Genomic DNA, 144,179 nt, shown 5'->3' with positions numbered 1-144,179 from the left:
CCCTGTACCTGCTTCTCATCTCCTGCGCCGATTGTTTCAGAATACGGACGCCATTACAAGAAGCATCAGGGAGTTTTTTATGGTTTTGTTTTGTTGGTGACGTAGGACCCGGGGGCCTAGGCTGGCTCATCAGTCTGTCATGCCTTGGCTGGCTCGAGAGGTTTCTTTACCCTGGTTGGCTCGACAGGTTCCCATCCCACGTCATGCTTCAGCTGGGCCATGGGGCTTCAACGCCGCAGCGGGATCGTCTAGCTGTCATGCTTTGTCCGGCTCACTCATCTCCTGCGTCGATCCTTTCAAGCTGTTGTGTTGTGCGCTGAAGTCTAAAGTGATGATGCTGTGTGGCAGCTATGAAAGTGAACTGTGTATGCAGGTGACCAGTGGTCTATTAATTCCACTGATTCTATTGTAAGGTGTTTCTTACAAGGAAGCAATTGGAACAGAACGGGAGGACCTACCTCAATTTGTCCAATAGAAACTCTTGTTTAAAGTTGCAAAACGGAATGCTTTACAACTGTTTGGACTAATGATTACACCCCAGATAAGCTAGATGCAGGCAAGAGTGTGCATGGTGGCATTGACTGACTGTCATCTTGAATACATGCACTCGATGGCACACATTGGTTGAATGGAATGCGAATGGCAGTCATTCAATATGCTGTAATAGAAATAAGACCATGCTAATCTTTAACGGCACGGACCACCACTTGTTTCAACTTCTGATTTCTATCAGTAAATGCTAACTAAAGCTTGATTTGAAGTCTTGGTTGAATCTTTGCAGTGCGCAATTCAGTCATCATGCGGTGTTTGAATTAACATTTCTAAAGGCCTTCCCAACAAACTGTCCCAATTAAATGTTTTGACTGCAAAGCAGAATGATATCATGATCCTTTGTATCAATAAGGAGGGCATTGTTTTGAAAATTCTGCCATCACATGTAGGGCATTGTACATGACAGAAAAACTGCTAGCAAAAGGTTATCTTGCTAGGGGCTCAATTTAATTTAAGGACAACTACACCCTCCCAAAATATTTTTTTTCACAGACAATTGTCTCTTGAAGTGGAAAATTCATTAAAAAAACGACGAAAACAGTTTACACAGGGCACATTTCCTTCACCGTTTGTGAAATTTTGGGCAAATTTAAAGTATACCCACTTCTCCAGGCACAACAACACCACTGGCTGAGACAATACAGTGGCAGTCATGTTAGTTAAAGAATAGACTGTCAACCATCTACCAACAAAGGTCTCCTCCTTCAGGCAATCTCTGGCACACAACCTGACAAGATAACCCACCATTTTAAACTTTTTTAGAAAATCCAGCAGCTCAATTAAACTCCATCAAACGGAATCTCTAAAACTTCTGGCCATTTTATTTATTTATGACTTTTTCTGGATTCCCCTTTTTGTTGAAAGGGATACAACCCACACGATTACAACATCTGGGATAAATGGTTAAACAGACGCGCCCCATTTGACACATGGTAACAGATTACTATTACTATTTCTTCAGTTACGTAAGGAATGCCACTTCTCCCACTGTGAAGACAGCATCCTTGTGATGTTCTGAAGAGAGAAGAGGACAGAAGAGGTATGTACTCTGTGAAAAAACTTCAGCTTAAGGTCATGTTCCACAGCTCAGACATTGCTGATGAAGATCTTAACGCCTGGATAGGTATTTTACGTATTAGCTAACCACATCATAAGTTATAGCAATCTGGTGCCTGACTGCACCGTCGAGGACATGGCACGCAACCATGCATGCAACGCCTGGGCAGAGGAACACAACTAATATGTTTTTTGATGACTTTTTCAGGAGGAAAAACATGCTATGAACAGGCTTTGATGGGGCTAATGAATTAAGTGATGTGGCATGTGCTTCAACATGTAGCAAATCAAATTGTATTGGTCACATACACATATTTAGCAGATGGTATTGCGGGTGTAGCGAAATGCTTGTGTAAGAGTATGAGTGCTTTTAAAATGGGTTGTGACATGTCTAAAAGCTTTATGTGCAGAAATACAAGTAAAATGTAAAACAGTTGATAAGAAGTTTATTTTACAGAATGAGAACTTCTGACATTATGATTGATTGAGTTGCATTGATATGCATTTGAACGTTATTTATTCACTGGTTCTAAAATTGAATTAAAATAGTCAACACCCTTCTACAAACACTACAGATGGTTTACCTATTTTGCTGGAAAATACGGTATAAGTAGTGTAATGCCTTATAATCAGGAGGATGGTGGAAAATTCAGAGTTGAAAACAAAGTTTCAGTGAAAATGTCTCACACATACAAGTTGCTGTCCTTTTCATTAGGAGGTGTGATGAATGTATCATGCCTTATTAGAAAGTTAGTCACATCTTTAATATCTTCTCAAGAGTTAGTTTGCCTAATCTATTGACATTTTTCAACATACTTTTGAAAATGAAAGTCTGTAATAAGAAAAAACATTCAGGATGGCTAGAACTCAGAAAATAATTAAGTCTTATAACTTCACTTTCATGCAGAGAACAGAAAGGTTTGATGGGGAAATAGTGATTTGATGAAAACGCTGAGACGTTCCTGGATGATGTCCCCATCCGATTGTCTTCAGGAGCCAACTGGCTAACATGGGGAGAGTTATGATCTTTATAAAGGCCCTGAACTTCTAAGTCTCTCTCTCTCTCTCTCTGTCCCATCATCTGATCGCTCTTTCTCTGCCCCCCCCTGTATAATATATCCCTCTGTCTTTCTCTCATATCCTACACTTGCCGTCCTTAAAATCCATAATAAACACCACTCTGGCCTGTTATCCTCTATGTCAGGGGTAGGCAACCCTGTTCCAGGAGTGCCGCAGCTACTGCAAGATTTTGTTCGAACTAGTCACCACACCTGAACAACTAAGCTAATTGATCAGTTCAGTGATAGCCTAAATTCAACACCCATGGTCGACCGGGTCAGTTAAATCAAAACATTAAGTGCCTGCACCAGGGTTGCCTACCCCCGCTCTATGGGGTCGATTCCGAACCGAGTTAAGCCAGCATAAATGAAACAGCATAAAAACACTTTTCTCTCTATGCATATTCTGACCTTGAATTTAAGCATGAAAATAGCATGTTATATTCTTTCGGATGGAGATGTAAGAAATTAAAAAGTGTGGCTGAGGTGTGTCTACAGATACACTATTCTGACATTGACTTAAGAACAAATTCTTATTTACAATGATGGCCTACTATCAGGAGCCACCGCCAGTAATACCCACATACATTTATAACTGTCACTTTTGTGCTAGTTTTCTTCTATTTGTATCTTACATTTTACATCATTCCATTCGGTTTACCTTTCATTCCATGGTCACGTCCGTGTAGTTGTTCCTGAGGGTCGCTAGCACTGGTGGATCATATCAGGCTAACGTATTGCAATAATTTGGGATATGTACAGTTGAAGTCGGGAAGTTTACATACGCTTATGTTGGAGTCATTAAAACCATTTTTTCAACCACTCCACAAATTTCTTGTTAACAAACTATAGTTTTGGCAAGTTGGTTAGGACATCTACTTCGTGCATGACACAAGTAATTTTTCCAACAATTGTTTACAGACAGATTATTTCACTTATAATTCACTGTATCACAATTCCAGTGGGTCAGAAGTTTACATACACTAAGTTGACTGTGCCTTTAAACAGCATTTTCTTCAGTAACCCACAGGCTCAAACGAAGTCAAAACAGGCAGACAAAAAAATCAAAATGGTATCCGTAAAGTTCATAGAAACATGTCAAACAACGTTTATATTCAAGCCTCAGGTTTTTTTTAGCCTAAATGATCTATAATATTTCCATCGGACAATAACGTCGTCAATATAAAAGGTAAACAAGAAATGCACTCTCTCGGGATTGCGCATGAAAAAGCTGTGTGACACGTCAGGGTCCACTCATTCATACTGATCTTACTCCCTTATTAATAAGAATACAAGCCTGAAACAATTTCTTAAGGTATAGGGGGCAGCATTTTCACTTTTGGATAAATAGCGTGCCCAATTTCAACTTCCTGCTACTCATGCCAAGAATATAAGATATGCATATTATTCATAGATTTGGATAGAAAACACTATGAAGTTTCTAAAACTGTTTGAATCATGTCTGTGAGTATAACATAACTTATGTAGCAAGCAAAACCCAGAGGACTAACCGTTCAGAATTTTTATTTTTTTAGGTCTCTGTCTGTATTTCTTATGAACTTGTTTTCAGTTCCTACCAATTCCACTGGATGTCACCAGTCTTTGGAATTTGGTTGAGGTTATTCCTTTGTGCAATGAAGAAGTACGACCATCTAGGATCTGCGTAACACTGTTGTGAGTTGTGCAAGACTTGAAAAGTTGCTTGGTTTGTTGTCTTCCTGTATTGAACACAGATAGAACCGTCTTCAATTTGATCAATTATTAACTTTAAAAATACCTAAAGTTGTATTACAAAAGTAGTGTGAAATGTTTTGGAAAAGTTTACAGGCAACTTTTGAAATATTTTGTAGTGACATTGCGCAATTTGGAAGCTGTGTCTTTCTGGATCAAACGCGCCAAATAAATAGACATTTTGGATATATATGGATGGAATTAATCGAACAAAAGGACCAATTGTGATGTTTATGGGACATATTGGAGTGCCAACTAAAGAAGCTCATCAAAGGTAAGGGATGTTTTATATTTTATTTCTGCGTTTTGTGTAGCGCCTGTAGGGTTCAAATATGCTACCCTCTTTGTTTAATTTTAATAATAGCTTCTTATGCTTTTGCCGAAAAGCCTTTTAGAAATCTGACATGTTGGCTGGATTCACAACGAGTGTAGCTTTAATTTAGAATCTTACATGTGTGATTTAATGAAAGTTAGATTTTTATATCATTTATTTGAATTTGCCGCGCTGCATTTTCTCTGGCTTTTGGCAGAGTGGGACTCAAGCGTCCCCTATACCATAAGATGTTAAAGAAAAAAATAAGCAAACACATTTGGTGTTCGCCAAAGGGCATGTGGGAGACTCCCCAAACATATGGAATAATGTATTCTGGACAGATGATACAAGAATTTAGCTTTTTGGCCATGAAGGAAAACGCTATGTCTGGAGCAAACCCAACACCTCTCATCACCCCGAGAACACCATCCCCACAGCGAAGTGGTGTTTTTCATCGGCAGAGACTGGGAAACTGGTGAGAATTGAAGGAATGATGGATGGCGCTAAATACAGCATAATTCTTGAGGGAAACCTGTTTCAGTCCTCCAGAGATTTGAGAAGGTTCACCTTCCAGCAGGACAATGACCCTAAGCATACTTCTAAAGCAACACTCCAGTGGTTTATGGGGAACCTGTGCCTTGACACAATCCTGTCTCAGAGCTCTTTGGTATTGGTATTTTATTAGGATTCCATTAGCTGTTGCAAAAGCAGCAGCTATTCTTCCTGGGGTCCACACAAAACATGAAACACAATACAGAATGACATAATACAGAATATCAATAGACACAAACAGCTCAAGGACAGCACTACATACAGAAAATTCCTTGGACCTCATGGCTTGGTTTTTGCTCTGACATACACGGTCAACTGTTGGACTTTATATAGACAGGTGTGTGCTATTCCAAATCAGGGCCAATCAATTGCATTTACCAACGGTGGACTCCAATCAAGTTGAAATAACATCTCAAGGATGATTAACGGAAACAGGATGCACCTGAGCTCAATTTCGAGTCTCAAAGCAAAGGGTCTGAATACCTACTGTACCAGTCAAAACTTTGGACACACCTATTCATTTAAGGCTTTTTCTTAATTTTTTACTATTTTCTACATTGTAGAATAATAGTGAAGACATCAACACTGAAATAACATTTATGGAATAATGTAGTAACCAAAAAAGTGTTAAATAAATTAAAATATATGTTTTATTTGAGATTCTTCAAAGTAGCCACTCTTTACCTTGATGACAGCTTTGCACACTCAAGGCATTCTCTCAACCAGCTTCATGGGGTAGTCACCTGGAAATGCATTTAATTTAACAGGTGTGCCTTGTGGAATTTCTTTCCTTCTTAATGCGTGTGGACCAATCAGTTGTATTGTGACAAGACAGTGGTGGTATACAGAAGATATCCTTATTTAGTAAAATACCAAGACCATATTATGGCAAGAACAGCTCAAATTAGCAAAGAGAAATGACAGTCCAGCATTACTTTAAGACATGAATATCAGCCATTCTGGAAGATTTCAAGAACTTTGAAAGTTTCTTCAAATGCAGTCGCAAAACCCATCAAGTACTATTATGAAACTGGCTCTCATGAGGACGCCACAGGAAAGGAAGACCCAGAGTTACCTCTGCTGCACAGGATACATCCATTAGAGTTAACAGCACCTCAGATTAAAAGCCCAAATAAATGCTTCACAGAGTTCAACTTACACATCTCATCATCAACTGTTCAGAGGAGACTACGTGAAACAGGCCTTCATTGTGGAATTGCTGCAAAGAAACCACTTTTAAAGTACTCCAATAAGAATGAGATACTTGCTTGAGCCAAGAAACATGAGCAATGGACATTAGACGGGTGGAAATCTGTCCTTTGGTATGATGAGCCCAGATTTGAGATATTTGGTTCCAACCACTATCTTTGTGAGGCGCAGAGTAGGTGAACAGATGATCACTGCATGTTTGGTTCCCACTGTGAAGCATGGAGGAGGTGTGATGGTGTGGGAGTGCTTTACTGGTGCCACTGTCTGTGATTTATTTAGAATTCCAGGCACACTTAACGAGCATAGCTTCCATCACATCTGGTTTGCGCTTCGTGGGACTTTAATTTGTTTTTCAAAGGGACAATAACCCAACACACCTCCAGGCTGTGTAAGGGCTAATTGACCAAGAAGGAGAGTGATGGAGTGCTGCATCAGATGACCTTCCCTCCACAATCACCCGACCTCAACCCAATTGAGAAGGTTTGGGATGAGTTGGACCGCAGACTGAAGGAAAAGCAGCCAACAAGTGCTCATCATATGCAGGAACTCCTTCCAGACTGTTGGAAAAGCATTCCAGGTGAAGCTGGTTGAGAGAATGCAAAGAGTGTGCAAAGCTGTTATCAAGGCAAAGGGTGCTACGTTTCATACGTTTCATACTTGTTTCATACTTTTTGTGCTATTTCATTGTTTTGATGTCTTTACTATTATTCTACGATGTAGAAAATAGTACAAATAAAGAGAAACCAATGAATGAGTAGGTGTGTCCAAACTTTTGATTGGTACTGTATTTAAATATGGTAAAATTTCTTAAACCTTTTTTTCGCTTTGCCGTTATTGGGTATTGTGTGTAGATTGCTGAGGACATTTTTTTTTTCATTTTAGAATAAGGCTGTAACGTAACAAATTCCGTAAAAAGTCAAGGCGTCTGAATACTTCCCGAAGGCACTGTGTGACTGACTATACATTGTGATCTTAGAATATACACACAATAAACTAATGAGGATTATGCTACTCACTCCCTCATCTTCACAGAGAGTTTGGTTAATTTAATTGTGTGTGTTGGCTGGAGGCCAGCTATTCTGAGGAGGAGGGATGGGAAGAGAGGAAAGTGGTCCCTGGACTGGGCCCTCTGGATGGTGACAGGGCCTCTCAGTGGACTGCTGGACATTCTGGTGTGTGTCACAACAACCTGCCGCCCTTCTTGGACCATGAAAACAAATTACTCAGTGTGACAACTTGTCTTGCTCTCCTTTTTTCTCCATCCCTCCCTATGAGAAGCCAACAGGACAACCTTTCCGGCAGGCTGGTAAATGGGGACAGGGATATAGCTACTACATGAACCCACATGTGCTAATTTAGGGTCAGTGCTGGTTGTTGGTGCTCACTTCCCTTTCCAGCTTTCAACAAAGAGACCAGTACTGGCATGGAAGTTGTGCCCCTCCTGTGATACTATTTAGGCTTTAACTCCTGACATACCTGTGCTGCCCTGCACATCCAATCTTCCTATTTGGCACTTGGGCTGTCTGTTTTCTTCACAGAGAAGGTAAGTAACAATAAAAGTAAAAAAATAAAAAAGGAATAGATGAAGACCGAGGTATGCACTGACTAAAATGGCAGCCCCACACACACAAAATAGATTACTCTTTCAACAGCTTGCATTCATATTGGGCCCAATGCGTTTTTCTGAAGCTCTAAATACAGGACTGCAAGGGGTTACATCGTTCTGAAAATCTATGTTAACCTCCTGCACTTGTAATTTGCATAATAATATCAAACATTTTTCAGGCACGGCTTATACATATTGAAGCACTACTTACGGTTGTGTGGGCACACAGTTTGTAACCTCTTTCTGTACATCAGTGCAGCTGCCTGGCCCCTTATGAGTCAACTTGACATATTTTAGATGATAAAATATTCACATCACCCTAGGCAATTTACAGGATTCCCTGTAAAACAAAAATATGATTAGAATCCGATAGAAAGTCCTATCAGATTTTGGAACCTATCCTATCCTTCTATAGGACAGAATCCTATACGACCTAGCCTATAGGATTTTATCCTATAGGACTGGTTTCAAAATCCAATAGGATTTTTCTATTGGATTCGCTTATTGGAATCATATAGGATCCAACAAGATAAAATCCTATAGGATAGAACTATGGAGTCCAAAGGACGGGTTCCAAAATCTGATTTTGGTTTTAATCACTCCCATATTGTGGTGGTGTGTTGAAGAGTTTGAAGACCTCTTATCATTGGTGTAAGTAGGCAAAGAGATGGTGGTTATGTTCCGGAGAGACGGGAGAGAGACTGTTCTTCAGTTTACTGGTTATTATTCTTGATTACAGCTTAATGTACATTTTCAGGTTTCTGTGCCATATTAAAATGTGAGATTGTCCAATAAAGCTTCATTATATTGTGTAAAAGGGTTGTGTAATTACCCTCAATTCGATGTGGTCAAAACACAAGTTGTGTAATGTAGTAACACATACTGTCCACATACAGGAAAGTGTTCAGATCTCTTGACTTTTTCCACATTTGAGTACGTTACAGTCTTATTCTTAAATGTATTAAATACATAATTTTTTCTCATCAATCTACACACTATACCCTATAATACCAAAGTGAAAACAGGTTTTGATTTTCTTGCAAATGTATACAAATGTAAAAACAGAAATACATTATTTACATAAGTATTAAGACACTTTGCTATGAGACTCAAAATTGAGCGCAGGTGCATCCTGATTCCATTGATCATCCTTGAGATTTTTCTACAACTTGATTGGTGTCCACTTGATTTGACATTGTTTGAAAAGGCACATACCTGTCTATGTAAGGTCCAGTTGACAGTGCATGTCAGAGCAAAAACTAAGCAATCAGAAAACCAAAAACCAAGCCATCGGGTAGAAGGTCCGCAGAGCTCCGACAGAGCTGTCGAGGCACAGGTCTGCGGAATGGTACGAAAAATTGTCTGCAGCATTGAAGGTCCCCAAGAACACAGTGGCCTCCATCACTCTTAAATGGAAGAAGTTTGGAAACACCAGACTCTTCCTAGAACTGGTCGCCCAACCAAACTGAGCAATCATGGGATAAGGGCCTTGGTCATGGAGGTGACCAAGAACCCAATGGTAACTCTGACAGAGCTACAGAGTTCCTCTGTGGCGATTGGAGAACTTTCCAGAAGGACAACTATCTCTGCAGCACTCTACCAATCAGGCCTTTATGGTAGAGTGGCCAGATGAAAGCAAATCCTCAGTAAAAGGCATATGACAGTCCGCTTGGAGTTTACCAAAAGGCAACTAAAGGACTCAGGTCATGAGAAACAAGATTCTCTGTTCTGATGAAACCAAGCTTGAACTCTTTGGCCTGAATGCCTAGTGTCACGTCTGGAGGAAACCTGGCACTATCCCTAGGGTGAAGCATGGTGGCAGCATCATGCTGTGGGGATGTTTTGCAAAGGCAGGGACTGGAAGACTAGTCAGGATCGAGGGAAAGATGAAAGGAGTACAGAGAGATCCTTGATGAAAACCTGCTCCAGAGCGCTCAGGACCTCAGACTGGGGTGAAGGTTACCCTTCCAACAGGACAACGACCCTAAGCACACAGCCAAGACAACGCAGGAGTGGCTTCGGGACAAGTCTCTGAATGTCCTTGAGTGACCCAAGCAGAGCCCGGACTTGAATCTGAGTGATGCAGCAGTCTAAGGCACTGTATCTCAGTGCGAGAGGCGTCACTACAGACCCTGGATCGATTCCAGGCTGTTTCACATCCAGCCATGATTGGGAGTCTCATAGGGTGATGCAGAATTGGCCCTTAGGTCGTCCGGGTTAGGGTTTTGCTGGGTAGGTTGTCATTGTAAATAAGAATGTGTTCTTAACTGACTTGCCTAGTTAAATAAAATCATCTCTGGAGAGAACTGAAGATAGTGGTGCAGTGACGCTCCCCATCCAACCTGATAGAGCTTGAGAGCTTGCAGAGAGCAATTGGAGAAACTCCCCAAATACAGGTGTGCCAAGCTTGTAGTGTCATACCCAAGAAGAATCGAGGCTGTAATCACTGCCAAAGGTGCTTCAACAAAGTACTGAGTAAAGAGTCTTAATACTTATGTAAACGTGATAACAGCTTTTTATATACATTTGCAAAAATTTATTATGGGGTGTTTTGTGTAGATTGTTGAGGGAAAAAGCAATTTAATCAATTTTAGAATAATGATGTATAGTAACAAAATGTGGAAAAAGTCCAACGGTATGAATACTTTCCGAATGCACTGCAATCTTAAAAAATTGAATATTATTTGATTATTTGCATTAATTTCCTGTACGTGGACAGTATGTGTTAGGTTTTAGCTTTTAGCTCTGTATAAAAGTTGCTGGCCTCAGACCAATACATGAATTTGAGAGTCAAACTGTCACTCAAATAACAGCCAACCCTTGCCACTGTTGATATCCTATGACGGGTCGTGATTCGTTGAAGTTAAATTACAAAGCAACTGATTTATTTCCTTCCCCGTTTTGACAGCCTCACAAAACTTCCATTCAACATTTTAGAGTTTAGATGACTGTCCTCTCGCAAACTGTCTTCTAACCAATGACATGTGAATTATTCTCAGAATCACTGTTACCTTTGAATAGTGTGAGTAAACAGAGCATGCATGTTTACCCCCGCTTTATTGATTTCAAATTGAGATCGATATGAGTGATTAACAAAACAATATTATGTTTACCTTTCTGCATTGGAGAGCCATTTGAAACAAAATGCAACAAATCAAAATATAGCTGGCTGTCTTCTACAAGTTGTCCTCTGACCAGTGCTATACATATTATTCCCATATACTGTGTTTTTTTTTAGGTTAGTTTGAATAGGACATGCAACCCAACTCCCCTCTCTCATTCTATTGATTTGAAAGCAACACCCAAATCAAAATTCCTCACTCCAAAATGTATATGGTGTCACAAAATCCTACTGGATTGTGAGAATATCTGACATTTTGACTAGGGTAGCCATTGTCTCCAAGACTACATGCAGGTGCATGACATTTCATTATCCTAAAAACCCTGCAATTATGAATCAACAAATCAATTCATTTGATTAATACTGTGTTTCTAGACAGTTAGCTGCATACTCTTTCCATGAATTAAAGACAAAAGTAAAGGGGAGATAGTGTTGTCTTATATTGTTATCAAGGTAAATTTTTTATTCTTAACTGTCTCTGAAGTAGTCTTTGCGAAAAAAAATACTTTTTTCAGCCTCAACAATGAGCTAAACAGTTTTGCCCTGCTAATCAAGATTGGAATTATCTTAGATTGACCACTAATGGACTACAAAAGCCAAGTTTGCAGTGCATTTAGGCGATGATAAAGAAACCCAAAGGGCTGCTATTAAGATTGACATTTGAGTTTGACGTACATTTTTGTAATGACATGCTTGAATAGCTGTGTTGATGGAATAGCAGGATAAACACCAGATGTCCAGACAGATGACACTTTTCCAGGAAGAGAGCTCAGCACATTTGTGGGTATATTAGAGGGAAATCAACATTGCCTGCTTGTGTACCTACTCTATCTTTAATGATCTCCACCAGGAGAGAGCGGCTGCCTCCTAAATGATTTGAACAGAAGGGATTTAATCAGCATACTACAATAGCGACTGAAGTGCCACAAAGCTTCTGTCAATGTGAAAAAATATTTTTAACTCTGCTTCCTGATAGGAATCACATCTCATGCTAATCTCTTGACAGGTAAAATGTTCAAACACTATGCAACTGAGTGATGCACGTGTGTGGCCGCAAAGTCAACTCTGTCCACCCTCATGGTAGCTTGACGTTAGTGTTGGAGATCAAATACAGCTCTGGGGAAAAAGCAACAGCTGCTGTTGTCAATGAAAACCATCAGAACTTTTTAAACTCAAGATGTTACTTGTGTAAATGAGCAATGAGTCAGACATGATGGAGCAAGGTTCATATCGTAACCTACTGTTACAGCAAACATTAACACTGCCAAGTGTCAAACGCATTCTTTGGGCTTAATCTTCACGTCATTTGCATAAATCATGCATTTATGTTAATGACAGATTTTCACCAAAGTTTGAATTATATTCAAGCATCTAACTTAACTGACCTCATAACTCATCTGTATAATGCACCTGCTTTTTGTGAATGGGTCTGGTAAGGTCACCTTGGACTGCATGAACATTGCACCCTATATTCCTCTATATCACCAATGTACAGTGCATTCGGAAAGTTTTCCCAAACCCGACAGAGCTTGTGAATATCTCCAGAGAAGAATGGCAGAAATTCCCCAAATACAGGTGTGCCAAGCTTGTAACTTAATGCGTTTGAGCCAAACATTTGTGTTTTGACAAGGTAGGGTTGGTATACAGAAGATTGCCCTATTTGGTAAAATACCAAGTCCATGTTAAGGCAAGAACAGCTCAAATAAAGCAAAGAGAAATGACAGTTCATCATTACTTTAAGACATGAAGGTCAGTCAATGCGTAAAATTTCAAGAACTTTGACCGTTTCTTCGAGTGCAGTCGCAAACACCATCAAGCACTATGATGAAACTGGCTCTAACAAGGACCACCACATGAAAGGAAGACTCAGAGATACCTCTGCTGCAGAGGATAAGTTAAATCAATATCAATAACATGCTGACCAAACCGCACGCTCAGTGTGTCCACCATCACCCATGTTGATATTGTTACCCCACACCAGACTCGATGAGGACACACACACAGGTTGAAAATATCAAACTCTGAGCCAACTACAGTATATTAATTTGGGGACAGGTCAAAAAGCATTAAACATTTATGGTAATTTAGCTAGCTAGTTTACTATTGCTAGCTCATTTGTTCCGGGTATATAAACATTGGGTTGTTATTTTACATGAAATGCACAAGGGTCCTCTACCCCGACAATTAATCCAGATAAATGGGTAAAAGTTTGTTTTCTAGTAATCTCTCCTCCTTCAGGCTTCTTCTTCTTTGGTATTTATGTGGGTATATTCTCCTAAAAACCAATGAGGAGGTGGGAGAAGAAGGACTTGCAGCACGTCCAGTGTCACAAATAGAACCAATTTCTATTTTAGCACCTGGCTACGCAGACAATTATTGACGCACACAAGCAGTGTGGGTGCAATGATTGAAAAACGTGTGTGTAAATTTATTTTGCAACGCTCGCTTACATGACGTGTGCTGTCTGTTCAGCATGTTAGATGACACCCTCTGTCCCCACCTCACTATATAACACTTACAACAGTATGGTATGTCAAGTCCAAAACAAATTTGCAGCAATGCAGCATTTCTACAATGTTTACTTCATTCAAATCTGCATGAATTATCTTCTATATAAATCCCACTGCAAACATTGTGAGTAATTTTATTTCGCCTTTCATTGTTGTTCCAATGGCTGCAGTCCAAACACACTATTTTTACCTCCTCAGCACTTACGCTATCCACTTTCCCTCAGGGAATCCCAGTCGAAACTGGATGCAGTTTGATTGCCATCTGAAGTGGAGGTCCAATTCACTAATGCTGCCCCCTCGGCCCTCAATTTAGCTTGAGGGAGCGAGTGAACAACTTTGGTCACATGTAGGATTGATATTCAATACAAACTGCAGTCACATCTCAAAATCTAGCGGCCGTGAAGTGTCAAATGTAATCAACAGGGCTGCATTGTAATATATACAGTGCCTTGCGAAAGTATTCGGCCCCCTTGAACTTTGCGACCTTTTGCCACATTTCAGGCTTCAAACATAAAGATATAAAACTGTATTTTTTTGTGAAGAATCAACAACAAGTGGGACACAATCATGAAGTGGAACGACATTTATTGGATATTTCAAACTTTTTTAACAAATCAAAAACTGAAAAATTGGGCGTGCAAAATTATTCAGCCCCCTTAAGTTAATACTTTGCAGCGCCACCTTTTGCTGCGATCTGTAAGTCGCTTGGGGTATGTCTCTATCAGTTTTGCACATCGAGAGACTGACATTTTTTCCCATTCCTCCTTGCAAAACATTTTGAGCTCAGTGAGGTTGGATGGAGAGCATTTGTGAACAGCAGTTTTCAGTTCTTTCCACAGATTCTCGATTGGATTCAGGTCTGGACTTTGACTTGGCCATTCTAACACCTGGATAGGTTTATTTTTTAACCATTCCATTGTAGATGTTGCTTTATGTTTTGGATCATTGTCTTGTTGGAAGACAAATCTCCGTCCCAGTCTCAGGTCTTTTGCAGACTCCATCAGGTTTTCTTCCAGAATGGTCCTGTATTTGGCTCCATCCATCTTCCCATCAATTTTAACCATCTTCCCTGTCCCTGCTGAAGAAAAGCAGGCCCAAACCATGATGCTGCCACCACCATGTTTGACAGTGGGGATGGTGTGTTCAGGGTGATTAGCTGTGTTGCTTTTACGCCAAACATAACGTTTTGCATTGTTGCCAAAAAGTTCAATTTTGGTTTAATCTGACCAGAGCACCTTCTTCCACATGTTTGGTGTGTCTCCCAGGTGGCTTGTGGCAAACTTTAAACTACACTTTTTATGGATATCTTTAAGAAATGGCTTTCTTCTTGCCACTCTTCCATAAAGGCCAGATTTGTGCAATATACGACTGATTGTTGTCCTATGGACAGAGTCTCCCACCTCAGCTGTAGATCTCTGCAGTTCATCCAGAGTGGGCCTCTTGGCTGCATCTCTGATCAGTCTTCTCCTTGTATGAGCTGAAAGTTTAGAGGGACGGCCAGCTCTTGGTAGATTTGCAGTGGTCTGATACTCCTTCCATTTCAATATTATCGCTTGCACAGTGCTCCTTGGGATGTTTAAAGCTTGGGAAATCTTGTTGTATCCAAATCCGACTTTAAACTTCTTCACAACAGTATCTCGGACCTGTCTGGTGTGTTCCTTGTTCTTCATGATGCTCTCTGCGCTTTTAACGGACCTCTGAGACTATCACAGTGCAGGTGCATTTATAAGGAGACTTGATTACACACAGGTGGATTGTATTTATCATCATTAGTCATTTAGGTCAACATTGGATCATTCAGAGATCTTCACTGAACTTCTGGAGAGAGTTTGCTGCACTGAAAGTAAAGGGGCTGAATAATTTTGCACGCCCAATTTTTCAGCTTTTAATTTGTTAAAAAAGTTTGAAATATCCAATAAATGTCGTTCCACTTCATCATTGTGTCCCACTTGCTGTTGATTCTTCACCAAGAAATACAGTTTTATATCTTTATGTTTGAAGCCTGAAATGTGGCAAAAGGTCGCAAAGTTCAAGGGGGCCGAATACTTTCGCAAGGCACTGTATAACATTGATTTTAGAGTTGGAAAATTGGCTTAGTCTCGTAGTGAGTTGCCATTTAAAAATTGCTAAATTCATAAACACATTTTTTGCAATTATGAAATGTATTGTAATAAATTACCAAACTAAACTCAGAAATGTCCTCTCACTGTCATCTGCGTTTATTTTTTAGCAAACTTAACATGTGTAAATATTTGTATGAACATAACAAGATTCAACAACTGAGACATGAACTGAACAAGTTCCACAGACATAAGACTAACAGAAATGGAATAATGTGTCCCTGAACAAAGGGGGGTCAAAATGAAAAGTAACAGTCACTATCTGGTGTGGCCACCAGATGCATTAAGTACTGCAGTGCATCTCCTCCTCATGGACTGCACCAGATTTGCCAGTTCTTGCTGTGAGATGTTACCCCAATCTTCCACCAATGCAACTGCAAATTCTGAGACATTTCTGGGGGTAACGGCCCTGGCCCCAGCCCTCACCCTCTGATCCAACAGGCCCAGAATAGCTCAATGGGATTGAGATCCGGGCTCTTTGCTGGCCATGGCAGAACACTGACGTTTCTGTCTTGCAGGAAATCACGCACAGAATGAGCAGGATGGCTGGTGGCATTGTCATGCTGGAGGGTCATTAGCTTACCTGGAACATCAATAGCTTCAGGTTGGTTGTTTTTAAGCTCAACTTCAAGTTTTCCACCAAGGACGTTGCCTCTCTGATCATCACTCTCCCTCGCTTGGGCATGGGACATTTAAGGTACACTCAGATGTGACGATGTAAAACGTCATTCAAGGGCTAAGGATTTAGGGCCGAGGGCTGTCTACTTTGAGTTTGAAACGCAGCCAAGGATAGAAAATGTAGCCCTCAGAGTTCAGTTTGGAGGGACAGAATAACATACTTTTGTTTCATATATTATTATTTTTATTTTTTTGAAGGGAAAGGCAGAGCGGCTTATTTTAAAACATCCCCTCAGCGTAGGAAAGGTGAATGTCAAGGGGAGAGAGACAGTCCCACACAGGTAACCGCCCACACAGGTAACTATTCAAAAGGAAAATTGCATAATTATTCACAATTACTGGAAACATGGTCTTAGATAAAGATGTGCAATACTGTACGTCATTCAAAGAAGTAAGATAAGTTTGTTCATCCAATTCGTATACTATTGTACAACTGGGTAGGACGTGTGAGACTATACAAGTTTCATGTTTAATTAGTCATATGTAGAGGATACACATGGTATACACCCCTCAAACTGAAATCTGGACATCGAAGCCAGTTCCACTGTGTATTTTCATTGTTCTCCTCTAATCAGGGACTGATGTAGACCAGGGACACCAAGTCGGTGCAATTATTTATCAGATACAACAGAAAACCATCAGGCTCCGGACCTCATAGGGTAAGAATTGAATACCCCCGGTATACATTTTCCAATGAAATGCTTACTTCTAGGTTCCTTCTCAACAATGCAACAACAATAAGATATAATAAAATATTAGAATAAAGTAAATGGCTCAGTAGAATACAATTTTTTTCAGCAGAAGTATAATACATGAAGGCACAATTTACACCATGTTTTGGGGAAGGGGGGATTAGGGGGTAAGTGTTTAAATTGTGCAGTATTTAGCAATACTAATAATAAGAGTGTGTGTGAGTGTGTGTGTGTGTGTGTGTGTGTGTGTGTGTGTGTGTGTGTGTGTGTGTGTGTGTGTGTGTGTGTGTGTGTATATCTGTTCGGGATGTTACTTGAATATTTTAATATCAAAACGGACCTTAGTATTTGAATACTTGTGTGAGTATTCATTTTAGCAGATTTTTTTATTGGCCTATTATTATTTTATTGGTTTAGAGTCGATGTCCCCAGCCCAGCGGAAATCTAATTAGCCTAATAACAAAATCGCCATCAAAATCCGCCAGTTTAAGCTAGAGATATCTGATTTCATTCCACTGCATTCGCCGATGCTGCCCTTTCACACCTGCTGTAAAAGGTGCAGATCTGGCGTGGTTTTTGTCAGACATCCCAAATATCACTCTTCTCACAAAAATGTCTAACTTCCAAACAGTTTGGCCCATAAACTATTATTGGTTCTAGAGGGTTAAACTAAATGATCCATGTGACATTGTTATATACAAGAATATACAATGACATTTCAAATGATTAATTTCATAAAATAACAAACTTTTCAATTGAGTGTTTATGGCATGTGTCCCATAACAAGGTAGCCGACCGGTAGCCTTCATGTGTGTAGTTTGCTGTTTACTGTATGTGTTGTTGGTTATGTTGGCCAATCAAACCAGAAAAGAGGCTCAACGTGTAGCAATTGGAGTGAGAGTACACTAATGCAATGCTGAAAGCACATCATGTGGCCTCAATTAGCCTAGCTAGCTATAACTGGCTAGCTAGCGAGCTTATCTAGACTCCTCCAGTCAAGACAGGCACTGTTATTTGGGATGATAAATAACATTGTGGTTGCTACAAGTTAGCTAGTCTTAGATGTAGCTGAGTTGCCTTGGGTTCTAAGTCTCTCTCTCTCTCTCTGCCTCTGTCTACTCGCTCCCATCTCACCTGCCCCTCTGCAGGCTGCAGCAATTGAGCACCAGCCTCTCTCCCTCGCACAGCAGTATTCAGGTTAAAAACGTAAGTAAAGAAAACACATGTATTTTGAATATCCGGATATCTGACAAAAAAATCTTTATACTATTTGAATTGTGAAATGATTTCATACCCCCATCCCTGGTCCCAACCAATGATTTATATGTACATATCATTGGTATGTAACCTTCTCTTTTCTTCTCTTTTCTTCTAGTTCTCCTGATTTGTTGCGTCGGTTTATTTGTGTTGAGCTAATTTTAATATTCATGCTCTGCAATATACATTTCTACCTGAGCGGTTACAACCTGAATGGCTCTAGCTAGTTTCATTACACACATCCTGTTACGTTTAAAGTAATGGTAAGCTGCACTTGTTACTGTTTGACCTTGGCACTCCAATTTGATAAAGTATGTGGCAGTCTAGCAATCACACAACTCTACTTTACTCATGTTTTGGTTACTGTTGTATAATGCATTTTCAGGATCTACGTGAAGGAGTGTGAACTGGAGTGACAGCTGTCACCTGCATGGGTGAAAAAGAAGTGGGACAAACATAAGCAAAAATACATGGTACGCTACTGTATGTTAGCTTTGCATTTATTGCTGTGTTGTACTTGGCTAATAAAGTTCCCCTTCATTTGAGAACACTAACACTTTCCCATCTATTTCCTATGCTTCACCAGCACATTCATCTATGTGTGAAGATATACATTTTAGAAAAGTATTCTGGAGAAATGTACTGCAATTGGCATATTACCTTTTACAGGCCTTACATGTAATATATTTGATCCTGAAAGTTCTCCTTTTCCATATTTTCCAGGAGTTGAAAGCTCCCCCCATCGGAGTCAGGGGCTGCCACTCCATCACCCCACTGGTCATCATCTCCTCCTCTCCCTCCCAGAAGGGTCCAGATGTGGAGAAGGAGGTGACTGCCAGGGTGGCACGCCTTATGGCCCTTTTAGAGGCCATGATTAAGAAGAAGTTTTATATAATGAATATGAGTTTGGGGGGATACAATTATTAAATATTAAAGCATTAAACCTATCACTAAAAGCTTCAGTCATACAAAAGTTATACTTAAACACAAACTGGTTCTCCAGTAGATTAGTAAGAATGGCTCACTCCTCATTAAAACATTGTATTTTTTACTTTATCCAGACTACAACTTCTCACTTTCGGTTAATTGAAAATAAAACCTTGTTCAAAGTATCACCTTTTCTGAAAACAAGCCATACAAATCAGGTTGCAATTCCAGTTTCATCCGCCATTACAATAAATATTTTGGTTAAACTCAAATATACTGATAAAAAAATTATATATATTTTATTTTTATATATTTTTTTAGAAGTATCTTAGTTAATGATATTATGAATATGAATGGTGGAGGTATGTCACAAGTGCAGTTAACAAAAATGTATGGAAATGTTTGCTCTATCCAAAATTACAACCAATCGATTGCAGCATTATGGAGGAGAAATGGAAGACGTGGAAGGCGGAGAAGGTAGGGAACTTGTTTGTCTGCCTTTTATTAAAGACCAAATTGTCTAAATGTTTTGGCATAAATAGACAAATGTACCGGTTTCATTTGAGGACCCAAATGTTGACAGCGGGGCCCGTACAGGTTGCAAAATAGCTGGGAAGAGATTTCCGATGTTCCGTTTTCATAGCACACAGTTTATGAACTGATACATAAAACAACTCTTGATTCGAAAATCAATTTGAATTATTTTACAAAAAATTTTGCCACTAACAGAATGTTATGTATATGGGGCATACAAACAGCTCAGTTGTGCAGAGTTTGCTGCGAAGCGACCGAATCATTAGATCACTTATTCTGGTATTGCAGGTAGCCTAGCGGTTAGAGCATTGGGACAGTAATGGAAAGAATGCTTGTTCGAATCCCCGAGCTAGCAAGGTGAAAAAAATCAGCTGTTCTGCCTTTTAGCAAGGCAGTTAATCCGGACGTCAATCAAAGCACCTCTCTGATTCAAAGGGGTTGAATCCATTCAATTGTGCGAATGACTAAAGGCCCCTTTCCCCCCTATGTAGCTTGTTTCTGATCACAGGTTCAGGAATGGCTGACAAATCACGGCATCTACCTGACACCAACTGGCACAGTTGGAAGATTTGAAAAGCCAACAATATAATACCACTCTTAGTAATAATTTGAATCTTTCATTTACAATCTGTAGATACTGTGTAATTCAGTGGAGGGTCCTCAGAGGAAAAAGGGGAGGACCATCCTCCTCAGTGAATTTCTTAAAGATAAAAAAGAATGAAACATTTACAAAAAAACTTTTCAGATAAAACAACACTAAGTATATTCACATCCCCGAATATCTGATTAAAACACACTGTTTGCAATGAAGGTCTACAGTAGTCTCAGCAACATGGTGTAACTGGAGGACAGCTATTCCCTGTCCCAGCTATTCCCTGGGCTCCCGAGTGACGTAGCGGACTAAGGCACTGAATCTCAGCGCATTAGATGTCACCAAAGATCCTGGTTCAATTCCAGGCTGTATCACAACCAGCTGTGATTGGGAGTCCCATAGGGCGGTGCACAATTGGCCTAGCACCTTCCGGGTAAGAGTTTGGCCGGGGTAGGCCGTCATTGTAAATAAGAATTGGTTCTTAACTGAGTTGCCTAGTTAAATAAAGGTTCAATAAAAATAAATAAATAATATGGCTACATTGACTTTAATACAAAACCTAGGAGGCTTGTAGGCCTACATGGTAATTATGACCACTTCTGGAGGACGTCCTACAACCAATCAAATCTTTTGCAATATGAACTGACATGTTGTCCATCCTATCATAGAATTAGGATAAGAGAACAAACCTATTGTGGTGTACTGGGTAAGAGTTTGTTCTTAACTGAAAGAGCATTATGGGGATTCTATGTGTTGAGAAGCTTGGTGAGTTGATGAAATATTGGATAGATATTGAGAGTGAAGAGTGATAGTTGAGCATTTTTAGGATATTATTCGATTAAAATTAGTTTCTTCAAATTATATTATTTTCTTGGTTTTAGAACTATTTTGTGTGGAGTTTTTTGGGAGCAATTTATTTCAATTTGCCTGGCTAACTAGTAGCAAATGCTAATGTTATCGAACTACTGGAGTGCAGTGTTCTCTGCCAGAATGGCTAGCTAATGCTAATAACAATGTAGTGGACTTTTTGTTGAAGAACCCTTTTCATTGCCCAAATCAGATTCAAGCTTCTCGGAAAAAGCTGCTTCATGTAATGGACGAACGTTTGAGTGTTCAAGCTGTGCAACACAATGAGAAGGTAAAAAGTCACAAGTAGCTTATCGGCAAGAGTTGGCTTTTACTTAGGGGCACGATGAGAGGGAAAGTTCAGCTAACAAGGGCAACTACAAGGAGCTTGCAAAGGTAATTGCACGTTACGATGCTTTACTTGCTGAGCATATGGAAGTTTCTACTGTCTTCTCTGGGATGTCGAAATCAATTAATAATGATTTGATTACTTCCATCTCATCATCCAAACTTCTTAGGGCTAGGCGTCAGCAGGACACCTGTCGACAACTTCCGGTGAAATTGGAGGGCACGCAATTCAAATAAATAATCCTAACAATTATGGATATAGGTACATTTAACATTTATAGGTACATTAAACATTTAGGTACATACAAGTGTTATATTGGTTAAAAGCTTAAAGTATTGTTAATGTAATTGCATTGTCTGATTTGCAATAGGCGTTACAGCGAAAGCATGCCACGCGATTGTTTGAGGATGGCGCCCCACATCAAAATATTTTTCAACCAGCACATGCTTCATAAAATCACAAATAGCGATTAAATATTCACTTACTTTTGTAAAATATTCCTCTGATTTACAATCCAAAGGGTCCCAGCTACAACATGCATGGTCGTTTTGTTAGATAAAATCATTTTTTATGTCCCAAAAAGTCTGTTTAGTCGGCTCCATAGATTTGAGTTATCCACTTGTTCAACATGCAGAGAAAGGAATCCAAATAGCTACTGCTAAACTCTGTTAAAACAATTCAAAATATGTTTCTAATCTATCCTCAAGTACCCTTAAATGTAATTAAACTATAACATTTCATACGGAAAGAAGTATGTTCAATAGAAAAGCAAAATTATGAGGTGCACGTCCTCTTTGTCGCGCATTCACAGACTGATTTCCAACTCTGACTCCCAGTACTAAAACTCAAAATTCTTTCTCGTTTGGGAAGAAACAAGCCTGCAACCTTAAACAAAGACTGTTGACATCTAGTGGAAGCCATAGGAATTGCAATCTGGGAGCTGGATTTGGATATGACCTTATACGTTCCATTGGAGCATGGGCTCTCAAACAAAAAACAATTTCAGGTTTGTTATTCTTTGGATTTTCTCCTACTATATCAATTGTGTTATAGTCTCATACATTATTTTCTACAAACTTCAAAGTGTTTTCTATCTAATGGTACCAACTATATGCATATCCTGGCTTCTGTGTCTGAGTAACAGGCAGTTTACTTTGGGCACGTCAATCAGACAGGAAGTGGATAAAAATAGACCCTAGCCTGTTAAAAGTGATATTAAAAAGAGAGGTTGAAGCAGAATTTTTTTTGCATGCACTTAAGTAGGCTTTCCACTTTCCTCATGTATTTATTTAGCAAAGGTGATAATCAGAGGTGTTGACTCGAGTCACATGATTTGGACTTTGAGTCAGACTCGAATCACAAATATGATGACTTGCAACTCGACTTTGACTTTAACACCAATCACTCGTGACTTAACTCGGACTTGAGCCTTTTGACACGAACTGACTTGATATCCTCCAAGTCCAAATTTTAAAAATGATGCTATTAAAAAAAGTGTGCAGCACATCAACTCTTCATTTAACGGATTACAGTTAGAATCGGACAGCAGCCAATCAAATTGTGCCAGCTGAGAAAAAGTTGCGCATGGCAGTGCAGAGAAACGTTGGCGAGTGAATTCAGATGGAGCACTTGGAAAGATGATACCCAAAGTTATTATTTTCGGATATAAAACTACACTGTATCAACAAAAAACGTATTGCAACTTGCAAAACAAGCGGGACGAAAATTACAGACAGAGGCGCAACAACCTCCAACTTTGTTCGACATTTGAAGCCGCACAAAGAACGGTAAGTCGTGGCTAAAATAGCCGACAGCTAAATCATTCATAAAATTTTATTTTTTGCATGTTGGCTAAATCAATGAGCCTCCACATAGTCAGTCAGTGCGGGAATCTTGCACCCAAGATTGAGCTACAACTGGCTAGGCAGTTGGTAGCCTAAATCCTGCCTGATGTTACTGCAGTTCCTAAAGCCATTGACATATGTTACCTACTGTAACCACACACAAGGTGTGTGTGTGTGTTAAGGTTGGGCGATTGTGTACAAGCCTACATCGCCCGATTGCACCACATAGCAATGTGGTGGTGGGGGGGGGGGGGGGGGGGGGGGGGGGGGGGGGGGTCTTATGGTTACACAAGAATTTCCATGGAAATATAAAGTTTATTTTGAAAGTAATACATATATTTTTAAAAGCATTCGATATTTGCGTAAATGTAATATACTAACTATTACTCTTGTTAAAGATATGAAATTGTACTACATATGGTGAAGAGCACAATATGACTTGTGTAGGACTCAAAACTCAAAGTTTAGGACTTGAGACATGACTTGATACTTGTCTGTCTTGACTTGGGACTTGACTTGGGACATGAGTGCTAAGACTTGAGACTTACTTGTAAAACAATGACTTGGTCCCACCTCTGGTGATAACACATAATAACTCGGGACAGACATAAGCAAAAACTCATTACATAAATGTTGCAACAGCCTAGGCTACACCTAAACATTAGAATCTGAAATGCTGACTGTCATGAAACTTAGAGGATTTTTCATTTTGATCAACTGTAGGCTACTGATCAACTGTTCATCTGGTCAGGCTAAACAAATTGGTAACGGTATGCATTTATAGCCCATTTCTTTGTCAGGAGAAAATGTGAATGTGATCAAATTTGGTTTATATTAAAACTTAGGATGGCTAAGCTGCCTATACTGTACCTTTGTGTCGAGGCACAGATCTGGAGAAGGGTACCAAAAAATGTATTCAGCATTGAATTTCCCCAAGAACACAGTGGTCTCCATCAATCTTAAATGGAAGAAGTTTGGAGCCATCAATATACTTCCTGGAGGTGGCCGCCCGGCTAAAACTGAGCAATCAGGGAAGCAGGGCCTTGGTCAGGGAGGTGATCAACAACCCGATGGTCACTCTGACAGAGCTCCAGAGTTCCTCTGTGGAGATGGGAGAACCCTCCAGAAGGACAACCATCTTTGCAGCACTCCACCATTCAGGTCTTTATGGTAGACTCATCAGACCAAAGGACAGTCTCACAAAGACAGTGCTTGGAACCAAAACTCTCAAATTTGGACTCATTAGACCAAAGGACAGATTTCCACCGGTCTAATGTCCATTGCTCGTGTTTCTTGGCCCAAGCAAGTCTCTTCTTCCTCTTAGTGTCTATTAGTAGTGGTTTCTTTGCACCAATTTGACTAAGGCCTCTGAACAGTTGATGTTGAGATGTGTCTGTTACTTGAACTCTGTGAAGCATTCATTTGGGGTGCAATTTCTGCGCCTGGTAACTCTAATTTAAAAAAATGTTTTAGCTCTCTCATTTTATTAAAATAATAGAGTGCTACTTTTGCAAAGTCTCCCCACTGTCTTATTCAGATATGTAATCAAAATAAAATCAAATGTATTGGTCACATACACATATTTAGCAGATGTCATTGCGGGTGTAGCAAAATACTTGTGTTCCTAGCTCCAACAATGAAATAAGACAGTAAGACTTCCCATTGTCAGATTCAGTTATATTCCATGGCATTTTAAACTTGCCTGAAAGTTCAATGATCCACGGCAGGAACTATTGTTTTAAAAGCTGCCCATTACTAACAATCAGACAATACTACAAAGAGCTGCGACTGCTATAACACATTACTAACAGTAAGACTTTGCTACAGAGAGCTGATACCGCTAAAACACAGCCAGGTTAAAAAAAGGGCCTGATGAAGATACAAAAACCTGTCTCAAATAAGAGCTATCAGAAAAATGATGAGTACATTTAGAGGAGGTTAAGTTATTAAGCACCATTGATTTTGTAGTCTGAATCACACACTAGTGGAGAATGGAATTGCTCTCTCTCTTTCTCTCTATCCTTCAGTGAGTATTCACAACAGAGCTCTCCCCTTCATGTCTGCTACACTTAATACCGATGATCTGTATTGATATTGATCTGATGTATACATGAAGTGACCTGGCAGATTTAGCTCAACTGGAATGCTCCATACAGTCCAGTCTGGGAAACGGATGTAGACACTGCTCTCTGGCTCTTTGACTTTGATCTAGTGGCCTCCATCATTCTTAAATGGAAGAGGTTTGCAACCACCGAGACTCTTCATAGAGCTGGCCGCCCGGCCAAACTGAGCAATCGGAGGAAACGGGCCTTGGTCAGGGAGGTGACCAAGAACCCTCTGACAGAGCTGCAGAGTTCCTCTGTAGAGCTGGGAGAAACTTCCAGAAGGACAACCATCTCTGCAGCACTCCACCAATCAGGCCTTTATGGTAGAGTGAGTAGAAGGAAGCCACTATTCGGTAAAAGGTGTATGACAGCCCCCTTGGAGTTTGCCAAAAGGCACCTAAAGACTCTCACACCATGAGAAACAAGATTCTCTGGTCTGATGAGACCAATATTGAACTCGTTGGACTGAATGTCAAGCCTCACGTCTGGAGGAAACGTGGCACAATCCTTAAGGTGAAGCATGGTGGTGGCAGCATCATGCTGCGGGGATGTTTTTCAGTGACAGGGACTGAGAGACAGGATCAAGGCAAAGATTAACGGAGCAAAGTACAGAGAGATCCTTGATGAAAACCTGCTCCAGAGCGCTCAGGACCTCAGACTGGGGTGAAGGTTCGTCTTCCAACAGGACAACGATCCTAAGCACACAGCCAAGACAATGCAGGTGTGTCTTCGGGACAAGTCTCTGAATGTCTTTGAGTGGCCCAGCCAGAGTCCGGACTAGAACCCGATCGAACATCTCTGGAGAGACCTGAAAATAATCGTGCAGCAACACTGCCCATCCAGCCTGACAGAGCTTGAGAGGATCTGCAGAGAAGAATGGGTGAAACTCCCCAACAACAGGTGTGCCAAGCTTGTAGCTTAATACCCAAGCAATAAATGCTGTTTTTCAGTCTCTCTATCCCAGCTTTTATGCGCATGTACTTTCTCTGCCTTCTAGATGGTAGTGGGATGAACAGGCTGTGGCTCGGGTGGCTAAGGTCCTTGAAGATCTTCTTGGCCTTCCTGTGACAACGGGTGCTGTAGATGTAGAAAGTTTTCCCCCGGTGATGGGTTGGGCTCACCGCACCACCCTCTGGAGTGCCCTGTGGTTGAAGATGGTGCAGTTGGAATATACTTATTCCTGTCATCATATTAGAACTGAATGATTACTTTACATGTATAAGAAATGTACTGAATGTGTTTGGGGTCAATGAAGAGTGAATATGAACTTGGTGTATGGAGAGTTGCTGAGTGGGGCAAGGGGAAGTATAGAAAGTTAATGTTCGGTACAAACATGCTATTGCTGAATATTAATATTTCTAAGGAAGGAGGTAAAGGGTAATCGCAGTTCCTGATGAGGCAGGCCAGCTGCTCTGGAAATAGGACAAAGAGGGATGTTGAAATCATCTCGAGATAAGGTCAACAGTTGAAGAGAGAAGAACCCCTGGGAAGAGGCCCAGAGGGCCCATCCTGAAGACAATGTAACTATAGTCCTATCTCCCACACACACACTTCCATGCCCATGAGGGCTATAGCATTAGGCAGGCCCATGACTATACCAGTAAGAGGAACATATAGAGTTTAAACATAACAACAGAGAATGATTATTTTCTTAGATATGCAAGCAGGTGAATTTAACTTGTATTGTTTTGTTTTAATTAATTGAATGGTATCAGCAATATGGGGAGGGAGGAACATGTGTATTATGCACCATCATCGGGGAACTCCTGTTGTATACAGGACACCACACAGGAAGTTATGACCACTGACATGTTTGCCAAGGTAGCCACATTAGTACCTAACAAAATGCTGATAGGCTCAGTGTCTGTATTGGATGGTGCGCATTGTCATAGTATTAGAACACTGCTTCCTTTAATTAGGGAGTCTGCAAAACTGTGCTCAGTCATTAGAAGAAGTTTCATTAGGCTGGGGAACACTAGGTGATAGCATAAATATTGTATACCACACGGATGTGTGTGTGTGTGCGCGTGTGTGCGCGTGGGTAGTAATATTATTTAAAGCAGAGTCGCCAGGGTTCAAGCTAGGCAATGGTATTCATTGTTGGTAAGTGGAGTAGCTGTTATACGGTATGATAGAAAAGGTGTTAGTAGTACAAGTGGTGCAAAAGGGGTATTGATTAAGTATTGAGAGACGCATCAGGAGCATTGACACACACACACAATGGCCCCATAGTGCCACCATCAGGACAAATTGGACACATCACCTTAAGATGAGCTACTTCTGTACTCCTTACCACGCTTGCCAAATATCAGAACTGAAAATCAAAACATATTGATACAACAGTAGCTAAAATGGGGAGAAGTCTGTCCATAATAAACTGCTGCTGAACCTTAAGGCAGGTCCTACAGGCTCTAGTTTTGTCGCACCTGGACTACTGTTCAGTTGTGTGGTCAGGTGCCACAAAGAGGGACTTAGGAAAATTGCAATCGGCTCAGAACAGGGCAGTACGGCTGGCCATTGGATGTACACAGAGAGCAAACATTAATAAAATGCATGTCAATCTCTCCTAGCTCAAAGTAGAGAAGAGATTGACTTCATCACTACATGTATTTGTGAGAGGTATTGCCATGTTGAAAGCACTGATCATTCTGTTTACATGACTAGCACACAGCTCAGACACCCATGTTTACCCCACTAGACATGCTACCAGCGGTTTCTTCACAGTCCCCAAGTCCAGAACAGACTATGGGAGGCACACAGTATTACATAGAGCCATGACTACATGGAACTCTATTCCACATCAGGTAACTGATGCAAGCAGTAGAATCAGATTTAAAAACATAGAAAAATACACCTTATGGAACAGCGGGGATTGTGTAGCAACACAAACATAGGAACAGACACATGCATACCCACACATGATAACATACACACCATACACACGTACACATGGATTTTGTGTTGTACATATGTGGTAGCGGAGTATGGGCCCGAGGGCATACACTTAGTGTGTTATGAATTCTGTAATGAATGTATTGTAAATTCACTGCCTTCATTTTGCTGGACCGCAGGAAGGCAGCAGCTAATGGGGATCCATAATAAATACAAATACAAATCTGATCATGCAATATGCTTTTGATGTACACTCAGTGGCCAGTTTATTAGGTACACCCATATAGTACTGGGTCGGACCCTCTTTGCCTCCAGAACAGCCTTATTTCTTTGGGGCATGGAAATGTTGCTCAATTGGTATCAAGGGACCCAACGTGTGCCAGAAAAACATTCCCCACACCATTGCACCACCGTCACCAGCCTGTACCGTTGACACCAGGCAGGATGGGAACATGGACTCATGCCATGACGCAAGAGGAACCGGGATTTGTCGTACCAGGCAATGTTTTTCCACTCCTCATTTGTCCAGTGTTGGTGATCACTTGGCTACTGGAGCATCTTCTTCTTGTTTGCAGCAGATTGGTCGTCTACTACAATAGCCCATACGTGACAAGGATCAATGAGTTGCACGTTCCGAGATGTCGTTCTGCACTCCACTGTTGTACTGTTAGCGTGCATGATTCCTGCCATTCTTCTTCGACCTCTCTTCAAAAAGTTGTTTTCGCCCACAGGACTGCCGCTGACTGGATGTTTTTTGTTTTTCGCACAAAGAAGCATCACGCCTGGCATTGACTATCATACAACAATCAAAGTCACTTAGTTTACCCATTTTGCCCATTCTAACATTCAATCAAACAGTAAGTGACTGCTTCAATTTCTGTCTGTCTGGCCATGTGACTCACTATCTGTAGGAGCAAACCATTTTTCTGAACAGGGACTTGTACCTATTAAACCGTCTACTGAGTGTATTTTGGACAATTATTTATGATATTGACTACTTTGAACAACTTCTCCAGAACCTCTGGACCGATCAGCACCATATTTGGTACATAGTATCTATGGATGCACATCTTCAAAAAGATCTCCTGTCCAACAACGCCACCATACGACCAAACTGAACCATACTTTACAGTTTAGCTAGACTCATGTCCCTGAGCATGTGTGCCAAATCACTTTGTGTCAAACAGATCATGATATATAAACCTGGGCCCGTTATAGTGCCTTGGTGTGGTTGATCTGAATGTGAATGCATATGTTGAGTCTTCACAATGCTTGGAATATGTACGTGTACCAAGTTTTGTTACAATACGAAAACCCGTGACTGATTTGTATGCATTTATGTGCCAGACCACACCCAAGTGAATGCTTATTGGTCTGCTTTTTAAAGTCATGCTGTTTTAGGTATTAACCAGGAAAATATTTTATTGGGTGAACTTTGTCCATAGATGCCACATATCAAATTTCATGCAGGTCGGTTATTTAGTGCTAGAGGACTAGTGTTTTAAGTGTCTTCAACAAAATTCTAAATGGCAGACAATTCATCCTGGCGGACAATATGGGTCTTTGAGGCAAATTTGTTCCTTGTGAGGAGAGAGACCTACGTACCAAATTTCAGGACTGTAGCTTAAATGAGGTGAGGGGCGTGAGCTTTCAAAGTTTTCATGTTCAATTGCTTGTTACAGTGCCACTATGTGGCTAATTGACTTGGCATTGCATGAGAGGTTGTGGCTCTTGGGCCTTTACCATCCTGCCAGGTTGCACCCTCCTAGGCCTTACCATCTCACAGGAATTTGGCAATTTAAAATAAAATGTGGAAATTCATTAAACAATTTAGCCACACATTAATGTTTCATCTGTTCACAACATCCACATTTTAAAACAAAAGCTTACATCATAATTGCAGTAGCATAAGGACATTCATTCAATTTCTTTTAGCATTCTAGTTGGGAAAACATGGAGGCAACATATAAAGACTATTTCCTGACAATTATTTTCAGATTTTCCTATATTGGTTTGACTCACTATCTAATGTAGGTGAATCACCATGAAGGAGGGCCCTCAAGTTGGTTCCACTAATCATGCACCTACACACAACACTACCAGAACAGAACATGCTATCGACCCAGGCAGTTTAATTAAGGGTAAGAATATTTTTCAGGTAATCTCTCGTAGGCAGACACACATAACATAATGGGATGTGACAACTAACAAGGAACTTTGTTCCGGTAAGCTAATTTTTCCACACTGATCATTTGGACAAATGACGATTTTGCAGGTGTTCGCATCTTTCATATTTCAGAAGGGGAGGGGACATTTGGGCCATAGACTTGCCTGAAAACTTGCATTGAGTTGCCGTTTAGGGGGGTTGAGACTTTGCAAGTCGGGCTGCTTATTAAAGTCATTGCTAAAACAAAATACATCCCAATATAGCAGTTTATTTTAATTGAACTCTTTCAGAGGCTGATTAATTCTGTCATCTTGTGATAACAACACAGAGATCTGATAGAGACTAATTAACATGCAAATTCATGGGGACTTTATTGGTAATGGATTTTAGTGTCTACTATGAACCTGTCACCTGTTCAATAAGTGACAGACAGGGAGCAGGAGCCACAACAAACATGTGTGATTTACCTTCATCATGGTGTCTGTCTGGGAGTCAATTTAGCCTGTCATTGAGGGGATTTGATTATCTGATCCTTGTTGCTCCGGTGGGGGAGTTTGCACTGGGTGAAAAGTGATTGCATTCGTTTTGGAACAGGGCTGCCTTCCAGGCGTGAGCCAGGAGTCCCGCTCTGGCTGACAGCTAGGTCAGCTCAAAACAACAGTGACATAGGTTCAGCACGTGGAGTAACGAGTAGGATTCTATGTTTTCTCATAAATTGCTTTTGTTAAAAATGCTTTACCTGCCTTTCCAATGAAAATTACTTTGAAAATTCAAACATTCGCTACCGTTCATAAGTTTGAGGTAACTTAGAAATGTATTTTTTTTGCCCATTACAATAACATCAAATTGATCAGAAATACAGTGTATTTTGCACCATGCAAAATCTAAATTGTATTGGTCGAGTACACGTATTTTGCAGATATCGCGGATGTAGTGAAATTCTTAGGTATTACTGCAACAGTGCAGTAATACCTAACAATACTAAGCAATATACGCAAATAAAAAAAAAGAGTAAATAAATAAACATTAGAACGAGCAATGTCAGCATCCGGAATGTAAATATACAGTTGAAGTCGGAAGTTTACATACACTTAGGTCGGATACATTAAAACTTGTTTTTCAACCACTTCACAAATTTCTTGTTAACAAGCCATAGATTTGGCAAGTCGGTTAGTACATCTACTTGCAAGATATAGCACTTGTGTAGCCTAAGAAAGTAGCAGAAATGTGCAGAATGTTGTTTTGAATGCATTTTGTTGAAGGGAAACATTAAGAGTCTTGAACTCTCTTGGCAACATAGTGAAACATTTTTATATACTGTATTGTTGTTGGCTACTGCCAACATACTGACTCAAATCTCTTGCCACTTAATAATTAAAAATATTATTTAATAAATGTATCACTAGTCACTTTAAACAATGCCACTTTATATAATGTTTACATACCCTACATTACTCATCTTATATGTATATACTGTACTCTATACCATGTACTGCATCTTGCCTATGTTGTTCGGCCATCGCTCATCCATATATTTATATTTACATATTCTTATTCATTCCTTTGCACTTGTGTGTATAAGGTAGTTGTTGTGAAATTGTTAGATTACTTGTTAGATATTACTGCATGGTCGGATCTAGAAGCACAAGCATTTCGCTACACTCGCATTAACATCTGCTAACCATGTGTATGTGACCAATAACATTTGATTTGATTTAATAATAGATACAAAACAAAAAACGTGAAGAACATAAATCAACCAACTCTAATTAACACATGTAGGACAGTGTGCAAGTGTATGTGCATGGACTTTGCAGATGTATTTCTCACATGTGCAACACATAGTAATTGTTTTACAGTCCTTCTTTGGGGGGCAGAATTGGCATCTTCTCCTCTTGCCTGCCCCAGCTGCAGCCTCATGTGAATGAGGACAAGATGCAGCCCACTGAACAGCTTTCACAAGTGCTGCAGAGGCTGCTGTGTAGGGGAGATGCTCCCTTCTTTGAATGTGTGGGGTTACAAGTGGCTTTCCTAGCTGCTCCAGGAACACCCTCTTCGTGTTCCGCTTATTAGGCATCCAGGTAGGGTTGATTTTGTTCCATATCACAAAGGCATTGTACGAGGACACATCAATTATATTATGAAAGATGGCCAGGGGCCAGCAGGCAGTCATCCTCCTGCAGCTGTAAGTTCCAATCACCTTGTCCAGGTTGTCCACACCTCCTTTGTTGTGGTTGTAGTCCAGGATGATGGCTGGCTTCCTGTCCTCACTGATCTCAGCCATTTTGTGCAGTGTGCTCAGGAGGACCACATTCTTATTCCTCTTTGAGAGGTAAGAAACTAGAGTGGTGGTGGGGGTGAAGGCAAAATTTGATGAGAAGGCCTCTCTCCCCCTTGTTGCGAATAGTGCAGGGGGAGCTCAGGCTTGTTCTTTCTAACTGTGCCAACCATGGTGATCTTCCTCTTCAGGAGCTGCTGGCTGAGTTCAACCATTAGCACACATAATCTCAATTTCTCATTGTGTGTGTGTGCGTGTGTGCGTGTGTGCGTGTGTGTGTGTGTGTGTCTGTCGGTTTTGTGGTGTATAATTGATTTTATAACTGCCCAGTCAAAAATGACCCTAAGACAATATTTTTACCCTGGTGGTGTACAGCTTTCAAGGAAATATGAACAAAGACGATGTTTCACTTTTTCTAATGTGGTCATTCTAGTAAAAGTCATCAAATTTCAAGTTGATAAAATATCATTTAGGGGGTTTTCTCTGCTGTTAAACATAGAGGCGGGTCCTTTTTGACACTTAGGATACCACAAGGGAATCACACAGGGCCAGGAAACGCACCCTGGTCACATTCTCCATCTTATTTGCAGTGTTGTAAAGTAACTAAGTAAAAAAACGTTTAAGTGCTACTTAAGTCATTTTTGATGTATCTGTACTTTACTTTAATATTTATATTTTTGAAAACATTTACTTTTACTCCACTACATTCCTAAAGAAAATAATCTACTTTTTACTCCCATACATTTTCCCTGACACCTAAAAGTACTCGTTACATTTTGAATGTTCAGGCATGACAGCAATACGGTCCAATTCACTCTCCTACTGTATCCATATAATTGACATCCTTACTCCCTCGGATCTGGCGGACTCACAAAACACAAATACTTAATTTGTGATGTCTGAGTGTTGAATGTGCCCCTGACTGTCCAAATATGAAAAATATAACAACATGTGCCAAACATGTGCAATCTGGTTTGCTTAATATAAGGAATAGATTTTATGATTTTTATTTAACTAGGCAAGTCAGTTAAGAACAAATTCTTATTTACAATGACGGCCTACCAAAAGCCAAAAGGCCTCCTGCGGGGACCGGGGCTTGGATTAAAAATAAAATAAAAATACAGGACAAAACACACACCACAACACTACATAAAGAGAGACGTGAGACAACATAGCATGGCAGCAACATATGAAAACACAGCATGGTAGCAACACAACATGACAACAACATGGTAGCAACACAACATGGCAGAGCACAACATGGTAGCAGCACAAAAACAAGGTACAAACATTATTGGGCACAGACAACAGCATAAAGAGCAAGAAGCTAGAGACAACAGAAGATAGAGTGGATTTAACTAGTGACATCAATAAGGGATCATAGCTTTTAACCTGGATTCACCTCATTTGACTATTCCATGTTTTGTATACTTAAAACCAGATACTCATATACTTTTACTCAAGTAGTATTTTACTGGGTGAAGTTCACTTTTACTTGAGTCATTTTCTATTAAGGTATCTTTACTTTTACTCCAGTATGACAATTGGCTACTTTTTCCACCACTGCTCATTTGCAAGTTTGACAGAAACAATGGGCATCATAAGAGCAGCTCAGTTAATGATAGGGCTTCTATAACTAATAGAATAGAGTAGACAAAAAGCAGACATTGCAGTTAATGTCTAGGTTAGATGTTCCAAAAAAGCAGAAAAAACATCCAGTGTTGCCACGTAAAAACAACAATGATCTTTTTGTTCTTGAGAACAAATGGTAGCAGGACAAAGTGTACATACACAATCCTTCATTTTGTGTCTTTCATTCGCTGAGCGACAGCAGAGTAAACAGGTGTTGAGGATTAATCAACAGATTTGTGGGAAAACAACGAGCAGGAGGAGTGACACAGTGTACAAACAGGGCTTTAAAGCTCTTTAGCAGTGATTAGACACAAAGGGAACAAAAGCTAGATGTGACCTTGGTGTTAGAACCCAGAACCCCAGCTCCAGAGGCTGGAGCACAGCGGGATGGAGACATAGATGGTGTAATGGGCCGGCCTTGGACAGTTGGACAGGAAGTGGCTTGGCTTGGTGTGGCACGGCAGATGCCCAGACTAACAGCCCTAACACTGGGACTGGGGTGTGGGCCAGGCTGGGCAAGCAGATGCTGACTGGCACCAAGCTGGCACTGAAGTCATGTCAGTGCAGGTGTTGGGCTCAGATGAGGCCGGGCTCAGAGAATGCTCAGTGGGGATGTCACTGGAACCGATTTCTCTTTTTCTTTCTCTCTCCGGATTTGGAACTGGATCCAAAACATCTCCATTACCCCTTCCAACAGATGTGCGAGATGGCATGCAATTAAAACCTCTAGACAGGAATAAAGGGTGAACGGACATAGCAAGTTCAACATATGTAGGCTACAGCATGGTATGCTTGCAGAATATTAAATACTGATCAATGAAAATAATCAGAAATGTTAAAGTTTTTTTAATTGATTGCTGCCACTAAAATTCAAGAACAGAGTTGTTGCATAGTTATGAGTCCCCATTCTCTCCACATTTCTGTCCAAAAAAAGTTAATCTCCAGTTAAATAATAAGCAGCAGTCTCAATTAGAACAGAGAAAAGTCTAATTACAGACCCTTCTCCTGCACTAAGATTATTAGGCAGTAACTGATAAAAGGCTGGGCCTGACTGTCTCTCTCTCTTTCCCATATCCCCGACTATCTCTCACTTTGCACTATATTACCTTTCCTGAAGAGAGGACACCTCTGGCACTCCTGTTCTTGGCAGTAATCACCTTTATTCGCAGGATCTTAGAGAATAACTATCCCAGCAATTATTTAATTTCACAGCGATGGCATGTGTTGAGGGGCTTTCTCTTCACTAACACACTGTCATCAGGAGGTGGTGAGCTACAGTGGTCAGGCTACAGTATACACACACACACACACACACACACACACACACACACACACACACACACACACACACACACACACACACATTCCAGGATCGTATCCCTCATATCTCCACTTTTTCTCTGATCTGTGATCCTTTCCAACCTGCTGGTTTGCTAATGACCATCACACTGGCCGTCCTGTCTGTATTAGGGTTAATGGAGAAGTGAGGCGCTCGGCAGGAGGATCAGAAGTCACAATTAGAATATACTCCCATTCTGGGCAGGTGTGATGCTCCATTTGAAGATGTAGTTCAATATTTTAGAGCTGTACTGCAGAAGAGGTTCATTTTAGCACAATGGCACTCTTTAAATAATTCATGTTGTTGTATTGTATTGTTGTATGTGTCACGTCCTGACCGTAGCTCCTTTTTTATGTCTCTGTTTTAGTTTGGTCAGGGCGTGAGTTGGGGTGGGCATTCTATGTTTTGTAGTCTAGGTTTTATATTTCTATGTGTCTGGCCTGGTATGGTTCCCAATCAGAGGCAGCTGGCTGATTGAGAACCATACTTAGGCAGCCTGTTTTCCCACTATGGGGGTGGGTAGTTGTTTTCTGTTTTGTGTGTCTGCACCAGCCAGAACTGTTTCGGTCATTCGCATTGTTATTTTTGTGATTTCAGTGTTCATTAAATAAATATGGACACATACCACGCAGCACCTTGGTCCTCTCCTTCCAACAGCGTTACAGAACTACCCACCAAAAAAGGACCAAGCAGCGTGCTAACCAGGAGCAGCGTGGAATGGACTCATGGACATGGGAGGACATTCTGGACGGGAAGGGTTCCTACACATGTGAGGAGATCCTGGCTGTAAGGGATCGCCTCCCATGGGAACAGGTGGAGGCAGCCAGGAGAGCGGAGGCAGCAGGTAAAGGGAGCCAGCGCTTTGAGGGAACACCGCTGGCAAGGAAGCCCGAGAGGCAGCCACAAAAACTTCTTGGGAGTGTGGCTAAGTCAGGTAGGAGACCTGAGCCAACTCCCCATGCTTACCGTGGAGAGAGGTTGACCGGGCAGGCACCGTGTTATGCCGTGAGGCGTGTCCCAGATGCGCTACTTCACAGCTCCTTGTATCGGCTAGAGTGGGCATCGAGCCAGGAGGAATGAAGCCGGCTCAGCGCATCTGGTCTCCAGTGCGTCTCCTCAGCCCGGGTTATATGGCACAAGCCCTACGCACGGTGTCCCCAGTTCGCCAGCACAGCTGTTCCACCCCGCCGCACTTGCTGGGATACAGGGGGTATCCAGCCAGGACAGGTTGTGCAAGCTCGGTGCTCGAGACCTCCAGTGCGCCTCCACGGTCCGGTCCATCCGGTGCCTCCTCCACGCATTAGGCCTCCTGTGGCATCCCCACGCACCAGGCTGTCTCTCCGTCTCCTCCCTCCAGGTGCTCCCGCCTGTCCAGCGCTTCCAGAGTCTCTCTCCTGTCCAGCGCTTCCAGAGTCTCTCTCCTGTCCAGCGCTTCCAGAGTCTCTCTCCTGTCCAGCGCTTCCAGAGCCGCTCGTCAGTCAGGAGCTGCCAGAGCCGTCCTTCACTCCGGCGCTGCCAGAGTCTCCCGTCTATTCGGGGCCCGCTGAAAGGGTCCCCAGTCCGGGGTTGGTGGTGAGGGTCGCCGCTCCAAAGGCGCCACCTAAGTGGGCCCAGACTAAGGTGGAGTGGGGTCCACGTCCCGCGCCGGAGCCGCCTCCGCGGACAGATTCCCACCCAGACCCTCCCCTATGGGTTTAGGTTTTGCGGCCGGAGTCTGCACCTTTAGGGAGGGGTACTGTCACGTCCTGACCATAGTTCCTTTTTTATGTCTCTGTTTTAGTTTGGTCGGGCGTGAGTTGGGGTGGGCATTCTATGTTTTGTAGTCTAGGTTTTATATTTCTATGTGTCTGGCCTGGTATGGTTCCCAATCAGAGGCAGCTGGCAATCGTTGTCTCTGAGAACCATGCTTTTGCAGCCTGTTTTCCCACTATGGGGGTGGGTAGTTGTTTTCTGTTTTGTGTGTCTGCACCAGCCAGACCTGTTTCGGTCGTTGGCTTTGTTATTTTTGTGATTTCAGTGTTCATTAAATAAATATGGACACATACCACGCAGCACCTTGGTCCTCTCCTTCCAACAGCCGTTACAGTATGTTTTAATTATGTAATGCGTTGATTGTTGCTGCCTTCTTGGCCAGGTCTCCCTTGAAAAAGAGACTCTGTGCCTCAATGGGCTTTTCCTGGTTAAATAAAGGTTAAAAATGAAAAATAAAAATAAATAATTAAAGCTATATTCTCTTGATGTTTTGCAGCGCATCTGTCTCCCCATCTGTTTAAAACAGACAAGATCGCACACCCAGTGACATTATGTGACACATGAACAATAAAGCATCCCAACTGCAGGGAAAATACATCTTATGCAAAAAAGGCCATATTATTTTTAGGAAAACTATCAAGAGCAATACTTGTGTATGAACCAATGTGCCCTTGACTTCACATATTATAGTTCAAGTCAAAGGTTTTGACACACCTACTCATTATTGTTTTTTTCTTCATGTTTACTATTTTCTACATTGTAGAATAATAGTGAAGACATCAGAGCTATAAAATAACACATTTGGAATCATGTACTAACAAAAAGTGTTCGACAAATCAAAATATATTTTATGTGAGATTTTTTTTCAAAGTAGCCACCCTTTGCCTTGATGACAGATTTGCACACTCTTGTCATTCTCTCAACCAGCTTCATGAGTTAGTCACCTGCAATGTATTTCAATTTACCGGAATGCCTTGTTAAAGTTAATTGATGGAATTTCTTTCCTTAATGTGTTTGAGCCAATGAGTTGTGTTTTGACACAAGGTAGGGGTGGTATACAGAAGATAGCCCTATTTGATAAAAGACCAAGTCCATATTACGGCAAGAACCGTTCAAATAAACAAAGATAAACAACAGTCCATCATTACTTTAAGAAATGAAGGTCAGACAATGCAGAACATTTCAAGAACTTTGAAAGTACAGTTGCAAAAACCATCAAACGCTATGATGAAACTGGCTCTCATGAGGACTGCCACAGGAAAGGAAGACCCAGAGTTACCTCTGCTGCAGAGGATGAGTTCATTAGAGTTACCAGTCTCAGAAATTGCAGCCCAAATAAATGCTTCACAGAATTCAAGCAACATCTCAACATCAACTGTTCAGAGGAGACTGCGTGAATCAGGCCTTTATGGTTGAATTCCTGCAAAGAAACCACTACTAAAGGACACCAATAATAAGAAGAGAATTGCTTGGGCCAATAGACACAAACAATGGACATTAGACCGGTGAAAATCTGTCCTTTGGTCTAATGAGTCCAAATTTGAGAAATTTGGTTCCAACCACTGTCTTTGTGAGACGTAGAGTAGGTGATCTCTGCATGTGTAGTTCCCACCGTGAAGCATGGAGGAGGAAGTGTGATGGTGTGGGGGGGGCTTTGCTGGTAACACTGTGATGTACTTAGAATTTAAGGCACAATTAACCAGCATTCTGCAGCGATACTCCATCCCATCTGGTTTGCTCTTAGTGGGACTATCATTTGTTTTTCAACAGGGCAATGAACCAGAACACGCCTCCAGGCTTTGTAAGGGCTATTTAGCCAAAAAGGAGAGTGATGGAGTGCTGCATCAGATGACCTGGCTTCCACAATCACCCAACCTCAACCCAATTGCCAAGAGTGTGCAAAGCTGTCATCAAGGCAAAGGGTGGCTACATTGAATAATCTAAAATAGTAAAAGTAAAATAAAGAAGAACCCTTGAATGACTAGGTGTGTCCAAACTTTTGAATGGTACTGTAAGTACATGTCCTGTACACACTGTGTCCTGGAAGCCCACTCCACTGTGCCATTGTTTGTTTGTTGCAGAGGGCATATACATCAGCCCACATTTGCATCACATCCTTATAATTAAGCCACATGAGTGTAGACAAGGGTGTGATCTAAGCCTTAGAGCCTACAGAAACATGGCAGAAACCATAAGGATTTGAACTGGTCTCAATAACTATCCCAGGCCATTCCCTTCATACCCCAGTATGTACTATTCCTGTTACTATTCCAGCTGGGACAGAAAAAGGAAGCCATTTTCGCATCCTTCCTCCAAGTTTCCTTTGCCACCATCAAAGTAATTTGCACTACAGAGACTTAAGGGAAGGCAAAATATCCCCGATATCTGGATCCCCCATAATAAAAATAATAAAAAAAATAATGCAGAACCACTGGTTTATAATGTCTTGCCCAGCTACTACACAACTGTGACAGTCACCACCGTACATGATATACATGGGAGCTTTTTAAGTTCACAATGTTTATCTGGTGAAAAAGTGGAGGCTGGTGGGAGGAGATGATGTAGGATGGACTCATTGTAATGGATGGAATGGAAAGGTATCAAACACATTAAACATATGGAAACCACTTTTGACTTCGTTCCTTTTATTCCATTTCAGCCATCAGTGGGCCTGTCCTGCTATAATGCCTCCCAGCAGCCTCCACTGGTGTTTGTCCCTGTGTGTGTGTGTGTGTGTGTGTGTGTGTGTGTGTGTGTGTGTGTGTGTGTGAGAGAGAGAGAGAGCAAGCGAGAGAGAGAGAGAGAGAGAGAGAGAGAGCAGTTCAATCTACAGCAGTGATGGCTACCAGACGGCTCTCACCTTATTGCTGTCCCCACCCACTCAGCAATGATGGCAGTTAATTCCATTTTTAGGTTCTCTGCAGTGCCTCTCTTCCATGTTCTCAGTGGTCAGTACATGGGACTTCATGTCCCATTTCTCATCAATGCGATGGCTCGTTGCAGTGATATATGACAGCTTTTTCACTGACGTCCAACAATCTGTTGTTAACACCACATATGGGGTGTTTAAGAGCTCATGCTTTGTATTGCAGAGCAATCATTGTACAATATCTCCATTCGGGCAGTGACGATTTTTCGACATGGCATCTTGCAGTCTAGATATGCCATCAGGGCATTGAAGCCGACATCCTCTATAATTGACAATGGCTGCATATCAACTGCAATAATTTCTCTAATTAGCGCTGTGATTTTCTCAATCCGTCCCTTATCACACTTATTTCTTAAAAAGAGCCTGTTTAATGTCTGTTGTTGGGGGATTGCATACCTGCCAGCAACGGTTTGGGTATCACAGTGCTTCCCTTTCAGATGTTTTTGCACCTGTACTGTCATTGTAGCTCAATTCCACCACGCAAAGTTTGCATTTCACCACGTTCTCATTTAAGTTCTCAAAGTATTGCCATACAGGACTTCACTGCTGTAGCTTCCCTGTTTCACTCTCTGCCGTTTTTCTAACTGTTAACTACGATGACGTGCGGAGCACTTTATATCCATTGCAAATAATTTGAAAGATGCATATCTCATCCTTCTAGCGTTACAGCATTGTTGCATTAGGTATTTGTTTAATTTTATTTTTACTTTATGATGATGATCAGGACGTGTTATTGATAGTTTTGTGATAACTGCACTGTGATAAAAATGTTGTGTGGGGTTTCTTCTAAACGCTAACAGTCCCAATTCCGTTTAAAGATTTAAACTTCTAAAAGTTCACACATCTATCTACAATTATGCCAACTGAATACAACACCGGCTGAGTGTACAGCACATGAGGAAACATGAGAAAGGCATCTGCAGTGACATGCTGTATCCAAAGATGACAGAGCTTTGCTAGAGTTGCATGTAGCTTTCTGTATCACATTACAGACTTGAACCTAGATGTCTGCCTGAATCTGTCTGCTGAATCGCAGCACCGCCATGCTTCTCTGAGTCTCTAAACACAGTGGGGGACATTTTGACAGTGTATAAATCCAGAGATGTTACCCAATATGACCCTTTCATTTCATATACTCAGCACGGCACTTATGTTGAGGTGATTTGGAAAACTGCAGATCCCGATTGCATTGCATGTGTCATATGGTTGAATTTAAAGCTGTGTAAGTCATGGAAACTTTGTCAAGGATGTTGGAAAAATTTACTTTGGAGGAAATGCTGTCTTGTTTGGTAACATACAAATTCTTTCACTCATAGATCGATTCTAGTCATACATATGTAGGATCTTAATCTAAGAGTTTGCTACAGAAGGAAAATAATCCTGTAGCAACGGGAAATTTGAATTATTAAGTGGATTATAATTAATGCAGATTTTTTGTAGGAGTTAATACATTTTCTGTTAGGGCAAATCAAGTCCGACATCTTTAAATGGAAAATATAAACTTTACAAGCCTTTTTAAACCTTGAATACACTACATATTTGCATTTCCTGCTTTGCAGGAAAATTCTCATCAACAAAAGAGTGATCAAATTAAGATCTTACATCTGTATATCTATGTGGAGGTGTTACCTCTTTCTCAGCATAAGCTTCTGCTAAGAGATACTTGAGAACTAGCAAATAATACATCTGATAATCACAACTATGTTAACAATGCTTCATACATATATCTGCATTCCAAATTAGATGCAAATAAACACTTTTCTGACATCTCCTGAACCTCTCTCACACTTAGCAAACAACGAGAATTGTGTTCAAGCTGTAAACGCTTGGGCGCATGCCCCACATCAGATTGTTCCTGCTTTATTGGGCAATTTACCACAGGTCCTCCATGAGTACAACAAAATTATCATATGGAGAGAGAGAGACAGAGAAGGACGGGGGACTATATAAATTGCTTCTTTGAAAAAGTACAGCAACTTGATGGTCTTTCCATATGCTCAGCTAAATTAGCTCAATACATCCCACAGTCGGTAGAATAATTAACAGTTTCATCATCGGCGGGCATTGTCAATAGCGGATTATGGCAAACCCATTTATAAACTTGACAAAGCAAAGTACCCCATGGGAGGCTAGCTGTGCAGCTAAATCGCTTGCCTTGTCTTTTTCTGTAGGTACAGCACGAGGGAACAGAGAAGCTTTAACACAGACTTGGAAGAAGAAGAGACAAGAAAGTGGATTGAAAGCTGAAGATAGGAATACATACATGTGTTTAAAGGGATTTTTTTCCCTCTACAGAAGAATCGATACATAACTCAAACAGTGGTCCTGCCCTGAACTGTTGCAAGCCTGACCGAAGACAGGGCTTCATTCAAAACTAGTTTGAAAAACAGTGATTTTTACAAAAAAGGAAACAAATGTATAATAAACAAAGCCAGGAACTGACTCTTCACAGGGAAGTATTGATTATTAGTGAGAGTCATTAATCAAAAGTGGATAGTGATAAAGTACCACAGACATTGAAATCTGTTCAAAACTTCAAGGTAAACTCCAGAACTCTGATGAGTCAGATAGTTGAGTACACCTCTCTTGCATATATTCAACGGTAAAAAGACTAATATGCAGGGGCGTGCACAGACCTTTCAGGGGGCATGTGCTTAAAATGAAAAAAAGTGCCCCCTAGGTAGCTAGCTACAGAAACATTCAAATGGTGACAGGATCTCTTGGGACACTTGGCGTGCCTGAGCTCCGTACAGGGCAGACCAACAGGCACAACCTGGGCGTGCCTGAGCTCCGTACAGGGCAGACCAACAGGCACAACCTGGGCGTGCCTGAGCTCCGTACAGGGCAGACCAACAGGCACAACCTGGGCGTGCATGAGCTCCGTACAGGGCAGACCAACAGGCTCAACGGGGTGGGGGTGGCAACATCACAACTACTTGCGGGCAATGGGTTCAGAACAACAATTACAAAAACAAATAGAATTATTCCACCACCCAAAAGGGCACTTGGCAAGTGGGAGGGCAAATGGTCTTGGGCAGAGGGCACAGGTAGAGTCCTCTGTGCACGTGCCTGCTAATATGGTCAAAACATATTATTTTCAAGACATAGTTCTGCAGTTAAACGTCTCCCTGCCTATCATCCTCTGCTTTATTGTGTTTGTATGGGCCTTACAGCAACTCATACTAAAACTGTCCTGAGATACATGTTCCTGAGAGGTGTGTGTGTTCCTCTGAATAATGCCTGTCCTCATGCACAGTATAGGGTGGACCCTGATACATGTGACGATGAGGTGAACAACATACCATGAACCCAATGGGCTAATCGGTTCCCATAGTAAACATTACTTACTATTCGACACCCCCTCCCCCCACCCCCTCACTCTATCCAACACAATAGGCTACAGTGCTGTATGAGAGAGATGAGGGCCGCACTTCAGAACAATTGCTCATCATTTGCACAGGGAAGTGTGGGTCATGTTCTGGATCTTTCCCCTTTATCTACACTATTGGCGAAAACTCCTACTCCCTCCCGAGGAGGGAAAATGACAAATCTTGGCCCTTTGATAAAAATGTTAACTAGGTGAGTGTCAGAGAGATGGATAGTGGCCTGTCATACCAGGCAAGAACATGAGGATCCATTGATATTTCTCATTACATGGCGCTATCCCCCCTATGTTCTCGAGTAACACTGCCTCAAAGGATGATAAATCACAGCCAAATAACACACTGCCTCCCCTGAATATGATCGCTCTGTCTGGGTATCTTCAACACGCGGTGGAGGGGAGCGCCATCGATAAAGATCTAATGAACAATGCTATCAAATGACATCAGGGTTGAGAGAGCTAGCTGAGAGAGAGGGACCGACTACATTTCATACCCAGGGTACGTCAGCATGGAGCCGATGAGGTGGCTGGCTCGTAGAAATGGAATGGAGAGCGGAGAGCGGATTTATTGATTGGGAGGGTAGATACTGGAATGAATGATAATAATAATTGGGAAGCTAAATAAGTTAAATTCATTCTGTTCCCGAGTGGCACAGTGGTCTAAGTCACTGCATTGCAGTGCTAGCTGTGCCACTAGAGATCCTGGTTTGAGTCCAGGCTCTGTCGCATCCGGACGTGACCAGGAGACCCATGGGCGGCACACAATTGGCTCAGCATCGTCCTGGTTAGGGGAGGGTTTGGCTGGCAGGGATATTTTTATCCCATTGTGCACTAGCGACTGATGTGGCGGGCTGGGCGCAATGCACGCTGACACGGTCGCCAGATGCACGCCGTTTCCTCTGACACATTGGTGCGGCTGGCTTCTGGGTTAAGTGGGCATTGTGTCAAGAAGCAGTGCGGCTTGGCTGGGATGTATTTCGGGGGACGCGCGGCTCTCGATCTTCGCCTCTCCGTACGGGAGTTGCAGCAATGGCACAAGACTGTAACTACCAATAGCATACCATGAAATTGGGGAGGGAAAGGGGGAAAAAAAATTTACAAATCAAAAAATATAATTCTCATAGGGCTGGTATAATTCTCCCGGATGGTGCAGTGGTTAAGGGCGCTGTACTGCAGCGCCAGCTGTGCCACCAGAGACTCTGGGTGCGCGCCCAGATTCTGTCGTAACCGGCCGCGACCGGGAGGTCCGTGGGACGACGCACAATTGGCCTAGCGTCGTCAGGGAGGGGTTGGCCGGAGGGACATCCTTGTCTCATCGCGCACCAGCGACCCCTGTGGCGGGCCGGGTGCAGTGTGCGCTAACAAAGGTTGCCAGGTGCATGGTGTTTCCTCCGACACATTGGTGTGGCTGGCTTCCGTGTTGGATGTGCGCTTGGTTGGGTTGTGTATCGGAGGACGCATGACTTTCAACCTTCGTCTCTCCCGAAACCGTACGGGAGTTGTAGCGATGAGACAAGATAGTCTCATACTAAAACAATTGGGTACCATGAAATTGGGGAGAAAACGGGGTAAAAAATTCTCTAGAGCCCCTGAGAGACTCATTGTCTTTGGAGTGACTAGGCACATAAGCAGAGCAGGCGCAAGTTGGGTAATTTAATAGCTGCCGATTCCACCAACAAGCAGCTAGAAACAGTAAAATAACGTTGCTGCTTTCCCTTGTAATGATCTCCTTAGCTGATCCATACAGTATAAATAAATATGAAATATGACTTAACCAGATAACGAGCAGTCGTTATTGAACTGTGTAAATTAATTGTATGAAGTGAATAATTTGTACAATTTTCACCCGCATTATCCAGGAGGTAGATTCAAGCCTTGACCCTGAAGTAATCACCTGCTCATTTATTGTAGTCATTTCAGAGCTGTGGTGAATATACTCACCCCTCTTCAAATCAATTAGCCTGTATCAAACTCATGTTCCTGCATCTGTTTCAATTGCCACCACAAATAAGCAGAGGTGTGTGGACTCGAGTCACATGACTTGGACTCGAGTCTGACTCACGTCACAAATTTGATGACTTGAGACTTGACTTGATAGAAAATAATATAACTTGACACTGAACTTGAATTTGGAGTCTCAAGACTCAGGACTCAACTTTGACTTGAGACTGATGACTTGAAATTATCTGGCCAGGTTTTGTAAAGTTTTGTCACTCATTTTGTGGCACAGAGCTTCCACTCTCCATGCAGCCAGAGACAGTATTGCACTTGCCCCCCAAAAAATGGGCAAGTGAAACTTCTGATTGGACCAGAAAACTGTCATTCAACACAGATCGGGTAATCTCGCTCAGTAAAATGGTTTTGGGGGGTTGTGTGTGAAACTGAATGGATTTTTGTTTTCATACATATGCCTGGTTTTTAAACAGAGTAGCCAACCTACATTAAAATTACCTATATACTGCAAAGCACCATTTATCAATCAATTATGGACGCATCTTTGCCACAATAATAGGCTACCTGGTGATTTCATTGACCATTTTCATATTTCAGATAGGACTAGTTAGGGTGGGTTATAATTAAATATCTTAGTAGTGGTACTGGCTATTTGTCTAAAGATATCTGTAACATTGCACTACATTCAATATTCTGGCAAATGAATTACGATATTTGTGAGCAAGAAAAAGGCTGCATACGGATCATATAATATATGTCATTAAGCAGACACTTTTATCCAAAGCGACTTACAGTCATGCACACATACATTTTACGTATGGATGGTCCTAGGAATCCAACCCACTACCCTGGCATTACAAGCGCCCTGCTCTACCAACTGAGCTACATGCTTTCCATCTGATCCTGCAAACTCCGCTGAATACAGGTAGGCCATATGATCCTGCTTGCTCTGGACTTTAGAGAAGTGACATGATATCCCAAGTTGATATTGGCTGTTATCATAAATTACTTGATTGATAAAAAATGTTTTGGGGAAAACGGGTTAAAAGTTTTAAAGCCACTGAGCTAGCGAGGAGATTGCTGATTTGGTGCACAGCTATAGGATTGTGTGCAGTGCAAACATCGAATTGTAGGGAGAGAGGATTGCCATAAATGAATATGCAGCTCCAAACATTTTCGAATAAGAATATGAATTGTTTACTTTGCAAGCTCACCAGCAATGGGACATCAAGCAAATTATATAAACAATTGTCACATACATCTAGCATAGGTCTTGTTACTGGTCTTTTGGTATGTCAAAACTGCATGATATTGATAATGTACTCATGAAGCTTGCATTTGGAATTTGTTGTTGAAATGTATTGTTACATAATCCAAATGTGGTATAGAAAAAATAATTAAAAGGGCTGTCTGGTAGCCTCAATAAATAGACAAAGTTATTGAGTGTATTTTCTTTTATTTGACTTTAGACTTCACTTGAAAAACTTGTGACTCAACTCGATTTGACTTGCTCTTAGAATATAGGGCTTGGACTTGACTCGAGACTCGACCCTTTCTACTTGGGACTCGACTTGAAACTTGGACCTTGTGACTTGAGACTCGAATAATAGTGACTTGGTCCCACCTCTGCAAATAAGACAGAAACCAAAATGGAAAACATTTACAGTAGCTGCCTATCAAGCTATCTCCATTCAGAACCATTCAAAACCCACAAACTGCCTTCAAAACACTAGGTTCACAGCATTCTCTTCATCTGTCTGTCATTTATTTTCTCCCTAGAGAACCTGGAGAGGCATATGAAAAAACCTCACACGGCCTAATTGGAGAAAATAACATCATTACAACTTATAATCACAAGCTGACACATTGTTCCCCGCTAACAAGCGTGGCAGCGACGTAATTGAGTTCCCACTGATCTCTGAGGTGGCTCAGAGCGAGAGCAGGGGAGAGGAGAGGATAAGAGAGAGGAGTGGCAGAGCCTGGTGTCGTCTTACGGCTTTTTCCTCTGATAAGAATGCCTCTTGTCCACAAGGCCGGTCTTCTTAATAGGAGTGAAGAGGAGTATTGGGATCCTTATGACAAAGCGCTGTGGTTATTAACGCCAGCCCACGACTAGCTGCTACAGTACAGCTCTCAAGCTCCTGTGTTGAGATGGTGTTCTAGGCACTGAGAGTGAGTGAGTGCAGACTTCATTATAGAAAGAACACACTTGATTTTCATTTACATTTTCTGAGCACAAACACATACTCAATCAGCACTTCATCAGTTGAAGGGGGTGGATTAGGGAGGGCATAAGGACACACATATCTGAGCCACCATTCAAAAGTTTGAGTTTTGTCAGCAGCCCAAATAAATGCTTCACAGAATTCATGTAACAGACACATCTCAACATCAACTGTTCCGAGGAGAATGCGTGAATCAGGCCTTCATGGTAGAATTGCTGCAAAGAAACCACTACTAAAGGACACCAATAAAAAGAGGAGACTTGCTTGGGCCAAGAAACACAAGCAATGGACATTAGAACAGTGGAAATCAGTTCTTTGATCTGATGAGTCCAAATTTTAGATTTTTGGTTCCCAACCACCTTGTCTTTGGGAGACGAGAAGCATGGCGGAGGAGGTGTGATGGTGTGCGTGGGGGTGCTTTGCTGGTGAAACTTTCAGTGACTTATTTAGAATTCAAGGGACACTTAACCAACATGGCTACCACAACATTATGCAGCCATACGCCATCCTCATCTTCACAATCACCCGAACCTCAACCCAATTGAGATGGTTTGAGATGAGTTGGACCGTAGAGTGAAGTAAAAGCAGCCAACAAGTGCTCAGCACATGTGGGAACTCCTTCAAGACTGTTGGAAAAGCCTTCCAGGTGAAGCTGGTTGAGAGCATGCAGAGCATGTGCAAAGCTGTCATCAAGGCAAATGGTGGCTACATTGAAAAATCTCAAATCTCAAATATATTTTGATATGTTTAACACTTTTTTGGTTATTACATGATTCCATGTTTGTTATTTCATAGTGTTGATGTCTTCACTATTATTCTACAATGTAGAAAAAAACTTTTGACAGGTACTGTATATACAATTTACATACTTACAATTGGAAAGGACCTATGGTTATAAAATATAAAAAATACAGGAATTAGATCCCATTAATGTGTTAAAGTTGTACCCGACTAAAGAGTTCTGCAATTACATTTTGGGTCATGGTCATCGTGTGTATCTGCTGAAGTAGCTTTAAAGGGCACATTCCATGGGTCTAAATTGCACTCCTTCATCCGCATAGAACGATTACAACAAAGATAGAATATGTGTTAGGCGAATGCCAACTGTGATTTCATGTTTTTCCCCCCTTGGTTGATTAAAAGGTCAAAACACTTATTTTTGAAAAGCGTTGACCTTTAAACTTTGTAATGAGTGGTGTCTGGGCAGAAGGCTGCCTAGGTGTAAATATACAATGCTTGCCATGATGTGGGGCAGGTATCCAACTCTCTATGCCTTTCAAACCCTCTTTTTTTTATCCCTCCCTCCATCTCTCCCTCTCTCTCTCTCTCTCTCTCTCTCTCTCTCTCTCTCCATCCAACCAACTCTCAAAGCCCCCTAAGACTATTGGTTCCCATATTCATAAATGGGATCTATTTTCAGTTAGTAGACAATTGGGTGTTGGATATGATTCATTGTAAGTGCATAACTTGACCAGTGATAGGCATTACCAAGGTCAAGATGATTTGTGATCTTGTTATTGGTCCACTGTAATGACCATTACAACAGCAGTCTACACAGTGATATCCTTCACCTCTCCAATCATGTTGAACTGATATCTACTCAGACCATTTGGAACAAGTTCTTTCAATGCAGGGCACACTACGGCACATGTGGCTACTGCACACCTAGGCACGAACACACAGCATTACAACAATATATCTCTGCTAAGAACCCATACTGCCAGGAAAGCATATATAAATTGTAAAGATGTCAGACGAACTTGACAAAGTATTTATTGTACAGTGCACACTTCAAGTAGTGCATATTTATAAAACTTTATATAATGACAGCATTTAGTTTTGTGAGAGAGAAAGACAAAAACTGAGCACATTATGTCCCCTTTGTGACTACTGACAAGCTCGTACATTCATAGCACAAGACAAAACCGTGAAAGAAAGAGAAATTACAAAACAAGGATCATATGCCATGACAGCTTTTTGGGGGGAAAAGTGACACTGCAAAGAACATTGTAAATGTCATGTGGTATATGAGAGAGAGAGAGAGAGAGTGAGAGAGAGAGAGAAAAGGTAAAAGGGTTGCTGCTTACTGTATCTCTCAGAGAGTGGCTGTCAGGCAGGGGGACAAGCTTTTTATGACCACGCTGCGTGAGTCTACCACACTGTGTCACTTCGTCTAAATAAAGTGACAAATAAAATCGAACTCCGGAGTCCCATCCCTTTCTCTGCGAGGATAAACCTCCCATACTGTGGCGCCTCAGTGTCTGCACCAAATTCAGCGATGACAGGCCTTGTACTGAGCACGGCCACTGAATGATTATCTGGTGTAATTGGCCTAGTCACTGACATCAGAGAAATCATCCAATCATTAGGTAACATCCTAATCAGAAATTCAGCCAATCAGAAATCTGTGATTGGATGACGTGGGTCTGAAGTTTAGATTAAATTGTCTATTCACTAACCAAAGTATAACACAAATAGATGAGATTGGAAACCCCAGGCTATATTTCTTACGAGTTTCACACTGTGAGGAAGGAAAGTGGTTCAACTATTCTATTGCCTCTTAAATAGTCTTTATGAGAGAGTAAATGTGCACAGTTTGAGTTATAAAACACTTAACAGTGGCAAGGTATGTGGGAGCCAACACTGGGTGATTATTCATTGTGAAGAAAAACACCTCAGAGAAATGTTTTTCTCATTTGCATAGCTGCTCTCACAATAACCCTTATGATCACATGCAAATTAAAAACAAACCTATTTATATTTGGCTGGTGGGCCACGGCTGTGGATGCGTTCTATTTCCCCCTCTGGCTCTTTAGGGAACTATAGTCAAGCTATTTTTTATTAGATGTGGTTATTAGAATATTCATATCAAACCTAGTCATTGATATTCATTTGGTGCCGCCTCTTTTGTTACAAATTTCAAATGTCACAGGGAAATTTAAATGATCCTGAAAGGCATGTTCGTATTTTGTGTATTGAAGTATTGTGGTTCATTGGTTTGGTGATTCTACTTCCAAAAGGCCTTAGTGTGTATTGCTATTTGTTCAACCCCGGCTCTTACATGTTTAATTAAAGCTATTATTTTGAGCTACAGGGGAGTTAGTGCATTAGCTGCTAAACATAAGATGACTGTATGATAAAAAATAACTCCTACCCTGGAGGAATTTAAACAGCCAATGTGTCATATTGAATATCAATGTTTGGTCATAGGAGCTCAATCCAATAGATTGCCTTCCGAACGTATTCACCCCCCCCCCCCCCCCCCCCCCCCCCATATTTTGTTAAAATACATAAAATGTTGATTTTGTCACTTGACTAACTCATTCCCAATGTTTTTAGAAATGTGTACAAATGTATTAAAAAGGAAAATCTTATGCCTTGAGTCAATAGCTATTAAACCCCTTTGTTATGGCAAGCCTAAATAAGTTCAGGAATACAAATTGTTTAACAAGTCACACACGTTCCATGGACTCACGCAATAATTGTGATAAAGATGATTTTTGAATGACTATCTCGTCTCTGTACCCCACAAATGCAATTATCTGTAAGGTCCCTCAGTCAATCAGGAGAAAAGTGAGGATGATCAACAACATTGTAGTTACTCCACAATGCTAATCTAATTGACAAAGTGAAAAGAAGGAAGCCTGTATAAAATAAAAATATTCCAAGACATGCATCCTGTTTGGAACAATGCACTAAAGTAATTTTACAAATAATGTGGCAAAGCATTTAACTTGTTGTCCTGAATACAAAGTGTTATGTTTGGAGCAAAACCAATACAACACATTACTGACTACCATTCTCCAAATTTTCAAGCATAGTGGTGGCTGCGTCATGTTATGGGTATGCTTGTAATTGTTAAAGACTAGGGAGTTTTTCAGGCAAAAAAATAAATGGAATAGAGTTAAGCACAGGCAAAATTGCAGGGGATAGCCTGTTTCAGTCTGCTTTCCCCCAGACAATGGGTGATGGATTAACCTTTCAGCAGGACAATAACCGAAAACACAAGGCCAAATCTACATTGGAGTTTCTTACCAAGAAGACAGTGAATGTTCCTGAGTGGCTGAGTTACAGTTTTGACTTAAATCTACTTGAAAATCTATGGCAAGAGATGAAAATGGTCTCCAACTAGGCTTGGGCAGTATCCAGATTGTCATAACTTAATACCATGCCATGCTATTTTGTTGTCTTAGGTCTGTCATTATGTAGTGTTGTGGTGTCATTCTTGTCATGACGTGTGTTTTGTCCTATATTTTCATTTTTAATCCCAGCCCCCGTCTGCTCAGGAGGCCTGTTATCTTTTGGTAGACCATAATTGTAAATGAGAATTTGTTCCTTACCGACTTGCCTAGTTAAATGAAGGTTAAATAAATAAAAATACCAACCATGTGCCATTCCGGGATATTCAGTATTACGGTTAGCAAAACTAACAAGTACATATAAAATGATATACATATAGAACATTAAATTAATTCTAACAAGGGCATTGCAAACATTTTATAGTATCTGACCTATAGTATATTTCAGGACAGACATCCCAGATCATAAAGTTATACAAGTAACAAAAAAATGCTACTCACAGTTTGCTGCAAGATTACCTGGCTGCACAACAGTGAGTGACAAGGCTCTGGTCTCTTATCGTTTTGTGCTTGTAAACAAACACCACATGACTGGGGGACTACCGGAAAGCCTCACAATTAAAAATTCTGTGACAGGTTAAAATGAAGAATGTGATCTTCTTAATCTCCTAACATATTGCACAAGTTGACTGTAGGTATTTACTTAAAAATTAGCAAATATAAAACATACCGTATTGACGGTATTGAAAAACCTTCATGTGGCTATTTTCAAATACCCCTACATACGGCATACAGTATATGGGATATACCATCCAAACAATACATTTGACAAATATTGAAGAATTTGGAAAATAATCACAGGAAAATGTTAAGCAATCCAGGTGTGGAAAGCTCTTAGAAACTTAGTATGATGGTGCCGGAGAGAATGGCTGCCGCTATACGGTCTCCTAACCAATTGTGCTATTGTGTGTGTATTTTCATGTTATTTGTAACTTATTTTGTACATAATGTTTCTGCCGCCGTCTCTTATGACCGGAAAGAGCTTCTAGAAATCAGGACAGCAATTGAAAGGACAACGTATTGAAAGACAATTGTTTCTTTAACGAGTCGGAAGAGAGGGATTTACTCCAGACACCTGACAAGGCCCTCATCCCTGACAGTGGCAGGAGAAAGAGATGGACATAACGAGGATGAAGGTTGGGGTGCCTTTGTAAGGATCCGGCTCGGAGTGGGTAATTTCCCTTTACCATCAGTCCTATTAGCCAACGTACAATCATTGGATAATAAAATAGACAATCTACAAGCATGTATACCCTAACAACGGGACATTAAAAACTGTAATATCTTATGTTTCACCGAGTTGTGGCTGAACGACAACATGAATAACATACAGCTGGCAGGTTACAAACTGTATCAGCAGGATAGAACAGTAGCCTCTGGTAAGACAATGGGTGGTGGTCTATGTATATTGGTGCACAATATCTAAGGAAGTCTTGAGGTTTTGCTCGCCTGAGGTAGAGTATCTCTTGATAAGATGTAGACCACACTATTTACCAAGAGAGTTGTCATCTATATTCTTTGTAGCTGTATATTAACAATAATACATTTTATCCTATTGATTCCTGCTTACAAGCAAAATCTAAAGCAGGAAGCACCAGTGACTCAGTCAATAAGAAAGTGGTCAGATGAAGCAGATGCTAAGCTACAGGACTGTTTTGCAAGCACAGACTGGAATATGTTCCGAGATTCTTCCAATGGCATTGAGGAGTACACCACATCAGTCACTGGCTTCATCCATAAGTGCATCGATGAAGTCGTCCCCACAGTGAATGTACGTACATACCCCAACCAAAAGCCACGGATTACAGACAAAATCCGGACTGAGCTAAAGGGTAGAGCTGCCGCTTTCAAGGAGCGGGACTCTTACCCGGAAGCTTATAAGAAATCCCACTCTGCCCTATGACGAACCATCAAATAGGCAAAGCATCAAAACAGGACTAAGATCGAATCGTACTACACCTGCTCCAATGCTTATGGGATATGGCAGGGCCTGCAAACTATTACAGACTACAAAGGGAAGAACAGCTGCATGCTGCCCTGTGACACCATCCTACCAGATGAGATAAATTACTTCCATCCTCGCATCGAGGCAAGTAACACTGAAATATGCATGAGAGCATCAGCTGTTCTGGATAACTGTGTGATCTCACTCTCTGTAGCTGATGTGAGTAAGACTTTTAAACAGGTCAACATTCACAAGACGGACGGGCCAGACGGATTACCGTGAGGTGTACTTTGAGCATGCGCTGACTAACTGGCAAGTATCTTCACTGACAGTTTCAACCTCTCCCTGTCTGAGTCTGTAATGCCAACATGTTTCAAGCAGACCACCATAGTCCTTGTACCCAAGAACACTAAGGCAACCTGCCTAAAGGACTACCAACCCGTAGCACTCACGTCTGTAGCCATGAAGTGCTTTGAAAGGCTGGTCATGGCCCACATCAACACCATTATCCCAGAAACCCTAGACCCACTCCAATTAGCATACCGCCCAAACAGATCCACAGATGATGCAATCGCTATTGCACTCCACACTGCCCTTTCCCACCTGGACAAAAGGAACACTTATGTGACAATGCTATTCAATGACTACAGCTCAGCATTCAACACCATACTGCCCTCAAAGCTCAGCACTAAGCTATGGAACCTGGGACTCAACACCTCCCTCTGCAACTGGATCCTGAAATTCCTGACGGGCCTCCCCCAGGTGGTAATTGTAGGTAACAACACATCCGCCACGCTGATCCTCAACACTGGGACCCCTCAGGGGTGCGTGCTCAGTCCCCTCCTGTACTCCCTGTTCACTCGTGACTGCATGGCCAGGCATGACTCCAACACCATCATTAAGTTTGCAGGAAACACAACAGTGGTAGGCCTGATCACCGAAAACAAAGAGACAGCCTATAGGGAGGAGGAAAGAGACCTGGCTATGTGGTGCCAGGACAACAACATCTCACTCAATGTGATCAAGACAAAGGAAATGATTGTGGACTACAGGAAAAGGAGGACAGAGGACGCCCCCATTCTCAACAATGTGGCTGTAGTGGAGCAGGTTGAGAGCTTCAAGTTCCTTGGTGTCCACATCACCAACAACTATCATGGTCCAAACACACCAAGACAGTCTTGAAGAGGGCATGACAAAAGCTATTCCCCCTCAGGAGACTGAAAAGATTTGACATGGGTCCTCAGATCCTCAAAATGTTCTACAGCTGCACCATCAAGAGCATCCTGACTGATTGCATCACTGCCTGGTATGGCAACTGCTCAGCCTCCAAGGCACTACAGAGGTTAGTGCGTACGGCCCAGTACATCACTGGGACCAAGCTTCCTGCCATCCAGGACCTCTATTCCAGGCAGTGTCAGAAGACCGCCCTAAAAATTGTCAAAGACTCCAGCCACCCTTAGTCATAGACTGTTCTCTCTGCTACCGCACTGCAAGCAGTACCGGAGCACCGAGTCTAGATCCAAAAGGCTTCTCAACAACTTCTACCCCCAAGCCAAAAGACTCCTGAACAGCTAATCAAATGGCTACACAGACTATTTGCATTGCCAGCCCCTTCTGTTTTACACTGCTGCTATTCTCTGTTTATTTTCTATGCATGGTCACTTTAACGCTACCTACATGTACATATTACCTCAATTCCCTTGACTAACCGGTGCCCCCGCACATTGACTCTGTACCGGTACCCCCTGTATATGGCCTCGCTATTGTTATTTTACTGATGCTCTTTAATTATTTGTTACGTCTCATTCTTATTTTTTACTTAACATATCTTTTTCTTAAAACTGCATTGTTGGTTAAGGGCTTGTAAGTAAGCATTTCACTGTTGTATTTGGGGCATGTGCCAAATAAATTGAGTTTTGATTTGATTTGAAAGACTCACAGCTGTAATCGCTGCCAAAGGTGATTATACAAAGTATTGACTCAGGGCTGTAAATACTAATGTAAATGAGATATTTCTGTATTTCATTTTCAATAACTTTTCAAACATTTCTTAAAACATGCTTTTTACTTTGTCATTATGGGTATTGTGTGGAGATGGGTGAGACATTTTTGTATTTAATAAATGTTGAATTCAGGCTGTAACACAACAAAATGTGGAATAAGTCAAGGGGTATGAATACTTTCTGAAGGCACTGACGTGGGAGAGGCAAAAAAATGTAACATTAAAAAGCACAACTTTAACTCATCGTAGACGCTGTCGTTTCTCTCCAAGTCATCTGCCTTCCTGGGGAGTAGGTGCATGTGAACATGCCTTCAAGTACTCAATGACAAAACAAAAGAACATGTTGTATTTTGAGATATTATCTTATTCACCCATCCAAAGACATACATACTGTACTACCCTGTGCCAGGTACTTTTGTAACAAATTTAACTGACATCAGCCCTATCCAGAGACATCTTTCATTAATTCACAATCTGGTGGTGAGGCAGAGCCGAAGTTTATCACAACGCAGTAAATCACAGGAGGATTACAGTACATTCTGCCAAGCGTACCACCTGTATACCACCGAGACTCCTTAATTGTATGGTTTTAAAACTTAAATTGACTTTGTCAGACGTCCTTTTCTGTTCCCCCTTGCCTTGTGCTGTCACAAACATGCCCATCCGCACAGTTAGTTTCTAACTTGCAGCCTTCCTTCGGTGCTTATTAGTGTGGTAATTTCCCGGACCAACTGCTACGTATTTACGCAGAAAAAAAACACCCTCACATTAAAACAGGAAAGATAATTAGATGATGCAAACATTTATCTTACACTATGCAAATCTGCAACAAAGTTTTACAGATAAAAAAAGTCATTAACCAGTGACAACATAATACAGGACAAGTAGAGGTAGAGAGATTATTTTGAAAAGAAAGATCACACAATCAAACTGAAGAAACAATGTCCTCATAATGCAAACATCCCCAGCACTTATGTGTGCTTGAGTTTTAATCAGCAATCCACATGGCTCTAGATTGTTTTAATAAAAGTGTGCATACCTCAAATAATACCATAGAAATCCACTAAAATGGCCTAATACAACTGCATGTTAGTTAAATGAATAGTTCAGAAACAGTGCTCCTAACACAACAACCACATGATGCATTAATGGAGTAAGTCCTGTACATTGAAGTTACAAAGTTTTACATGCAATTGTGTATGAATGAATGATTTACATTTTATTTTTGTGTCAAATTGCCAGTTTGCAATTACAATAATTCACTTGTGATTATTCTTCCGGTGTTCTATGCAGTGCACACCACATAGAGTGAAAAATAAATCAATACATATTAGTAAATAAGGTTATCCAAGCAATAATTAAATCCCTAGAGCAATAAAAAAATATATATAACTATTCAGATTCAGGTTCACATTGTTTATTAATAGTCACATTTACAGGGTTGCAGGTGTGATTGCAGAGTACAGTGAAAATGCAGGACTATCACCATTATAAAACCTGTTTCAATACGATGAGGCAATATCCCTGATCTTACCTGTGCACATAGCGATCTCTTGCTTTTAGGTAGGTTATACATAATACACTACATGATGTGTAGTATGTGGACACCTGCTCATCAAACATCTCATTCCAAAATCATGGGCATGAATTTGAAGTTTGGTACCTCCTTTGCTGCTATAACAGCCTCCAGTCTTCTGGGAAGGCTTTCCACTAGATTTTGGAACATTGCAACGGGGAATTGCTTCCATTCAGCCACAAGAGCAATAGTGAGGTCAGGCGCTGATGTTGGGTGATTAAACCTAGCTCGAAGTCGGCGTTCCAATTCACCTCCAAGGTGTTCGATGGGGTTGAGGTCAGGACTATGTGCAGGCCAGTTAAGTGCTTCCACACCGATGCCGCACCTCAGCATCTGCATTGAAAGGTGGCAGAGCTAGTGTGGTGTTTGTCAGACCATGAGACATCCCAAAAATTGGTCTTCTCATGAAAATGCCTGTAGTGTCACAAACGGTTTGACCAACAGCCTATTATGACCACTGTATGGAAAGGGGAGACTCTCCGTTTTGCTCTACGACCCCCACAAATGCCAGGGGACTCGTCTCAAGGTAACCGGTACCAGTTCAAACAAATTTAAGTATGAAGGTATTTTGTGTCTATATAAAAAAGGGTCTAAATATGAGTAAAGAAAATATAGATTTCCTGAGCTTTCTTATGTCTCCTAGATATAGGACAAACACTTCAAAACTTTGTTTCTTATTATTCATTTTTTGACGGTCTTTTTGCCATTTCTGAATGTGTTATTCAATGTGTTTCTCTGGGCTATAATAGTAAAAGCCAAATTATATATTTTTCAAATATAAATATATATATATTTTTCATTATACCTTAAGAGGTCCTAAAATTCCAAATCAGTTAGCTAAAAGATCCATTGTATGACTATCTTTAAACAATTCCATTTGTCAGCTTAGAAACACCACCCCCCCCCCACCCACATCAGACTTTTATAAGAATTTTAAACACATATGTCACGACTTCCGCCGAAGTCGGTCCCTCCCCTAGTTCTGGCGGCATTCGGCGGTCGACGTCACCGGCCTTCTAGCCATCGCCGATCTACCTTTTATTTTCCATTGGTTTTGTCTTGTCTTCCCTCACACCTGGTTTCAATTCCATCAATTACATGTTGTGTGTTTAACATTCTGTTCCCCCAATGTCCTTGTCGGGAATTGTTTATTGTAACTGCTTGTGTACGTATTGTCTGGTGTGCGTCGGGTTATGTACCCATTTATTGATTGTTCTGTTTTTCTTTGGGTTTTTGTTATTAAACTGCGCAGTTGGAAACAGTTTTTGCTCTCCTGCGTCTGACTTCTCTGCCGCCAGTACGCACCCCTTACAACATACTCCATTTAGCAAGTTATCAACTGTCATTGTCTTCCTGCCACTGGCATTGTGGGAGAACAACACATCGTCTTGTTTGCATAAGCATCAACGTGAATAGAGCAAGTGTTAATGTAAAGGTTATTCAGATTTAAGAAAACACTCCCACACAAAGCTGCCTCTTGGGCTATTTGAATACTTGAGACAGTTCTTAGAGTACACAGCTTATATTCTCTGAAGTATCTTCAAAACAGTTTGATTAGCTGACTTGAATTGAGGTTCATTAACATACAGAACATAAATGACAGCGCCTCCTGTGTTTGTTAGGATCATGTAAGCAGACTGTCAACTTTGTACATGTCAAAAAAAAGTCAATGATATGAGGCAAACTCAGCAACACTTCACTGATCTCATAATTCTCAGAGTTGACAGCACATTGAGGAACTAAGCTGATGGGCAATTAACTGACAGACAAAACTGATATCCAAATGTAAGTGTTCTACAGCATATCAGGAACTTTGGATACTTAACAAACCTGTAAATAAAATATCAAGAACTCATTTGAACTCTGGGGCTCTAGTTTATTTACCGAACCTCAAACATCTGATGTGAATTAAGTCATTTCAAATTGACCAATTCACAGTTGGTAAATTTGTAGTTGGAACAAAACAACACACTCTGAAGAACTAAAAGATGACAGATGACTGTCCGTCTCTTGCTCTGTACCAGCAGTAAAGTTGTGTAGTGAACCTAGTTGTGGGGTGAGACAGGCAGCTGTGACTGCTTCTAAACCTTCTCACTGCTAAAACCTCATCAGTGTTGAGTCTCACGAAACACAAGACAACAATATCATCAGCTGTCAGCCAGCCAGTTTAGCAGGGGGTCTGCGCAGTATAAAACACTAATCTAGGGCATAATAACCTAATTGTCGTCTTTTATTCATTTTTCATTATTCTGCTATGATAAACAGTACAGGCTGTGTGAATAATGTTTATAAATGTTACAAACAAGATAACATGTTTGGAGGCATCTGCTTTGTTGCCACACATTTTCTATTTAATGAGTCGATTTACATAATGTCTGCATTATTACATTTGCCTACCTTGAGGAAAACTTTGGAGAGAAGTCGGCGGCAGCAGCATTCATCAAAATACATTTTAAATGGTGCTGGGCAAGGGAGGCAAAGGCCGGGAGACATGGAGTGTGTAAACGGCAGCATGCCAGAAATGTGAAGGGTGGGATGGGAGATCAGAGGCCCTGACTGACACTGCAGCGTGTATGGGGTGAGTTTCAGACAGTTTGATGTCAACATGTACAGCAAGGGGCCACTGCATGGGCTCAATACGTCTGCCCTCATATGACATGGCAGCTGTCATGCATGGCCTTAGCTGGGATTCACACTGGTAAAGGAATTAGAACCTGCAAGGTAGTGGAAATCTTACTTCCTGGATTAGATTTACTGTACATCAGCAGTATCATCACTAGATCACCATTAGTGCTATGAAATGGGAGAACATAGTATCACAATTTGAAAGTGTACCTATGTGGAAACAAAGCAAAGCACCCACAGGTGGTACCAACATTTCCTCATACCCCAACTAATATAGTTCTTATTTATATTTTTAAAGCTAATAGAAACGTATTACATCCTAGTTGTTTTCCATCAAGTCTGCTACATGTCCTTGGCATCAGTCACAATCCCACTTATTTATATCTGTTCTGTCTCATTGGCTCCCTGATTAGATGAATGCAGAGGCTGTGGTCAAAGTTCAATGTCATTCAATGTCATCAGTCTCCGGATGGCTACTTACTTATGCTTTATTTTCTATCCATAATTGGTCACCATACCTTGTTCAAATGACTCACACACAGCACAGCCCTACTCATTTAGAATGTCCTTCATACAGAGGTGTGTGTTAATCTGCCTGTGCTAGCCTGGATACAGATTGCCATTGAAAAAGTTTATCCAAACATAATTGAAACAGATGTCTATTAATTTGTTTCTGACTGCAGAGACAAATGGGCAAAATGGCTACAGAGCGATTTATATTGTTGAGGTGAAATCTAGTCAGACAGGCAGACAAATTTATTTTGTCACAAACAGCTGTGTTCCCATTAAGGTAGGGGGTGCAGGAGCCACCGTTCCTCCAAGCAGGAGCTACTTCCACAGCCAAACCACCTTCGCAACAACAAAAAAACAACAGCCAGCAATTTACAGGAAGATTCATCTTGCTTTGTGTTTGATTGGTCCACTTTGCTTTTGTCTTCCACACTGCTTCGATGCATATGCTCTCAATTTCTCACTCTATAAAGGGCTCATACACACTAAAGCGTGCCACCATGAAGAATGTTTAATGAGTCTAATGCTTACATTTGAATAAACCATTATGTTTGCAAAGTCCATTGTCATGCCTCTGCTAGGAGCCCTGTGTAAAAGGGTGTGTGTGACTATGGCTCACCATGAATGTGATGTGTTGTGACTGTAACATGAGAGTTAATCACCAGCCCCAAGACACAGCATAACCTCAGTATTCTGCTACAACTACATAGTCTTTACTGAACCATGGAAAATTATTGTATTTAACATGTCACACTCTAAAGATCAGGTATTTTTACTTACCTGTTGTCAATGCAAGGCACCATGTTGTACACTCATTAGCTTTAGACATTACTTACAGCCTAATATGTTCTTCATTTCAACACCCACTCTTCAGAGTGAGGTACCAAACTAACATTCATTGTGGGTGTCTTGAATGATATTCAAACCCTACTGTACTGCATTGCTAAACAATTGCAATCTGCTATTCGTGGTGGTAATAAAGGGCCTACTTTGCCGTTCTAGGGTCACCTGAAGCCCTAATTAACCCAGAAGCATGTGGCAGAGATCTGTTTTAAAGTGGTCTGGGTCATTGGTCAAGTCCTTAGGTTATCTCATCATCATGTCCCGCCACACACAGCATTGCAAACAGTGAGAGTGCTGCCAGTACAGAATGCTAATGACTGATAGGAATATAGCAATTTAGCAAAAACAGGACCTCTGCAACTGTCAATCAAATAATGAGAATGAACAGGCTTTTAAATAAACAATGAATGTGCCATCAAACCAGCACAGATATCTTTTATACCACCGTCTACTTAAAAAAACATGAAGTAGACGGTGGTATAAAAGATCTAAAAGGTCACATGGCAACAAACATGCACCAAACAGAGCCGTCCACATGATGAATTACTATAATCACCCCTACATTTTCCATAAGGTAAAAAATAAACTCGAATCCATCATTCTAATACAAAGATTTGTCTTTGTGAGACTCCAGACAAAGAGTTGATAAAAGTGCATTTGCCTTCATAGACTATTCGATCAAAAAGTCATTTTTTATTGCCAGTGCGAGAGCACCTGATTGCAATAATCCAGTTGATAGATGGAAGTGGTGCAGCACTGTAGCAGGTGTGCTGTGTGCACCAGATAATCTGTTCTCATAAAGGGACCAGGCAGGCCTCTAATTCAGATTTACTGCATGTTCAAAATTACTGGATAAAATATGTAGATTATTTCAATGGGTTAAGGAACAGTAAGAGAACAACTTCTCTTTATTGCTGACTTTGGTTCAGGGTTGAGAGCTTCCATGTTGCGTTTCCCTGTGATGGCACTCACTGACATGGGACTGAGAGAATATTTGAGGCAGGTGATTTCACGATAATCCCAAAGACAACCTAATCCCGAAGACAACCTTCCCTTTGGTTTGGATCTAATTGAACATAGCAACAAATTCATTGCTATTTGACCTTGCTTGTATTGACAGACAAAAACAATTTCATCTCAAACAATCACTGAATGAAAAATTGGTTTTGAGAAAACCGATGGCAAAGCTCTGTTTCTCTGAGGGGTAGTATGACCACCATCTTATCTCCACACACACAAGTCTGGTTTTGGGGGCATTCTCTGTAAGGAGATCAAATTTGCCTGCAAAATGACCTGACTGCAGGACTTTGCATTCAGTTATTATTCAGAGTATGCAGAGTACATTAATTAAAGTTGATTTAGATTAGAAACTGGTCAGGCTAAATGGCAGCTGGCTAAGGGGCACATTTGAAACCATGACCAACACTGTTAGGAAAAAAACCCACACACAACAGCAAAACTCAGGCCTCCTGAGCCCAAGAACACACATCTCAGCGTTATTCAAGTCGAAGAAAGAGAAAAATCACCAAAAGAACAATTAAGAAAGGCCGTCCTTAGGGCATTTTATATATTCCTAATTTGACCAGGCAAGTCAGTTAAGAACAAATTCTTATTTACAATGACGACCTACCCCGGCCAACACTGGGCAAATTGTACGCTACTATTTGGGACTCCCAATCACAGCCGGTTGTGATACAGCCTGGAATCAAACCAGGGTATGTAGTGACACCTCTAGTACTGAGATGCAGTGCCTTAGACCGCTGCGAAACTCGGGAGCCCAGGGTAGAGTAGGTAATGTGGAGCGTTGTTAGTGAGGTGATGCTGTGGCATTCAGCAGTCCTATTAGCAGATAGACTGTGAAGATAGTAAAGGGTTGGGGTAGGGAGGATGGATGGATGTTCCTAGCATGCAGCGTGAGGCTAATGAGCATGAAGAAGAGAAGGCGGGGGAAAAAAAAACAACATTAGCGATGGCGACAACAACAAGAAGCAATGGAAAACAACAGCCTCCGGAACCATCTATTATGAGATGCTGAATTATAGTGCTCTAAATTTGCTTACTGATGGAGATTACTTCAATATAAACTAAGCGTTGATGGTGAGCAGAAATTAGGAAAGAAAACATTGCACAACACAGACTTTTAAAAGAAGTGATATAGGAGTCTCTCGTTGCTGAAGGCCTTCTGAGTAATAGAGCAAATAACCTTCTATTCGAGGTGGAATACAACAAAACAGAGTGGTTTGAATAAGTTTTAAGGTTAATAGATATTTCAGTGCAATAACATGGATGGTGCACAAAGCAGATACTTCAACAATGCAGGATTCAGTCAATATGAGTCCCTCTATTCAATCAGACAGCATGAAGCTTCTGAGGCGTGGGCTCACCTATTGTTGAAGAGTGGTCCAAGCGGTTCTGAAAGCTAACCTTTACTTCTAAAAGGCACACCAAATGCACTATGACAGAGCGACCTAAAGGTACCCCACCTGAGCAGGGCTGCCAAGCGCACCTATCTGACTGTCTGACATTTCACAGGTTCACAAGAAATTAACATTACCCATAAAAATACCCCCTATTTAGATAAGAAATCCCAAGAGCCGCAATGCCTCATTGAGACTATACATATGATGTGATGTGACGAGAATATAAAGAGTATCAGAGATAACAAACCTCACTGACCTGTTTGTAGCACACACCCCTAGGCAACCCACTGAGGAGACTAAAAAGATAGATCAAAAACACTACTGGCCTCTTACAGTAAATAGCAGCACACACTTTAGAAGTATGAAAAGGCTTTTGACTTTAAATGCGCTTCTTAGGTGATTAAACATTTCAATGGCGGAGGCATTATCAGGGGACCGGGTGCCATTTGAAGAGGATGTTGCACTTATTCAAAGACCTCTTCAAGTAAGCACCTTTGTTCACAGGCAAATTCCTTGGATGCCCATTAAATTCTTCAGCGTGCAGAAGACGCCAGAGCAGGTTGGGAATGTGCTGTGGATCTGACAGTGGTTTCGCTTTAAATGACATTCAGCTTATAAAGTCTTCATAAAGCCTTCATAATGTCTTCATAAGCAGTACATAGATGTGCTACAAAGCATATTTAACTTCTATGTCATGGCGACCTGTCTTCTATTATTCATTAACATAATCTAGCCTGGACTAAAGCCCTGATGCTGATTGGCAACTTTTTAAGCAGTGACGAAACATGTGTTCTTTTCTTCTCAGGAAGGCCAAGTCTGAATATTTTATGTCCGTTACCACTGATAACCTGAATGACCCTAGAGAGTTTTGGAAGGCTATTAAAGTCTGTGTCTGGAAATAGTAATGATAATTAATTAGCGTCATGTGTATTGAAGGACTTTGTTGCTGTATATGACAAAACTGAAATTATGAATTGTTTCAATGAGCACTTTGTATAATCTGGTAGGCTGTTTGATTCAGTGTCCTCTGTCTCTGTACAACCCTTGTGGATGAACCAGCGAGGGCTGGTCAAACTTTTAGCTTTTTACCATTCTCAGGGCAGGAGGGCAGGAGGTACATAAAGGTCCTCCCCATCCTCTCCTTCCTAGGGTATTGTATTTCCACTTCAGGGGTGGAGATGGAGAGTGACCGCATTGTAGCCGTGCGTAATTGGCCGACTACCACCATGTTAAAGGAGGTGCAGCGGTTCATAGGGTTTGCCAACTACTACCGGAGGTTTATCTGGGGTTTTAGTCAGGTGGCGGCTCCCATTACCTCACTGCTGAAGCTGGACCCGGTGCGCTTGCAGTGGTCAGCTGAGGCGGACAGGGCTTTTAGTCACCTGAGGGCTCTGTTTACCTCGGCTCCCGTGTTGGCCCATCCGGATCCCTCTTTGGCGTTCATAGTGGAGGTGGACGCGTCCAAGGCTGGGATAGGATCGGTGCTCTCTCAGCGCTCGGGTACGCCACCGAAGCTATAGCGAAACTATGATTATGGTGACCGGGAGCTGTTGGCTGTCGTCAAGGCCTTGAAGGCATGGAGACATTGGCTTGAGGGGGATAAACACCCTTTTCTCATCTGGACTGACCACCGCAATCTGGAGTACATCCGGGTGGCGAGGAGACTGAACCCTCGACAGGCAAGGTGGGCCATGTTTTCCAACTGTTTTGTATTTACCCGTTCCTACAGACCGGCTGTATGACACAGAGGAGCGGCCCATTGATCCCACCCCCATACACCCGGCCTCTTGCCAGGTGGCACCGGTAGTGTGGGAGCTGGACACGGACATTGAGCAGGCGTTGCGTACAGAGCCCGCTCCCCTTCTGTGTCCGGCTGGGCGTCTGTACATTCCGTCTTCTGACCGCGATTGGCTAATTTATTGGGCCCATACGTCACCCTCTGGCCAGCATGGTGTCAGTCGGACGGTGCGCTGTCTTAGTGGGAAGTACTGGTGGCCCACTTTAGCTAAGGACTTGAGGGTTTATGTTACCTCCTGCACGGTGTGCGCCCAGTGCAAGGCTCCTAGACACCTGCCCAGAGGTAAGTTACAACCCTTACCCGTTCCACAATGGCCATGGTCGCACTTGTCGGTGGATTTTCTGACTGATCTTCCTCCTTCACAGGGTTGTGGATCATTTCTCTATGTCCTGTCGTCTCCTCCCTTTGCCCGTTCTCCCTACGGCCCTACAGACTGCTGAGGCTCTATTTCCACACGTCTTCTGGCACTACAGGGTGCCTGAGGATATAGTGTCTGATCGGGGTCCCCAGTTCACGTCGAGGGTCTGGAGGGCGTTCCTCCACTAACCTTTCTCCCTTCCAGTGTATATTGGGGTGTCAGCCGGTTCTTGCTCCTTGGCATCAAAGTCAGACCGAGACTCCTGCGGTGGACGACTGGTTCCCGGCGCACGGAGGAAACATGGGACGCCGCCCATGTCCATCTTCAGCGCACCGTACTGCGACAGAAAGTTGCCGCAGACTGCCACCGCAGTGAGGTCCCGGTGTTCACACCAGGGTACCGGGTCTGGCTCTCAACCTGAAACCTGCACCTCCGCCTGCCCTGTCGGAAGCTGGGTCCGCGGTTTGTGGGGCCATTTAAAGTCCTGAGGAGAGTGAACGAGGTATGTTACAGGTTACAGCTTCCCCCCGATTACCGCATTAACCCCTCGTTACATGTGTCTCTCCTCAGGCCGGTGGTGGCTGGCCCGCTCCAGGAGTCTGAGGTGCGGGAGGTTCCTCCGCCCCCTGGACATCGAGGGGGCCCCGGCGTACTCCATTCATTCCATACTGGATTCGAGACGTCAGGAGAGATGGAGAAGAGATGCTGGGTTCCGGTGGAGGACGTGTTGGAACCTTCTATACTGCGAGATTCCCACCGTCTCCATCCGGATCGCCCTGCGCTTCGCCCTCCGGGTCACCCCGAGTTTGGGGCTGAGGGGTGGGGCACTGTCACTTCTTCCTCTTAAGTCGGTCTCTCTCCTTGTTCGGCAGGTGTCCGACCTTCTAGCCATCACTGATCCATTTTTAATTTTCCATTGGTTTTGTCTTGTCTTCCTTCACACCTGGTTCCAATCCAATAAAGTACATGTTATGTATTTAACCCTCTGTTTCCCCTCATGTCCTTGTCGGAGATTGTTTGATTCCCTTCAGAAGGCATAGTGGCGTTACAAGTTTATCAACTTTCAAAGCAGAATTACTTTCTCTTTGTTTCTTCAACTGCAGTGTATGATATACACATTTCTATCTCGGAGTCTCTACTGTTAAATTGGTCACACAGTTATATTTTTGAACCCTTCATAAAGCATGATATACAGTTATAGATTATTTGTAATGCATATATGTACTGTTTATGAAGGCTTTATGAAGGCTTTATAAGCTGTATGTAATTTAAAGTGGGACCAAATGATCTAACAGTATGCACTGTATTATGAAATATACTGGAAATATTCAAGGCTGAGATGAATTCAAATGAGTTGCAAATTTTCGTACTAATAGTGCATAACCATCATTTCAATGAATGTCATTTCAAACTATATAAAAGTTCATGTAAATCGATAAAAATATATATTTTTTTAAGGATATTCAAATGATGTTGTAGTAGGTATGGTATTATAAAAAATAATGAAGCAATTCCTTATACACTTGTGCATTAATTGTTTAAAACCATAAAACAAACTGGAGTATATTTGAACATACAGTGTTTCAGTCTTTTTAAATATATTCTGCAAAGACTGACTTTGATCTCTATGTGTTAAATCCCACTGGAATGCAGTCTGCCACACATCCATTGACTTAATCAAAGATGCAATCCACAATAGGGGAAACAGCTCCACTGTCAGCCTCAAGGCCATTGTCATTGTTTCTGTTTTGTTGACGAAGCATAGCTGGGGATCATTGAGCATCGTCATAAAAAAACAATTGCAGTACATATGCTACAGTTCTATCACACGTGCAATGATGTCAGAGGGGAAACAAACTGTGTGTGTTGTTTGCAGTAACTTCTTTGTTGTTGTTAAATCGCTAACAGACATGGCAGTTTCACCATTACGGATTCCAGCTTTAATGTCTTCTGCTCAAATTACACCATTAACATTTCAATATTCTTCCACAGTTCAGGCTGAAGACTGCTCTCATGGCAACTGCCATAAATGTATAATTAAGCTCGTGTTCCATATGCAATATGAAATGAGTGTGTGGGCTTTGGGGATAACACAGTTTGCATAAAAAGAAGAGGATAAAAACTTGTTGAACTACAATTTGTTACTGAACTTATAAACACTGTAGTATATAATACTGCAGTGTGCATTCATAATATATACTGAACAAATATATAAATGCAACATGCAACAATTTATAAGATTTTATAAGAAGTTACAGTTAATCTGAGAAAATCAGTCAATTGAAATGCATTAGGCCCTAATCTATGGATTCCACATGACTGGGAATACAGATATGCATCTGTTAGTCACAGATACCTTTAAAAAAAATGGGCCTCACAATGGTCCTCAGGATCTCGTCACGGTATTTCTGTGCATTCAAATTGCTGTTATTCGTTATTAGCTTATGCCTACCAATACCATAACCACACAGGCACCATGGGGCACACTGTTCATGACGTTGACATCAGCAATCCGCTCACCCACACGACACCATACACGTGGTCTGCAGTTGTGTGTACAGTTGTAAGTACTCTCAAATTCTCTAAAACGACATTGGAGGCGGCCTATGGTACAGAAATGAACATTCAATTCTCTGGCAACAGCTCTGGTGGACATTCCTGCAGTCAGCATGCCAACTGCATGCCCCCGCAAAACTTGAGACATCTGTGGCATTGTGTTGTGTGATAAAACTGCACATTTTAGGGTGGCCTTTTGTTGTCCCCAGTACAAGGTGCACCCATTTATTGATCATGCTGTTTAATCAGCTTCTTGATATGCCACACCTGTCAGGTGGATGGATTATCTTGGGGAAAGGGGAAATGCTCACTAACAGGGATGTAAACAAATTTGTCCCCAAAATTTGAGAAAAATATGCTTTTTGTGCGTATGGAACATTTCTGGGATCTTTTATTTCAGCCCAGGAAACATGGGACCAACACTTTACATGTGCAATTTTTGTTCAGTGTATAAAATATAAATGTTTGTGATGAGGTTATAACAGATAATAAACTTCAGAAATATAATTATCCAACAAGCTAGCCATATATTTTGTCAAATAAAAAACAAAGCAATAATGCTATCATATAATTAATCTCAAAGTGACCGATATCTCACTACAGATGTAAAGAGTAAAAAATTGAGGAAAGTTATTGTCAGGCAGACCCAGGTCTAAGCTATTGTCAGTGCTGGAGGCAAGGGTGGAATCCCCAGACACCCTTCACCCCCTTTAGCGTGCAGCCCACCCAGCCACCGAGTCAGTGAATGTCATTCCATCTTCCCCCAAAAGATTATAGGAAAATAGATCACTGAATGTGTCACGCCCTGGCTATAGAGAGGTTTTTATTCTCTATTTTGGTTAGGCCAGGGTGTGACTAGGGTGGGCATTCTATGTTAATTTTCTATGTTTTGGATTTCTGTGTTGTTTGGCCAGGTGTGGTTCTCAATCAGAGGCAGCTGTCTATCGTTGTCTCTGATTGAGAACCATACTTAGGTAGCCTTTTCCCTCCTGGGTTTTGTGGGTAGTTGCTTTCTGTTTTTGTGTCTGCACCAGACAGAACGGTTTCGGTTGTTCTCTTTGTTGTTTTATTATTCCGTGTTCAGTTCATCTAATAAAAGATGAACACGTACCACGCTGCACCTTGGTCCTCACCTTCTTCCAACAGCCGTTACAGAATGATTTAATGTGCCAAGAGTTTGGGACCTGTAAATTAAATACCATGATTATGTAATACCGTTTAACTGTTGCAGAGGCTACATGATACATTTAAAGGGAGGGCATTATTAAGTCCTCACCTTCACGGTTTGTCCGGTTTCAGGACCATCCTGGTGGGAACAGAGCGAGATAATTAGGAACGTTTGGGAATACCTGCATTAATAATTCAACAGGATTTTTTTTCAGATTTATCGTGGCAGCACCTCCTCATCCTCACTTGTATCTCAAAGGTTTCTCATTTGTTTCTTTTGTTTTGTTTCTGTCCTTCGGCATTGAGCCCTATTCACACTTTAGTGTCTCTGTCACATGAAAGCTGTGTGTGGAAAATGATTCTCTTTGGAAAGTTGGCAGATTCAGTTAACAGCATCATCACCCATGCATTTACAATACAGTTAAATTAGAGAACATTCCAGGACATTTTCCATAGTAGGCATCGGGAATTGAGGATACAAATGTATCACTAAGAGCAATGAGAGACCTCAAAGGATTATCTGTATTTGTCACATGCGGCGAATACAACAAGTGTAGACCTCGGACCAATTTGCAGAGTAGTAAGTGTCCATTTTAATATGTAAAACTGAACACTACAAAATACAAAAGTGAAAGAACGAAATAAACGAAACAGTCCCGTGTGGCACAAACACTGACAAGGAAAATAATCACCCACAACTCAAAGTGAAACCAGGCTACCTAAGTATGGTTCTCAATCAGGGACAACGAATGACAGCTGCCTCTGATTGAGAACCATACCAGGCCAAACACAGAAATCCCAAAACATAAAAAAAGGAACATAGACAACCCCCCCAACTCCCACCCTGACCATACTAAACAAAGACATAACATAAAGAACTAAGGTCAGAACGTGACAACCGTGAAATGCTTACTTACAAGCCCTTAACCAACAATGCAGTTCAAGAAATAGAGTTAAGAAAATATTTACTAAATAAAAAGTTTTAAAAAATACAATCAAAAAGTTGCACAATAAAATTACAGAACAATAATGAGGCTATATACAGGGGTACCGAGTCAATATGCGGGGGTACAGGTTAGTCGAGGTAATTTGTAAAGTGACTATGCATAGATAATAAACAGCGAGTAGCAGCAGTGGTGGCCGGACTACTTAAATCTAGCCCCTCAAGTCAAAGAAAATGATATTATGAAATTATTCCCATCTTTTTGCAAACACATGAAATTATTTTCTGTGTCGGGCCGCCAAGCGAGCTAGGTGCCATTTGAACATTACCATATATATCACAGGTTATGCAGAATGACAGAGCCTGTGAAATGATAAGCTGCCTGCCTGTCAGACCCTGCCTGGGATTGCAAGGAGTACCTGTTCTTGTATTGTTCCAGCAGGTGGGGATCTTCTGTTGTCTCTCGATGCAACTAGCCTGAGTAATGCCTCTTATTCCAATGCAGATCTACAGGCTGAATAAGTGTGAGGTTGATGTAGAACTGTTCTCTCTAAGCCTCTGTGGTTGTGTTGTTTTACTTTCTTTCACTAACCCACTCACACAGGCGCCGACTCACTTCAATTCAATTGGTTATTCACATAGTCACTCAGTCATTAATTATTTACTCATTTTCTCTCTCTCTAACACACCCAATAGAACATTAAGGATATATGGCTTACATTATTCTAAATAATGTAGTACTTGAATAGTAATTAACTTTTTATTCTTTTTTTGTCTGATATGGACCAGAAATGAGCAACGGAAGCAAGATTACCAATGGATGTAGATCTGAACTTAACTTCAGACCCTATGCTGTAAATGTCAGCTACAGTATTACCTGTATGGCGATGGTGAGGGAGGAGGCCTGGAAGTGTTTCTCTACCTAGTTAGCCACTCTCTGGGTGGTTGTAAAGAGGTCAGCCACCTCGGGCCGCAGCAGACACACCATCAAATCTGAGAGGCAGACTGGTTAAGGAAACCACAGACTGCGAGAGAGGTAAAGGAACAAAGTCAGAGAGAAAAATAACTGCGGAATGAGATAAGGCGGAATCCTAAATTGAGACACAAGCATGTTATTTCGAATTGTACTTTCTGTTTTTTCTGCCATTGCCTTGAGGCGAGTCAAATTAACTCATATGTGATGGTTTATTAGGGAGTTTTGTACAATTTGTTCAACAAGATAAGGCATTTGAACATAAACCATTTTTTTATCAAAATGCGTTTTTTGGCGGAAATGCCTTCTGGAAAATGTGAACTTTCATGTGCCTTAATAACAAACCTGTATGCCAACTGTAAATATGAATAAAAATTACAAGCTTAGTTGGTTTAGCCACAGAAAAAGTGAGAAACCTTCCCGCTAGCCATGTTTGGCTGAGATAATGGATGTGCAGGAAAAGATTATGGGAAAAGATTATGGTTAATTGTTTAGCTAGCTCTCTAAACGAAATATTCCACTATGCAATAAACCATTTCACTACACCTTCTGTATCCTGTGCATGTGACAACAAAACTGATTTTATTTGATATAGCATGTGCTTACCAGAGATGGTAATGTGAAGAACATCACTTGCACCAATGTCAAATTAGGATATAATGTTAGGCCAACGTGTCAGTATCCAAGTACAACAATTCTCCTGTAGAATGTCCTGCTTTTATTTCATCACACTCACAACGTAAGCTATTTTCTGTAATTTGCTTGCCAATAACTTATGAATAATGATAGAGTTGTGAAAGTGAAGGCGTTGTCAGCTATATGAACAGTCATTATTTGAACTGGCTAGCCAGCTAACTTAACATTTGTTAGCTAACAAGCTAGAAACGAACCAAACATTGTTTAGAATGTTGCTTTTAGTTGCCTGGTTTGCTAGACTGACAAATACTAAATTCATTTTTAAATGGTGGGTTTATTGGTGTTAAAATACACTAGTTATGCTATTTTGGACCACCAGACTGCTGATGTCATGCAGTATGTAGTTTTTGTGTTTATACTTTTTCATAACAACAACGCCAAATTTGATGTCAGACGACAATAGAATGTGCATGATGTCACTGCAACATCTGTTGATAGACGTAGTATAATCCAGCCATTATAGGTAAATCTGGGTCTTCCATTCCTGTGGCGGTCCTCATGAGAGCCAGTTTCATCATAGCGCTTGTGTCACGCCTGCTCCAGCTCTTCCCTCCTGGCACTCGAGGGCGCTAGGCTCCCCAGCATTGCGCACTCCTGCCATCATTACGCACATCTGCTTTCCTCTCATCATGCGCATCAGCGATTATTGGACTCACCTGGACTCAATCACCTCTGTCATTACCTTCCTAAATCTGACTGCTTCCCCACTGTGATCCCTGCTTCTGCATTAATATTCTTATTTCTTTGTATACCCGTGTGCTGACGCTGTTTCTGTCCTGTTACCTGTCTGTTCCGCATTAACCCTCCTGTTGTGTTTCGGTCGAATTGGACCCCTCTGAAAAATGTAGTTCATTTAACCTCTTAGAACTACCCATCACAGATCCGGGAGAATTGTCATCAACTACACTAATTAGCATAGCGCAACGGTCAAAAAATGTTACTAGAAAATATTCATATTCATGAAATCACAAGTGGAATATAGTGAAACACAGCTTAGACTTTTGTTAATCACCCTGTCATCTCATATTTAGAAATTATGCTTTACAGCCAAAGCAAGACAAGCATTTGTGTAAGTTTATCGATAACCTAGCATAGCATTATGTCCAGCTAGCAGCAGGAAGCTTGGTCACGAAAATCAGAAAAGCAATCAAATTAACCGTTTACCTTTGATGATCTTCGGATGTTTTCATTGACGAGACTCCCAGTTAGACAGCAAATGTTCATTTTGTTCCATAAAGATTATTTGTATAGCCTAAATACCTCCGTTTGGTTGAGAAGTCCACCGGAAAGTGCGGTCACGACAACGGAAAAATATTCCAAATTAGATCCATAATAGACAGAAACATGGCAAACGTTTTTTATAATCAATCCTCAAGGTGTTTTTCAAATATCTATTAGATAATAGATCAACAATTGGCTTTTCAGTGGGAGCGAGAGGAAAAATGACTACCTCGGTCTTTTACGCAAGAATCACTCTGAGAGCCCTCAGCTGGCCAATGACGCAATGTAGTCGTTTAAGCTCATTCTTCAAAATACAGACCTGAAACTATGTCTAAAGGCTGTAGACACCTTAGGGAAGCCACAGAAAAAGTAATCTGGTTGATATCCCTTTCAATGGGCAATAGGGATGCATAGAAAGACAGGGGTTTCAAAATAAGATTCACTTCCTGATTGGATTTTTCTCAGGATTTCGCCTGCAATATCAGTTCTGTTATACTCACAGAGAATATTTTTACAGTTTTGGAAACTTTAGAGTGTTTTCTATCTTCAGCTGTCAATTATATGCATATTCTACCATCTGGTCCTGAGAAATAGGCGGTTTACTTTGGGAACGTTATTTTTCGAAAAATATAAATTGTGCCCCCTAGTTTCAAGAGGTTAATTAATCCGATTGTCAAGTTTCCATGACTTTGTGCACACAGGGCATCTGAACACACACAATAAATGTTTATGATTTTCATTGCATTTTGGGTGTTTTATTTAACTTTTGTACACCTGTGGTGTTGCCAGACAAAAAAGGCTGGTCATTAGAAATGAATGGGTGAGACTACAATCAGTGTATAATATTTAGTTCAGGCACATGCCCACTCATCAGATGGACGCACTTCCTCTCCCAGAACCCCACATGCATTTGTGTTTGAGCACACACACCTCACTTATTGGCTTCCATGGCAACCCCCACGGGAACTATTCCCCAATGGAATCTTTCCCTCACGGGAACCACACCTGTTGGAATTCTCACAAACAATCACAACATTGTTTCAATAATATATATAACTTTTCTCGCAGCACTGGTATATAAAGCTTTTTTGAGGCCTTGCTCACAATTCACCCTGTGGCAGCACAATGACCAAACGATATACTGTATGTGAGGCTCTTGATCATATCTTTGATCATGACACTGGTGAGGAAGAGAGTGTCCTTGTTAAACTTTGACACAAAGTAGTCTGTGATAAATAGCACAATATGTTTCATCTGAGTATTTGTTATAGTCAAAATAATCCATACATTATGCTTTTTTTTACTCAAAAACAAGTTGTATGAGCTCAGGTCAATGAGGCCTACATGCCATATATAGCACATAGAAGTTCAGAAATTGTCATTTTCACAAGAACTTAAGTTGATAAAAAGACATTACACAACATTAGGTGATAATGTATGGCTTATTATGGATTTATCATCAGCTATAATGGGGCGGTCATTTTGGACCGGGAACACAGAATGAATTAACTTGAAGCGAACACAACAGGAGGGTTAAATGTTCAACTCCCCGTACCTGCTTCTCATCTCCGGTGTCGGTCCTTACAGAATGCAGAAGCCATCATACGAAGCATCAGGGAGTGCTGACGTTCTGGTTGGTGGTGACGTAGAGTCCGGGGCCTGACAACGATGGAACCAGGGGTGCCTCGAGAGGTTTCTTGCAGAAGGCGCCCATCCCACGTCAGGCCGCAGCCGGATCGTCAGGTTTTCACGCCCAGCCGGTTAGTACATGATTCCATATGTATAATTCCATAGTTTTGATGTCTTCACTACTATTCTACAATGTAGAAAATAGTAAAAAAATTAAGAAAAACCCTTGAATAAGTAGGTGTTCTAAAACTTCTGACCAGTAGTGCACATTTTCTGGGCTCTGAGTCTCTACTTTTATCCAACGTAAACAAAAAAACACAATTTCAAATTTCATAGGACCGGATCGAGCCGTATTCAGGTTAAAGTGACTGCAGCAGGATAAATACAGTATAATACAATAAATAGTAACAGCAGAGAGTATTGTGATTGTGTGTGTGCATGTGTGGTTGAGTGTGAAATCCCATTTCTACCTGACAGGCTGTTTCTGTAGATTTGTGTGTGTGTGCATGCATGTGTTGGTGCGTGTGTGTAGTGTGAGGGTGTAGTATTTGAAATAATAACAGTGTAGAAACACTCTCTTAGTTGCAATAGGTTTGAGAGCTATATGAAAAATCAACGACCAACACTTATACAAACTGAAACTCAAATAAAAAGCAGCAGAACTTTCAAAAACAGCTGTGTTATGGATAGAGTACAAACTGGTGAGATAGAATTGAGTATGCCTGCTTTCATTCAACTGAACTCTGTATGAGTGAAAAACATGCATTGTTCAGAGAGAATAGAGAAAACTCTACAAAGAAAAGAAAACACAGCAGATATGGTCCACAAACAGAGAGAGAGAGAAAAAGAGAAAGAACAAGAGAGCAAGACAACATAACAGTCTATAAAGTATCTACAAACCATTTACAAGTCCATTATAAAGTCCCTATTGAATAGCAAGGAAAGGGGATTGAAAGCAGACTCAGTATTCTGGCCTTGAAGTAACAAAAAAAAGAGTACCACGTTCATACCTCTCATAACTTAAGTACAAGAGGAAGTTTTGTCATGGAACAAAACTTATACATTTCAGTTGTGTTAAAGGTCATGAAGCATATTTCACAGAATCTCTCACAATCCACATCTCAGTGCAATTTCACACTGAAAAGTAATCAAGCTTTGTTACTAAAGCGAGACGTGGTGATGACAGATGAAAGGACTTTTAGAGCAAATGTCCAAAGGCTGAAGGACATTTTTCTCTCAGACTCAGGACATTGGATCAATAACAGTGTTCTGACAACACTACCCGGGAAACAGTTCTCTGAGAAACAGGAGCCAACAATTAAGGAGAGATCGAGGGAAAATAGGAACACCTTCTGTTAGACCATCTGAAATACATCTTGGATTGAAAAAAAAGGGAAACTTGAGATAGGATATGCAGTAGGTACTCTTTTCTCCACAAGTGTGTAACAGACTCACATGACAGAGACCAAAACCAGGAACATAGGATTCATGATGTATGTTAATTTATTGCTTAAAATTACTTTCATATAAGCAATCAAAAAATAACATTTTGGATCAAATGTTGTTGATGCTCCCTTGACTCACCCTTTGATTCAAAACACTTTACAGCCAGACATGTTTTGAATACTGACATGAAGAAATACAAAATGATCTCTATATTCTATTGCACCACGGCAGATATAATTTGTAAAGACAAACAGCAGTGTTGAATCTAAATGAAAGTCAAGCGAAGCATAGCAATCAACTATACCATATATACTTCTATGAAGCAATCAACTATACCAAATATAGTTCTATGAAGAACTGGACCATTATGAAACAAGAGTTGGCACGTATTGATTTCATATGCAGGCCAGATTCATTCAAAAAACATCTAAAGTGTTGAATCGCTGATGCGAGAAAGAAAATCTAAATCTCAGGCACAGGCGATAAAAATGAAAGAGACATCCGAGTCCAATACCCAACATAAAATCGCATCCTGTAGTGTTTGGAGAGGATGATTACATCCTTGCGTTTCACGGCACAATGGCCGCGTCTTGGCGCCATTCATCTCACGAGTCAGAAACAGTGGCACAAATGATCAGTTTGCTCCCCTTTTCATGTGCAACACACTGGAATGAAATCAGATATCATATTAACTGATATCTTTCTTGCCGAAGTGTCTATGGCAGAGCAGTCACCGAGGATGAAAGATTAGGTAGGGCTGGGGCTGAGGGTAGAGAGTAGGCAAACAAACCTTGTTTGCTTCAGGATGGCTAACATTATGTGCATATGAATAACGTACCATAACAAAGGTATTAGCTGTTCTTCAGTCACAGTAGGTCTTGTTGTATATGTGTATTGAACGTTTCATCCTGATCCATGCTAAAACTGTATTAAAAACTGTTTGACCTGTACTGATTGGGAACTAATCTAGCTAATAAGTAGTTTACTCTTCTGATAGTTGAGTGAAAAAGGGCAACAGTATCGACCCAGTATCACAGATTATTATGAAATAGACACAAATTGCTTATTAAAAATGTGTGACAGGCACACAAATTATTAATTTTTTTGGTTTGCAGTACACAATTTTGTATAAAGTGAATTTCAATCACAGATAAAGACAGTATCTTACTTAAGACAGGAGGGAGGTTCGTTAGGCGTATAACGTGAACATCTTGTAACGGTTTTCCTCCTCTTCTTCGGAGCAGTAGGAAGAATTGGACCAATATGCAGCGTGAGAAGTGTTCATCATTTTAATCAATAGCGCTGAACACTAAAAATACAAAGTAACAAAAAGAACAGCCGAAACAGTTCCATCTGGTAAACTACATACAACGACAGAAAACAGCTACCCACAACCCATAGTGGGAAAACAGGCTGCCTAAGTATGGTTCTCAATCAGAGACAACAATAAACAGCTGCCTCTGATTGGGAACCATAGCAGGCCAAACACAGAAATACAAAAACATAGAACAACACATAGAATGCCCACCCCAACTCACGCCCTGACCAAACTAAAATAGAGACATAAAAAAGGAACTAAGGTCAGGATGTGACACATCTAGCAACCGAAAAGGTTGCATGTACGAATCTCCTCACAAACAAATTAGCAACTACTTTAGCTAATTAACATCTTTGCAACTACTTACTACCTTTTAGCGATCTTGCAACTATTTAGAATGTTAACTAAACCCTTCCCTTAAACCTAACCGTAACCCTAACCTTAACCCTTTAACCTAACTCTTAACCTTAACCCTAACCTTAACGTTTTTACTACTTAGCTAGCATGTTACCTAACCCTAACTCCTAAAGCCGGGTGTACACTACATGATTTTTGCCCCAATTTAGCTGTCCCAGACAAGTTTTTGAGATCAGAGACAAAATCCCCATGTCGTTGCCTACTTGGGGTGTGAAGCCGTCACTAACGCTCATTTACTGTGAGCGGGTCAGAGCCTCAATCTGAGGGCTACCGATCCCATCTTTGAGCATTCCCAGACATCCCAATATTTTTAAACATGTTTGATTGTATCAGCATAAAATCTGCAATGGTCTTGTAGCGTGAGATATGCAATGCCAGGTTTTGAGAAAGGTGATCAGCAATTGCCAATGAGAGCTCGCCAGAGAAGAAGCCAGTGAGATGATGACATTGTTTCACATCACACAGCATGTGTAGACTCTCGAGCAGGATCGATGACTACTACTATTATGTGAATCCACTTTGCTTTTAACCATAGCCAAAGTGCACAATAGTTATAGCTCTGAAGTTAACGGCAATGTTATTCAATTCAAAACGTTGGCTAAATATTAAAATATAATAACTCTATATGGCAGGTGTGAATGTCTGACTGAAAATGTTTTAGGCTGCTTTGTTCTAGCTACGTTAACAATCTAATCACATCATTGTTTTTGCGAGACAGTGTGGTGGTATCGAGAATACTCATGACCAAGTGAATAATCTTGTAGCGTGTGACACCCAACCCCATCTGTGCCACATTGTGTAGTGTGCGCACCACTACGTTGGCAAGACAAAAAACTACAGGAAAGACAGTTGTTTAATGTGAGAGGATCAGCTATGTTAGGATTTTGAAAGTCGTGTAGCGTGCACCCGGCTTAAACCCTAAACCTAACCCTAACTCTAACCCCTAACCCTAACCTTACTCTCTAAGCCTAGCTAACGTTAGCAACCTAGATAGCCTAGCTACTGTTAGCCATCTAGCTAGCCTCCGGAAATTAGCGACAACATATTGGAATTTGTGTAATGTACACAAATACGTTATGAAGAAATAAAGTGTAATACACACGAAAAGCGTTGTGATGAAAATAGTGTAATTAACACGAAAAAAACTTTACGTATGCCGGTCCCTAATTTTGAATAAGTAATATGTGTCTGTTTCACAATAAGCAGTGATAGTATGTTGACAGTATGTAGCCAAGAAATGTGCTGAATGTACTTATTTGCCATTTAAAATACACACAAAAATGACATAAAGGCAAAAACAGGCACACATAAATCAAGATCGACTGCCAAATGATAAATGGTCAACTTGGGATTTGGGATATACAATACCTACATTTCAGAAAGTAGTGTAAAAAAAAAAAAAACATCTGAATAAATTGCAACTGAAAAACAACAAATAGGAAGAAGCACAGACTTGCCTGGTGGAAGGTTTCCGTTTGAAAAGAAGTGAATCAAATACTTTCAACATTCTTCTTTTTGCTGCAAGACTTTGTGAAAGAGTGGGCTTAATATAAGATCACAGGGGAAGAGTGGCACATCTAAATCTATCACTCTCAAAGGACAAAAGGAAGGAAACAACAAGATAATGCTACAGTCAGTTTGATAATAAAGAAAACAGAACGTGCTGGCTAATAACAGCCCATGTGTCAGACGTGTCGATCCTATGTCTGCAGCATCATCATCACAATCATTCCCCTTATTTTAAATCACAATCCCTAAAGGCAACACACACACGATTTACTGTACTTACTGTATTTTTACCGTATTTCAACTGCATGCTAGCCATGTATTTTAACTATGAGCTAAACCACCACCTGTTTTCACTGTCTACAAACCAAACAAACGTCTTGCTCCGTGCAAGCCCAAAACATATTTCCACTGTGTTGGGATCGTCTAGTGTGCATTGACTAGCTGCTGTTGGTTGACAATACATTATTATTATTATTATATATTTTTTTTCAACCAGGCATGTCAGTTAAGATTAATTTGCAATGACGGCCTACCCCGGCCAAACCCGGACGACGCTGGGCCAATTGTTCACAGCCCTAAGGGATTCCCAATCAAGGCCGGATGTGATACAGCCTGGATTCAAACCAGGGACTGTAGTATGCCTCTTGCACTGAGATGCAGTGCCTTAGACCGCTACGCCACTCGGGAGCCCCTAAGCATGATCTTCAGTCGTCCTCCTACTCAATGAATAAGCACAATACCCGTGCATCTTTTTACTGCGTGCCAACCCAGTGGCTTCATTACATTCTACAGCGTCTTACAGGTGAGGAAGAGTTCATATGGCTCTTCCTAAGCCAATCAAATCTCTCAGCGGAGGACGGCCAGTTGGCCACACTCCCTCTCTGGGCTACACATATGGGGGCCGGTGCGCCGTGTGAGAAACCCCATTGTGATCCCATTATTATCTGACATTACAGTTATTTGACTGCTTTCATCTGATTCACTCTCGAGGTCACACTGCATGTAATAAGAACAAGGCATGTAGATTGGTTTTACATTGCAAATGCAATCATTTCTTTGAGGGACAACATCTGCCCCTGAACGTTATTATTTTCTACTGTGACATCGACTTGGGTCTGGGTCTATGAGAATCAACCCCTTCGACACCAGCCCCAACCCTAACTAGTCTTCCCCCTAAGCATTCCGAAGCCCCCTCCCTTTTCAATATGTGGTGGGAAAATGTAGTAGCTGGAATGAATAACGGCACCACAGAATTGGATATCAAATTCCATGATTAGGCCCAGAGAAATGATCCAGATGCATTTTATACAGGCTGAGAAATTAAAATGGCAAGCAAGTGTAATGACATCGAATATAACAATTACAGATGTGTACGCAGAGTGTGACAGAGCAAATGGTGTGGGGCGGAAGGTCCAGGTTTAATTTAGGTGTGGGGGAGCAGGCCACTCCAGAGGTTCTGGCTTTCACAATCAGTGTGTTTCTAAAAGACACATATGAACACCTGCACACACACGCCCACCTACCCGCCCACACAAGCACACAAACAGACTGCCCACACAAGCACACAAACAGACCGCACACACACTTTCTGACATATACCTGGTCTGTGATGAACACAGCATGTTTTGAATGAATAAAAGTGGCTCCACAGCTTAGAAATAAGGCTTCCAAAACAAGGGGGATCCGTCACTGGGGCAACAACTCTGTATGTCTTCTTGATTACAGCTGTGGCCAAATGATCCCCATCACCTCCTCAACCTCCAAAGTGGCATTGATCTGCTGGCATTGGGATTCATTTCTGAAGAGGGCTCTTTATTTGGAGAAGTACAACTTACCCAAGGACTACAATGTTCAGCAACACATGTGAGACTGAAGGAGGAATGAAAGGATAGGAGTGTTTCTCTGAAGACTGAACAACACATCTTTATTGTCGGTTTCTTCTCTACCGTATCTGTGAGGTGAGACGACACAAATTGCACTCATTGGGTTTAATTACTATGTGCAGTCGATATTGAAAAAATTGCCATGCTCTGGAATTGGTTTTTATTTAAGCCCAAATAACTCTAAACAAAGCTTATGACTTAGTTTTCATCAAATATTTACACTTTTAATATAAGCCTTTCAATGGAGTTACGGCTGGGGCAAGGAAAATAAATCATGTTTATTTCAACATTTAATAGAATAAACTTGAACTCAATCTCATCGCTGCAATATTGCCCTGACACTCACAGTGTTGGTGTCAAAAGGATATGACAAGGCTCGGTTTCTTAACATGCTCCGCTCCAAACCCTCAGCAGCTTGCTGCACTGTATTCTTTATCCCTTGAAGCACACAAGCTTCTAGTAATTAAAAGCAAAAACATCTAATTAAAAGTTTAATCATATGAAATTAGTCACAGGGAGGGATGGGAGGAGGTGGGGGTGGTTGTCTTGGTAAGGAGTGGGAGAAGAGGGGTTGGTAGTGGTGTGCATTCTGTTGCCAAAATAAGTGATGACAGACAAATTAATAAGGACATAGACAACAGTGGAGCTGGAAGACTATACATATCACAGTGCTTTCTCCATCTGATAGACGATGGATGGCAAGAGACAGGGGTCAGACAGTCCTCCAGAGATGTGCCCTATATGTCTGCTATGCCCCCCCTCAACCCTTCCACATGGAGCTGGGAGTTCTGCCAGCCTCCGCCAGACAAAACCAGGATGTCTTAGACAGTGAGACCATCCTGGACAATTGCACCAAAACAGCCCCTCCACTCCCCATTCAAAATATGTTGTTTGATTTAATCAGATTAGTCCTTACTGTCATGAGAATCCAGCAGCACATCCATTTGGTGCACTAAAACTGCACTATGAAGGAGGAGTCTGGTGGAAACTAAAAATAGGAATATGTCTGGGCTGTCATTGTAGCTACAGCTGAATCCATGAAATGACTGTCATAAACATTGACTGCCTGGACTTCGTTGTTAGAGGGCACAGATAACATGCGCGATTGAACAATGTCTGTCCTTAATGTTGTATCAATATGAATAATTAAAGTTACTCAAAATAGAGAGAGACAATTGCAGAGACATGGACAGACATGGGTGCAGTGAACATTCAGGGGGATAATGGTAAATGGTGTGCAGGCGTTTCTCCTACCTTCTTGAGAATGATCTTTCTCCACTCTTCAAATGCTCTTCACACAAAATATTGTCCACTTTTAACCTCTCTCAGAAGGACTACTTAATATCCAAGGCCCTGATGAATTGCAATTCAAGGATGCCTCAATACAAATCAAATCAAATTGTATTTGTTACATGCTCTGAATACGAATATTACTGTGAAATGCTTACTTACAAGCCCTTAAAAATAACCAACAATGCAGTTCTGAAAAATAAGAGTTAAGAAACCAGCCATAAAATAACTACCGTGGTAGGTTCTGTGGTTTTTACACTCTTATGTAGGTGTCAAAACCAGCCATAAAATAACGCAATATACAGTATGTCACAACAGGTCTAAATATGTGTCTTGACAGTGTTATGACCATAAACTGGGTGGTTTGAGCCCTGAATTATGATTGGCTGAATGCCATGGTATTTTATAATTAAATTGTTAACCAGTTTATAATAGCAATATGGCACCTCAGGGGTTTGTAAAATATGTCCAATATACCACGGCTAAGTGCTGTATCCAGGCACTCCGCATTCAGTCGGGCATAAGAGCAGCCGTTAGCCGTAGTATATATACCACACCTCCTCAGGCCTTATTGCTTAATTATAACAGGTTATGACAAGTGATTTAAGCTGTTATGACAAATAATGACATAGTTATGACTGTGTCACAAGGTGTTATGACGCTGGGTGTCAAGCAAAGTGTTACCACACAAAGAAAGAAAGAAAATATGTAATCCATTTTTCAAGTGGTATGCTCTTGGGATAATGGAACCATTCATTCACTGGAAGTTCCAAGGCCCTCTGTCTTATGCCATCGTAATGGACACCTGCACTGGACTCAACAACATAATCCTCCACACATGATGATTACAGGGAGAAAAAATGGGAAGGGGAATGGGAGCAAAAGAAAGTGCAGGCTGGAGAGCTCTTGATGTAACATGTAGAGTCCTGTAAAAAGTATGGCCTCTTGTCTCATTGACAACAGGCAATTTAAAATAAATCCTCTCTGGGATAGGGTCTAGTTTCCTGAATTTCCTCCTGACTGACGTGCCCAAAGTAAACTGCCTGTTACTCAGGCCCAAAAGCCAGGATATGCATCTTATTGGTAGCATTGGATAGAAAACACTTTGTAGTTTCTAAAATGTCTGAGACTATAACAGAATTGATATGGCAGGTGAGAATCTGAAGAAAATCCAACCAGAATAGTTTTTTTAGCTCCCAGGCTCATATAATGGGAACCTATTGTTTCTATCTAAATCCGTCTCCCAGATTGCAATTCCTATGGCTTCCACTAGATGTCAACAGCCATTATTCAAGGTTTCAGGCTTGTTTTTTGAAAAACAAACAAGTATTTGGAGTTTTGGTGAGAAGAGCACCGGAGCAACATCAATCTTTCGGAGTGCAAGGGAGAGGGTGCACACTTACTAATTTTACTTTCCAATTGAACATACTACTTTTTGGATGAAATGTTATAGCTTATTTACATTTTAGAGTAACTGAGGATTAAATAGAAATGTCATTTGACTTGTTTGGATGAAGTGGTTGCTTTTTGGACTCCTTTGTCTGCATGTTGAATGAGTGGATTACTGAAATCGATGGCGCCAACTAACTGACTTTTTGGGATATAAAGAAGGATTTTATCTAACAAAACGACCATTCATGTTGTAGCTGGTTCCCTTGGGATTGCAAACAGAGGAAGATCTTCTGAAATAGGTGATTTATTTAATCGCTATTTGTGATTTTATGAAGCCTGTGCTGGTTGAAAAATATGTTGATGTGGGGCGCCATCCTCAGACAATTGCATGGTATGCTTTCGCCATAAAGCCTTTTTGAAATCGGAAAACACAGTTAGATTAACAAGAATATAAGCTTTTAAATGATATAATATACTCGTATGTTAATGAATGTTTAACCTCTCTTGGGTAGGGGGAAGTATTTTCACGTCCGAATGAAAAGTGTGCCTGTTACTCAGTCCCAGAAGCTAGGATATGCATATAATTAGTAGATTTGGATAGAAAACACTCCGAGGTTTCTAAAACTGTTATAATAATGTCTGTGAGTATAACAGAACTGACTTGGCAGGCGAAACCCCGAGCACAATCCATCCAGCGAATTTTGTTGTTGTTGAGGTCATTGTGTTTTCCAATGCTTTTCTATGGGATTCCTGATTTATTAGGGCCCAGATTGAAGTTCCTATGGCATCCACTAGATGTCAACAGTCTTTTAAAATTGTACGTGTCACACTGAAGGTCCCTATTATTTTGGTGCATGTGAACAAGAGCACGCTCCATGTTATTTTTCTTCGGTATTGGAAACAGATTATCCCATCTTAAATTTTATTTAATATTTACATTTTTGGATACCTGAGGTTGGATTAGGTACATTGTTTGAAATGTTTGGACCAAGTTTACAGGTAACCTATTAGATACTTTGTAGTCATGTTGGGCAAGTTGGAACCGGTGTATTTCTGAATCAAATGCGCCAAATACAGTTGGGCAAAAAAGTATTTAGTCAGCCACCAATTGTGCAAGTTCTCCCACTTAAAAAGATGAGAGAGGCCTGTAATTTTCATCATAGGTACACTTCAACTCTGACAGACAAAATGAGAAAAACAAATCCAGAAAATCACATTGTAGGATTTTTAATTAATTTCTTTGCAAATTAGCCTCTCTCATCTTTTTAAGTGGGAGAACTTGCACAATTGGTGGCTGACTAAATACTTTTTTGCCCCACTGTAAATGAACATTTTGGGGATATAAAGAAGGAATTTATCAAACAAAACAACCATTCATTGTGTCACTGAGACATTTGGGATTGCAAAAAGAAGAAAATCTTCAAAGGTAAAGCATTTATTATATCGTTATTTCTGACTTTTGTGTTGCACGTGCCTGGTTGAAAAATTGTTTGTATGCGGGGCGCTGTCCTCAGATAATCGCATGTTGTGCTTTCGCCGATAAGCCTTTTGAAATCTGACACAGCGGCTGGATTAACAAGACGTTAAGCTTTATTTTGATGTATTACACTTGTGATTTTATGAAAGTTGAATATTGATATTTCTATAGTTTGAATTTCTCGCTCTGCAATTTCACCGGATGTTGGACGGTAGTGTCCCACCTGCCCATAAGGCGTTTTAATATTACGATTATTTATTTGAATTGCGCGGCCTCCAATTTCACCGGACGTTGACGGCTGGTTTCTATCCCTAAGAAGTTTTTAACCCTGAGGGTGTCATTTTTCTGCAGACTGACTGATATTGTCACGTTCTGACCTTTATTTCCTTTGTTTTGTCTTTATTTAGTATGGTCAGGGTATGAGTTGGGGTGGGCAGTCTATGTTTGTTTTTCTATTTTTGGTTTCTGTTTCGGCCTAGTATGGTTCTCAATCAGAGGCAGGTGTCGTTAGTTGTCTCTGATTGAGAATCATACTTAGGTAGCCTGTGTTTCACTGTTGGTTTGTGGGTGTTTTTTTTCCATGTGTGTGTTTGTCGCCACACGGTACTGTTTCGGTTTTTGTAGATTTCACGTTATCGTTTATTGTTTTTGTTTGAGTGTTCATTTGTCTTTATTAAAAACATAATGGACACTTACCAAGCTGCATCTTGGTCCGATCCTTACTCCTCTTCAGACGAAGAGGAGATCTGCCGTTACAGAAACACCCACCAACCAAGGACCAAGCAGCGTGGTAACTGGCAGCAGCAGCGACAAAGTACACCGGACTCCTGGACATGGGAGGAGATTCTGGACGGCAAAGGACCCTGGACTCAGCCAGGGGAATATCGCCGTCCCAAAGCAGAGCTGGAGGCAGCGAAAGCAGAGGCTGTCTCTCCGTCTTCTGCCTACAGGTGTTCCCGCCTGTCCAGCGCTGCTAGAGCCTTCCTCCTCTTCCGTCTGTCCTGAGCCGCCAGAGTCTCCCGTCTGTCCTGAGCCGCCAGAGTCCCCCGTCTGTCCTGAGCCGCCAGAGCCGGCAGTCCGCCAGAGCCGTCAACCAGCCAGGAGCCGCCAGAGCCGTCAGTCAGCCAGGCGATGCCAGAGTCGTCAGTCAGCCAGGCGATGCTAGAATCGCCCTTTACTCCGAAGCTGCTGGAGCTTCCCGCCTGTCCGGCGCTGCCGGAGTCTCCCGTCCATTTGGGACCCATTGCTAGGGTCCCCATGTCGCCGATCATAAGAGGCCACGGGGGCGGTTGAGGAGATGTTTACAGCAGGGAAGTGTTGGTGATCTCCGGTGGTTTGGTGTGTCGACGACCATTTTCTTACTGTGGATGGTACACTTATAGAATAAAGGGTTCCAAAAGGGTTCTTTGGCTGTCCCCATAGGATAATCCTTTTGGTTCCATGGCAAACCCTTTCTGGTTCCAGGTAGAACCCTTTTGGGTTCCAGGTAGAACCCTTTTGGGTTCCATTTCAAACCCTCTGTGGAAAGGATTTGACATGAAACCCAAAGCAGTTCTACCTGAAACCAAAAAAAGATTATTCAAAGTATTCTCTAATGGGGATAGCCAAAGAAAACTTTTAGGTTCTAGAGTGCACCTTTTTTTCTAAGAGTGTACAGTTGGGTGGGGGAGTTTTGTGTTAGAGTGAATGTGGCAACTTGTGATACTGTAGAGAGCCTAAGAGATCTGGAAGGAGGGCTGAGACAGGGTGGGGATGTGGAAGAAGCTGCGGATGTCAGCAAAGCCTGGAGTCAGACAATATTGCCTGCTTCCTCCATGAGGAAACACTCCCAGAACCAATCACAATCTTCTAAAATGAGCCTAACATGCCTATAATCATGCTCCTTTCTTTGGTCAGTGTTTGGGATTTTCTAAACATATCTATTTACACTCATTTAATGGTATTATTTTTCACACAGCTCACCCATCGCTCTGCAAAGAAATTATGATCCAAGAGCACCACCAAGGCCAGACAGAAGTTATAGACAGGGGCAACCCACTGAATGATTTTGATTAAATACATTTTTGTGACCATTAATGTATTGTGGTATTCTGCACCATACGTGCCGCGCCGTTTGCTCCCTCTACTGGGACTACCCGTGGTGGGCACCCCTGTCACGCCCCTGTCACGCCAGTATTCTTTGTTTTCTTTATTATTTTGGCTAGGTCAGGGTGTGACATGGGTGAATATGTGTTTTTGTCCTGACAAGGGTTTTGTATGTTTATGGGTCCCAGTCTAGAGGTTTTGTATGTCTATGGTTGCCTAGATTGGTTCTCAATTAAAGGCAGCTGTTTATCGTTGTCTCTGGTTGGGAACCATATTTAGGCAGCCATATTCCTTGAGTATTTTGTGGGTGATTATCTATGTCTAATGAATGATGCATGTTTTGCACTCAGTGTTGATAGCGGTCACGTTCATTTTGTTATTTTGTTTGTTTAGTGTACTTCATGTTATTTCGTCTTACATTAAAAGTATTTATTCACATCACGCTGCGCTTTGGTCTCCTCACTACGTCGAGCATGACAACCCCGACGCTGATGGCACCAATTAGGTGCAATTAGGGGAGAGTGCCAACCAGCCGTTCAGGCCACATAAATGTTGCAACATGGCACACCGTGGGTGAGGAAAAGAGAGGCAGGGAGGGAGCCTACAGACAGGAACAAAGCACCCGGGGCATGGGACTGAAATGAGGAGGAGGCCCAGAAGAAAGACAGAGCCAACCCCAAGTTATTTTGTTGTTACGTTTACTTAATGTTGCCCAGTAAAGGCGTGTTTTCTGACTAGCACCTCCCTGTCTCTGTGTCAATCTCTGTGTGCTCAAACCCAACACCCCACGGTTTACCACAGTAGGTACAAAGAAAATGCAGCTGACATCATTTGTTTGCTTGAGCCAAGGTGTATTGGGAACATATATATTGTCATGTTACCACAGCCTTATTAAACATTCTAAGAACCATTAACCCATCAGAGTCTAAGGCTGGTCTAATCTGGAGGAAGGGGGGGTTCTACTAAACTACAGTGCCTTCGAAAAGTATTTAGACCGCTGGACTTTTCCACATTTTGCTATGTTAAAGCCTTATTCTAAAATTGAGGAGAGAAAACATTTCCACATAAATGTACACACAATAGCCCAGATATACAGATATACAGAAGTATTCAGACACTGAGACTCGGAATTGATCTCAGGTGCATCCTGTTTCCATGGATCATCCTTGAGATGTTTCTACAACTTGATTGTAGAGTCTACCTGTGGTAAATTCAATTGACTGGACATGATTTGGAAAGGCAAACATCTGTCTTTATAAATAAGGTCCCACAGTTGACAGTGCATGTCAGAGCAAAAACCAAGACATGAGGTCGAATTAATTGTCCCTAGAGCTCCGAGACAGGATTGTGTCAAGGCACAGATCTGGGGAAGGGTACCAAAACATTTCTGCAGCATTGAAGGTCACCAAGAACACAGTGGCCACCATCATTCTTAAATGGAATAAGTTTGGAACCACCAAGACTCTTCTTAGAGCTGGCCTCCCGGCCAAACTGTGCAATCGGGGGAGAAGGGCCTTGGTCAGGGTGGTAACCAAGAACACGATGGTCACTCTGAGAGAGCTCCAGAGTTCCACTGTGGTGATGGGAGAACCTTCCAGAAGGACAACCATCTCTGCAGCACTCCACCTATCTGGGCTTTTTGGTAATTTGGCCAGACTGAAGCCACTCCTCAGTAAAAGGAACACTTGGAGTTTGCCAAAACCTGTCTAAAGACTCTCAGACCATGAGAAACACGTTTCTCTGGTCTGATGAAACCAAGATGGAATTCCTTGGCCTCAATGCCAAGCATCATGTCTGCAGGACACCTGGCACCATCCCTACGATGAAGCATTGTGGTGGCAGCATCATGCTATGGGGATATTTTTCAGCGGCAGTGACAAGGAGACTAGTCAGGATTATGGGAAAGATGAACGGAGCAAAGTACAGAGAGATCCTTGATGCTCAGGACTTCAGACTGGGGCAAAGGTTCACCTTCCAACAAGACAATGACCCTAAGCACACAGCAAAGACAATGCAGGAGTGGCTTCGGGACAAGTCTCTAAATGTCCTTGAGTGGACCTGCCAGAGCCTGAACTTGGACCCGATCGATATCTCTGGAGAGACCTGAAAATAGCTGTGCACCAACGCTCCCCATCTAACCTGACAGATCTTGAGAGGATCTGCAGAGAAGACTGGGAGAAACTCCCCAAATAGCGTCATACCCAAGACGACTCAAGGTTGTAATCACTGCCAAAGGTGCTTCAACAATGTACTGAGTAAAGGGTCTGAATACTTATGTAAATGTAATATTTCAGTTTTTCATTTTTTATACATTTGCAAAAATTCCTAAAAACCTGTTTTTGCTTTGTCATTATGAGGTATTGAGTGTAGATTGATGAGGGAAAAATCAGAATTTGGAAAAAGTCAAGGGTTCTGAATGCTTTCTGAATGCCCTGTATAAGGAATTGTATTAGGAAGGTCATACCAAAAAATATTTAGCTTTTTGTTTGGTCAATTTAAGACCCATTGAAGTATATAAAACGAAACATTTTGATTCACTATTTTGGGCCGTACTGTATTCACCCATACAAACGCATCGAATAACAGATAGTCCCAAGAAATGACTCTCCTATATCTGAGCGATATGAGAAAGATCAGGAAACATTTGTTAGTTGTTTGTACATGTATTTTGGTTTTAAACTTCTCCATACTATACTTCCATTCCTATTTTTTAACTGTTACAGGGGGACCTTCAGACAAGTATTGTGAGGCTTGTGGGCGCCCTAGAGCAAAACAACTGATATGTACATATTCGTGAGTCTCGCCTTTGCACAGACTGCCCAAACGGTTCGGACGCTACAGACAGAAGTTGGCAAATCAGCTGTGAATATGTTTTGCACCTTAATTAAAATAAACATTGTATTATCATCCACACAACTGGACAGATTTTGTGTTTGGGAACATATCTTTTGTGATGTCCCCACATTGTTCTCACCAGACCGTTTCCACAACCTAATGGAGTATTCTGGGAACCTTTAAAGAACAGATTAAATGTGGACAGTTTTTGTATCATGAGAACCTTTGCCATGTCCTAACAAATGTTCTGGGAACTTTCACAGAACCAATTTTTGTTTGTTTGGAATAGACTTGTCTATATCATTACTAATTTATTTATATTTTCAATGTGTTCTTTTGTAAAATGGGGTATTGGCTGTGAGAGATCAGTGTAAAAACAGCAGCAGAGAGAGGTGTGCCGACACTGCCAATGAGTGGGTATAGGCATGGTAGACTCATACAGCAGCCAGAAGTCAATGCTGACAGGCAGTGCATAGAGAATGAGAGAATGGAATGCGAATAGGTGCTACCCATGATTTTCCTTTCAGAAGAACAAAGCCTTGTTATGTTATGCTGAGGCTGCCTCTGGCACAAGATGTCTGCTCATTTTAACATCCAGTCAAAAACATACACCATTCAAGGCAACACAAAAACAACAGGAAAAAATATATTTAAAAAATCTGACTTTCATTTCAACACCCTCCGTCAGACTACTTGACAGGTCTTGTGGTACTGTTGGTACATGATTCTTGGCAGGACACATACTTTATAGATCTTCCTACAGGAAGGAGTGGATGGTTCTAGCTGAGTAACTCTTTGTGTGCCTTCAGACTGCACAAGGCATGCAAAGTTTCAAGAGAAACATCATATTTCAGATTACCTCACATACATATGTCATAGAAAACTTGAGCTAAAACTGAATCAATTCATTTACAAACACAATTACTTTATTTGTTCTTATTCTTCTGACAGATTGCCTAAATTCATAGCCAATTATCACCTCATTATATAAGGCCAATCAAGACTAGTCAGGCTCTATTTTTCACTATATAATTGTCCTATCACTCACAAACCCACCTTACAACATGGAATCTGTAGCTCAAAGTGTGATACAGATTCGAAGACAAAGCCAAAATCAAATCAGCTCCAACCTACGGTATGTATCAATCAAACATAAATGACACACCTCAGCCCACAATAATGAGTGTGGGTCGTGTGAAAGCTGTTTAGCTCCTCTGTGCCAGGGGCTGTATACGTGATATATGGTATAGATTGAACCTCTACCTAAACACAAGGGCATGCAAGAATGCCATTACACCCCTTTGCAAATACACAGCCCATCTTGGGTGAGTGAATTATTAAAGTGCTGCATCTCTTTGGTGATTTACGACAGGAAAATCCCCCTGGCCTGAAACATACCGGAACTGAAGGATAAATAATCATATTAGGGTAGATGCAGTGCTTGAAATTACGTCTGGGCAACTTCATATTCAGTCCATAAAACTGACATGAGCCCCTTTAATTCATGACAAATTGACTGCAGGTCTTCAATGAGAGTATCCATGCAGTGCATAATAACAGGCCTGAAATGCAATTTATAGAATATAGCCGTAATATGCATGGGTGGGAGTTCAAGAGATGATCTGCCATATTGAAAGATTCTACCAAAAAATTCAAATTCAACAACACAACGGTTGCAATGTCAACCGTGACCGAAAATTATTAAATGGTGGCTCAATTGTGCTTTATTTTTCAATCTGCAATAGGCTATTCTTCCAGAATGCAAAGCACTATCCCTCAGCAACATGTGGTTGAATGTGTGTGTGTGTGTGGGGGGGGGGGGGGGGGGGGTATGATTTCTCACGCTACCTCACTAGCCTTTCATTGTTAAATAGGATTTCCCATCTCTCTTGTCAATGGCTAGTGCAATTCTCATTCAATACCAAGTGTCATGGGCAAAGCTTTCCACTGCAATTATCACTTAACTGTCAGCAAGGATTTGACAGTCATAAGCCGCCCTGAGCGATCTGCATCAAAAATAAAAAGTCAAGACGATATCCTGTGACATCTGCACTCTTAGGAGTACATCTCTGGATGGAGAGAATATAGAAAGGTAGAGTAAATCCCTAGGACTCTTCCCAGATAACAAATACAACTCTCTTCTCTAACTCTTTATCTCTGCAGGATCACGGTAGGCTTTAAACAGCCAGAGTACGGGTGTAAAGGCTTAATGATACTTTCAGATATAGTTACCCCACCAACAGAAGGCTGAGGGAAAGCTCGCCCAGTGGACCTTTCCCATAGAAGCATGGAACAGAAACAATGGATATACTTTATTTTCTTTCAATCTTCAAAATAGGTGACTACTAGGACACAGAGACAGAAAGTACACCTAATATTATATAATATAATCTATTCTACTGTACAAAGAAACCTAAAAAATTACCAGGATTTTCCATGAAATGGACTATCAATTTACAGTATGATTTCTTGTTCCATATCAATGCAATATGCAGACAGAAATGCCATAGTATGTTTGTTATTATCTCTAGACAAACTGCTCTATCTGCAGTGATGTAGTAGCTAATTGCATATAGTGAGAATAGAGGGTCGTATAAAAATCTAATTTGCAAAGTGAATTTTGGAAGAAAGAAGGCTGCTAGAATAGAATAATGGGAATTCTCTTAAAGTGGTCCATCACTGCAAACAGACTACAAACGACATCGGCACCGATCAAAGTTTTTCAAATATCCCCTTGATGTATTCTCTAAAACACATCGATTTTGTCATGTCAAATAAAATTCAAGCGCTCTACATACAGTCTCAAAAACAACCCTTAGACAGGAATTGGCAGTCTTATCTTGGGCAATCAATTTTATCAATGCTGAACCAACCTCCAAATCTGATATGATTAAACAAAGACGGGGGGTGGGAGGGATGAGAATAAATCAATATCTGTGGTAAACGCTTCCTGTTCCATGTTGAGACTGTCAGGGAGCAGCGGCTGCTTTTCAGGATCACAGCGTTAAAGTAGACGAGAACCCGAGGACCTTGGAGACAGAGAGTTGTCAAAGCATTAAGCTTTCTCTGTCCGTTTTCTGTAGAACACGGACCCTCTGAAACACCCACTAACGTCCATCATCCATACTGCCCTTTCCCACCTTGACGAGAGGAACACCTATGCGAGAATGCTCTTCATTTAATGCTGTTCATTCATTTTTACTTTGTAATTATGGGGTATTGGGTGTAGATTGAAGAGGAAAAAAACATTGTAATCAATTTTAGAATAAGGATATATGGTAACAAAATGAGGAAAACGTCTAGGGGTGTGAATACTTTCCAAATACACTGTACATAGCAAAGTTATCATTAATCCTTGAGTATTTATTATTACGTGTTTTACTTTTCTATTATTTCTCTGTATTATTTCTCTATGTATTGTTGGGAAGGGCCCATAAGTAAGTATTTCACTGTTAGTTTACAAATGTTGTTTATAAAGCAAGTGACAAATAGCATTTATTTGATTAGAGTTTTATCCTTAAGATGAGGGCTGCAGCAGACATAATGCTCGCAAAGAGATGATCCGGCTCCAAATATTTGAGAACTAATTTCTCTAAGGGAATTTGGAATGTTGTACTGAGTGATAACCATACTGAGAGCTGAATATGATCCGGTGTAGCTGTATGACAAATGCAGGCAGAGCATTTTGATGAGATCTTGACATGTCTTATAAAGCCTAATCCAGAAGCCTTGTTTGTCGTGTCCCCTAACGGCACGCCTGAGGGGGTAACTTGAATCTGTCAGATACTGTTTGTTTCAGGGAAATGCTATCAACAAAGCAGCATCAGTCTTTAAGGGGCTATTGTTTCCACCCAAACATTAAGCTGGGAAGTAGTTGCCTGTTTTCTGAATTTGTTTCCCATCTGATGATAACAGACAACTGGGGGATGAATGCATGGATGCCGTTTGTTCTGGGGAGGCAGTTGTGAGGGATGACAAAATGGCTCCTTGTGTTTTGTTTTTGCCCATCTGGAGCTGCGTGGAGATGAAGTATTGACCAAAGCAGGAACACTGAGGAAAACGCTTAGATGACAACAAATAAATGTATTTCAGTATGAAAGATGGGTCTTTCTGGACAGGTTTCATAAGCTTTTGAGGATACGCATTCACATTTTGTTTTGTAACATTTACTGTAGCTGAGGTGATTTTGGTTCTAAAGAGCACTGTTGTGTTTGTGTACAGTGTGGAGAAACTTAAAGGGATCAAGGATAGTGGTAGGTGCAATGTTCATTTACATTACATTTTTTTAATTTAGCAGCCACTCTCACCCAGAGCAATTTACAGCCAGTGCATTCATCTTAACCTAGATAAGCTAAGACAACCACAACATCTCAGTATGTATATTTTCCCGCGATAACGTAGCTATCAGCAAAGTCAGTGATAGTAGTAAAAAGTCAAGTGTTTTAGTTCACCAAAGGCAAATGTGTTCATTTTTTTGGAGTTCAAGACGACTGTTTTGATTTTTAAGTTATTTAAGCTTGTACTTTCAATTAGCCAATTTGCCTATTTCAATTTCATTGACTGTTTAGACATATCTAATATCTGTTTTCAACTAATGCACTTTTATTTAAAGGTATTGAAAACAGTATCATAATGTACACAGTCGTAAAATATATCTAAACTTTCTTACACAAATGTTTATCAGGCCAATCCTTTTGGAGTAATGTTTTACAGTGTGCCAAGCTATTACACATACAATTGAATGATGCCTGAGATACTTCATACACAAGTCCGGAAATGGATTTCATGTGTTCTTTATTGCAGTCTTCTTTCAGTTGACATATTTGTCTTTTCTTTTCTGTAACTATCAGCCAACTGAGATGCAGGGGGAAAGAAGAAGAGCATGTATACTGCAAATCTGTCCTATGGAAGGTCCCACATGAGAAGATATAACGTGAGAACGTTTAGATTGATTCACCTTTAATAAAGAGCATTGAGATTTTTTACTCACCTGCATTGGTATCCATCGTCTATTTAGTAAACAAATCATTTTAGGATCCCTGTCTCCCAGACCCACTATATTATTGACATGGAGCATATTAAATGTTTGAATTGCATTCTTTGCACACAATGACAGAACACAATGACAGGATAGAAACAACATACTTCTGGTAAAATTGGCTGATTCAAATGACATTTTGCATAGGTGCACAATATTACAGAGGGGCTATTCACTTGAAATGCACACGTAATAGGCCATATTCTAAACAATCTTGAGAGAAAGAAGATTAGATTGTTCACTGCGTTCAACAAATGAACAGGGCTAAATGTCTTTCTTCTTTAGTTTTATCAGCATTACAAGCAACTTCTTTCTGAGCAGGGATGCGGTTTTGTTTTTGCTTAGAGGCTAAGGGCAAATCCGCAAGGGAACGCAACACTGATCAAAGCATTCATCCTGCTATCAAGAAAGAGAAATGTCCCTGGTGGTTCTCTGGCATTCTGGAGCATGTTGTATTCCCTCGCGAAAAACCAACAATAATAAAGATGAAGAAGATCGCGGGAGCGCCCGGATCACTGTCACCCTCGTTTGGTGGTGTGACGCCAATCCTCAGGGGCCCCGGGGCCCCAGGAAAGCAATCCATATTTTAGCCAGATAATGATTTCAAAAGCACAAGCGCATACGCGCCTCAATGACCCTCACAGCAGCTGCCCGAGATGAACAAGATTAGCAAAAACCCAGCCACAGTTACCAGCTGTTTCAACTTCCACTTGTAAAGAAACAAGTGAAGTGAGATAGAGAAGAAAGAAGAGAAGCCAAAAAGTTGGAATGAAGTGATATAACTTTTGAACCAACACCAAACTGATATGCTAACATAGATTGGCAGTACCAGTTGCTTTGGGTTTGTTTAGATCTTCAGTCATCATGATCACTGGTCACGAACAATTTACAGTAGTGTCAGGATAACGATCTCTCATAATCTGCACTATCACTGCACCCCTTCAACAATCAAATCAGCAGTGCATGGTCTAAAAACATCATGTTATGTATTCAGGGGCAGGGAGAGAGAAATGGAGAGAGTGGGAGAGAGCGTTATACAGCAAAATACATTTTCCGTTAATGTAAAATGAACAAGATCCAGAGATGAAATAATAACTATGATTTTTTTTTTACTTATCTGAATTCCAACAGTTTGAAGTACTTGAATTTCATACCATGTGTGTCTTTTGGAGTTATTTTTAATCCATCTCAAATGAAATAACCGAAAACAATAAGTTATGCAGGGTAGGCTATGTGTTGGCTTGTCTACATCTATTTTGAGTCTGCACTGCGTCGAAATTGCTTTGTGTTTAAATTTTATATATATTTTTTTCTGTTGTCTTAATAAATGTTCCAATAAAGTTACGACCGACTCGGCTGTCTCTGATGCTACAAGTGAAGAAATAAAAATGGTACTTAGCCTCGAGTTATAATGAAATCAAACTTCAGATTTTTCATTAAATTGTACTGTTCCCAGAATTTCTTTCACCATAGCCTTGAGAGAGATATTATCTTCTGCTCTGATAAATTAAAAAGATTGGGGTAGAAATGTTTGGAGCTACAGTGATGTACCTGAATGTTGTCTGCATTAGTGATCAATAAGACCTATCTTCTGGCTCATTATTAATTATATCTTGATTTAAGCCCTTAGCTCTTGGATGGACAATAAGCCATTGTTATAAACACCTTAATAACGGAAACGTTTTTATGAAAGCTAGACCGGCACAGAAACCACCTGGATATGAAGAGATTATTCCCATACCCAATTTTTCACATTTGTGTTTTTTCCTCAGAAATTATTGCTTATGGTTACCTTTCATGTGTATGTAAAATATAACTGTTCTCAAATCTTTAATTCATAGATTTTAGACGTGTATGAAATTTTGTTTTCCCTTGTTCAAAACATTAGGAACACCTGCTCTTTCCATGACCAGGTGACCAGGTGAATCCAGGTGAAAGCTATGATCCCGTATTGATGTTGCCTGTTAAATCCACTTCAGTCTGTGTAGATGAAGGTGAGGAGACACGTTAAAGAATGATATTTAAGCTTTGAGACAGTTGAGACATGAATTGTGTATGTGTGCCATTCAGAGGGTGAAGGCGTGCCATTCTGCGGGTTTTTATGCTCAACAGTTTCCTGTGTGTTTCACGAATGGTCCACCATCCAAAGGGTATCCAGCCACCTTGACACAACTGTGGGAAGCATTGGAGTCAACATGGGCCAGCATCCATGTGGAACACTTTCGACACCTTGTAGAGTCCATGTGCTGACGAATTGAGGCTGTTCTTAGGGCAACAAAAATGAAAAGCAGAAATGTCTTCAGTCAAACAGTATTCAACCCTTTTGTTACGGCAAGCCAAAAGAAGTTCAGGAGTAAAAATGAGCATCACAAATCACATAATACGTTTTTTGAATGACCACATCTCTGTTCACAACAAATACAAGTATCTATAAGATCCCTCAATCGAGTAGTGAATTTCAAGCACAGATTCAACAAGAAAGACCAGGAAGGTTTTTCAATGCAAGGGCATTGATTGGTAGATTTGACATCAGTCACTGGCTTCATCAATAAGTACATAGATGACGTCGTACCCACAGTGACTGTACGTACGTACCCCAACCAGGAATACAGGTAACATCAGCACTGAGCTAAAGAGTAGAGCTGCCGCTTACAAGGAGCGGGACTCTAACCCGGAAGCTTATAAGAAATCCCGCTATGCCCTCCGACGAACCATCAAACAGGCAAAATGTCAATACAGGACTAAGATCGAATTTTACTACACTATCTCCGACACTCGTTGGATGTGGCAGGGCTTGCAAACTACTACAGGCTACAAAGGAAGCACAGCCAAGATCTGCCCAGTAACACGAGCCTACCAGACGAGATAAATTACTTCTATGCTTGCTTCGAGGCAAGTAACACTGAATCATGCAAGAGAGCATCAGCTGTTTCGGACGACTGTGTGATCACTCTCTCCGTATGCGAGGTAAGACCTTTAAACAGATCAACATTCACAAGACGGACAGGCCAGACGGATTACAAAGACGTTTTCCCCTGAGCATGCACTGACCAACTGGCAAGTGTCTTCACTGACATTTTCAACCTCTCCCTGTCTGAGTGTGTAATACCAACAAGTTTCAAGCAAACCACCATAGTCCCTGTGCCCAAGAACACTAAAGTAACCTCCCTAAATGATTACCGGCCCATAGAACTCATGTCTGTAGCCATGAAGTGCTTTGAAAGGCTGGTCATCAACACCATTATCCCAGAAACCCTAGACCCACTTTTATTTGCATACCATCCCAACAGATCCACAGATGATGCAATCTCTGTTGCACTCCACACCTCCCTTTCACACCTGGACAAAAGGAGATTGCTGCTCATTGACTAAAGCTTAGCGTTCAACACCATAGTGCCCTCAAAGCTCATCACTAACTAAGGACCCTGGGACTAAACATCAAATCAAATCAAACTTTGTCACATGTATGTGTCGAACTGCTTTGCTTTATCTTGGCCAGGTCGCAATTGTAAATGAGAACTTGTTCTCAACTTGCCTACCTGGTTAAATAAAGGTGAAATAAATTGATAAATAAAACATGCGCCAAATACAACAAGTGTAGACATTACCATGAAATTCTTACTTACAAGTTCTTAACCAAGTCCCTAAGAAAATATTTACCAAATAAACTGAAGTAAAAAATAAAAAGTAACACAATCAAATAACAGTAACGAGGCTATATACAGGGGGTACCGGTACCGAGTCAGTGTGCGGGGGTACAGGTTAGTTGAGGTAATTTGTACATATACTGTAGGTAGGGGTGAAGTGACTATGTGTAGATAATGAACAAAAAATGGAGGGGGGGGGGGGGGGGGGGTGTCAATGTAAATAGTCCGGTGATCATTTGATTTATTATTCAGTAGTCTTATGGCTTGGGCTAAAAGCTGTTAATAAGGAGCCTTTTTGTCCTAGACTTGGCGTTCCGGTACCGCTTGCGTGCGGTAGTAGAGAAGACAGTCTATGACTTGGATAACTGGATTCTCTGACAATTTGATGGGCTTTCCTCTGACAGCACCTATTACATAGGTCTTGGATGGCAGGAAGCTTGGCCCCAGTGACGTAGTACCCTCTGTAGCGCCTTACTGTCAGATGCCGAGCAGTTGCCATACCAGGCGGTGATGCAACCCTCTGCAACTAGATCCTCGACTTCCAGAGGTGCTGCCCCCAGGTGGTAAGGGTTGGTAACAACACATCTGCCATGCTGATCCTCAACACGGGGGCCCCTCAGGGGTGAGTGCTCAGTCCCCTCCTGTACTCCTTGTTCAGTCATGACTGCACGGCCAGGCACGTTTCCAACACCATCATTAAGTTTGCTGATGACACAACAGTGGTAGGCATGATCACAGACAACGATGAGAGAGCCTATAGGGAGGAGGTCAGAGACCTGGCCGTGTGGTGCCAGGACAACAACCTCTCTCCAACGTGATCAAGACAAAGGAGATGATTGTGGACTACAGGAAAAGGAGGACCGAGCACGTCCCCATTGTCATTTACGCGGCTGTAGTGGAGCAAGTTGAGAGCTTCCACATCACCAACAAACTAACCTGGTCCAAGCACACCAAGACAGTTGTGAAGAGGCCACAACAAAACCTATTCCCCCTCAGGAGACTGAAAAGATTTGGCATGGGTTCTCAGATCCTCAAAATGTTCTACAGCTGCACCATCGAGCGCATGCTGATGGGTTGCATCACTGCCTGATATGGCAACTACTCGGCCTAAGACTGCAAGGCACTACAGAGGATAGTGTGTACAGCCGAGCACATCACTGGGGCTTAACTTCCAGCCATCTAGGACCCCTATACCAGGTGGTGTCAGAGGAAGGCCATAAAAATTATCAAGGACTCCAGCCACCCTAGTCATAGACCGTTCTTTAAAAAAATATATGATTAATTTTACCTTTATTTATACAGGTTTTTTCTCATTGAGATAACATATCTTTTCCAAGAGAGATCTGGTCCAATAGCAGCAGAGGGAACAACATTTCAGACAAAACAATTTCCATACACTAACACAACATTAAACAAAACTATAAACATACATACAGTACAGCAAAAAAAACATTGTACTTTTAAAACGTCTTGACTAAAAACAGCTGGTCTAAAATCAATTACACTCTTCTATGATATATACATCGATCAAGTGTTTAAACTCCACCAACGAAACTAGATCATCACATTTTAAAATGTTCTTGACAGAATTCCAGGACCACGGAGCTAAGTAACTAAAACTTTTTCTACCACGTCCTGTTCTAATTTTTGGCACTGTTAGAAGCAAATCAGAATGGGACCGTAATTGATATTTATTTGCTGACCAGACTAAAAAAGAACAGAGTGGCATTTTACCCAATATGGCCTTACAAATCAGTGTATACCAGTGTTTAACCTCTCTAAGGTAGGGGGCAGCATTCGGAATTTTGGATGAAAAGCATGCCCAAATTTAACGGCCTGCTACTCGGGCCCAGAAGATATGATATGCACATAACTGGTAGATTTGGATAGAAAACACTCTAAAGTTTCCAAAACTGTTAAAATAGTGTCTGTGAGTATAACAGAACTGATTTAGCAGGCGCAAACCTGAGAAAAATCCATTCAGGAAGTCGTCTTTTGTTGTTTTGTAGTTTTCTATTCAATGCCATTACAGTATTCATAATTTGCAGTTCCTATGCCTTCCACTAGATGTCAACAGTCTTAGAAATCATTTCAGGCTTGTATTCTTATAAATGAGGGAGTAAGACCAGTCTGAACGAGTGGACCCTAACGTGTCGCAGAGTTTTTTCAGGCGCATGTGCATTTCTTGTTTACCTTATATATTGACAACGTTATTGTCTGGTTGAAATATTATAGATCATTTAGGCTAAAAAACAATAAATATAAACATCGTTTGACATGTTTCTATGAACTTTACGGATGCAATTAGGATTTTTTGTCTGATTGTTTTGACTGAGTTTGAGCCTGTGGATTACTGAAGAAAACACGCTAACAAAACAGAGGTTTTTGGATTTAAAGAGACTTCATCAAACAAAAGGAACATTTATTGAGTAAATGAATGTCTTCTGATTGCCACCATATGAAGATCATCAAAGGTAAGGGATTCATTTTATCTCTATTTCAGAGTTATGTAACGCTTCTGCTTGGCTGGTTACTGTTTGTAATAATTTGTCAACTGGGCTTTGTTCTGGGCTAGGTATGTTCTGGGCGAAGTATGCTTTCGCCGAAAAGCATTTTATAAAGATGACACTGTGGTTGGTTTAACAAGAAGTTCATCTTTAAACCTATGTAAAATATATTTTGTTTTCTGAATTTTTATAATGAGCATTTCTGTAATTGAATTTGGCGCTCTGCAACCTCACTGGATGTTGAATGCACTGTGGTAGTAAGTAAGAAAAGGCTAGTTCAACATCAGGGATTTATTCCATTCAATGCCAGATACATCAAGTAAAAAACGTTGAATATCAAACTTCTTCCAGTGTCTTTTCGTAATAACACATGGATATTTCTTAGGAATTTTACCATCTCTCACACAAGCAATAGCACAGTGATCATGTATGTCATTTGCAAAAATACCAGAAGCATTAAAACGATGGGGAGTATTGGTTAAGATTAAATCAATCAAAGAGGATTTCAGAGGATATTTTATATTCAACCAAGTTACACTGTTGACAATCTGAGCGAGGTTGTAGGTATTGCACAGAATTTTGAGTTGATCAGATCTAGATGTTAGCCAGTCCTGATTCAGATCACCCATCAGGACAAACTCAGAGTTGACATTCTGTGATAACAATTTGAAAATACAACCCAGAGAGCCAACACTAGCAGATGGAGGTCTTTAACAACAAGATACAACAATATTTAAAGATGAGCCAAGGTTTAGGTTCAGAGACAGATATTCAAATTGCTTAGGTTTAGTAACAGAGGTCAGAACGACCACCGAGAACTTGTCTTTTACATATACAGCAACACCACCACCCTTAGATTTACGATCTGTATGAAACACAGTGTAACCTTTTATGCCAATATTATTGTCAGTAATATATTTTTTAAGCCAGGTTTCAGAAAGCATAAATACATCAGGGTCGGCAGTTTTTATCCATATATTCACAAAATCAAGCTTCGGCAGAAGACTTCTTACATTTATATGCAAAAACTTCAGGCCACTCTGACTACTTAATTTGGCAGGGGTAAGAATGTCAGGACCTGGATTAGACTGGACATTTCCAGACAATAGAAGCAGAAAGGTAATGGCAAGTCTTGATCGAGGGTTACAACATGTGGATTTACAGACAGCAGTTGAAAGAGAATCCATAGTCACCCGAGTCTTTAACGCCACATATTTCAGGAGATGTGTAAAGTCCAGAGACATGGTTAAGTAGCAAGAGAACAGTCCTGGCATGTAAGCGCAAGAGTTCGATTTCTCTCATATTGTTCGGGAGAAATGTGCAGAGTTCTCATGTGCATTTCCGGAGCAAGGGTGGTGGGGTGTCTCACAATACTCGAGGGAGAAACAATCATATATTTCTTCATTCACAGTGCAACGGGATCTAAAAGTATCGCCAACATTGTAAAAGCAAAGGGTAGACACCAGCAAAATTAACAACAGCATCATGTTTGTTAAATGCCCTAAAAGTCACTAATCAAATAGTTCACCCGGCTTTCAATAAAAAGTCAGCGATGTATGAGTATAATGTAGGCGAGCAAAGGTCCGGGGAGAGAGAGAGAAAGTGGCGAGGGCACAAGAATGGGAGAGACAGACCAGACCAGGCATCTCAAAACTTGCTGCCGTGTTGGCGTCTCTCTGCTATCGTACCGGAGCGCCAATTCTAGTTCCAAGAGGCTTCTAAACAGCTTCTACCCCAAGTCATAAGACTCCTGAAAATCAAATCAAATGGCTACCGAGACTATTGGCATTGCCCCCCACCACCCTCTTTTATGCTGCTGCTGCTCTCTGTTATTATCTATGCATAGTCACTTTAAAACTCTACCTGCATGTCCATATTACCTCAATTACCGCGACTAACCGGTGCCCCCGAACATTGATTCTGTACCGGTACCCCCTGTATATAGCCTCCCTATTATTATTATTTTACTGCTGCTCTTTCATTATTTGTTACTTATATTTCTTATTTTTTTGTTATTTTTCTTAAACTGCATTGTTGGTTAATGGCTTGTAAGTAAGCATTTCGCTGTAAGGTCTACACATGTTGTATTCGGCGCATGTGACAAATACAATTTGATTTGATTTGCAAAATGTACATAAAGCAGACGCTGAATATCCCTTTGAGCACGGTCAAGTTATTAATTGGGCTTTGGATGGTGTATCACCCAGACACAACAAAGATACAGGCGTCCTTCCTAACTCAGTTGCTGGAGAGGAAGGAAACTTGTCAAGGATTTCACCATGAGGCCAATGGTAAGTTTAAATCCCTAAGGTCAATGTCTGTGCCCCCTTGGAAATTGAATTAGCGTAATAAAAAAAGTTCTGAAAAGCGAAAATATGTTTTTAGAAATTTATGCAGCACAATTTGTAACACAACACAATGTTGAAAAAGTAATTGAACAACACTTACAACACGCACACACACACACACACACACACAAATATCATTGCAGACAGCTCTCCAATCTTGCCCCAGGCTCTGTGTCTGTGTTGCTGTCTGAAGTGCTTTACATCTCTCCCAACCCAGGGAGCCTTGAGGCTGGCTTTTCAACTGGTCCTGCAGTCGCCCTGGGGGGCAATGAGGAGCCCAGGCTCAGCTGGCCACAGTCAACCTGCCTGCCTTTCACTGGAAACTGACTCTCCTCTCCAGTCCCCAGCCCAGGCATGGGGAACCAGGCCTAACCACCATCCCTCTGGATCATGCCCGAGAGGGCCCATGTGTCACTGGGCATAGAACCTCAGGCTCCAGCCAGCAGCGCCACCCTGGTGTCCCTGTTGTTAACTAACACTCTGACACCCTTCATCTGGATCCTGAGAGGAAGGAGTTAGAAAGAGGGGCAGGATGTTACCGCCAGAGTCATCACACAGCCTGCTGGGCTGAGTTTTGGGAAGCCACAGCAGCACGCCTTTAAACACAGGATCTGAAGTAAGGGCCTAAAACCACGTCAGCAGGATGAGAGGCCCGCTTTGCTCCCATCCTGCTGATGCTTTAATGATTTTAAGTGAAGGCTCATCCGTCGTCAGCCTGAGGCAGGGAGAGAAATTAATACTTCATTAGAATTCATGTCATACTGCAAGTTTTCATACCTTGAGGTGTCACGATTGGAATAAATCTACATTTCCAGGTTTGGTACCCATGGAGGTATACGGAGAGGAGTAGAGGGAACACAGTCAGCTTGGATGCATCATTTATTTAAAGATCCTCATAATTCCTCATCAGAAGTAGACAGAAGAACAGCAACTTATTTCTCTTAGGGATACTGGTGGCAGTTGAATTGACTAGCCTCTAAGCTAAACAAGCTTTAATTCCTGTATCCTAATGAACTCTGTAATTAAATCAAATGAAGACCCTATTACTCCAGTGATATTAGGTCTGGTCATGTGAATCCTTTCACAGAACCTGGTCTCCTGCCCTGTAATAGGCTTTGGCTGGGACAGAATTTGAGCATTTACTTGTCTACTATAATCGCAGTGCCGACAATGAAACATGGTTGACAGCCATAGCACTAACAATAAGGCCATGGAGGTTCTCTGAGAGTCACTTTAATAGACAATCATATGAGCTCCTTCATGCCTCTATGAATAAAACAGGACTCTCTAATGGCCTCCAAGGACAGCACAGCACTCTACATAATAAGGGTGTGAATGTTAAAACGTTAAAACGTTTCAACAAAATTGGGATTCTTAACGCTAAGAAAAAACCCTAACGGAAAAACATAGTTTTTCAGTTTTTTCCCCACAAAATGTTAATCACAGTGAAGCTGGCTCGCCTGCTCTTTCTCTTCACTAATGATGCGAGTGTGTGTTCAGTCTTCGGCCTGTTGCGTGTAGAATATCCTAGCCTATTAATTGATGATAGGCCCTGCTTTACTGAAGTTACAAGAGATTGCAAGCCAAAGAAATTGTGAAATATAGCATTCCATTGCGAGATACAGCTTTTGTTTTGCTGGTCTAGTGCACGGTGCTGACTCTGTCGGCCTGGTGGCCGATCTGCCTATACTGTGCCCCTCCCCTCTCTCTCCGTCCCTCGCTAGCAAGTGTTTGTGTTCTCGGAAGTGCAGCAACTAATCAGTCTCCTCCGTTCCAAAAATACTGAATCTTAGTAGTCGATTCCTTAGTCACAGTATTTCATTAACTTTAAAGTACTTTTTTAAGAGAGAGTGATCTGCAGGCAGCCAGGCTGCGCAAAGGCAGCTCAAGGTTATTTGATTGACATGTCTGTTTGCCTAGTGATGGACTTTAGTCACACATCAGAAGCGGCATTCCTTTACAGACAAGTAAAATGCATGTTCAGTGGCGCCTTCAGAAAAGGTTTTGTGTCGGCATTTTAAAAGCTGTACCCTTACAGACAGAGAAACATACCGTAGCTGAGGCACTTTCAAGGGTATATGACTACACTATATATAACTTAATTGCCTGGCCCTAGTGGTCGTACACAGGTAATAGGACCATTATTCTGCATTGTGAATTGATGTGGAATTTGACATTTTTTTTCTTATCGTTTAAACGTTAAGCAACATTTTTCATTTGTCTTATCCCTGCATGTAGTACCTAACCTTTACCATAGTCTGGCTCCCATATTGATACAGTACACAGTGTATACAGAAAGTGAATTTTAGATGACTTTACTGGAGGTGCAGTTTATACAGTATGACTGCCCAACCAGTAGCTTGACAAACTGTTAGCAAAACATCCCAAAACCATTGCCTGTTGCAGCTTCAATTTCTTAACATAGCACATTTCGTTACACACAGAAACACATGAGAAAAGGTGTGGCTTAGGTTATTTTTGTATCAACTTAAATGGCTGGTATCTTTGAAACACCTCTTCTCCACTGGCCAGAATCTCCACCAAGACGTCTGGCTTACAAGTCACACGGAGGAGCAGACTGAGTTAACATCCTTTCTCTTTCTCTCTATTCACTCTCTAGGATTTCTCCTCCAGCGAAGGCATCATTCAGAGTGAGTCACAGCGGACAAAGAGTTTGTCTTCAGACCTGGCATCCTAGGTATAGACGTTTCTCTTTGTAGAAGCCGGCTCCAGTAACATAGACCACAGTCACAGTGAACTACGTTCACACAGGCCTCTAGAGACACTATTAGTGGAGAAGGGAACACACAATTTGTGAGGACAAGATGTATATTGGAGAGTTAATCAAGCTGACTAATTTACTGTGGTCCATTACTCTCTGTGGCTTATTGTGTGGTCAAACAAGACAAACAGAGGCGCTGCGCTGTGCACAAATACACAAATAACGTGCTTCATCTTTTTCACAACCTACCCTAAACACTTGTCAATCAAACAAATTGCGACATGCTTTTCTTTAAAAGTTTAAGAAGTCATCAACATTGAGAAACAACCTCAGAGTGCTGCCTTGCAAACTGTAAACACCAACTGTCCACCGCAACAAACCATTTGACTTTTAAATGTAATCTAGCCCATGCCTCATTTAACCGCGAACACAGTTATACGGCAAATTAAAAAAAACTATCCACCTGTGGGTTGTCACTCATAAATAAACACGTCCAAGAAAAGTGATTACTGGGTTATCAGCGCCCGTCCTGTGCCACAGTGCCATCCCAGGTGAGGGATGGAGGAGATAGCTGTCAGGAACTCAACTCATTTCCTCCCATCGCAGACATAGCCTGAGGACCTGAGGCCCCTGCCATCCCCACTCTCTCCACCATCTCTCCCCAGTCTCCCTTCTGCCTGTCCCCCACGCAGCTGCTCTTGCTGTTGTCAAGAGCTGCTAGTTGTGGGGAGAATCTCTCGTTAATCTTAATCTCCCATTCCTCTTTCCTGAAGCTGCGAACAGAAACCACAATAACATGCAGAAGGAAGGATAAGCCTGGAGTTTTTTTTAAATTATTTGTTTTCTAATGTTGTTTCTTTTACAAGTGAGATACAGTATACTGCTTGGTGAGGTAATTCAGTTTAAGGAAGATAATAAACCACTATTAGCCCACAAACCTTATTTATGGTCTGTAATTGACTTCTTCATATCTATGAAATATGTTTCTCCTTTCCTAAAATAACACATTCCATTTGAATGTCATCTCTTTCACTGCCATGGTATTACATATTGACTCTGCAAAGAAAAGAATGGACTAGCATTGTTTAGCTGTCGAACAAACAGAGGAGTTAATCAATGCTGAATTCACATTGAAAGTGCAGATGCCGGATATATCCATGGATTATTCCATTTCTTATCATATTCCCTCTAACTCCCCTCAGGAGGTCATTGAGCCCCTCCATGGAAAAGAGACCGTCTATTTCTATGACAAGAAAGTACAATAGGTACTAACCCAGGTCAAACTAGAGCAAATAAAGAAGTTCAGCTCTTTACATATACTGTAAGTCCTCTGAGTTTCCAAGCAATATCTCACTGTGTTTCTACCACCCTGGACCTTTTAGTTCAGGGGAGAAGCCTTGGCTTCAGTAACCTCTGGGCTGGTGGATTACATGGCAGAGATTGCACGTAGGTCTTCTCCAGACAGGACATTAACCCCTGGACACTCTCACTGACCTGGACCAACACCTCCATGTTGCCCACTGCTGTAATTGAGATACCTCTATTTCTTTCTGTTTTTTTTCACACTTCCTTTTTTTCTTACAATTGTTGACCAATTCTGAGGGGTTGATGGGTCAAGACCTGATGTTATAGATTAAACTTCACATTTCCTCCACTCATGTACACAGGCTGAAGCAGAAACATGCTCACAGAAACACACACATTGACAAAATGCGCAATCCCTCCTCGTACCCAATCAAGTCCATTAAAGTGTAATATTTGTTTTGTATTCTTACAGTAAACAACTCCAAATGGATACACTTGTCAACAATGCCTGTATCAAATAAAGGCTGAAATAATGTTTTTTTTATATCATGGTTAAATCAGTCAGTGTACTTTGGCCTCTTTGATTATCTTCTCCTCCTGGATTCAGTGCATTTCCATTCACATGCATCATGTTGATTTTCTGATCAACTGTGTATTAATTAGAGTAGAATTAGATCATCTAAACTTGAATATTTCTCTGATGGAGTATGTTTATATGCAATGTAAGTGGCTTAGCAGCTGTTATACTCAAAGAACCATTAAAGCTTGACTTCAAAAGAACCTTCAGAATGAAAGGCTTCGTTGCCTGCCTATTTTCAATGAGAATGATTAAGCAAACTTAAATCCTCTAAAGTCAAGCTTTTATCCACTGCCTGGCTGGCTGCAGCCAGCAGACCAAAGACGAGAGAAATAACATTAGCTTAATAATTTAATAACTATTAGAAAGTCAGGTATGCTCTCCATGTGGTAAAATAAAGGTTTAAACAGTGTGATTAAATCTATGTCATTACAATAACAGGAAGAAAGACCTTGGCCTGCTCTTTTGAGAGGAGAATCATAATAATCTGGACAAAGCATCATTAAAAGATGCAGAGACAAAACCTTTGTAACATACAGTAGTTTCTAACGAGAGTAGAAGTCAAATAAAACGTTGCTGTCTGCGGGTGTTTGATTCTGAGAATCTCATATTAGTGAACAGCACAATACATCTTCTAATGAATACACTGCAATCCCAATACGTTTAGCACCGCTTATCGCAATACATTTACGTTAATTTAAATATATTTAAATACTTCAATGTTTCCTCCTGGTGATTTGCATGGCTGGGACACAGGAGGCATATCTTTGGGGGACTTTGGGGAAAACGTTCCAGGTTCCAGGTGACTCTGCCTTTGATGGACAGGTTAGTGTTATTTAATAATGACAATCATCCATAATCTACCTATAGATTTATACAATCTATAATTAACACCTGGGGGTATAAGGTAGAAGGCCTAAAGTGCCCACCTATTCTACTGCTTCGACCACCATTACCATTACACTAATTTATATTATGTCTTGTAGGATGTGATACTAAACCAGGGGCAAGACTTCTGGGTTTCTGAACTGGGGGAATTGGTATGGGACTGTATTAAAGCATAATACATCATTTTGCAAAACATATTATGCCAGATATCATGAAACAGTTCCACATAATTAAAAGATAAAAACAAAGCCACAATCATATAAGTGCCATTGGATAGTTGAAATGCCAGACATATAATTCAAAGACATGAAGCAATCATGTGAAGTCCCCTCTTACATACTGTAGCTAAATGTTGCTTCATTAGGTTAGTTCCTCAGAGAGGTTAGCTCCTACCCTTTCATTTAGGGCCGCCCCTGCTGTGTCCAGTTCAAATGAGAAAGAGCTGAATGTCTCATCTCAAGTACTAATGAGCTCCAAGCCACTATTACTCTCTCTCGCAGATGATAAGGTATTCTATGTATTCCTTTCTTTCTGTCAGTTTACCCATCTGTCCATCCAAACACCCATATCTCTCTCTCTCTCTCTCTCTCTCCCCCTCCATAGGAGTAGAGTGATTCATCTCGCATTGAAAACAGAACCAAACCATTCTAGCGCTGTCCCATCACAGGCCATTTACTGGAGCTCCATGAGAGCAGATTAAAATCATTATGTATCCCCGGAGAGCCAGGATCCATCTCCCTCCTCCTTACGGGAGGTGTAGGAATGATGAGTGACATTTGGACTTCATTAAATCAATTAAGTAGCTCATTAGTGCGCTTAGGGATAGAGTGGAGGCTAAATAACGCATTCAACAGGGGAGGCTGGCTCCTATTGACGTTACCAGGCTTAAAGACAGTGGGGCACCCTCTATATTCTATTTGTGACTCTGTGTATGGACATACAGTAACCTAATGAGATGTGGAAGGGAAAGGGACATATGTGTGGGTTGACATATAATCCATGGATAAGTTGATGGATGTAGCAGATGGACTGTGTGTAATGTCAAAAGGCATGGCTAACATGTTGGTATGACAGAGTGAAATTTGAGTAAGGCACCCCAGGATATGAGGCATAGACTCTAGATACACTGTGTATAAATACATGAGAACAGGAGAAAAAGAGAAAGAGAGAGTGTGAGAGTGAGAGAGATAGATCCACACAAAATCAAGCCTAACCAGGAGTCCCCCACTCCTCTGACCCCGATTGCCTCTTATTCTGCCACATTAGCATGCACCAAATTAACGGCTCTGCTCAATGTGTTTCAAGTCTGCTTCCCTCTCCGCTCATCAGTGACCTTCACAGCCGCACCACCAGAGCCTTTGAGTTATGCTTTTCCCTCAGTCATAAAAGGAGGCCAGAACAGTACTTCTGAAACAGGATTAAAAGCCATGTAAAAGGCAGATAACTTCCTTAACGACCTGCCCTCTAACGATTTCATGTATTATGGCTTGGAACATGTGATGGTGGGAAAAAAAGTGAGAGAAAATATGTTATGGGTGAAACGATTCTGAGGGAGTGGGATGTTAGAAATGGGGGAGTAAAATGGATGACTGGCAAATGGCGTTTTTAATTTTATCTACACACGGAGAAATCACTTAGAGCCTGCTGGTTGGAGCGTACTGAATATCATATAATGGCCTTGGTGCTTCACATCCAGATGGGTCTAGATGATGGCCCTGCCAAACACACAGCTACATTATACATCTGGTGCGTCAACAAGGCAGTGTCGCCAATTCTTCATTTATTAGACAGAGCCCAAGCAGCCATTCCATATATGTCTCTATCCTACCATGCAATGCTTACCTCACTAAACTGAGTGAATGGAGCCAAGCTTATTTTGGAGTCATTAAAACTCGTTTTTCAACCACTCCACACGTTTTTTGTTAAAAACTATAGTTTAGGCAAGTTGGTTAGGACATCAACTTTCTGCATTACACAAGTAACTTTTCCAACAATTGTTTACAGAAAGATTATTTCACTTGTAATTCAATGTATCACAATTCCAGTGGGTTAGAAGTTTGCATGCACTAAGATGACTGTGCCTTTAAATAGCTTGGAAAATTCCTGAAAATTATGTCATGGCTTTAGAAGCTTCTGATAGGCTAATTGACATAATTTGAGTCAATTGGAGGTGTACCTGTGAATGTATTTCAAGGCCTACCTTCAAACTCAGTGCCTAAGCTTGACATCATGGGAAAATCAGCCAAGACCTGAGAAAAAAAATTGTAGACCTCCACAAGCCTGGTTCATCATTGGGAGCAATTTCCAAATGCCTGAAGGTACCACGTTCATCTGTACAAACAATAGCACGCAAGTATAAACACCACGGGACCACGCAGCCATCATACCGCTCAGGAAGGAGACGTGTTCTGTCTCCTAGAGATGAACGTACTTTGGTGCAAAAAGTGCAAATCAATCCCAGAACAACAGCAAAGGACCTTGTGAAGATGCTGGTGGAAACAGCTACAAAAGTATCTATATCCACAGTAAAACGAGTCCTATATCGACATAACCTGAAAGGCCACTCAGCATGGACGAAGCCACTGCTCCAAACCGCCATTAAAAAGCCAGACTACAGTTTGCAACTGCACATGGGGACAAATATCGTACTTTTTGGAGAAATGTCCTCTGGTCTGATGAAACAAAAAGTAGAACTGTTTGGCCATAATGACCATTGTTATGTTTGGAGGAAAAGGGGGAGGCTTGCAAGCCGAAGATCACCATCCCAACCATAAAGCATAGAGGTGGCAGCATCATGTTGTGGGGGTGCTTTGCTGCAGGAGGGGCTGGTGCACTTCACAAAATAGATGCCATCATGAGGAAGAAAAATGATGTGGATATATTGAAGCAACATCTCAAGACATCAGCCAAGTTAAAGCTTGGTCGCAAATGGGTTTCCAAATAGACAATGACCCCGAGTATACTTCCTAAGTTGTGGAAAAATGGCTTAAGGACAACAAAGTCAAGGTATTGAAGTGGCCATCATAAAGCCCTGACCTCAATCCTATAGAACATTTCTGAGCAGAACTGAAAAAGTGTGTGCGAGCAAGGAGGCCTACAAACCTGACTCAGTTAAACCAGCTCTGTCAGGAGGAATGGGCCAAAATTCACCCAACTTATTGTGGGAAGCTTATGGAAGGCTACCTGAAACGTTCAACACAAGTTAAACAATTTAAAGTCAATACTACCAAATACTAATTGAGTGTATGTAAACTTCTGACCCAATAGGAATGTGATGAAAGAAATAAAAGCTGAAATAAATTGTTCTCTCTACTATTATTCTGACATTTCTCATTCTTAAAATAAAGGGGTGTTCCTAACTGGCCTAAAACAGGGAATTTTTACTAGGATTAAATGTCAGGAATTGTGAAAAACTGAGTTTAAATGTATTTGAGAAGGTGTTTGTAAACTTCCAACTTCAACTGTAGTTATTCAGACTCTTTACTTAGTACTTTATTGAAGCACCTTTGGCTGTGATTACAGCCTCGAGTCTTCTTGGGTACGATGCTACATACTTGGCACATATGTATTTGGGGAGTTTCTCCTTTAGACGTGATGCTTTGCATTCCGACCAAAGAGCTTCCGTCTGGCCATTCTACCATAAAGGCCTGTTTGGTGGAGTGCTACAGAGATGGTTGTGTTCCTGGAATGTTCTCCCAGCTCCCATCTCTTGACCTTTGTCAGAGTGACCATCAGGTTCTTGGTGACCTCCCTGACCAATGCCCTTCTCACTCGATTGCTCAGTTTGGCTGGGCGGCCAGCACTAGGAAGAGTCTTGGTGGTTCCAAACTTCTTACATTTAAGGATGATGGAGGCCACTATCTTCTTGGGGAACTTCAATGCCTCAGACATTTTTTGGAACTCTTCACAGATCTGTGCCTCGACACAATCCGGTCTCTGAGCTCTTCGGACAATTCCTTTGACCTCATGACCTGGTTTTGCTCTGACAACACCGTCAACAGTGGGACCTTGTATGACAGGTGTGTGCCTTTCCAAATCATGTCCAATCAATTGAATGTACCACAGGTGGACTCCAATCAAGTTGTAGAAACATCTCAAGGATGATCAATGGAAACAAGATGCAGTAAAGCTCAATTTCAAGTCTCGTAGCAAATGATCTGAATACTTATGTAAATAAGGTATCTAGGTTTTGGTTTTTTAACATTTGCAAAAATTTCAAAAAAACTGTTTCCACTTAGCCATTGTGGGGTATTGTTTGTAGATTGATCAGGATTTTTTTATTTAATCCATTTTAGATTAAGGCTGTAACGTAACAAAATGTGGAAAAAGTCAAGGGGTCTGAATACTTTCTGAATGCACTGTATAATTTCTTAAGATTTGAAACTATAACACCATTGTATAATAGACCCCTGATGAGCTAATAGACCGAAAGGCTGATTGGTTCTGACAGTCCCAGTGCTCCTCTCTGAGCCTACTGATGCCCTGTGAGCCATCTCTATGGTGATATTAGATTAATAAATGAATGTGATTCAGCGCAGAGGCAAGAGGCATGAAATATTATGCATAATGCACAGAAATGGGTCCTGGATGAGTCTGAAGAGAGATAGTCCCCTGTGGCCCTATCGCTGCAGCGTCCTCGTCCATAGATCCATATCAATGTCCCTGTTTTTCTTTAGTGGCACATCCAAAGCCATCACTGAATCTCTCCATCACAATTACTTCATTAGTGAGGCCCACCAGCTCAATCATTTACATCGTTCGGGATGGCATTCAGAATCATTTATAAAAAATAAAATGCCTGACTTGCCTGTTTGGTGTCATTCAGTGTAATGCATTTTGACATCTAAATCGTACATTCTTGTTCAAGGGCTGCATGCTGTAGTCACTAATTATCCACAATTCTGGACAAGAGGTACACAGTGACAGGGAGAGATGCTACTACTACACCCATGACTCTGTCTTCTCTGGATATCTGATCATATCTCTTTATCTGGTGTTGGCAGGGATTTAGTGTTCATTTACTCAGGCAGATATACAGATATTCAAACAACCCAACCCATGTCCTGGTAATGATGTCCTTCAGGTCCATTGAGGGTTTGTTTTGTGTCTGCAGCTAGCGCCTTGTTTGTTATTGTTTTCTCTGCTATCTGGTTTGTTGTTAACCGCCACACGCTGACCTTTAGCTGCTACTCAGTGAACCTCACAGTGCAGCTTGTTCCTCTCCACGCTGAAAATAAACCCCACTCCGCTCCTGCCTGCTGACGTCTGTGTGGAAAAGCCATTGCATTTCCAAGGTCGATGGGTATCATACTCATTACGGTTCACAATAACAGAGCTGGATGGAGGAGCGATGACATCACATATTTCAGTTTCAGTGGAAGGTGACCTAGTTGGGTTAGGGGTATCTACCTGAACCTTTCTGATAGGAGGCATTTGGTGCTCCATCTGCTAAGTCTCCTCGCCCTGTTTTACCCGACTATCTCCCTCTGGTGCAAACCATTCCCACAGTCCGTCATAAACACAATGAGCAATCTTTTGACACACACACACACACACACAGACAGACAGACAGAGACAGACAGACAGACAGACAGACAGACAGACAGACAGACAGACTCACAAACTGACATTACATCAAACACTGATTCTCCTCATAACCCTGAATAGTCAGTCCTCTTTTCTGTTTGATCAAGGCCCTCCATACTTGTGTCACCAAAGGGTATTAGTGCTGGGATCCACATTCACTCTTCATTCGAGGTAATCAAGCAGATCTGCTCTCCTATCTATCTTCCATGGCTTCTACAGACTAGCACTTTGATAGATAAAACACAACAGGGCCTTGATCAATGGATAACCAGTCATTAGCAGCACCCTTCAAAACCAGCCTGCTGCAACAGATGTTCACAGTGTAAATGCTCATAATCATTCAGCCCAGGGATTTGTTGAGAGGTCTGCTCAAATGATTATTCAAATATGAAACCTACCATCAAAGAATATAGAAACCTCTCAATCACTGCACAGTGTGTAAACTAGAGACTAGCTGATTTCTATGTGCACCAGGTCTATAAGAGTTTCATGGCATGTCAAAATAGATTTACTTCCTGCGTTGTACAGTATTAACACTTGCTACGATGTACAAAACTGGTGGGCTAGAATTGAGGGGCTCCGTCTGGAAGCAGTATGTCTACAGTATAGCCTGCAGGGTCAGAAATATAGACACTGATTCCTTTTAATTTACAGCAAATGTACTTTGAGACATGGAGGGGATGGTCAGTGGACAGAGGAGTTCATTGAAGCCAAGTGGTCAAACATATGAGCTAAATTATACTTTTTGTCCAATGGTTATTAGTTGAGTGTATATTTCAGGGCCATGAATAGAGTGCCAGGTTCGTCAAGCAGCACTGTTGCTGCCTGATTGCCCATCCCCGTACATTAGCTTTAAAAACAAGGCATCTATTATTCATAGTAACCAAAACATGACATTTGCATGAATATAAAAGCACAATGGAATAAAATCACTTTACTGATGTGTAAGTGCCTCTTTTCTCAATGCGACATTGGAGATCTATAAACATGTGAAAATATGGGATACAGGATAATACTAAAACCTCATATGAGATCAAATCTGACAATGGTTTCACGTATGCTTTTCAAAGATGATTTAATGACTTATTAAATGTTGGATCCCCTAATTTGGCCATGTACTGTTAGAATACAGGGTGACCTACTAAACGGTCAGAAACTGTCTTCTCTGACAAGTGTCATAACGGCTGTTGAAAATTATTGATATAATGTGCGGGGAAAAAATGATGGTGACAATTTATAGAAAGACATAACTCCTCTCTCCTCTGTCATGTTTTTATCATTTCAAGGACTCTCATGCTGCATATTGTGGTCAAGGAGGACTATAATGTTTCACAACAGTACTGTTAAATATGAAGTACAATACGTAATGGCTAAAGGATAGGTTCTTGTGCAATGATATTTTTATTATCAATACCTTCTGGTTACATCAAATAGTCTTGAGCATCTATAGATCTTGGAGCAAGCCATTCTGAAGAGAACAAACACATCCAGTGTGCATTATGGGGACAGTGCTCCCACTGGGCAAACACTGGTAGAGTCAACGTTCTTTCCATGCCATTTCAACAAAAAAATTAAATGTGATGATGTTAAATCAACGTGGAAAACTGATTGGATTTTCAAAAAGTCATAATCATAAGGGAATTCGTTTTTTTTTTCACCCAACTTTAAACATAAATCCAATGACATGGGGACATTTTTTGTTTATTTCATGTTGCTTTCACATTTGTTGACAACCAAGTGTAAATCAAAACTAGACGTTGAACTGACGTCTGTGTCCAGTGGGCTGTGTGTGTAGAAAGGAGATAGTGGTGATGCAGTGCCTACATTTGAACTGATTTGTTTCATCAGCGAGAAGACAGAGCAAGTCACTTTGTGAGTCCCCACATTTCCGTTTCTCAAGAACGTCCCTAAATTGACTTGAAGAAAGACCTAATAATATTTTGGTATCTTTGTGCCTTGTTTGTGCTGTCTATTTTGAGAATATTTTGAGGATGTATCTGTCATTTAGGACATTCTTGATATCTGAAATAAATGAAAAGGGTGAGGCAGACGCAACAAAGAGGGGGAAGATGCAACAAACACATTTAAAATCACTCCGAAGTGCTAATTGAATTATGCAGATAGTGGGAGCTGATTGCTGGCATTTTGAGATGCTTTGCTTTCCGGGGAGTCAAACAGGAAGAAATAAACTGCATTAATTGAGAAGAGATGAAAAATGCTCAAACACTGCTTCGACTTTCTGGCAGGTATTTGTTTACTCAATTTGAATATGAAAAATATCCATCATAGAATATGACCTGGAGCCACAACCGGATACGATGATTCTGTCTCGAATTTTGCCATACTTGGAGTAGAATGGAAGTCTTCTATAACCAGCAATAGTGTAACAACTGTATTGTACCAAATCCTGAATCTAAATTGGACATTTATACTATCCTTCTCCTGGAAACAAATATTAAATAGTTTTCATCAAACATTGATAGTTGTATCTAAGAATCCAATCAAACACAGAAGGTGAGACCCTCACACATTTCCCAGTTCCAAAAACAACTCCTAGTTCTCACCTACCATTTTGGGTTTTATACAATTGAAGGGACTGTCACCAATATGGTTCCAATTGGAGCATCTCTCATATTTCTCACACCTAGTTGGTTACTTCAGAGGTCAAACTTCACTGCTGTGGTCAAACTATCTGTATGAACAATATTTTTGTATAGCCTACACCACAACAGCACCCATCAACAGTAGTCTATAGTACACATCAGAGCACATAATATACCAGCCCCACTCTCCTATCCTCAGCATAAACTTCAACAACAGATGCTTTCCAGCTGCTGCTACACTCTATTCCTTGGTGTAACGCTGCAATGTTAGTGGCAGAACTGAGACACTTATCAGTGCATTTCAATACACTACCAGGGGAGGTTGATTCATGTGGAAAGGATATGGTCTTATCTACACTCAAAAAATGTACATTGATCGAGCATTTCAAAATATTATGGTACACTATGGATATATATATACATTTGATTGAGTATATTGCCTCTACTCATAAGAAAACTGCATAGTATGCATACATCGATTCATGCATGTGTGTGCCCGCATGCGTGCATACAAGGGCGAGAAAGAGAACTCTTGAATACTAGTTTTAGGTTTTCAGAAAATAATTGATTTTGACAGTTATTTTAATAGCATACATATCTTCTACTGGCTTTATCTCTGTATTTTTCCTGTTGAAGTCATCATCTGCATACAGTATTAACTCTGCTACCTGAACATCAAACAAAGCATGCTGGAGATAAGCAAACTGGTTTATTGCTGCTCACATAAAGATAGCAACTTTTCACAGACATAGGAAGTGAAATTAGCATTTAAATAGCAGGCCATAATTATTCTATCGGCTAACTTGATTTGACGCCACCACAGTTGTCACCCAGTACAACAAAATAAAAACAAGAACCTCTTCCAAAGTGATGACACATCTCTATTGTCCTCGTTGGTCCATAAAGCTGTCAGCTTTGCAAGAGAGTAAAAGAGTGTAAAACAATAGTTAAGCAGATGATACTGTAATCAGACTGGACAAGAATGGAAAGGCTCGGAGATTGACAGGTCCTGAAGACTAGAATGGGTTCACAATCACAATGACTGTCAAAGTCATCAAGATAAAGCCTAAATGCACACTGTCAACAGAGGTACTTCAGACTTCTGTTTGCAAATTGGGGATGGTGGGAAGGGGGGGGGGGGGCATACCGTTTCTAGAAAGCAACATCAACTGGGTTTGTGCTTTTTGACAGCTGCTATGTGCCACTTCAAAACAGATGTTGGGATGTCAACAGCCAGAAAAGGCTCCACTTTCTCCAGCAGAGCAGCAGTGAAAACATTGGTGGTTTGGCGTTGTGGTTCTAGTGGCAGTAGGTATGAGAGGGTGGGGTTCCCCAGTCCCCTCATTCATAGTACATTTACAAATGTACATCATGAACCAGACATACAGTCCTCTCTTCTGTTGCTCAATAGAGGCTTGACTGCCTCCTGTGTAGCTTAAATCAGAAAAGGGCAGGCAGACACAACCTTGCTAAACATACAGAGGAGTCTGAAGTGATTGACACCCTTAATAAAGTTGAGCAATAATTACTGTATAAAATAAATAATTCAAATACTGAGCTATATTGTATGCAAAAACATTTAGGAATGATATACTTTTATGCTAACCTCTCACCTATACCAATAACAGGGGAGTTTGCATGTCTTGATGGTATGATCTTTGACCCTCTGTAACTTTCTCACTCATCATTATTCAAGATGAATTCACAATTATCCGTAATCATGGTAGCATCCACATTAATGTAGAAGTGTTTAGAAACATGGTATATTCTTATTTCTAATAAAATTTACTCCAAAATGACACAATACTGACTGTAATCAGACTGCTATTTAGATTAATGTCAATCTATAACCAGTCAAACTGACCTGGCAGCCAACTCATGCAGTTTGAGTTATAATGGCTCAGTTGGTGAAAGCAGGGCAGAGAACCATTTCCCTCCATACCTACCGGCCCAGATGCAGCGCAATAACCAAGTCAAGACATTGGGGAAGTGAATGATCACTTACCCTTTCCAAACCTCAACCCTAACAACATTGGCTGCCCCCCTCATCACCCAACTTGTTCATATGTTTTTTTCACTTTTCTTATCAATGAACACTTAATCATGACTTTGGCACTAAAGTAAAACTATTCATGCATTTTTTAAATGAGCACTCCGCACCATTTGATGTATGTCCTTTTAATTTGGCTGCAAAGTGCAGCACAATCCTCAACATCCTTTAATAGTCCATAATTTACATTCAAAGGAACTGGAGTCAAGGGCATCTGTCGCAGTGCTCAAACCCAAGGTCAGTGAGGCAGTAATCACCCTGCAACTAGGATTCAAGAACCAGGTGCTGGATTGTAAGTGTGTATTTGATCTGGCTAGCTCTATTACACAACACTGTTACTGCAATGGTCACATTGCCCTGGAAAGCATTTGAATATAGTCACTGTATATGAAAGTGGCCATATGGGAACACAGGGCAGTACATGGAAACACAGGTGAGGACAGATGAGGACATGGAAACACAGGTGAGGACTGGGGATTGCATGGTAACAAATGGGAAGACAGGGGAGGACAGCGGAGGATAGGACAACACATGGGAACACAGGGGAGGACAGCTTGTCAACTTCCAAAAAGAGACAAGCAGTGAGAGAGCTTTGTTTGCAGTGTGTGTGAGACCTGTGGACCCAGTGAGCAGAGAGGACGGAAGGCATAATATTACGTTATTACCAGCACATCACTATCAGACAGAAATGATATAATAGCAGATGACTGGCTGAATGGACAGGCTCGAAGATTGACAGGTCCTGAAGACTAGAATGGGTTCACAATCACAATGACTGTCAAAGTCATCAAGATAAAGCCTAAATACACACTGTCAACAGAGGCACTTCAGACTTCTGTTTGCAAATTGGGGATGGTGGGAATGGGGGGGCATACCGTTTCTAGAAAGCAACATCAACTGGGTTTGTGCTTTTTGACAGCTGCTATGTGCCACTTCAAAACAGATGTTGGGATGTCAACAGCCAGAAAAGGCTCCACTTTCTCCAGCAGAGCAGCAGTGAAAACATTGGTGGTTTGGCGTTGTGGTTCTAGTGGCAGTAGGTATGAGAGGGTGGGGTTCCCCAGTCCCCTCATTCATAGTACATTTACAAATGTACATCATGAACCAGACATACAGTCCTCTCTTCTGTTGCTCAATAGAGGCTTGACTGCCTCATGTGTAGCTTAAATCAGAAAAGGGCAGGCACATACACCATTGCTAAACGTAAATGTACTCCATCCAGTATTCTGGAGAGCCCGGAGTTACAGGACTGTAGAGGAGGAAAGCTGAAGATGCCTGTTGATTGAAATGTCATGTGAAAAGCATCTGCGTGTTAAACACAATCGGTTGTGACACACAAAGAAAGAGGGTCTGAAACCTCCTTTATATACCTCCAACAGCTGTGCCACGACCTGGACAAGGCGCCTGTGTGTGTGTGTGTGTGTGTGTGTGTGGGCTTGGTGTAAGTGTGTGTGTGTGTGTGTGTGTGTGTGTGTGTGTGTGTGTGTGTGTGTGTGTGTGTGTGTGTGGGCTTGGTGTAAGTGTGTGTGCGTGCGTGTGGGCTTGGTGTAAGTGTGTGTGCGTGCATGTGGGCTTGGTGTAAGTGTGTGTGCTTGTGTGTGGGCTTGGTGTAAGTGTGTGTGCGTGCGTGCATATATGCATGGTGTGTGTACGTGTGTGCGTACGTTGTATTGTGTGTGTGTGTGTGTCTCACCAAAGGCAAATCTAGCTGAGAGCGCTGGTGTGTCTTCATCTCCATAAGTAGGGAGAAGTAGAGCTCGAGCCTATCATTTATTTTTTATCCAAGATTTTCAAAACCAAACAGTCCATATAAGCAACGATGCTCAAACTGGAGCAGAATTTTCTTTGTTTTTGTCCAACAATAGGCAAAAACATGTCAGTCTAGCATTTCGATGTTACCATGACTGATATGATAGAAAAAATATATATACATAACTGATTTGGTAGATGTCCTGTCATGTTGTTTGCAAATACTGTGCACTTCTGCAATAATACTTTTTTGGTCCAGTTCCATTTCTATATTTGCATGAGCAGATGTACAAATTGAACCCTTTTCTTGATCTCTTCTCAAGTATGAAATAGATTTCTTTAATATGAATCGCAAATAATGAATAGTAATGTATCATTCGGGTCTCATGTGAGATTCAAAAGCTTGTCCTTCAAATTCACAGGAGGACTCAGAACATCCTTTATAAATGCAATATCCAGTAAACACATCCTCCAGAAGAACCTCAGAAACAAGCTTGAGGGAAGTTAAAAAAACAAATCACATCCTATTAGAGAGGCACATCTCTCCAAAATGTTGCTTTGTCTGTTTCACTGAATCAAATTCCTGCGTGTCCATTGTGGCATTAAATCAATGAATAATCCTATGCAAAGATTCAATATCTATATTTTTAATATATACTACATATTTGTTCCATTTCTGTAACTTTACACAATGACTTACAATTCTAACTGCAATGCATTAGCTAGTTATGATATTGCAATTTATTTTAGAATTATTGTTTCCCTATAAAATTATATGTACAACTGATATTGACAGTTACCCACTCTAATGCTTATACACTCGTGTAGCATCCCCAGCACCACACTCATGTACCCCTCTTACCCAGTTAGTTGTGGCAAATGAACATATGTTCTCAGTCAACTTTCCTGGTAAAAATAACCTATAAATAAATAAACAAATATATAAAACTATCTAAAAGAGACAAACATATTGCTGTATTTGACCCCCACTGCACCAAGCCAACTCATTATGAGGTTTATTGTTATTTAAGTGCCTCAGCAGTGACACATTGGCTTCTCTCTGTGTGGCCCAACCCTTCAAACTGAGTCTCATTACACTCAGCTATACGCTGCAGCATTCACCCACTCCCATTCTTCTGCTCACACAGAAACTCATTTACTTAATGGATGACTGCCATTACTTACAACAACCACAATATGATGAACATAACAAAGTGGGCCGGGGGTTCATTAAACTGATATTTTAATGGAATCATTGCGTGGCGTGAGATAACGAGTCAGAAAGACTGGCTTACTGAGAGATAATGGAACTTCACCATGCCCGCTTTTCAAAAAATACATTCATGAATAGCGAAAAAATAAGAACATAAGAAGCCTCTATCGAGAATCGAGCTCAACTTTGAATGGAGCAACTTGGTTATGAAATCACACTAAGTAGAAGGAGCCCGCTAAGGTAGGAGTGAGTTCAAATGAAGCATTCCACTGCTCTAAAGCTGCTCTTAGATAATTTCCTGTGACAGCTTCTACACCAGGGAAGCTGATGTCCCTCTCCCATAGGAACCACTTTGGATGTGCCTTGGAGTCCTGCGGGGAAATAAATGATTTCAGCAGTGAGAGAGTGGGGCCCATGGGACTACTGTGTTCTGTACCTTTTCTACCCTTCAGCCATTGCCTCCACATTGACTAGCTTAACTCTAAGTGAACTGTGACACATCGTAAAAGGTGTGCCACAAGTCTAAGGATGATAATTGTAGCAAAAGAGAGAAGACAGTTTATAGTTTGTCCTTTGCTTTCACCTTGGTTCAGAGACGAAAACCAACAGAAAACCTGTTTTCCCAAGAGAAATCAATGAATTGTGTGAAAGTTGTCTGTAATTACTGATCAAAGCTAGTGCTGAATTGCAGTCCTTAAGCTTTGAAGAAGTTTAGGAGCATCACAAGCCTAGGAGCATCACCCGCTTATCAATTAATTTTGGCCTTAATGAGACACTAAGATTATCACCTCCCCTCTTCGCTCCCTGGAGAGAGACAGAGTTTCTGCACTCAGCTTGCGTTGGATCGACAGACAGATGGATGGGGTAAAAACCCACACCTTCAGTACAGTAGACCTCAATGGCTGCATAGCTAACCACACTACTGTATTTATCGTCATAATTTCCTCTGCAGCTCCACACCTCCCAAGCTTTTTGCAATGGGAACGGTGACACCAGATACAGATTAGGAATTGCATGATGAGGCCTGGGAGGTCATGCTAGAGGAGAGAGAGAGATGGAGTGAAAAATCATGGATGACCCTATCCCTTTCCCCTGGAATAAACTCTCCTAAATTAGCATGACAGAGAATCTTAACCTGGTCTCAGAAACACAGTGACTAATTATCAATGTCACAAACAGAAGCTCAGGTGGCAGAGGGCCATTAATTTGTGAACAGCCAACGCTGCAGAAACCGTGGCATCATTGGTTGAATATTATTCTAGAACAATTTGTGCAAGAGTCACATATGATTGATGTCAGTAGGGGGAAAAGACAGCTTGCGTCTTATCATAACTGACAATGGCTAACTGAACAAGCTGACATGATTACATACATGGATTAAGATGAATTAGCAGTTAAACCAAACGGTGGCATATCTGTTAGATGTCATCGGCAACGTGAGGTGAGTCAGGTCTGATGGACAGAGCGGAAAGTTTGGGAAGTTGCTGACATCTGGAAAGCACATATTGGAGAGGTGAAAATGAATCTAAAAAGCTATAGCAGATGTGTGTAGAATTAAAAACGGGTTCTGATTGGGTATATTTCATAACTACAGGATTTGCTGATAATTCTCAGATAATGTTTTATATTGTGTGCAGACTTCTAAATTGTCTCCTCAGAACGTCTAACTCATCCTAACTAGTTCTCCCACCCACCAAATGTGTCGCCCCCAGCCTACCACTGTGTGCTCTATTTGAACAAACCTAACGCAATGGTAAATCTCAGTGCTGGTGGTATAGGGCTATAGGTCCGTGGGTGTGTGAGAGATATATTTGTTATTTTCATTGCTGGAATTGTGAGTGCAATGGTTAGTGGCCTGTGGCACGATAGGGCTGAGTTTTTATGAATACATTACTATAGGTATGATGAGGACTTGACCACTCACTGGCCAATCAACTTGTTTCATGGCTTACTACTGCATGTGTTTGTCTCAAGTTCTGTAGGTTATTGACGGTCTTTGCATTGTCATTGACTCCAATTCGGCTGGGGGCACAGAATATTCTCTTCCTAGTCCATTGTTGATTGATACATTTTATTAAATAGCATAGGCTACTGTATCGAGTAATAGCAGAGGTAACAAAAATTGAGTGTTTGCTCAATATGTTTTGAATGTTCCCAGTCAACATTGCTGTATTTGGCTTCAACGAGTATAGGCCTTTACACATTGCGCTTCTCCTCAAAAAATGTAATACTAGGTTCCCGTAAATTGTATTGTATGTGTGATGTACGTTTTTAATCAGCAAGATATGGCCTAGGCATACATTTTATATGGCGTTATAGGAATGAAGAATTTGAATTGCCTATATGTTTGGACGAGTGCGTCTTTGGTAACCAGACAAGAGGCACTCTTTGGAGACGGGGATGGATACAAGCCTAAGGGAGTAGCATATGCACTGCAGGTAGGCCTATGTGAAAGTGAATAATGCAAAAGCATGATGACAAAAGCCTCACTAGTAGACCATGTAGCCGTAATGGATAGGCTACTTGGCTGATGCATGGCCAGGATAAGAAAGACACCAGAAGCATTGCTGTTGAACCAGCTTTCATTATAGTAGGGTAAAGGGCTAGTTTTCAACAATTAAACAAAATGTAAAAAACAAGCTAAAGTTACAAGTTTCAAGTGTTATTTATTACACTCATATAGCAGTCAATACAAACTGAAATCCATGAGCATACAATATATTCATGGATAAGAGCGACTCATTAATCAATGAGCAGAAATATGGGATTGCTGACCTCAAATACCATTCAGTTCCAGACGTTGGTATAGTCAGCTTGTTTTGGCTGCAGGTGTTCCTGCCTGTCACTCTGATTCAGTCAGGGGGTACTAGCCACTCTCTGAATTGAGATTTTCGGAGGCTGACAGTAAAGTCAGTGCAAAGTTGTCTGCCTGTCATGAAGCCAGGGTAGGGACAGAGTGTGAAGTGCCTCAGTATACTGTAACTGGAGTATCCTCCTAGGATGTTGTGACATGATGCTCTCATAGGAGTGTCACTGGGTCAACTCATGTCTGGTTCCATGATGGGCATATAGCCTACATGCAGGGTTTTTTATGCACACCCAAAATAATAACATCAGCTGGCTAAAATGATGTGCAATAGTCTACATAGATAAAAAGGGGATGCTCCGAAACGTGATCTTTTAATAAAGCTTTGGTGATTAAGATTTATTTCATTGCAGTCTCACGAGCAAACCCTTTATGACAGTCTTGACTACTTGGTGAATGCATTGGGCAGGACAACAAAAACTGCCTTCATTGAGAGGAGGAGAGGCTTGGCTTGGTTTTTAATTAATCAAATGTTTCTACAGGAAGTAACAGTGACAAGCTCAATACATAATAGGTCCAATGAAGTGAATGCTAAGCTAGAGGACTGTTTCCTTAGCATAGACAGGAGTATGTTCCGGGATTCATCCGATGTCACATCAGTCACTGGCTTCATTTTTGAATGCGTCGATGACATTGTCCCCAAAGTCACCGTACATACATATTCCAAACAGAAGCCATGGATTACAGGCAACATCGACACTGAGCTAAAGGCTAGAGCTGCTACTTTCAAGAAGCAGGACACTAATCCGGACACTTATAAGAAATCCCTCTATGCCCTCTCTACGAACCATCAAGTAGGCAAAGCATCAATACAAGATCAAATCCTACTAAACAGGCTCTGATGCTCGTCGGATGTGGCAGGGCTTGCAAACTTTCACAGATTACAAAGGGAAACACAGCCGTGAGCTTTCCAGTGACACGAGCCTACCAGACGAGCTAAATATCTTCCATGTTCGCTTCGAGGCTAGCAACACTGAACTATGCATGAGAGCACCAGCAGTTCCGGATGACTGTGTGATCACGCTCTCCGTGGACCTTTAACAAAAGGCTAAGCTGTGTTTTGCTATATTGCACTTGTGATTGTATGAATATAAATATTTTTAGTAATATTATTTGAATGTGGCGCTATGCAATTCAGCGGTTGTTGATGACAATTATCCTGCTAAAGGGATGGGTAGCGTCAAGAAGTTAAACAGGTTAACATTCACAAGACGAATTACCAGGAAGCGTACTCAGAGCATACGCTGACCAGCTGGCAAGTTGCTTAACTGACATTTTCAACCTCTCCCTGACCCTGTCTGTAATACTTACATGTTTCAAGTAGACCATCATAGTCCCTGTGCCCAAGAATGCCAAGGTAACCTGTCTAAATGACTCACCGCGTAGCACTCACATCTGTAGCCATGAAATGCTTTGAAAGGCTGGTCATGTCTCACGTCAACACCATCACCCCATACACACTCGACACAATTTTCATACTGCCCTAACAGATACACAGATGACACAATCTCTATTGCACCTCACACTGCCCTTTCCCACCTGGACCAAAGGAACACCTACATGAGAATGCTGTTCATTGACTACAGCTCAGCGTTCAACACCATAGTGCCCTCCAAGTTCATCACTAAGCTAAGGACCCTGGGATTAAACACCTCCCTCTGCAACTAGCTCCTGGACTTCCTGACTGGCCATCCCCTGTTGGCGAGTGTAGGCAACAACACATACACCATGCTGACCCTCAACACGGGGGTCCCTCAGGGGTGCTTGCTTAGTCCTCTCCTGTACTCTCTGCTCATCCACGACTCTGTGGCCGTGCACGACTCCAACACCATCATTAAGTTTGCAGACAACACGGCAGTGTTAGGCCTGATCACCAACAACGAGGAGTCAGCCTATAGGGAGGAGGTCAGAGACCTGTCAGTCTGGTGCCAGGACAACATCCTGTCCCTCAACGTCAGCAAGACAAAGGAGATGATCGTGGACTGCAGGAAACAGAGGGGTAAGCACAATCCCGTCCACAGACGGGGCTGTAGTGGAGCAGGTGGAGAGCTTCAAGTTTGTCTGTGTCCACATCACTAAGGAATTATCATGGTCCACACACGCCAACACAGTCATGAAAGGGCACGACAAAACCTATTCCCCCTCAAGAGGCTGAAAAAAAATGTGTCATGGGCCCTCAGATCCTCAAAAGGTTCTACAGCTGAACCATTGAGAACATCTTGACTGGTTGCATCACTGCTTGGTATGGCAACTACTTGGCATCCGACTGCAAGGTGCTACAGAGGGTAGTGGAAAAAAACATGACTTTTATGTACATCAACAGATCATGTTAATTTGAATTATTTATGAACTGTAATATATGAGCAGTTTATCATCAGTCGGTTTCAGTATCTTCTTCTCGCCATGTTGACTACCCAGCACATCACTGGGGCCGAGCTCCCTGCCATCCAGGACCTCTATACCAGGCGAAGTCTGAGGAAGGCCTTAAAAATGGTCAATGACTACAGCCACCCAGGTAATAGACTTTTCTCTCTGCTACTACACAGCAAGCGGTACCAATGCAACAAGTCTGGAACCAACAGGACCCTGAACAGCTTCTAACCCAAGCCATAAGACTGCTAAAAAGTTAAATACACTGAACAAAAACATCAATGCAACATGTAAAGTATTGGTCCCAGAGTGAACAGAGTGCTCCATGATAGTCGTGGGGTTATGGTATGTGTAGGCATAAGATATGGACAACAAATACAGTTGCATTTTATTGATGGCTATTTAAATGCACAGCTATACCGTGACAAGATCCTGAGGCCCATTGTTGTGCAATTAATCCGTTGCCATAACCTCATGTTTCAGCATGAGAATGCATGGCACCATGCCGCAAGGATCTGTACACAATTCCTGTAAGCTGAAAATGTTCCAGTTCTTCCATGTTCTGTATACTCACCAGACATGTCACTAATTGAGCATGTTTGGGATGCTCTGGATCAACTTGTAAGACAGCAAACTGTAACTCAGTAAAATATTTTAAATTGTTACATGTCCCGTTTATATTTTTGTTCTATGTAGTAGTTAACCAATAGCTACCCGGACTATGTGCTTGAACACTAACTCTTTTGACTCATCACATATGCTGCTGCTACTGTTTATTATCTATCCGGTTGCCTAGTTACTTTATCCATAACTAAAGCATATGTACATATCATTACACAATAAAACAAGTCTATTCAGTGGTTAGCTAACAGACATTGTTTACTTCCTGCAATAGTCCAGCTAGCCTCATGGATTCAATTGCCGTAATTGATAAATGTGTCTATCTCTGCAGGGTTCTCTGGGGCTTGAGGGATAGTCACCCATGTGTTTCTTTCGCTGGCGGTGAAGGTTAACATTCACACCACTGAAAGCTCATTAAATATCTCCTGTCAACGCCCATCTGCTGAACATTCAGCCTACGCATCAGAGGAGAGAGGAGAACAAGCTGTCCACTAACTCACTCAGGCATTCCCTAAAAAGGATCTTCCATCTCTCTTTACTCCTCTAGCTAAGCATGGTTTCAGCCTCTCGGCAGCTCATTCTGGGAGTAGGAGTAGTCACTGTTTGCCTTTTTTCCAGCCATAAAGACAGCAATAATGCACAGAAAGATCAGCATTATGATTATACCTTGTTTATGGTTGTGCTCAGAGCAATCCCAATGCCAGCACTCCTGGAACACAATTCAGAGCAGGCTTTTTCCCAATAGACACTTTAAAATTCTATTTTCTTTATTGGGTATGCCTTTGCATTATTGTTTTGCATTACACCCACTCACTTTTTCTCCCTGCAATCCTCCTTCCTCCACCATTCCTCCCCCAGCCACTCCTACTCCCCTCTCCCACCATCTCTATGATGGGCTATCAGCAACTTCGTTACCTGAGCGTCATGGGAAAAAACAATCCCTCTGCCACGTAGCCCCTACTGAATGCTAACTGCAGTCTCTCCCTCCTTTTCCTTTTATTACCTCCTTTCTCTCACACTATAATTTTTCCTCTCCCTCCATTCTTCCTTCTCTTATCCTTTTATTTGCTCTCATTTACCTCCCTCTCACTTCCTCCTAGCTTTTTCTTTCTTACCGTCTTCCACCCACTCTCCCTCTCTCCCTCCACTTTCTATCTCTGTCTCAGTGGTGGTGAATCACTAGGCAGACAGAAAGGAGATAAACTGCAGTTTTATTTCTCTCAGCAGCCTTGACTGGGTGTAAATAGACGAGGTCAGTGCAGGGGCCAAGGTGCTGGGTGAGAGCTGATCTCTGGTCTGACCCTGGGGCCAACGCCTGGGGGAGCAGAGCTGTGTCAACCTCGGCCTGACGCCGCGCCAAACTTTTTAATGAGACAGTTAGGCATGTGGCGGTGGACTTTCGAGGGCGTAGGTTGGCTGAGCACTCTGATGAGAGGGATTATTGATAAAGCTGTCTGTCCGACCAGCTGTGTGCTTAACAATCCCTGCCGTAAGAAAGTTAGAGACAGAGGAGTGGAGCAGACATGTGACTAATGCACATTACTCTTTCTGTTGGTTTCCCCTGTGTCATGTAGACACAACTCACGCTCCTAATGAAGCTTGCTGTCAGCTTGCTTTTGCTGTGTGTGTGTCTGTGTGCGTTTGTCTGTGTGTGCGCACACTTGTTTGTCTATGTTTGTTTGTGTGTGAGTTTATTTTCTGTTGCCTGATAAGGTCATTTCAAAAGCAAACAAAAAACACAGGAGCAATGGACTGAGACCACCAATATCATGATACTAATGAACATGCAAAATAATGCAACAATAATTTAAATTCATGAGTTATTATCCATATCCATGCCACATATGAACAAATTACCAAAATCAACTAATGTATTTTGTAATGTATTTTGAAAATACAATTAAAACTGACCATTTCTATGCATGTTGTGAGCAATGAATGCCATCGTGATGTGGAGGATTGACTATGTAAGACAGGTGTGTGGCAGAGCAGATCTCACTGTGACATTCTTCATCTCTGTCTTTGTCAGAGTCTTCACATCTCTCTCTAAATCACAACTCTGCTTTTTACTCAAGAGAGACAGCTGGCGTTTTACTGATCCAGGCTCCTCTCTCCTCTCCTTTCCTCTCCTCTGCACCAGCTATCTGCATTACAGATCTCTTACTTCCACAGATTAATACAATAAATCTAGAGTTCACTCTGGGCCGCTACCTCTGTCTCCCTTATTACACAGCCCCAGTTTTATTAGTTTCACACTGCAAGTAACACAGCCCACAGACCAATGGGAACTTCTTTCATTAGGAGGCCCACCACAACCCCTGTGTTTAACAAAGCCTGTTTCACTAATAGGTGCATTGGGAAAGGGCTCTAAAATATCTGGAAATGCTATCATAGTGGAGCAGAAAACTTATGCATGGATTGTCTGGGTGGTTATTGTCTTATCCCAATAATAACCTATGTAATTGACTCTCGGGGTTAAACCCTGTGCACACACTTCAGACAACTCTGATCCTGGGAGAAAAAGAAGAACATCTTCTTCTTGCACTACAGCAGTGTGTTACTGAACCCCAGGACGAATAGCTGCTGCTTTGGCAAAAGCTAATGGGGATCCGAATAAACCAAACACTAGCATAATGTACTGTACGCCTGCAACTAATGTGACATCTCCCTGTGCTATTGTCACATGAATCGTTTTAATAACCATGTTTAAGATACGACTTTTTGGAATACATCAGCATTATTAGCAGGATCAAGGCCCTGTGCGGATGTGAGAGAGTTATTCATAATGTAGGGCCACACTACTCACTCTCTTACTAGCTGGCCCATGGGAAGCTGTCAGGTTACATACACTTACAGATGCTATCCAGCTACATACCAAGAGTTTGACGTTTATATCTATACCTCTTCTGCCTGAGCTCGGGGACTACTGGTTTCTCAACACACAAACAGGCTTTGAGATGAGCTGAACAGGATTATAAATTAAGCAGGCAGCATAACAGGTACAGATTTGAAACAAGTGGAGCTGGTTTTAATCACTGGTATTACTAATGAGGGGCTGATATACTTGGTTGACAGAGACAAGTATCAATATCAACATTCACATAATGTAGTTTGAATGATGGCTTGAGAATAACTAAAACTGCTGAGGCATGATTACATCACTTAAATATCATACCATGTGATTAAGAGTGGTCAAAATGTTCATGACTACACAATCTTTTAAACATGAAAGCTCCTGAATTGCAACATATGTATGACATTATGTATTAATTTACATTATATATAGGCAAGTCACTTAGGAAACAAATTCTTATTCTCAGTGACGCCTAGGAACAGTGGGTTAACTGCCTTGTTCAGGGGTAGAACGACAGATTTTTACCTTGTCAGCTCGGGGATTCGATCTAGCAACCTTTCAGTGACTAGTCCAATGCTCTAACCACTAGGCTACCTGCCGCCACATCTAAGGCACTGATCTCAGTGCAAGAGGTGTCACTACAATCCCTGGTTCGAATCCAGGCTGTATCACATCCGGCAGTGATTGAGAGTACCATAGGTTGGCGCACAATTGGCCCAGCGTCATCCGTTTTTGGCCATGGTGGACCGACATTGTGAATTAGAAATTGTTCTTATCTGACTTATCTTATCTGCCTAAAAATATATATTTTCTAGAAACAATAAAATTGAGAAATAAAATAGAAAAAAAAATTTAAAAATTTAAAAATTGGGAGAAGCATTGGAGTCAACATGGGCCAGTATCCCTGTTAAACTCTTTCAAGACAGTCCATGCCCTGACGAATTGGGCACAATATAATCAAAACATAACCAAAATAAAAACAGCAAATGCATTCAACAAATTTGTAGTCACTGTAACGCTTGTCGTCTGGGGAAGGAGAGGAGGACCAAGGTGCAGCGTGTTCATATTATTTAATGAAATATGCAACACTAGACAAAACAACAAACACGACAAACACACAAGGTGAAACAAAAACACTAAACAGGAACCAACCACCCACAAAACACAATGGAAAACAGGCTACCATAATATTGTTCTCAATCAGGGACAACGATTGACAGCTGCCTCTGATTGAGAACCATACCAGGCCAAACACAGAAATTGAAAATCATAGACGACCCACCCAACTCACGCCCTGACCATGCTAAAACAAAAGACAAAACAAAGGAACTAAGGTCAGAAGGTGACACAAACAATAATCATGAACAATACAGCTACCATCTAGCCTCGGTACACAAACAGTACATTTGTCCTTCTCCTCCAGGCATTATGAACAAACTGGGCAATCTCGAACACTCCCTGTTAAAAATAAAATGTAAGCTTCTGCTCATCCCATAACCAGAATACTTCAAGGTTATCACCAAATTGTTTACAAAAAAAACATGAAAGGGCAGTAACAAGGGCAAAAAAAACACAAAATGGATTTCATTTAAGATTTACCGAAGATCACACAGAACGCAAATGTTCTTCCCTTCAGTCAGTCTGTTAAATCTGCCCGTCTCAATAGCCAAAGGGAGGGTGCCGGATCTGTTGTGCACAAACTAACCTTTGTTTTTTGTTAGGTCCAGGCGGACATATGGTTCAGGGGTGTAGTTCTCTTTGATGAGAGTGTACATTCCAAGTTTAGGTTTGAACAAAACATCAACTGCCCATTTTTCCTTGTGGATGGACCACATGGTGATTTGTCAGTTTCACAAAAATGTATAACAATTTTCTAGCCCACAGATATGCGTAAGGTCCCAAGGTCGAATACTTTTTTTGTTTATTCTGTGTTCTAGCATATTTACCAGTCTGTTCCATAGACTTGCCATGTCAGTTTGTCAAACCACACATGGTTCTCAACCCATATCTCCACACATGGTTCCCAACCCATATCTCCACACATGGCCAGGTTTCGAGTCAGTGTAGACACACCAAGAAAACAGTGGATTGCTCTGTTTTGAACATTGGTACTATTAGTACGCACTTGATCCCCCTTCTCCAGCAGCATAGTCCATCACTAGACACACACTTGATTTTTACAGCTGAGAGTAAGCACAGTAACCAAGATCCTTACATATTTTCATGTTGTTTAACACTAACCCCAAGGCTCTACCTGCCGAATCTGCCAGTTATCTAATGCCATCTTCAAATGTCATGTTTTCATCCATAGTGAAACCAAGGTATTTATAGAGCCCAGTGTAGAATAATGGGGTTGTTCCGAAACAAAAGTAGTGTGCACTTCTCTGCACTCCCTTCTTTCTGAAATGAACAATCTGGGTCTTCTCTTGATTTATCACAAGTCTCCATTTAGTACATGTAACGGTTTTCTTGACTTGAAGGAGATGCGGACCAAAATGCAGCGTGGTTTCTATTCATGGTTCTTTAATAAAGAAAACTATACATGAACAGACTAACAAAAACAAGAAACGTGAAAACCTAAAACAGCCCTATCGGCACTGGCGGCTCTGGGCAGACTGGCGGCACTGGCGGCTCTGGGCAGACTGGCGGCACTGGCGGCTCTGGGCAGACTGGCGGCACTGGCGGCGCTGGGCAGACTGGCGGCACTGGCGGGCTCAGACGACGCTGGGCAAACGGACGGCTCAGACGGCGCTGGGCAGACGGGCGGCTCAGACGGCGCTGGGCAGACGGGCGGCTCAGACGGCGCTGGGCAGACAGGCAGCTCAGACGGCGCTGGGCAGACGGGAAGCTCCGGCAACGCTGGAGAGGAAGGCTCTGGCAGCGCTGGACTGAGGGGCAGGAGCTCTGGCAGCGCCGAACAGGCGGGAGACTCCGGCAGCGCTGGAGAGGAGGAAGGCTCTAGCAGCGCCGGAGAGGCGGGAGACTCCGGCAGCGCTGGAGAGGAGGAAGGCTCCGGCAGCGCTGGAGAGGCGAGGCGCACTGTAGGCCTGATGCGTGGTGCTGGCACTGGTGGTACTGGGCCGAGGACACGCACAGGAAGCCTGGTGCGGGGAGCTGCCACCGGAGGGCTGGCCCAACCTTACCCGGTTGAATGCTCCCGGTCGCCCTGCCAGTGCGGCGAGGTGGAATAGCCCGCACTGGGCTATGCAGGCGAACCGGAGACACCGTGCGCAGGGCTGGTGCCATGTAAGCCGGCCCAAGGAGACGCACTGGAGACCAGATGCGTAGAGCCGGCTTCATGGCACTTGGCTCGATGCTTACTCTAGCCCGGCCGATACGAGGTGCTGGTATGTACCGCACCGGGCTATGCACCCGCACTGGAGACACCGTGCGCTCCACAGCATAACACGGTGCCTGCCCGGTCTCTCTAGCCCCCCGGTAAGCACAGGAAGTTGGCGCAGGTCTCCTACCTGGCTTCGCCACACTTCCTGTGTGCCGCCCCCAATAAATTTTTGGGGCTGACTCTCGGGCTTCCTACCGCGCCGCCGTGCTTGTCTCTCCATTCTCCTATACCCCTCTTCGCACTGCTCCAGCGAATCCCATGCGGGCTCCGGCACTCTTCCTGGGTCGACCGCCCACCTGTCTATTTCCTCCCAAGTAGTATAGTCCATATTCTTGCCGTCCAAAACGTCCTCCCATGTCCATTCCTCTTTTCGCTGCTGTTGCTGTTGCCCGTTACCACGCCGCTTGGTCCTGTTGTGGTGGGTGATTCTGTAACGGTTTTCTTGACTTGAAGGAGAGGCGGACCAAAATGCAGCGTGGTTTCTATTCATGGTTCTTTAATGTAGAAAACTATACATGAACAGACTAACAAAAACAAGAAACGTGAAAACCTAAAATAGCCCTATCTGGTGCAAACACAGAGACAGGAACAATCACCCACAAAACCCAACACCAAACAGGCTACCTAAATATGGTTCCCAATCAGAGACAATGACTAACACCTGCCTCTGATTGAGAAAGAAGGGAGTGCAGAGAACATACAAAGCAAACTATGGTCAGGGTGTGACAGTACAACATAAATTCATAATAGTCTACATATTCTGGAGGTCCTCTTCTGTCTTCGGTCAATACGCAACCTATATGTGAGTATAGTATCTAAAAAAGTTTATTTGTTTACATAACGAATTGAACTTAGAATATAAGTTTGCATCTACAGTACTGTTCTTCACAAGTTCTGTGTTAAAATTATTATTAAACTGATGTTCCTGTTAGAAGATCACTTTAAGAGCCGAAGTAGATGTGTTCACACATTTCTTTATTCCAAAAGTAATTAACAGTTCCAGTATATAGTGCATAATGTATAACTAACGTAATCCATTTTAAATAAGGGATCAAATACATTAGAGCTGGAGCAGCCTGCCCTCTATAGGTGAATCAACCCTCCTTGTTTTCTCCTTCTCTTCGTGCAAGCTCCATTCTCCCCTCTGCTCTCTCTCTCCTTCTGTCCCACTCGCTTTTACTCCCTGCCCTTCTCTCTATCTTCTTTACTCTTTCTCACTCCCTCCCGTCTCTCTCACTGTCATGCATTTTACAGTCCTTTCCCTACTTCCAAACGCCTTCCTGGGAGCAATCAAACCTACACTACTAAAACTAGGAGCTAATTCACTACGCAGCCAAAGCAGCCATCAATCTTGATGTTGTCCTACAGTCCCAAATTATTTGTATTGTCTCAGTCAATTAATGTCCCATTCATCTCCCTGGGCCGCTGTGCACTGGCCTGCCAGCCCCACGCTCTCTCTGTGCTCATTACCTTGGATCAATACTGGGTACACAGCGCGGCTCAGCGCAGGCTCTACCACACACACGTACTGGGTACCATAGCATACCACACCACTAAGGAGAGAGTGAGTGTGGAGCCCAGCCGGACTCCTTTAAATAAACTAATGTGGCGGACAGATTGACTTGGTTCCAGAGCTGTGGGAGACAGAGCAGGAAAAAGGGGCTTTATTGTGTATGACTGAGCATCATCCCCAGGCCCGCACAGCTGAAGCCCTAAGAACAGAGAGCGTTGGAGGGGAATGGAGAGAGAATAAAATCAGGGGAAGAAAAATTGTCCTGCTGAAAATGTAATTGATCCACGGTCGGCCCGGGAGCTGCAATATGATTGGTTTGGATAGTCTGTGAGTGGACTGGGAGAGGGAGTGGCTGTTTATCATCACTGAAATAAGACATCATCATCTCGCATCAGTACAAGCATTATGTCTCACTGTAATATTGGGTAAATAATGTGTTCTCCTGCGAATGAACTGTGGAATGCAATGCTCCATCACCAATCATTTCTCTGTTTTTTCTCTCTCTCACTCTCCCCTCCTCTCTCACAATCATACAAAAGAGAGGGGATATGTTTTTGCACAGTTTGTATTATTTTTCACACCAAGGACAGTGGGACAAATAATCAGATTCCTTGAAATCTGGATCTTCCCAGCATATCTGCAATCTGTGCAATACATTTGCATTAATTGCTTTGTCTGTGAAGTTCAAAGAGAAATGGAGAAATAATTCATACAGGAGCCCTGAGAACTAAAGTAACACCTAAAGCTGGGGACTTATAACAGTACAATGCTGTATTAATGTATTCTAGTTCAACATGATTTGAGGATGTGGATGTGCATTTACATTCAATGCCACTGCTTGAAGGTACACTAAGACCATGTGAAAGAGATGGAAGTAAATGATCAAGGCCAATGTTGCCTCTCAAGAATCTGATGAGATGGGAAGATACAAAACTGTGGGCTGAACCATCACATGACACAAGCTGAACATACAAACAGTGTTCAATAAAAAAAGCTCTTGACAGTCAAATCCTCAGGCTCCTTTAATTAACATCCAGACATGGAAAGCACTCTAGTTGAACTTGAAGCAGTACAACTACAGTTCAATTCTCACAGGTGAGCAACTCAGTGCTTCTTTAGCCTTAAAAATACTTTTCAGGATTATTTTGTGCACTCACACACATCTGTGCGTGTGTAGTCGTTAGTCGTGTGTATCGATACGCAGACAAAGGGAATGGGGTTTTGTATACTGCAGACTAGGCATGCCCATCGATTCAGATCCATTTCATATTCAGAAATACCCTTCAGCTAATAGTTACCGCAGTGCTCTTTCCGCTAGATCATAGACAAAGGAACGAAGATAGGGAGAGGAAAGCTGGATAGTGATGTGGAGAGAAAAATGAAAAACGAAACAAAGACTTATGAGAGAGGGGGGGGGGGTTTAAAGATTATTGCGGAATGTCCTAGCATCATGTCATCTGTCTGTAGTTTTGTGTTCATTTCAAAATCTCTTCTGTCTAAGAATAGGAATGAGTAACCAGTCTTTTTTAATTCAACCTCCTTCCTATTTCTTTTATAGAGCTGGACAGAGATGCTGGATTCAGAAACTAGATCCTGCAGCTGTGACACTCAGAGGGGTATTGCTGGACAGGTGTGGTCCACTCCTGGCACTCTTTACCCTCCTCTTCTCATAATGAGGGAATGTAGCACCACTTCATTATGGAGCTGTTGTCATTGTCTGTTCTCTCAATCACCCTGTCTCCTGTTAGCACAACTTGCCAACGTAATGTGCCAACCGTATATCATTTGGAGAGTCTGTCTGTCCTTCCCCGGTTTGATTTCCATTTCATCAGATGATCCATTAACAGTAATTAGCCATTGCAAATTGTGCTTGTGTAGCACAGGGAACCAATCTGTGGCTGGATGGTCTGTCTTTTATGAGCAGACACAGCTGCAGGTCTTGTAGAGCCTGCCTCCCTTCCTGCCTCAATCCCTGCCTCCCTGACTCTGTGGCTGTTTCCCTGCCTACCAGACTGGGTGGTCCAGCTCCACTCCTCCCCCATGCCTCATCACCAGTAGTGGCTGCAGCTCCAGCCACTACTGTGTTTCAACTGCAGCCCCAAACTCAGTTGCAGTCGCTGCTGAGCCTCCAGCTTCAGCCCCAAACACAGCTCCAGCCCCAAACACAGCTCCAGCCCCAGTCTAATCCAGAGACAGGGGAAGGGGGCACCAAGCAGGCAGTCCATCATCCTTCCCTCGGCCCCTTTTGCCACACGCTAAGGCTCAGGCTGAGGCTCTGGCTGCATTTTCGTCGGCAGCGGGGGCCAGATAAGAGCCGGGGCAGTAGCGCAGGCACCTCCTGCACGTGCTCATCAATCACCAGCGCATCCGCTCAGATAACGAGAGATCAATCGTACAGCCACTACCGCCACGCCATCCGCTGTAATCAGACAGGGATTAGAAGCAGTGGGGACACAGGAGCGGACATCCAGATGATTCCCCCCCCCCCTCTCTCCTCCCCCATTGCTGCTTGGCAAGGCCCCTGTTGGGAAGGAGAGAGAGTGCCTGGCCTGTCAAAAATGCCAGACACCCAGGCAGAAGCTACCACACCAGACAACACCATACCACACTGTCACAGTACCCTACCAGACAATGTGGCTCATATCAGGAACTACTGAGGAAGCAGGGGCCCTGAGGCGGAGCGTGTGTGTGTGTATGTAAAATCCCATTTCTTCCTGACAGGGTGTTTCTGTAGATTTACTGGCATCCATGTCTGGTGTTTGTATGACCACACACAGACAGAAATAGGGGAGAAAGTCCACAGGGACAAACAACAGCTGGGATAATGTACAATCCCCCGCCCATCCACCAGTGTGGACCACTGAGGAGACAGGGATCCCAAAATAGCCTGTGTTTCTGCTCCTAGAATCGATGTCCGCGCGCCCGTGGACATCTAATTAGCATAATAACAACATTCCCATCAAAATCCGTCTGTGTTGGTAGATACTTTTTTTTTTTCATGGGCTCAATCTACCACATCCGCCAATGGCAGCCGTCTGCGGTAGAAGATGGCCGAGCTGCAGCGGTGTTTGTCAGACCTTGAGACATTCAGAAAATGTATTTTCTCATAAAAACGTCTGTAGCGTCCAAACTAATATGACCACTCTTTGGAAAGATGATACTCTCTCAAACACACTGTTTTGCTGTACGGTGCCCACAAGCCTCAAACGACGTGTCTGACGGTCACCCGGTAGTGAATGGAAGTACTGTATCAACTGAGTGTACACAGCTCTTTCCATGACAGAGACTGACAAGGTGAATCCAGGTCAAAGCTATGATCCCATATTGATGTCACCGGTTAAATCCACTTCAATCAGTGTAGATGAAGGGGAGGAGACAGATTTAAGAATAATTTTTAAGCCTTGATACAATTGAGACATGGATTGTCTATGTGTGCTATTAAGAGGGTGAATAGGTGAAACAAAATATTTAGTATGGTAGTAGGTTCAAGGCACACCGGTTGGAGTGTGTCAAGAACTGCAACGCTGCTGGGGTATTCACAGTTTCCTGTGTGTATCACCCAAAGGACATCGAGGCCAACATGACACAACTGTGGGAAGCAAGGCCAATTTCCATGTTAAATGTTTCATCCCCGCAAAAAAAAGTATTGAAAAAAGTCGATACCTACAAGGGTCCTACAATTCAAAATCAAATAAATAAATGATCCTAGGTATGACCATCTTAAAACAATTCCATATATTAGCTTCGTAGAATCCCCCCTATAGTCACTATGATTGGCCAAGACATCTGCAATTGGCTTGTGCTCTATTTGACCTCATCCTTCCCATGATTCCTTGAAAGTTGTTTTTTGTCTTTTTCATCAAAATGAAACATCTGAAAACATAACAGTAACTATAGAGCTTAGGCATCACTCGCAAATGAAGCATCATTTCAGCAGGAAACAATCCATAATAAGTCAATTATTTGCTGTGTTTGTGAGGAATTTATTAAATGAGCGGCCTTCTTTAAATCAAATCACATCAAAGTTTATTTGTCACGTGCACTGAATATAACAGGTACCTTACAGTGAAATGCTTACTTACAGGCTCTAACCAATAGTGCAAAAAAGGTATTAGGTGAGCAATAGGTAAGTAAAGAAATAAAACAACAGTAAAAAGACAGTGAAAAACAGTAGCGAGGCTATATACAGTATTTCACAATACAGTGAAATGCTTACTTACAGGCTCTAACCAATAGTGCAAAAAAGGTATTAGGTGAGCAATAGGTAAGTAAAGAAATAAAACAACAGTAAAAAGACAGTGAAAAACAGTAGCGAGGCTATATACAGTAGCGAGGCTATAACAGTAGCGAGGTTATATACAGGCCCCAGTTAGTCGGGCTGATTGAGGTAGTATGTACATGTAGATATGGTTAAAGTAACTACACATATAAGATGAACAGAGAGTAGCAGTAGCGTAAAAGAGGGGTTTGCGGGTGGTGGGTGGCGGGACACAATGCAGATAGCCTGGTAAGCCAATGTGCGGGATCACTGGTTGGTCGGGCCAATTGAGGTAGTATGTACATACGTACATGAATGTATAGTTAAGGTGACTGTGCATATATGATAAACAGAGTAGCAGCAGCGTAAAAGAGGGGTGGGAGGGTGGCACAATGCAAATAGTCCAGGTAGCCATTTGATTACCTGTTCAGGAGTCTTATGGCTTGGTGGTAAAAACGGTTGAGAAGCCTTTTTGTCCTAGACTTGGCACTCCGGTACCGCTTGCCATGAGGTAGTAGAGAGAACAGTCTATGACTGAGGTGGCTGGGGTCTTTGACAATTTTTAGGGCCTTTCTCTGACACTGCCTGGTATAGAGGTTCTGGAGGGCAGGCAGCTTAGCCCCAGTGATGTACTGGGCCGTAGGCACTACCCTCTGTAGTGCTTTGCTGTCGTAGGCCGAGCAATTGTCGTACCAGGCAGTGATGCAACCGGTCAGGATGCTCTCGATGTTGCAGCTGTAGAACCTTTTGAGGATCTCAGGACCCATGCCAAATCTTTTTCGTTTCCTGAGGTTTTGTCTTCACGAGTGTCTTGGTGTGTTTGGACCGTTTAAGTTTGTTGGTGATGTGGACACCAAGGAACTTGAAGCTCTCAACCTGCTCCACTACAGCACCGTCGATGAGAATGGTGGCGTACTCAGTTCTCCTTTTCCTGTAGTCCACAATCATCTCCTTAGTCTTGTTTACTTTGAGGGATAGGTTGTTATTCTGGCACCACCCAGTCAGGTCTCTGACCTCCTCCCTATAGGCTGTCTCATCATTGTCGGTGATCAGGCTACCACTGTTGTGTCGTCTGCAAACTTAATGATGGTGTTGGAGTCGTTTCTGGCCATGCAGTCGTGGGTGAACAGGGAGTACACTTCCCATTGGGTATAAATGACAATCACTTATCTGTCCACCAGTTAGACAGGCAGCTCTGTTCTTCATCAAACCACCCTGGTGCTGTCTAATAGACCCATTCTCATGGAGAAACAGCCTTGGAAGAAAATAGATAGGATGCAAGGGAACTTTCAATATTGTTCCTCTCGTTAATGTTCATAACACAATGGATGACTACTGATGAGAGAAGGGGGTCTCATTTTAAATCCCTATGTCACAGAGGTGGCCTGAATGACATTAGACCGTTTAGAGAGAGAGGCTAATTGCCATCTTTCTATGACATCCATTGAGCTATATACTGTATGAAACAGAGACCGAATCTAAGATTGACAGACAGTTTTTTTTCAGCGTAATATACTCACGTTTGTTGTGGTTGCCATCTGCTTTACAGAGCCGATAATGACAAGCACTCAGTGCACACTGGAGCAGCAACAACGTTATCACGTCATCCAGAAACATGACAGACATTGGATTAATCTAGAATGTTAATATCTTGGAAAAAAAATTAATAATTCAATAGATATTTTGGGCACAAAGGTGATCACAAAAGTGTATTTTTAGAAATGTTCTGATTAGACTTCTCTATGGGAACGTCGATGGGAATTGTCTTTTTGGGATTGACTTCAGTTAACTGCAATACTGAAAGTGTCCACTGAGCACAGTGGAAAGCTTGCTTTTATGGAACCCTGGGGCCTTGGTGACATCTCCTGATGTGTTCTGAAAACAAAATGGAGGACATTTCCACAAGCAGGCCTGTCAGGAGACGCCACGCCATCTTCCTCTTGTTGTGTTCCATCTTGTTACACGAATTAGCGCCCTGTCTCTCCAATAATGCCTGTCACACACACAAACGCTCAACCCGACCCCCGAAAACATCCGGGGGGTGGGCTGGCTCTGAAATGGGTCCATCTTCCATAATTCATGTCATACATTATCAGGCATGAACCCCTGGAAGCGAGAGGTCACAATTAATAAACAGTGGCTCCTCATCAGAAGCGGCACAGTCTCGCTTCGCAGCCCACCAACCCATTATTAATCTCTACAGGCTGAGACGGAGCAGTATTCACATGCATCGCTTGTTAGACAGCAGCCGTTGTGGGTTGTAGATTTTGTTCGCCATGTTGGATGAGAAAACACACAGTCTCTCAGATACCAATTATCCTATCCTATCCAGTCAGGGTAGACACAGGGAGGTAAGAAAACAAAGCGTGTTTTAAATGAACACCTGTGAATGATGATTTCAGAGAAGAAATACATACAGGTACACACAGAGATACACAGACCCACGAGCATGCACATACACAACACCATTTAGTTTAGGGTAAATCCATTTGAGTTCAATCACTTTTTGACAGCACCCCCTTTTGATTTGAACGAAACCTTCTATAAATATTTGCCCATTTTAGAAATGCTCATTCCAAAGATAAGTTGATCAATTTGGCATACCCCACCATACAACGAGACGTCCATGTCTTCATTACTGGAAAATGTAAACGGTTAAAACGCTTTTTACCTTTAAAATCAATGATCTGAAAATGCTTAAATATATTTCTTATTTGCATAAAGCTTAGACCCTAACGTTTGTGTGTTGTTCCCGGCACCGGTTGAGACACAACATGCTTTTGAATAAAGTGTGGGGGTCCTGTTTTGGCTGATAAATGCACTAAACTGGGAATAAAATAGATATTTCAACGCTCTATGGTACTACA

The sequence above is a fragment of the Oncorhynchus clarkii genome, chromosome 7 (genome assembly GCF_045791955.1).
Source record: "Oncorhynchus clarkii lewisi isolate Uvic-CL-2024 chromosome 7, UVic_Ocla_1.0, whole genome shotgun sequence".
Taxonomy (NCBI): Eukaryota; Metazoa; Chordata; class Actinopteri; order Salmoniformes; family Salmonidae; genus Oncorhynchus; species Oncorhynchus clarkii.
Note: the sequence above shows the minus strand (reverse complement) of the source record.